Source organism: Pelophylax lessonae, assembly GCF_965119305.1.
Source record: "Pelophylax lessonae genome assembly, chromosome: 1".
In the NCBI taxonomy this organism is placed as follows: Eukaryota; Metazoa; Chordata; class Amphibia; order Anura; family Ranidae; genus Pelophylax; species Pelophylax lessonae.
The window spans coordinates 505850335-505994513 of NC_138768.1; the positions used below are offsets into that span (position 1 = coordinate 505850335).

The window sequence follows — 144179 nt, forward strand, 5'->3', positions numbered from 1 at the left end:
ATCATTGGGGGCATTGCTGTCTCACTCTGCAATAATCATTGGGGGCATTTCTGTGGCACTCTGCAATAATCATTGGGGGCATTGCTGTGGCACTCTGCAATAATCATTGGGGGCATTGCTGTGGCACTCTGCAATAATCATTGGGTGCATTGCTGTGGCACTCTGCAATAATCATTGGGGGCAAGGCTGTGGCACTCTGCAATAATCATTGGGGGCATTGCTGTCTCACTCTGCAATAATCATTGGGGGCATTTCTGTGGCACTCTGCAATAATCATTGGGGGCATTGCTGTCTCACTCTGCAATAATCATTGGGGGCATTGCTGTCTCACTCTGCAATAATCATTGGGGGCAAGGCTGTGGCACTCTGCAATAATCATTGGGGGCATTTCTGTGGCACTCTGCAATAATCATTGGGGGCATTGCTGTGGCACTCTGCAATAATCATTGGGGGCATTGCTGTGGCACTCTGCAATAATCATTGGGTGCATTGCTGTGGCACTCTGCAATAATCATTGGGGGCAAGGCTGTGGCACTCTGCAATAATCATTGGGGGCATTGCTGTCTCACTCTGCAATAATCATTGGGGGCATTTCTGTGGCACTCTGCAATAATCATTGGGGGCATTTCTGTGGCACTCTGCAATAATCATTGGGGGCATTGCTGTCTCACTCTGCAATAATCATTGGGGGCATTGCTGTCTCACTCTGCAATAATCATTGGGGGCAAGGCTGTGGCACTCTGCAATAATCATTGGGGGCATTTCTGTGGCACTCTGCAATAATCATTGGGGGCATTGCTGTGGCACTCTGCAATAATCATTGGGGGCATTGCTGTGGCACTCTGCAATAATCATTGGGGGCAAGGCTGTGGCACTCTGCAATAATCATTGGGGGCAAGGCTGTGGCACTCTGCAATAATCATTGGGGGCATTGCTGTCTCACTCTGCAATAATCATTGGGGGCATTTCTGTGGCACTCTGCAATAATCATTGGGGGCATTGCTGTGGCACTCTGCAATAATCATTGGGGGCATTGCTGTCTCACTCTGCAATAATCATTGGGGGCATTGCTGTCTCACTCTGCAATAATCATTGGGGGCATTGCTGGCACTCTGCAATAATCATTGGGGGCATTGCTGTGGCACTCTGCAATAATCATTGGGGGCAAGGCTGTCTCACTCTGCAATAATCATTGGGGGCATTGCTGTCTCACTCTGCAATAATCATTGGGGGCATTGCTGTCTCACTCTGCAATAATCATTGGGGGCATTGCTGGCACTCTGCAATAATCATTGGGGGCATTGCTGGCACTCTGCAATAATCATTGGGGGCATTGCTGTCTCACTCTGCAATAATCATTGGGGGCATTGCTGTCTCACTCTGCAATAATCATTGGGGGCATTTCTGTGGCACTCTGCAATAATCATTGGGGGCATTGCTGTGGCACTCTGCAATAATCATTGGGGGCATTGCTGTGGCACTCTGCAATAATCATTGGGTGCATTGCTGTGGCACTCTGCAATAATCATTGGGGGCAAGGCTGTGGCACTCTGCAATAATCATTGGGGGCATTGCTGTCTCACTCTGCAATAATCATTGGGGGCATTTCTGTGGCACTCTGCAATAATCATTGGGGGCATTGCTGTCTCACTCTGCAATAATCATTGGGGGCATTGCTGTCTCACTCTGCAATAATCATTGGGGGCAAGGCTGTGGCACTCTGCAATAATCATTGGGGGCATTTCTGTGGCACTCTGCAATAATCATTGGGGGCATTGCTGTGGCACTCTGCAATAATCATTGGGGGCATTGCTGTGGCACTCTGCAATAATCATTGGGTGCATTGCTGTGGCACTCTGCAATAATCATTGGGGGCAAGGCTGTGGCACTCTGCAATAATCATTGGGGGCATTGCTGTCTCACTCTGCAATAATCATTGGGGGCATTTCTGTGGCACTCTGCAATAATCATTGGGGGCATTTCTGTGGCACTCTGCAATAATCATTGGGGGCATTGCTGTCTCACTCTGCAATAATCATTGGGGGCATTGCTGTCTCACTCTGCAATAATCATTGGGGGCAAGGCTGTGGCACTCTGCAATAATCATTGGGGGCATTTCTGTGGCACTCTGCAATAATCATTGGGGGCATTGCTGTGGCACTCTGCAATAATCATTGGGGGCATTGCTGTGGCACTCTGCAATAATCATTGGGGGCAAGGCTGTGGCACTCTGCAATAATCATTGGGGGCAAGGCTGTGGCACTCTGCAATAATCATTGGGGGCATTGCTGTCTCACTCTGCAATAATCATTGGGGGCATTTCTGTGGCACTCTGCAATAATCATTGGGGGCATTTCTGTGGCACTCTGCAATAATCATTGGGGGCATTGCTGTCTCACTCTGCAATAATCATTGGGGGCATTGCTGTCTCACTCTGCAATAATCATTGGGGGCAAGGCTGTGGCACTCTGCAATAATCATTGGGGGCATTTCTGTGGCACTCTGCAATAATCATTGGGGGCATTGCTGTGGCACTCTGCAATAATCATTGGGGGCATTGCTGTGGCACTCTGCAATAATCATTGGGTGCATTGCTGTGGCACTCTGCAATAATCATTGGGGGCAAGGCTGTGGCACTCTGCAATAATCATTGGGGGCATTGCTGTCTCACTCTGCAATAATCATTGGGGGCATTTCTGTGGCACTCTGCAATAATCATTGGGGGCATTTCTGTGGCACTCTGCAATAATCATTGGGGGCATTGCTGTCTCACTCTGCAATAATCATTGGGGGCATTGCTGTCTCACTCTGCAATAATCATTGGGGGCAAGGCTGTGGCACTCTGCAATAATCATTGGGGGCATTGCTGTGGCACTCTGCAATAATCATTGGGGGCATTGCTGTCTCACTCTGCAATAATCATTGGGGGCATTGCTGTCTCACTCTGCAATAATCATTGGGGGCATTGCTGGCACTCTGCAATAATCATTGGGGGCATTGCTGTGGCACTCTGCAATAATCATTGGGGGCAAGGCTGTCTCACTCTGCAATAATCATTGGGGGCATTGCTGTCTCACTCTGCAATAATCATTGGGGGCATTGCTGTCTCACTCTGCAATAATCATTGGGGGCATTGCTGGCACTCTGCAATAATCATTGGGGGCATTGCTGGCACTCTGCAATAATCATTGGGGGCATTGCTGTCTCACTCTGCAATAATCATTGGGGGCATTGCTGTCTCACTCTGCAATAATCATTGGGGGCATTTCTGTGGCACTCTGCAATAATCATTGGGGGCATTGCTGTGGCACTCTGCAATAATCATTGGGGGCATTGCTGTGGCACTCTGCAATAATCATTGGGTGCATTGCTGTGGCACTCTGCAATAATCATTGGGGGCAAGGCTGTGGCACTCTGCAATAATCATTGGGGGCATTGCTGTCTCACTCTGCAATAATCATTGGGGGCATTTCTGTGGCACTCTGCAATAATCATTGGGGGCATTGCTGTCTCACTCTGCAATAATCATTGGGGGCATTGCTGTCTCACTCTGCAATAATCATTGGGGGCAAGGCTGTGGCACTCTGCAATAATCATTGGGGGCATTTCTGTGGCACTCTGCAATAATCATTGGGGGCATTGCTGTGGCACTCTGCAATAATCATTGGGGGCATTGCTGTGGCACTCTGCAATAATCATTGGGTGCATTGCTGTGGCACTCTGCAATAATCATTGGGGGCAAGGCTGTGGCACTCTGCAATAATCATTGGGGGCATTGCTGTCTCACTCTGCAATAATCATTGGGGGCATTTCTGTGGCACTCTGCAATAATCATTGGGGGCATTTCTGTGGCACTCTGCAATAATCATTGGGGGCATTGCTGTCTCACTCTGCAATAATCATTGGGGGCATTGCTGTCTCACTCTGCAATAATCATTGGGGGCAAGGCTGTGGCACTCTGCAATAATCATTGGGGGCATTTCTGTGGCACTCTGCAATAATCATTGGGGGCATTGCTGTGGCACTCTGCAATAATCATTGGGGGCATTGCTGTGGCACTCTGCAATAATCATTGGGGGCATTGCTGTGGCACTCTGCAATAATCATTGGGTGCATTGCTGTCTCACTCTGCAATAATCATTGGGGGCATTGCTGTCTCACTCTGCAATAATCATTGGGGGCAAGGCTGTGGCACTCTGCAATAATCATTGGGGGCATTTCTGTGGCACTCTGCAATAATCATTGGGGGCATTGCTGTGGCACTCTGCAATAATCATTGGGGGCATTTCTGTGGCACTCTGCAATAATCATTGGGGGCATTGCTGTGGCACTCTGCAATAATCATTGGGTGCATTGCTGTGGCACTCTGCAATAATCATTGGGGGCAAACCTGTATCCTGTCTGTATCCTCTGATCACCACCACCTGTATCCTGTCTTTACTAGTAATGGCAGCGATCATTAGAGGGACTGCGACATTGCGGTGGACGAATCTGACACTAAATTACACTTTGTATATTGACCCCCCAAAATAATACCTAGCCACCCCTTTGCCACCCCTGTTTTAAAAGTCTAGCTCCGCCACTGATGTAGAGGAAATCACCAGTGTGGGGCAACCTATGTCATGGAGGTAGATTTGGACATCGATGTATATGTATCACCAGAAATGGAATTCTTTGTTCTACAATATCTCAAAGACGACCTAGCATGTTATTTGAAGACTGTACTATTTTGGACATACTTGGACTCAAACATACACTGCTCTTTCCACAGCTCCTCCTCCTCTGGGGGTATGATAAAGTTTATACGCATCTTCACCAAAAGCACAAGATGATGTGTCGTCTCCGGATGAGGCTGCAGCGGAGATTTCAGTTTCTGCCTGAGATAGTGGATCTGCAGCGGGCCTGGAGTGATGCCAAAAGGCGCTCACCCAAGCTCCTGCTAAAGGCTGTGGAGCAAATCTCCGGTAAGTAAAAATATACATTACATGTGACCAGATAGGTTACAATTTTTTGGGTAGGTGGACATGTGTTTAGCTATGCAACAACACTAATACCAACACCCCCCCCCCCCCTCCCTCTCGCTCCTACCTTTCCTACCTCCATCAAGTGTCTCTTCACAACCTTTAATACTACTATGTACATTCGTATTTTTTATGTTTTTTTTTTTTCTTCTGCTTCTAGCCAAAGCGGACGGACGGCACCCTCTTGTGCTTTTGGTGAAGAAGGGGAGGAGGAGGACGGCCACACTCCAATATGCAGTCAGAGGCAGCGAGCCATTTGAGCAGCTGAAAATTGTGGATCGTAAGTAGAAAATAAAAATGTTAGAAATTTCTAATCTCTAATCACATTTTACAGAGCCCCCTTTACATCGGAGTCTCCAGACTTACTACACTGTAAGAGGGAAGTGTGAAGACTCTGATATAAGGAGAGTTTGGGAACCATTATTTGAGGGGGGAAGCTGGGGACTCTGGTGTAAAAGGGAACTCTGTGTTCCCCAAAGCTCCCCCATACATCTGAGCTTACAGAGACCCTCTTACACTTCCCTTCCTCAGTCCACCACAGTCAAGGGCACAACAAGTCCCACTGCAGAAGGCTACCTGCTTGGACTTGTAATCCTCTCTGTAGGGGAATGAGGAAATACTGCCTGCTATGCTAAGACTTGTAGTGCCCTCTGTTAGGGACTAAGGATTCCTCAGTCCTCAACATTCTAGGGCACTATAAGTCTCAGCATAGTGGGCTGTCATACCTCAGTCCCTCACAGCTCGGGTCAAAAACAACACAGTTAAACATCTAAAGGACAACTCCAAACAAAACTACCAATAATGGACAGAGTCCATATGCTCTATAATGTCAAAGACCCGCTACCACTCACCTTCCACCTCTGGTGCTGTCATTGTGTAGGGCAAAGGGCTCCATCTACACCATGTTTGCCTTTCATGTCAGATAGGCAGGACTTGCTCAGCTCCACTCTCTTCCTTGGCAATTGACTCTGGCGTCATTGTGGATCTTTCCTCCTCTAGAAAACCCCCAGGGGCCCTCTCCTTGTCCCCCAGCCACCCAGGGCCTTCTTCTCCTCCTCCTCCACCAACCATTTTCAGACTCTTCCAACTTCCCTGGGGCTACTCAACCACTTTGCATAGTGGACACAACAAATCTATGACCAGCCTGCAAAATATCAAGTCTGGGCCTGGTTACCTGTATGTTCCGGGTCCAGGGCGGAGCTCTCCTCCCAGAGCAACAACTGATGATAGCAGAGTGAGTTGACCGGCCAGTCACTTCCTACTGGTGCAGGTACACACCTACCGATTCCTCCACATCTTAGGATAACATGATCAGACGGCCAATCCCCAGGCAGAGAAGGAGGAGTAAGTGTCAGCGGACAACAGACACCTGGCAGACGCAGTGAAGGGACTGCAGCACACTGCTGCAACTTTTTGATCCGAGGATTGAAAGCAATCTTTTACTTGGGAGATTTCCCTGACTGCGCCCTTCGAAATGTTGGTGCTCCGCCACTGGCCGCAAGGCCCCTGTAGGTGCGAGGCCTTAGGCGCCCGCTTAATTTGCATGGTGCCCTCCTGTTTTAAAACATGGTCAATGCATCTCATTGGTGTAAGTGCACTTCTATGTTCTGAATTGTAGGGGCATTGAGTATGGTGCTAGCATGATGAGAGGTTACTGCCTATTTGTGTCCATAAATAATATATAATGTTTTTCTTTTATTTTAGAAACCAGTGATCAGGATGTGGAGGCTCAGCCTTCTCAGGCCCCCTGTAAGTAATGTGGATGTGCTGGTGTGTTGTGTATTAGGTCGAACTTGGAGGAATGATTGTTTGTTTTGTTTTCTTTTGTGGTTGATGTAACTTCAGCAAGAGAGGAGCCTCAGGCAGGGCCAAGTCGCCTGGATCCGGGCCAGGAACAAACTGTTGGCCAAGAAGAGGCCAATTGGTCCGACTCGGATGAGGACCTGGGCTCTCCTCAAAGGGGAAGTAAGTATTCTACATGTGTTTGTGTGTTCAATGTGTCCTGGTAAATATAAGGGCTGTAATATATATATTTTGACATTGGGGTTTTGTAGCATCTGACATTGAGGATGTTTGTTGTGGAGGACTGGGGAAGAGGGGCCACTGCTTACCCAGTCCACTGTAACTACTACCTTCAATGTTTCCAGACTACTTTCTGTGTGCCTTTATCAAATAGCTTTTGTTCAAGGATTGTATTTGTGTCTTTGTGTTTCTAGGAGATACAACGCCATCCCCCCATGAAGGGACACCATCCCCCCATGTAGGGTCTCCCCCATCCTCCCCCACTCCAGGCTCCCCTGAACTAGTCTGTAAGTACCTAAAATTAGATTCTCACATGAATTGTGTGTGCTAGGATGATGTGTATCTAGGATAATCTAAGTTGGAGTCAAAGCAAGTGTAGTTTTGCTATATGTGACAGGAAGGTTGGTCATGAAACACTCTTGCTTAACCTTCATGTTTGAAAGGTGGTTTTGGGGAGCTTTACAGGACATGTTATCTTTTGTAAGTTATCTCAAGCCACCCTATTCTAAATTGGTGTTAGTTTCTCTACATTGGAAATGGTGTGCTTTGTACTTGTAAATTTTTAGGGGACATTGTAATTTAATCATGTCCTGATTTAGTCAACACTGAAAATGTGTGTTTGTCAATCTTTCATAAATACTCTTCCTCGGTAATGTACCACATTCCAGTTCACAATTTGTGTTCTTTTTGTGCAGTTTCTCCAGAGCCAGCCACGCCATCCACTTCAGGGGCCCCAAAAAAACCTGATGATGGTAAGTTGTGTGCTTTTCCAGTAATGTGTCTACTTAGTAAGTGGAGAAATGCTAACTGTGTATGTCCCCGCTCAGGCTTCAAGTTGTTCTAAAGGCAGCGGGTTCTTTATGTGAATGCATTCTATGCATTAGTATTCCAAGTGATAGGTGTGCATATTCCCCCTAAGACTTACTGGGACCATTTTTTACGGTCCAAATTTTTGCACTAATACTTGTCTGGAACAGACTCCCCCTCCTCCTTAACTGAGGTGACAGCATGCCAATATTGCCTCCTGATGCTGTCACTCCTAATCATTGAGACCATTGGAAGGGAGGGGGGCAAGGCTGGCTCACAGCCTAGTGCCTGAACAGGCACAGGGTGCTTGGCTTCATCTCATGTGCCTCCATAGCAAGCTGCCTGCTGTGGGGTCAAACAACAGGAGGGAGGTGCCTAGAGGTGTGTACAGGGGCCATGTAAAAAGGAGGATTGTTATTTCTCTTGTCCCCAAAAACCTAGAGAGTGTAAGTCTAACCTGATTAGTTTTCCGCAGCCCTCCCAAAATGATATGTTTCCAACACTTAGAACAGGCAGGGCTGAGGCACCAAAAACATCAGAAAAACACAATCAGCACAAAAGCAGGGAGTACGTATCCTTAACGCTACAAGCTTCACCCAGAAGAATGACGCTTGCACTGTACAAATCTGCATCACCACCATATCAATGTCTAAATAAAACTTTCAGGGAAATGTGGAGGGGTAATGAGTGGGTGTTAGAGCGTTTTCATGACTGCGTAACCTACAGTTAGCGTGAGTCCATTTGTTGATAAACTTTTTCTTCTCTCTTAACACAGCTGGGATGGCGGAAAGGAGATCAGGGGAGCAGACACATCTGCTCCGTCCAGAACTGGCCCTCAAAATTCCTAAGGGTGAGTCTCTACTATGTGTCAGGTTCAATCTATAGACAGTAAGAGGGAGAGAGAACGCTCCACAGATTCCAATGGTGATAGAGATAAATGTGTGCACATGTATCGTGTTGACCAATTGAACCCAAAACACCTTACATTCTTCAAAATGATTGCTTGTGTTTACATGCAGAAAAGCATTTTACTTAGCTTTGGTGGAACTGCTACTAACATTCCAAGCCATCTTATGTAACCTTTTGAACAATTTGCTGTGAAAGTTTGAGTTTAAGGTTTACAACAGCAATTTAGCATATTTGCTTCAGAGTGTTGATAAAAGCCAACCAATAGACTCCTAAGCATATTTGTTGAGGCACATTAATTACAATCCTTGTTTGGATCATTTTGCCTAAAACTAATTGTCATGTTTTTTTCTACCCAGGGCACACCCACCTCACCTACGAGGTCCTCCTGGATTATATGAGGTGGTGCGGAGACCGAATTCTCTATTTGGAACACCTTTGTGGCGTGGATCCAGACCCTAAGGAGCCATTCGTTAGGAATGTCACACCTTTAAAAAGATCCTAGTATTTTTTTTTTGTTGTTTGTTTACTTATGTTGCACGTTGCAACACAAAGAAATGTCACATTTGTAATTGTTGCCCATTATAAACAAAAATCTAACAAAAAAATCAAAAACAGTTTAAAAAAAAACCCTTTTTTTGGGACCCAAAAAAACAAAAAAAACAAAAAAAGCCTTGTTTTTGGCAACCAAAAAAAATATAAAAATTTAAAAAAAACCCTTTTTTTGGGAACCAAAAAAACCAAAAAAAACAAAAAAAGCCTTGTTTTTGGCAACCAAAAAAAATATAAAAATTTATAAAAAACCCTTTTTTTGGGAACCAAAAAAAACAAAAAAAGCCTTGTTTTTGGCAACCAAAAAAAAAATGTTTACAAAAAAGCCTTGTTGTTTTTATGGCAACGGACAAAACCACAAATGTTTACAAAAAAGCCTTGTTGTTTTTATGGCAACGGACAAAACCACAAATGTTTACAAATAAGCCTTGTTGTTTTTATGGCAACCGACAAAACCAAAAATGTTTACAAATAAGCCTTGTTGTTTTTATGGCAACCGACAAAACCAAAAATGTTTACAAAAAAGCCTTGTTGTTTTTGGTAACAAACTAAACCAAAAATGTTTACAAAAAAGCCTTGTTGTTTTTGGTAACAAACTAAACCAAAAATGTTTACAAAAAAGCCTTGTTGTTTTTGGTAACAAACTAAACCAAAAATGTTTACAAAAAAGCCTTGTTGTTTTTGGTAACAAACTAAACCAAAAATGTTTACAAAAAAGCCTTGTTGTTTTTGGTAACAAACTAAACCAAAAATGTTTACAAAAAAGCCTTGTTGTTTTTGGTAACAAACTAAACCAAAAATGTTTACAAAAAAGCCTTGTTGTTTTTGGTAACAAACTAAACCAAAAATGTTTACAAAAAAGCCTTGTTGTTTTTGGTAACAAACTAAACCAAAAATGTTTACAAAAAAGCCTTGTTGTTTTTATGGCAACGGACAAAACCACAAATGTTTACAAATAAGCCTTGTTGTTTTTATGGCAACGGAAAAAACCAAAAATGTTTACAAAAAAGCCTTGTTGTTTTTGGTAACAAACTAAACCAAAAATGTTTACAAAAAAGCCTTGTTGTTTTTGGTAACAAACTAAACCAAAAATGTTTACAAAAAAGCCTTGTTGTTTTTGGTAACAAACTAAACCAAAAATGTTTACAAAAAAGCCTTGTTGTTTTTGGTAACAAACTAAACCAAAAATGTTTACAAAAAAGCCTTGTTGTTTTTGGTAACAAACTAAACCAAAAATGTTTACAAAAAAGCCTTGTTGTTTTTGGTAACAAACTAAACCAAAAATGTTTACAAAAAAGCCTTGTTGTTTTTGGTAACAAACTAAACCAAAAATGTTTACAAAAAAGCCTTGTTGTTTTTGGTAACAAACTAAACCAAAAATGTTTACAAAAAAGCCTTGTTGTTTTTGGTAACAAACTAAACCAAAAATGTTTACAAAAAAGCCTTGTTGTTTTTATGGCAACGGACAAAACCACAAATGTTTACAAATAAGCCTTGTTGTTTTTATGGCAACGGAAAAAACCAAAAATGTTTACAAAAAAGAATTGTTTTTGTGAAAACCTTCCAAAAAATGATGTCAAAACATAAAAAATGTTTAAAATGTTTATCTAAATTAAATTTAAGTATGTTGCTCTTTGCAACACAAATGTTACATTGGCAATTTAGTTCATTCTATTATATATTGTAATATATTTTTTGTACGCTACAGTTGGTAGACACCCACATGTGTTATTAAAACATTTATTTTATTACCCAAGTTTTCTTTTTGGTGTACACATCGAATGTCTTTTGTGTTGTATTTGTTTACTTGAGTGGTGTGGTCTGTAATTGTTAGTATGTTGGCTTTGGTTTATGTTAGCCTTGAGACTTGTTTTGAAGCTACATTTGAAGGGAGACCTTTTCTTGGGTCGTTATGTGAACATTGAGTTATCTAAATTTACATGAAATCATATGTTTGGAGATAGAGAAGCACGTGTGTATAAATGCCTACATTAACCAGGGCCATTACTTGGCCACCAACACTCCTAAAAAACCAAAGAGCAAACACAAACTAATCATTTTGCATAAAATTTTATTTCATCCCCAAAAGAAGCACTATAATAAATCATATTGTGCCACCCTCAAATTAAAAAAAAAAATGGCCCAAAAAATTGGCCAATGTAAATCATTAACAAAACTAAACCAAATTAAACAAAAAAACAAAAAATCAAGTTGGTGGTCGTGCCTGAAGCAGTGTGGTGAGCATTGTTAAGTTTCCTGCCATCAAATGGTGTGCCAAGAGTTCCATCTGGTCTGGGGTTAACTGTAGAGTTGTGCTCAAGTGGCCCATTAGGATCATATCTTCTGTCTGAGGCTGCTGATGATGCAGGGTGTTGAACGTTGGAAATGTCCCAGACAGAAGATGTTCGGCCAATAGTGTCATCTGCTCTGGGGTCAGCCTAAGCATTTGGGCAACGTGTGCCATTACCATGAGATGGGATCGTTGCTGCTCCAAGGCTATTTGATGCTGCTGGTGGTGCAAGGGTTGTGAAGATGTGTGGGGAGTGGTGGTTGATTGTTTGTTGTGGTCCACGGTGCGGGGGCAAACGACATGTCGCATTGGTGACAAAAAAGAAGAACGGCCTGGGGAGGAGTGAAGTGATAAAGGTGTGGAGGGAATGTAGTCAGGTGGAAGGGGTACTGTGGAACCAGTGCGCATTGAGGTTGTGCAGGAGGATTGCTCATTGAGGGGTGTGGGAGTCCGAACGGAGTGTGAAGTGCTAGGAGTGGCTACAGGAGGAATTGTCCCATCCCCAGCTGCCTGACAAGTGGCCAACACTGGCATTACCCTCCCACTACCACAACCTGCAGTGGCAGGTGAGTGAGATGTTTGGGAGGGCTCTGCCAATGGGGCATCTTCAGATCCAAACAGGCATTGGCGTGTGGCCAGCACCTGAGTGTCAACACTTTGCCGATCCCGTTGATGCTGGTCTGCTAAACTTACCAAGCTGTTACGCATATCCTGTTGAACCTGTAACATATCCTGGTGAACCTGTACCATTGTTGCTACAGATTCCTGTATGAGCCCGAGCAGACGTACTGCCTCAGTAGATTGCTGAGTACGCCTCCTTAACTCATTTTGGACCTGATACTCATCAAGCAGCCTCTCGGCTACATCCAGCATAGATGGACGAAGTTGGGTAGGTGACAATCCCTCTGCATCTAAGGCTACCTGAAAGCAGAAGAAATAGACCAAATCATTATCAAACATCATGACTAAATATTTCAGATTAGTTTGACAACTTAACACCCCAAGCAGAACGTTGAAAAGTTTGATGTGCTTCTAATGAGTACTTGTTCATTGTAAGATTATCCAAGCTAGCAACACTTCTGATAATGGGTACATATTATATTGGTGTGACTAATATGACAAAGGCAAAAAAGATTCAACATGAAGGTGTTCCCAATTAACCCTGGTGTGGTAGGTTGTTTATGCTTTTGGTAAATCTGTTACTACACCAATGACTTTATACATCTACGTATGTTGTCTAAAATCTTGCCATCAATCGGCTACAGGACAACCCAACCAAACGATACCCATGAATTTGGACCTGGAAAATCAAAGACGGGCCGGACTTTAAAGATCCTGGATGTTTTTGGAACATTAGTGGCACACCAAATTATAACATAATTCCCTGATGTTCAAGATAGAACTCTTGTTGTGCTGGTGCATCGTCAGAATGTCATAGCACTAATTTAACACACACAATGTAAGCCACATCTAGTCCAAAATCAATGCTACCATTGAAATGTTACATGTGCACCTTGTTCCCTTATATCACATACCACAGCACTGGATGCAGAATCGTCGCCAGCTCCTGATCCAACTCCAGCTGCAACGTCAAGAGGGGCCTGATGTTCTTTTAAAAACAAAAAAAAAAAAACATGTTTAGTACATAACCTTAGTCAGTAATGATTATGGCCAGATTGCCCTCCTAGCTTCATGAATGAAGCATTGAGGCCAAACATTCAAAAGTGCTTTCCTGGGCTCATAGGACACTTGCTAAACCCTCCCAAAGGTTAAGAAGGCTTGGTCTGCCTACTAATGACGGCACCCATTAATGCTGTCAACTGTGTTTTGCAGGGTAAACATCTAAAAGGCAACACTCTTTCCTAAGAAAAAACATGTGTGTTAATGGGGTTAATAAGATTCAAAAAAACATTATTTGACTAGACATACCAACACCTTCCTCCAGGCCTAGCTGCACTGGGTGTGTTCCCTGCTGCGGATCTTCTGTAAAGGACATAGCAATATGAGCTATCTTGGCAAAAAAAAAACATCTACATTGTTTGGCACAGTATGATATTGGACCTACCAGGAGGAGGGTCAGCACTGATGTCAACACCTGTGAGTCCGTCTGGTTCGCCAAGCTGCATGGGCTGTGGAGGGGCTGAGATCCGTGCTACAGATGAACAAATTGCAGGTTGGGGAAAACAAAAAAAGGACAATTGGAAGGGCAAGTATCACATTCTCTTAATGTCACACATAGGATAGTAGTTAATCTTTTCCAAACAACTCACACAATTGACATCCAAGATAATATCCTACCTCGGTGCAAAGCATCCGAATCTAAGTCCTCTCTGGGAAAGATGGTATCGGGTCCTATGATGTTCAAGAAAGGTAATTGATAATCCCAGAGAGAACTTCGTGCACGTTCATCCAGCCGACCTTGACGGTCATAAAGACCCTCCGCAGCCCATGCAATTAGCTTCTTCCGAACGGACCCACAGATGTCGTTGACCTTCTTCCGCACACTGTCACGGTGGCGAGGTGCTTCACCCAGTGCATTTACAGCATCCCGGATTTCATCCCACAATCTGTTCTTCTCTGTTACTGAGTAAGACGCGGCCCTGGTCCCATGTATCGCCTGATATCTGGCCATATAGGCGTGGACCAGGGCACAGCACTGATTGTGGGTGAAACGGGGAAGCCGGGGTAATGTGGACAAGCTGACTCTGGTGGACGGACCCGCTCCAGGACTACTGTCAGAAGAGCCAGCTTGTCCACTTGGTGTGTTAACACCTCCCCCGGCTTCCTCCTCCGGGATGGGGATGGTGGACTCCCTCATGGATACAGCTGGAGCCTCCCTCACACCAGAGCCAGACGATCTGCCCACCCTGCCCCCCCTGCCCCCCCTGCCCCCCCTGGCCCCCCTGGCCCCCCTGGCCACCCTGCCCCTTCTCATCCTTCCAGTGGGTGGGGCCATGGGAGCACGAGGTGGGCAGAGAATCTGGCTGTCCAGCAGCAGCAAAGAGCCCCAAACTCCTAAATCTGAAATGACAAAAGAGAAAACAGAAAAAACAGGATTTGCAGATTGCTCTTCATATACAGTATAATTAGTGAACAGTTACAGAACACACTTACCTAATGGCACAAACAGACTTGGTCGTGGTGGTGGTGGTAGTAGTGGGCAAAGAGCAGAAGAGGCTGCAAAGAAAAGGAAAAAAAAAAACACATAAGAAAACGCATATGGGTACAAATCACACGAGGCCCTCCAAACACTTACCTAATGGCACAAACACGGTGGTGGTGGTGGTGGTGGCAAAAAAAGCAGAAGAGGTTGCAAAGAAATGTAAAAAAAAAACACATAAGAAAACGCATAGGGGTACAAATCACACGAGGCCCTCCAAACACTTACCTAATGGCACAAACACAGTGGTGGTGGTGGTGGTGGCAAAAAAAGCAGAAGAGGTTGCAAAGAAATGTAAAAAAAAAACACATAAGAAAACGCATAGGGGTACAAATCACACGAGGCCCTCCAAACACTTACCTAATGGCACAAACACAGTGGTGGTGGTGGTGGTGGTGGTGGTGGTGGTGGTGGTGGCAAAGAGCAGAAGAGGCTGCAAAGAAATGGAAAAAAAAACACATAAGAAAACGCATAGGGGTACAAATCACACGAGGCCCTCCAAACACTTACCTAATGGCACAAACACAGTGGTGGTGGTGGTGGTGGTGGTGGTGGCAAAGAGCAGAAGAGGCTGCAAAGAAATGGAAAAAAAAAACACATAAGAAAACTCATAGGGGTACAAATCACACGAGGCCCTCCAAACACTTACCTAATGGCACAAACACAGTGGTGGTGGTGGTGGTGGTGGTGGTGGTGGCAAAGAGCAGAAGAGGCTGCAAAGAAATGGAAAAAAAAAACACATAAGAAAACTCATAGGGGTACAAATCACACGAGGCCCTCCAAACACTTACCTAATGGCACAAACACAGTGGTGGTGGTGGTGGTGGTGGTGGTGGTGGCAAAGAGCAGAAGAGGCTGCAAAGAAATGGAAAAAAAAAACACATAAGAAAACGCATAGGGGTACAAATCACACGAGGCCCTCCAAACACTTACCTAATGGCACAAACACAGTGGTGGTGGTGGTGGTGGTGGTGGTGGTGGCAAAGAGCAGAAGAGGCTGCAAAGAAATGTAAAAAAAAAACACATAAGAAAACGCATAGGGGTACAAATCACACGAGGCCCTCCAAACACTTACCTAATGGCACAAACACAGTGGTGGTGGTGGTGGTGGTGGTGGTGGTGGTGGTGGTGGCAAAGAGCAGAAGAGGCTGCAAAGAAATGGAAAAAAAAAACACATAAGAAAACTCATAGGGGTACAAATCACACGAGGCCCTCCAAACACTTACCTAATGGCACAAACACAGTGGTGGTGGTGGTGGTGGTGGTGGTGGTGGTGGTGGTGGTGGCAAAGAGCAGAAGAGGCTGCAAAGAAATGGAAAAAAAAAACACATAAGAAAACTCATAGGGGTACAAATCACACGAGGCCCTCCAAACACTTACCTAATGGCACAAACACAGTGGTGGTGGTGGTGGTGGTGGTGGTGGTGGTGGTGGTGGCAAAGAGCAGAAGAGGCTGCAAAGAAATGGAAAAAAAAAACACATAAGAAAACTCATAGGGGTACAAATCACACGAGGCCCTCCAAACACTTACCTAATGGCACAAACACAGTGGTGGTGGTGGTGGTGGTGGTGGTGGTGGTGGTGGTGGTGGTGGCAAAGAGCAGAAGAGGCTGCAAAGAAATGGAAAAAAAAAAACACATAAGAAAACTCATAGGGGTACAAATCACACGAGGCCCTCCAAACACTTACCTAATGGCACAAACACAGTGGTGGTGGTGGTGGTGGTGGTGGTGGTGGCAAAGAGCAGAAGAGGCTGCAAAGAAATGTAAAAAAAAAACACATAAGAAAACGCATAGGGGTACAAATCACACGAGGCCCTCCAAACACTTACCTAATGGCACAAACACAGTGGTGGTGGTGGTGGCAAAGAGCAGAAGAGGCTGCAAAGAAATGGAAAAAAAAAACACATAAGAAAACGCATAGGGGTACAAATCACACGAGGCCCTCCAAACACTTACCTAATGGCACAAACACAGTGGTGGTGGTGGTGGTGGTGGTGGTGGCAAAGAGCAGAAGAGGCTGCAAAGAAATGGAAAAAAAAAACACATAAGAAAACTCATAGGGGTACAAATCACACGAGGCCCTCCAAACACTTACCTAATGGCACAAACACAGTGGTGGTGGTGGTGGTGGTGGTGGTGGTGGTGGTGGTGGTGGTGGCAAAGAGCAGAAGAGGCTGCAAAGAAATGGAAAAAAAAAACACATAAGAAAACTCATAGGGGTACAAATCACACGAGGCCCTCCAAACACTTACCTAATGGCACAAACACAGTGGTGGTGGTGGTGGTGGTGTAATCCTTTATAGGCAAAAGGAGGCTGCAAACATTAAACATACATGAGAAATCGCATGACCTACATACGTGCACATAATAAATTACAGTTATCAGGAAAGCAAAAATGGTGTCTTTGGAAGCTGGGAAGGTAAGGGGGCAGGTTTAGATGCCAAATCTAGACTGCACACCTTTAACAAACATGAGAAAACACATGTCCAAACCACATGCACATGGGGCCAACTGCCAATGATTAAAAGACACTTGAGGGGTTCCCAAGCTATTGTGGGTTGGAGGGGATTCACCATAGACAACTTAAGCACACCCAAGATAAGTACAAATTGTCTCCTTCCTTTTTTTTGGGAGAGAGAGATACAATTGTCTTACCTCCAGATAATGTAGGTTGTGGGTCACAGGGTCTTGCTAGCACATAAGAAACATCGATCTATAACATCCAGCAGCCATATTGGCCATGTGCTCCTTTTATAGCTGGCTCACAGGTGTGATAATTAGCGGCCGTTTCTATATATATCTGCGCATTCGCGAATTTACGCGTTCAAAATGGAGGACGATATCCCAGACGCATTAGATGGTGCAATGCTGGCATTTATTGGTGCCTTGTTTGAGGAGGCCCTGGCACAGGAGGCAGCAGAAGGTGGGGAAGCTGCAGCAGCAGCAGCAGCAGCAGCACCTCCAGCAGCAGCACCTCCAGTCCGTGTGCCCTTACCTCGCCAGCCACGCATTTTTGCTCCAAGGATCTATTTGGACAAGCTGCGGGATTCTGATGTCAGGAGGAAGTTCCGGCTCGAGCGAGGAACTATTCTACACCTCTACCAGCTCATAGCAGAGAAAATTGACCCGGACACACAGCGCGGCCATGCGGTGCCCGGCATGGCCAGATTGCTGGCCACTTTGTATATTTTAGGGCGTGGCAGCTTCCAAGCCACTTCGGGAAGTATCATGGGCATTAGCCAGCCCACAGTTTCAAGGGTGTTCATGTTGGTCATTAATGCCATAGTGGATATAGTGCCCAATTTTATCCACTGGCCACAGAATGAAAATGAGTGGAATGAAGTCAAGTTGGGTTTCTACCGGCGGGCACACATGCCGCAAATCCTAGGGGCAATCGATGGCACCCACATAGCCATTAGGCCCCCAAGGAGCCACGAAAGTGAATACCGGAACCGCAAGCAGTACCACTCTGTGAACGTCCAATTAGTGTGTGACGCCAAACAGCGCATCATGAGTGTCAACACTGGTCACCCAGGGTCGTGCCATGATTCCAGTATGTTAAGAACAAGTACTCTGTACGAGGTGTTTGAAAGTGGACAAATGCCCGAAGGGTGGCTTATTGGTAAAGTATTTTGTCTTAACAACATAAACTGTAAGATTACATAGACATAGGAATAAGCTACATCGGTGTACACCCTGATTTAAGCAAAGCCTACCTAAAATGGATGTGTTAGGAGTTGTCAGGCTGTTCACACACAACCAGATCAGCAGCTTAGCAGCTCACAAAAGAAAGATTTGCAAAGTTGTCTTTGAGTCCAATGAAGGTGGTTAACCAATGTGTAAATGGTGTCCTCTAGCCACCCAAAGAAAACCTACAAATGATTCCAATGGTATTGCCATATCCCCAAAGTACTTTGCATAAGTGAGTCAATATTGGTTTCCTCACTCTAGTTGCAGATATATTCCAGAAGTAAGACCTAGGCTAATGTAATAGGAACAAAATAGGGGCCAAGTTGGAACTTGCAAGAGAAACCCACCACTTTGTGTGTCCTTTTTCCCATTTGTATTAGTGATTTAGGCAGTTAGACAGAGTTGAGATGTTTCATATGATTTTTTGCAAACAGACGAGCAGGTTGTTTAGTAAAATGCCTAATTGTCTCCCATTTTGAGGAGTCATCTAAAGTCACATGATAGGAAGAACTAATGTATATTTTTCTTATTTTTCAGGGGATGCTGGTTACCCGCAGCTGACGTGGCTGATGGCTCCAATCAGGTACCCCCAGGGCCCAGCAGAGAGGAATTACAACAGGGCCTTGCGGAGAAGCCGGAGTATCATTGAGTTGACCATAGGTCTTCTCAAGTCCCGGTTTCTCTGCTTGGCCCGGCCTGGGGGTGAACTCCTGTACTCTCCTACAAAGGCTTCCAAGATCATCCTGGCGTGCTGCGTGTTGCACAACATGTGCGTTGCCCGGGATGATTCTTGGGAGCTGACGGAGGAGAGGGAGCCAGAGGTCCGTCAGCCGGCGGCCCCCAGGCGGCGGAGCACCGCTGCCGGTATGGCCACCCGGAATACCCTGGTTGCTAGCCACTTTACATGTAAGTACTGTAACCGGTCAAGATAGGGCATGTGTATTAATTAGCTAGTTAGCAGAGGTGCCACTCACAGGGAGACAGAGGGTGATTATCATCTGCCAATGACACTTGCCATTGTAGATAAAGTGTAGTCAACATTGGTAAAATTGTGTTACTTGAGCAAAAACATGCACCTCTAACCATAAACATGTTGGTATTGTGAATAGTGTAAAGGGCTGAGAAGAGCTGGCAGGTGTTTATTTGTGTCTATGCCACCTGTGTAGTTATTGATAACATGAACGGCTGCTTGGTATCTTATGGTGTTGTAATTTTCCAGAACATCAACATCTTGGAATCATGGCACGTACCATGGGAAGCCTGTGGTGATGGGCTGTCTGGCGTCACAGGTGTGTATTCAAATGTTTACATTAATGATTTCTGGTTTGTGTAAGTTGGCATAAAATGTGTTATTTCACTCGTGATGTCGAAATTAAATGAAGTTCAGAATGAAGCAAACAGGCATTAAGATGTGATTTTCATAATGAAATGTCTTATCCTTTGTTTTATTTTTCCAGGAGTGGTACTGCTTGCGGGTGTAGGTGGTAGAAACCCACCTTGATGGACTCCACTCATTTTCTTTTGTGGTCAGTGGATATTTGGTAAGGCACATGGCCAATGACCAACATGAACACCCTGGAACTTCGAAAGTGGCTTGGAAGCTGCCCAGCAACCTTGCCATGCCTGTCCCCTATGAGCTGGTAGAGGTGCAGAATGGATTCTGAACTCTGCCGGAAGTTGTGGAAGACATCAGAATCCCGTAGCCATGGAGCAAAGATCGTGGTCTGGCGCTGTAAAGGCACACGGACTGGAGAGTGACAATATTCTTTTGCTGCATCCCTCCTTCTGCTGTCATTCTCAAATAAATAAATACATTAGAATTGAACATGTGTTTTTTTGTTTTGTGTGGGTGCCTACAGACAAAAGGGCCATCCACACTGTAAGATTTAGAGAAGACTTTATCCTTCCGATTGACATTTTCTATGTAGTGCAAGGGCCTGCCTGATTGCATCCAAATTGAAAGTGTTGAGGTTTGAGCTTCTATTATATGGTTTGGTTAAGTCTACAGGAAAAAGTCTAGACAAATTGTTAGTGTATGGCCCATTAAGCTGCCAAGGCCGGAGTTTTGCACTTTGCATGCTGCTTGTACTGGTGATGTGAGGGGTTGTAATGTAGAGTAGGGATGTGACAGTGTTGTGTTGAGGTGTGAGGCAAATGTAGTGTTGGACTATGAGGGCCTGTGTTGTTGAAATATGGAGAGAGTCCAATATCAGACACCTATGTTTATTGGTCAAGAAATTGTAAGAACCATGGTAAATATGTAAAGAATTGCATCTCGATAAAACTAGGACCACACTCATAAAATCAAAATTGTGTTGTTTCCATTGATGTGCTTGAAATTTGGGTAGGACACCCCCCTCCCCCCCCAAATTCAAGATAGTTTAAAAAAACTGTTTAAAAAAATGAGAGTGAAAAGAGATCCCAAGTGTAGTGATGTGATTTGAACCCATGACGTTGTGAACTGCAGTGAAGTTGCAAAGCACTTAGCTATTGTGCAGAATAAAGCTGTATGGTGGAAAAAATGGAGTGTGTTAAGGCTAAAAAGCACATATAGCTAAAGAACTAAACATTGTATGGAATGTGGGAAGAAGACCATGGTAAAATTGTGAGGTTTCATCTTGCCCTGAAGTAGGGTAGGGGTTTGGTCACTTGCCTTTGGTACTTTCCTTCATAAGATCGATTCGACACACAGACAAGATCAAAAAAACACTTAAAATGGTGTAAGCTTGCAAGCGCTTCTGAGTGTAACATTATTTAGCAATATATATGATGTAATCCGTTACATTTTAGCAATATAAACAAAATAAGAAAATAAAAAAAGTAGGTGGAGATGGTAAGCCTCGAACCTACAGCAGAGGGAGATGAATTACAGACATGTGATGTGTGCACTAATCCACTAGCCCACATCGCTATGTGAAACTGCTATAAGCACGAAGACATAAGTTTGCGAATTGGCGAAGCCGCGATCGTAAGTGAATCCCGCTGACGGCGGAATTCATTACTGCTGTTTTACTCGCCAATTCGCCGCAGCGCCAGTTAATTGATTTGAACGCGGCGAAACTGAAACACGTCATAGAGGTTTGAAGCTGCAGTTTCTTTAAATCCGGCCCTATATGTATTAGACAATGTATTTACCAGCTGCTGTCAGTTCTGGCTGATTTATGAAAAAAATATATATATTTTTTGCTGTAAAAAAAAAAATAAATACATTTAGGGCAACTTTTTCAATTGCAATACTTCTGTTATGACATTGTCCATGTGCTGGGACTATTTGTACGTCTTTTGTGGCTGCAAATATGACCTAAAGGTTTTTAAAGTTCGCCTCCCATTAGAGTCAATGGGGCCCGCTGCAAACTCGCGGTTTGCGGACTTTTGAGAAAATTTGCGGCTGGCGTTTGCGAACCGCCCCGGCCAATGTTCGTCCATCACTACCCCTGGACTACTGGGTGGGCAGGCTTGACCTCTGGCCAGAGATTGCACAATTTGAAATGGAACTGTTGGCTTGCCCCCCGTCCAGTGTCCTGTCCGAAAGGACATTCAGCGCAGCAGGGGGGATCGTGACTGATAAGCACACTCGCCTAGCTCATGACAGTTTAGACTACCTCACATTTATAAAAATGAATGAGGCATGGATCCACGAGGAATTCAACACATGTGACCAGTAGACCATGTTTCATTGAAATTCTCCATCACAGGCCACAAATATCTGTCAGACCGCCATCCACCCACAACAATTCCTGGTCCTTGTCTTCGCTAAATACAGCGGCATACAAGCATTTCATGTCCATTGAATGGCTAATTTTTGGGGCCTATACAGGCCGACACTTGCTGTTCTGTGTACTTTGAATGCCTAATGTACCTCCAGCCATCAAATACTAAGTTCTTTGCTGTCAGTTAAACCCATGTGAGCTAATTTTTGGGGCCTATACAGGCTGACACTTCTGTATCCTGTAAATGCCTACTGTACCTCTAGCCATCAAATACAACGTTCTTTGTTGTCAGTTAAACCCATGTGAGCTAATTTTTGGGGCCTATACAGGCCAACACTTACTTCTGTATACTGTGAATGCCTACTGTACCTCCAGCCATCAAATACACTACGTTCTTTGCTGTCAGTTAAACCCATGTGGGCTAATTTTTATTAGCCTATACAGGCTGACACTTACTTCTGTATACTGTGTGAATGCCTACTGTACCTCTAGCCATCAAATACTAAGTTCTTTGCTGTCAGTTAAACCCATGTGAGCTCATTTTTGGGGCCTATACAGGCCGACACTTACTTCTGTATACTGTGTGAATGCCTAATGTACCTTCAGCCACAGAATACTATGTACTTAGCTGTCAGGTAAACCCATGTAGGCTAATTTTTGGGGCCTATACAGGCCGACACTTACTTCTGTATACTGTGAATGCCTACTGTACCTCCAGCCATCGAATACACTACGTTCTTTGCTGTCATTTATACCCATGTGGGCTAATTTTTGGAGCCTATACAGGCCGACACTTACTTCTGTATACTGTGAATGCCTACTGTACCTCCAGCCATCAAATACTACGTTCTTTGCTGTCAGTTCAACCCATGTGAGCTAATTTTTGCAGCCTATACAGGCCGACACTTACTTCTGTATACTGTGTGAATGCCTAATGTACCTCTAGCCATCACATACTAAGTTCTTTGCTGTCAGTTCAACCCATGTGAGCTAATTTTTGGGGCCTATACAGGCCGACACTTACTTCTGTATACTGTGTGAATGCCTAATGTACCTTCAGCCACAGAATACTACGTACTTAGCTGTCAGGTAAACCCATGTGGGCTAATTTTTGGGGCCTATACAGGCCGACACTTTCTTCTGTATCCTGTGAATGCCTAATGTACCTTCAGCCACAGAATTCTACATTCTTAGCTGTCAGGTAAACCCATGTGGCTAATTTTTGGGGCCATTACTGGCCGACACTTACTTCTGTATTCTGTGAATGCCTAATGTACCTCCAGCCATCAAATACTAAGTTCTTTGCTGTCAGTTAAACCCATGTGAGCTCATTTTTGGGGCCTATACAGGCCGACACTTACTTCTGTATACTGTGTGAATGCCTAATATACCTTCAGCCACAGAATACTTCGTACTTAGCTGTCAGGTAAACCCATATGGGCTAATTTTTGGGGCCTATACAGGCCGACACTTACTTCTGTATACTGTGAATGCCTACTGTACCTCCAGCCATCAAATACACTACGTTCTTTGCTGTCAGTTAAACCCATGTGAGCAAATTTTTGGGGCCTATACAGGCCGACACTTACTTCTTTATACTGTGTGAATGCCTAATGTACCTTCAGCCACAGAATACTACGTACTTAGCTGTGAGGTAAACCCATGTGGGCTAATTTTTGGGGCCTATACTGGCCGACACTTACTTCTATATCCTGTGAATGCCTAATGTACCTTCAGCCACAGACTATTACGTTTGTAGCTGTCAGGTAAACTCATGTGGGCTAATTTTTGGGACCTGGAATGGCCGACACTTACTTCTTTATCCTGTGAATGCCTAATTTTTCAGACTGGAAATAAAAAAACAATGGGTCTGTAAAGGTTCCACCAAATTGTGGAATGGATGCAGACCCATTTTACAGATGTGTGAATGGACCCTATATGTATTAGACAATGTATTTAACGGCTGCTGTCAGTTCTTGCTTATTATGAAAAAAATATATATTTTTAGCTGTAAATAAAAAATAAATACATTTAGGGCAACTTTTTCAATTGCAATACTTCTGTTATGACATTGTCCATGTGCTGGGACTATTTGTGCAGAGCTAGTACGTCTTTTGTGGCTGCAAATATGACCTAAAGGTTTTTAAAGTTCGCCTCCCATTAAAGTCAATGGGGCTCGTCGCAAAATCGCGGTTCCCGGACTGTTGAGAAAATTTGCGGCTGGCGTTCACGAACCGCCCCGGCCGATGTTCGTCCATCACTACCCCTGGACTACTGGGTGGGCAGGCTTGACCTCTGGCCAGAGCTTGCACAGTTTGCAATGGAACTGTTGGCTTGCCCCCTGTCCAGTGTCCTGTCCGAAAGGACGTTCAGCGCAGCAGGGGGGATCGTGACCGATAAGCACACTCGCCTAGCTCATGACAGTTTAGACTACCTCATATTTATAAAAATGAATGAGGCATCGATCCACGAGGAATTCAACACATGTGACCAGTAGACCATGTTTCATTGAAATTCTTCATCACAGGCCACAAATATCTGCCAGACCGCCATCCACCCACAACAATTCCTGGTCCTTGTCTTCGCTAAATACAGCGGCATACAAGGCATTTCATGTCCATTGAATGGCTAATTTTTGGGGCCTATAGAGGCCGACACTTACTGTTTTGTGTACTTTGAATGCCTAATGTACCTCCAGCCATCAAATACTAAGTTCTTTGCTGTCAGTTCAACCCATGTGAGCTAATTTTTGGGGCCTATACAGGCCGACACTTCTGTGTCCTGTAAATGCCTACTGTACCTCTAGCCATCAAATACAACGTTCTTTGCTGTCAGTTAAACCCATGTGAGCTAATTTTTGGGGCCTATACAGGCCGACACTTACTTCTGTATACTGTGAATGCCTACTGTACCTCCAGCCATCAAATACACTACGTTCTTTGCTGTCAGTTAAACCCATGTGGGCTAATTTTTATTAGCCTATACAGGTTGACACTTACTTCTGTATACTGTGAATGCCTATTGTATCTCCAGCCATCAAATACTACGTTCTTTGCTGTCAGTTCAACCCATGTGAGATAATTTTTGGGGCCTATACAGGCCGACACTTACTTCTGTATACTGTCAATGCCTACTGTACCTCCAGCCATCAAATACACTACGTTTTTTGCTGTCAGTTAAACCCATGTGGGCTAATTTTTGGAGCCTATACAGGCTGACACTTACTTCTGTATACTGTGAATGCCTAATTTTTCAGACTGGAAATAAAAAACAATGGGTCTGTAAAGGTTCCGCCAAATTGTGGAATGGATGCGGACCCATTTTACAGATGTGTGAATGCACCCTATATGTATTAGACAATCTATTTACCGGCTGCTGTCAGTTCTGGCTGATTTAGGAAAAAATATAAATAAATAAAATTTAGTGCAACTTTTTTAATTGCAATACTTCTGTTATGACATTGTCCATGTGCTGTGACTATTTGTGCACAGCTTGTACGTCTTTTGTGGCTGCAAATATGACCTAAAGGTTTTTAACCACTTAAGCCCCGGAAGATTTTACCCCCATTCCGACCAGGGGGTTTTTTGCGATTCGGCACTGCGTGACTTTAACGGACAATTGCACGGTCGTGCGACGCTGTACCTAAACAAATTTTTTTCCCCACAAACAGAGCTTTCTTTTAGTGGTATTTTATCACCTTTGCGATTTTTACTTTTTGCGCTATAAACAAAAAAAGAGCGTCAATTTTGCAAAAATAACAATATTTTTCAAATTTTTTTAATGAAATTCCCAAAATAAAAAATGTAAAAATCTAAATTTTTTAACATTTTAGGCCAAAATTTGTTTTATGCTACATATGTTTGGTAAAAAAAATCGCAAAAAGCGTATTTTGATTGGTTTGCGCAAAGGTTATTGCGTTTACTAACTAAGGGAAAGATTTTTATAATTTTTTTTTTAATCGCGTAATGGCGGCGATCTGCGATTTTTTTTGCGGTACTGCGACATTGCGGCGGACAGATCGGACCCTTGACTGACATTTTTGACACTTTTGGGGTTACCAGTGATATTACTGCAGTAATCAGTGCTATATATATGCACTGTTACTGCAAAATGACACTGGCAGGGAAGGGGTTAACTTTATTGGGGAAGGAGGGGTTAAGTGTGTCCCTAGGGGCGTGCTTCTAACTGTGATTGGACGTGGCTACTGGTGTAGGAACAGTTATCAACGGTCCTACAGAGTAGAACCGTATGATCACCAATCCTACACAGGGGAGAATGACAGGCGGCTTGTTTACATTAGCCGCCTGCCTTTCTCCCTCTCCACCGCCGTTCGCCGAGTGACATCGGGTCCGCCGGTCACACACACGGACTTCCTAGGGAACGAGCCGGGGTGGGCGCGCGCTTCCGCGGGCACGTGCTCGCCCGCTATTGGCTCACAAGCAAGTGACATGCAAGTGACGTATATATACGTCTCTTTGCCTGGCCGGGCTGACCGCCGCAGTATATGTACTTGCGGCGGTCGGCAACCGGTTAAAGTTCGTCTTCCATTAAGGTCAATGGGGCCCACCGCAAACTCGCGGTTCGCGGACTTTTGAGAAAATTTGCGGCTGACGTTCGCGCACCGCCCGAGCCGATGTTCGTCCATCTCTAGTAGTGACACAGAGGTCAGTAGTAAGTGATGCAGAGCCCAGAGGTCAGTAGTAAATGATGCAAGATTCAGAGGTCAGTAGTAAGTGTTGCAGAGCTCAGAGGTCAGTAGTAAGTGATGCAGAGTTTGGAGGTTCGTTGTAATTAATGCAGAAGTCAGTAGTAAGTGACACAGAGCTACAGAAGTCGCTACGTGATGCAGAAGTCAGTAGTAAGTGACACAGTGTTCATAGGTCAGTAGTAAGTGGCGCAGAATGCAGAGGTCTGTAGTAAGTGCTACAGAGGTCAGTTGTAAGTGACGAAGAGGTCAGTAGTAAGTGATGCAGAAGTCAGTAGTGAGGGCTGCAGAGTTTATTAGTAAGTGATGCAGTGTGCAGAGGTAAGTATTAAGTGATTCAGAGATCAGTAGTAAGTGATGCAGAGTTTAGAGATCAGAAGTAAGTGAGTCAGAGTTCAGGGGTCAGTAGTAAATGACACAGAGGTTAATAGTACATTACTTACCACTGACCCCTGAAGTCTGTGTCACTTACTACTGACCCCTGAACTCTGCATCACTTACTACTGACCTCTGAACTCTGTGTCACTAACTGTGCCCCAATGTCGAATCCTGGGCCCTGCCCCCTCCAAAGTACTGTACCTGTGCTGTACATTCCCTGCTAGAGTCAGACTTAAAGGGACATACACTAGGTAAGTAAGACTGGTGACTGAGATTGTACACTGACTGAGGGTGTAGTGTAGTACCTGAGTATCTGTGAGTACCTGAGTATCTGTGAGTACCTGAGTATCTGTGAGTACCTGAGTACCTGTGAGTATCTGTGAGTATCTGTGAGTACCTGAGTACCTGTGAGTACCTGTGAGTACCTGTGAGTACCTGTGAGTACCTGAGTATCTGTGAGTACCTGAGTATCTGTGAGTATCTGTGAGTACCTGTGAGTACCTGAGTATCTGTGAGTACCTGAGTACCTGAGTATCTGTGAGGACCTGAGTACCTGAGTATCTGTGAGTACCTGAGTATCTGTGAGTACCTGAGTACCTGTGAGTATCTGTGAGTACCTGAGTATCTGTGAGTACCTGAGTATCTGTGAGTACCTGAGTATCTGTGAGTACCTGTTGCTACCTGAGTGTCTGGGAGTACCTATCACTACCTGAGTGTTTTGCGTCTGACCGGGCTGTGCGACTGAGCGTTGTGCGTCTGACCGGGCGGTGCGACTGAGCGTTGTGCATCTGACCGGGCGGTGCGACTGAGCGTTTTGCGTCTGACCGGGCTGTGCGACTGAGCGTTGTGCGTCTGACCGGGCGGTGCGACTGAGCGTTGTGCGTCTGACCGGGCTGTGCGACTGAGTGTTGTGCGTCTGACCGGGCTGTGCGACTGAGTGTTGTGCGTCTGACCGGGCTGTGCGACTGAGTGTTGTGCGTCTGACCGGGCTGTGCGACTGAGTGTTGTGCGTCTGACCGGGCTGTGCGACTGAGTGTTGTGCGTCTGACCGGGCTGTGCGACTCAGTGTTGTGCGTCTGACCGGGCTGTGCGACTCAGTGTTGTGCGTCTGACCGGGCTGTGCGACTCAGTGTTGTGCGTCTGACCGGGCTGTGCGACTCAGTGTTGTGCGTCTGACCGGGCGGTGCGACTCAGTGTTGTGCGTCTGACCGGGCGGTGCGACTCAGTGTTGTGCGTCTGACCGGGCGGTGCGACTGAGTGTTGTGCGTCTGACCGGGCTGTGCGACTGAGTGTTGTGCGTCTGACCGGGCTGTGCGACTCAGTGTTGTGCGTCTGACCGGGCTGTGCGACTCAGTGTTGTGCGTCTGACCGGGCTGTGCGACTTAGTGTTGTGCGTCTGACCGCGCTGTGCGACTTAGTGTTGTGCGTCTGACTGGGCTGTGCGACTTAGTGTTGTGCGTCTGACCGGGCTGTGCGACTCAGCGTTGTGCGTCTGACCGGGCTGTGAGATTGTGAGTGTTGTGTGACTGACCGGTGTCAAGTGAGTGGAGCGGAATACCAGAGGGTGAGAAGGTAGCGTTAGGAAGCCAGGAAATAGCCACATAGGATAGACTTAAATCGCTGAATCCCCATTAGATTAGATAGTAGGTACAATGCCCGGCGGGTGTGGAGATGCGACTCGGTGTACATCTTGTGATATGTATGCGTTCCTCGGTCATGCGATCGAGGGCGAATACAAATGCGCAAAATGTGAGCACGTTGCTTCCCTGGAAGCTCAGGTCCTGAATCTAGGGAAGCAGCTGGCAACACTGAGACGAATGTCCATACCGGAGGAGAGCCAGGATTGTACCAATCAGGTGCAGACAGGGGCCTGCACAGAGGTGGGCGGAGTATCGGAGGAGCAGGCATCAGAGCAGAGCAGAGCAGAGGGGTGACAGTTAGGAGGGGTAGAAGGGGACAAGTCAAGGAGGCTGATCCTGGGCTGGAGCACCCCAATAGATACGCCCCGTTGTGTGATGTTGGGGAAACCAGTCAGGGACCAGCATTGCTGGAGCAGAGCGACACCCCTAGCTGCCAGGGGAAGAACTCCTCCAGTGAGGCCGGGAGAAAGGGAAAGGAAAGACAGGTGCTGGTGGTAGGGGACTCAATTATTAGAAGGACAGATAGTGTAATCTGTGACAAAGACCGTGTGCGCCGAACAGTCTGTTGTTTGCCGGGCGCTCGGGTTCGGCACATCGCGGATCGGGTGAACAGATTATTGGGTGGGGCTGGGGAAGACCCAGCTGTCATGGTACACGTGGGTACCAATGACATAGGCAGAGGAAGACGGAGAGTCCTAAACGATTTCAGGGACTTAGGCGCTAAGTTGAGGACTAGGACCTCCAAGGTAGTATTTTCCGAAATACTACCGGTACCTCGAGCCACACCAGAGAGATTAGGGAAGTTAACGAGTGGCTGAGGAGCTGGTGTAGTAAGGAGGGTTTCGGGTTCCTGGAGAACTGGGCCGACTTCTCAGTCGGTCACCGGCTCTTTGGTAGGGACGGATTGCACCTAAATGGGGTGGGTGCAGCCGTACTGGGTGAGAGGATGGCCAAAAAGTTAGAGGGGCTTTTAAACTAGGGAATGGGGGGGAGGGTACAGATGTAGAATTAGCCAGTGGAAAGCAAGTTTCAGAGGGCAGAAATGGGGGCATTAGCGGTAGGGTGTTCGGAGCCCCTATACCCAGGGTGGGTACGGGGAAAAATCAAGAGAGCAGCCTAAAAACATCAAAATTACGAGGCTTATATACCAATGCCAGAAGCCTGGCCAACAAGATGGGAGAGCTGGAGCTGCTGATGTTTGAGGAGGACTTAGATTTTGTGGGGATAACTGAGACTTGGTTTGACAGCTCTCATGACTGGATGGCGACCATTCAGGGGTATTCCCTTTATCGCAGAGATAGAGAGGGTAAAAAAGGGGGAGGGGTATGTTTGTATATTAAGAACAGTATACAGGTAAATATGAGGGATGATATTAATAATGGAGCTATGGACGAGGCAGAATCCCTATGGGTAGAGCTTCAAAGGAAAGGCACGGTGGGGAAGGTAATATTGGGCATATGCTATAGGCCCCCAAACCAGAGGGAGGAGGGTGAGGTGGACCTCATGTTACAGATGGGATTGGCAGCAAGGATGGGAAATGTCATTATAATGGGGGACTTTAATTATCCTGATATAGACTGGGCAGAAGGAACCGCGCATTCAGCCAAGGCTCGGCAGTTCCTAAATGTTTTGCAGGACAATTTCATGGGTCAGATGGTGAATGCACCGACAAGAAACAATGCGGTACTTGACCTACTGATTACCAACAATACAGACCTGCTCACGAATATAGAAATACGGGACAACTTAGGGAACAGTGACCATAGGTCAATTGGTTTCAGTATTAATTACAGTAATAGGAAACACAAGGGTAATATAAGGACACTGAATTTCAAAAGAGCCAATTTCCCTAAACTGCGCTCGCTGCTAGAAAATATCAAATGGGATAGAACCCTGGGAACAAAGAACACGGAGGAAAAATGGGAGTGCTTCAAGAGCATACTTAACAAGGGGGTGGGCCAGTGCATTCCACAGGGAAATAAATTTAAAAGAGCAAAACTAAACCCTGGGTGGCTAAACTCCAACATAAAAATGTATATTAGAGCTAAAGAAAAGGCCTTCAAAAAATACAAGACTGAGGGGTCATTGGCAGCATTTAAGCATTACAAAGAGTGTAATAAGAAATGTAAAGATGAAATCAGGGCGGCTAAAATAGAACACGAGAGACATATAGCGGAGGAGAGTAAAAAGAACCCCAAGAAATTCTTTAAGTATATAAACAGTAAGAAAGCGAGGCCAGAACACATTGGCCCCATAAAAGATGATAAAGGAAAAATGGCCACTGAGGACAGAGAAAAGGCGGAAGTGTTAAATAATTTCTTCTCTTCAGTCTTCACAAAGGAATCGGGGGGCTACACGAACCCCGCTTGTAAGGCCGAACTAAATAATACACCTCAGGAAGTGCCGCCATGGCTAACAGAGGATAGACTTAGAGCTAAACTAGAGAAACTTAACATAAATAAATCCCCGGGACCGGATGGCTTGCACCCAAGGGTTCTAAATGAGCTCAGTCAGGTGATTGCCAGACCATTATTCTTGATCTTTAAGGATAGTTTACAGACAGGTATGGTGCCAGCTGATTGGAAAAAAGCCAACGTGGTACCAATATTTAAAAAGGGGCCAAGATATATCCCGGGTAACTATAGGCCGGTCAGCCTAACATCAGTAGTCTGCAAAATTTTGGAGGGGATGATAAGGGACCACATACAAGACTTTAGTAATGAAAACGGTATTATAAGTAGTAATCAGCATGGATTCATGAAAAATCGTTCGTGCCAAACCAATCTATTAACCTTCTACGATGAAGTGAGCTGCCACTTAGATAAAGGTAAGCCTGTGGATGTGGTGTATCTGGACTTTGCAAAGGCCTTTGACACCGTTCCCCACAAACGCTTACTGTACAAACTAAGGAAGGTAGGTATGGATCATAAGGTGAGTACCTGGATAGAGAACTGGCTCCAGGGGAGAGTACAGAGGGTGGTGATTAATGGGGAGTACTCGGATTGGGCGGGTGTGGAAAGTGGGGTCCCCCAGGGTTCTGTCCTGGGACCAATCCTGTTTAATTTATTCATAAATGATCTAGAGGAGGGGATATCTAGTACAATCTCAGTATTTGCAGATGATACTAAATTAGGCATGCCAATATCTTCTATGCAGGATGTGGAAATCTTGCAAGCAGACCTGAACAAAATAACGGGGTGGGCAACTACATGGCAGATGAGATTTAATGTAGAAAAATGTAAAGTAATGCACTTGGGGGCCATAAACCAGAAAGCAAGCTACTCACTAGGGGGGGAACCTCTGGGTGAGTCTAGGATGGAAAGGGACCTGGGGGTACTGGTAGACAACAGGCTTGGAAGTGGCATGCAATGCCAAGCCGCTGCAAGCAAAGCCAACAGAATACTGGGTTGTATAAAAAAGGGGATTCACTCCAGAAATAAAGAGATTATTCTTCCACTCTACAAGACTCTGGTCCGGCCACATCTGGAGTATGCTGTCCAGTTCTGGGCACCGGTCCTCAGGAAGGATGTGCTGGAACTGGAGAAAGTCCAGAGAAGGGCAACAAAAATAATTAGGGGAATGGAGGACATCGGCTATGAGGAAAGACTACAAGCACTGAACCTATTCTCTCTGGAGAAGAGACGCTTGAGGGGGGATATGATATCAATGTACAAATACTGTACTGGCGACCCTAGCATAAGGAACAAACTATTTAGAGTAAGGGAATACAATAAGACACGTGGCCACTCACTAAAACTAGAGGAAAGGCGGTTTAACCTTAAAGTGCGTAAGGGGTTCTTCACTGTAAGAGCGGTAAGGATGTGGAATTCTCTTCTGCAAGCAGTCGTATCAGCGGGGAGCATTGATAGTTTCAAAAAACTATTGGATGGACACCTTAAAGACCACAACATACAGGGGTATACAATGTACGGTTAAAAGCAAACACACACACATAGGTTGAACTGGATGGACGTGTGTCTTTTTTCAGCCTCACTAACTATGTAACTATGTAACTATGTAATAAACACTGTTTCATTCTGTACTATGTATCTCAACTTGGTCTCTATTTAACAATATCTCTTTAAGTTACAGCGCAGTTAGAAACATGCCCACATAGCGAATCAGGGGGCCCAATTCACAACCTTGCACACAGGATCACCTCTTTCAGAAACTCCCCTTACAACTGCTCCTAGACTTGTTTTGAAAAACACTGCTACTCCACGGGCTCTCAGGCTTGGTTCACACTGCTGTGACCTGGGGCGACTTTGGCAGATGACTTCCTGGCAATTTGCTAGCGACTTGAGTATATCTTTGAATCGACTTTCAGCAAATGCCTGGGTAATCTTCCTGTAATGTTGGATCTAAATCACATCAATAAAGATAAGGCTTCACAGGACACAGACACGTCATGTATACAGCATGCCGGTCTCTGCTGCGCTCTCTCACTGCGAGCATTACTCCCTCTGTAAAGCGACAGACCAGCGCCACCTATATGCACAGCTTCATACTGCAGCATACAGAGGTGGTCACTGATCACCTCACTCCGAAGCTCAAACTTCTGCTTTCCACCCCACGCTGTAAGTACTGGCACCTCCGCCCCGAGCACTGGCCCTACAGCGACCCCAATTGGCCTGGAGGACAAGCGCTGGCCCGGACCAGAGCTTAAAGATCCATCCATCCCAGGGAACAGGACAAGCTGCTAATGCAGACATCACTCACCTTTCCATGCCTGCAATCATTTACCATCTGGTAAGAGGCTGACCTACTCTTTTTTGGAGAGAGATTTTGGTGGGTGTTCCTATCTTTCCTGGTACTATATTGGATCTGATAACACATATGCCCTTGTGTTATTTTCATCTGGTAAGGGGCTTATCCAATCACGGTGGAGGTTTCACTGCTCACATCTATTTTGGATTTTGCACTCTTGGATTTTCTTCACATGCATGTCGTTTGAACATGATTTTGGACATTTACCTTTCATTTATGGACTCACTTCTTTGATATTTATAAGATTGTTTGTCACTTTGATTTCAAACCTGTATTTATTATTTACCATTTTGTGGATATGTTTGTCCTCTCATTTACATCACCATTTTTGTTGATTTGTCATTATATGTATATATTTGACACATTATTGAACAGTTTAGCGCACCTGATACACATTTTTCACAAAGATAAGGCTTCGACTTGGAGGCGACTTCCATTAAATTCTGTGGGGAAAAGTCAAAAAGAAGTTGCCTTGAAGTAGTACAAGAACCTTTTCTAAAGTCGGAGTGACTTCAGTAGTGCTAATTAAGACAGCTCTCATTGACTAACCTAGGATTTCACATGTCACACGACTTGGAGTCTTACATTCAGATCCACCTTAAAATGGCAAATATAAAATCTTAAAGACCTTCAAATTCGCATAAGTCTAATGCCTCCTTCAAACGGCCATTTTGCTGCATACACCATTGGCCTTGTGGTCTCTCAGTGCTCTAGGGCTCCCATCCACATCCATAGGCTCCAGTGACAGCTGAACCCGCTTGGCTCTCCTACATCTGGACAATTAATTGACGATCGGACCCACATGTTATAAGGCTCTTAACCTTTTACTTCTTTGAGTTGCTATTTACATAGTTTTCTTTTTATTCGCCTATTGCTACACTTTGTCTGCTGGCCCCGGTGGTGTCTCCCTTTTATTACAGTCACAGGTGCTGCAATCGCCCCCCAAGGAAGCTCATTCTGTCCTGCAAAGTCCCATCCCCAGAAGTTGACCCAGAATGATGTTTCTACATATACTATATATGCCCCATATCACTACATTGTCTTGTAAGGTTCCAATTGTCATGTGAATAAATGTGTTTTTATACTGCTACACTCAGGTACGTCCTTATCTATTACCGTAGAAAATCTTCAGTCTTCAGCAGAGGTGCTGCACTACAGTGTTTTGGAATCACTCCACCACCTCACCCGGACCCCCCAAACCATCTCCCTCCAGTGTGTTGGTCACATCTCTCCACATATACTGTATATACACATTGTAGAGGGGGGGAATCTATTTCAATCGACAGCATTTAAAGATTGCCAAATTAGAAATCTTTAGGAATTTCCAATTCCCCTAAGTCTGAGGCCTCCTTCACATGGCCATTTAGCCACATACACCGGATCCCAGCAGCAAGAATCGGTGGATTCTTGCAGCTGGAATGATAGATGCATATGATTAGTGGCAGCTGCTCAGCCTGTACAAAGTAACGACAGGCTGATGGCGGCAGTCACTCTTTGAATATAGCTGCACACCAGGTGATTACCTGTGGTTAGGGATGGGTGTCCCGAGCCCAGACAGTAAATGCATCCTCCTGTAGGTGGCAGTTTAACCTGAAGGTTTAAGATGTACAGTATTGTGTCCCTCAATGTACTCTAAGAAAAGTTTTTTTATGAGTACATAAATCCTATTTTTATATTCATAATGTGTAACAAAATAATTTTGATTTGCACACACAATCCCATGGTTCATTATCAATTTTTTTATTCAAAAGCTAGCATTAATAAATGAGGTATTGCATTAGTTAGCAAGCACATTACCATGAGCAGTGCCGACACTATAATTTTGTCAGCTTCTCAGTGGTTGCCTGGAGATTAACTATTTTCAGTAACATTTGCACTCGTTCTGAAAACTGTCGAGTCATTGCTGTAATTCTTGTCAGAAGAATGAGGGTAGTAAACTGCTGATAATAGCTGTGAACCCAAATCACCTCATACTGGACTCAAAGCCTCATTTTATGCAGAATAAAAAAACATTTTTGCTTGCACATGATTGGATGATGGAAATCAGGAAAGCTTTAATACATTTTCTTTTAGCTCTTGGCAAAATGAGTGTAAATGCACTTGCAAAGGACACAGTCTCTTTCCCTGTAGTAAATCAACCCCTTTATAAATAAGTATGCGGAAGTCTTTAACTAAATATATATATATATATATATATATATATATATATATATATATATATATATATATATCTCTATATATATATATATATATATACACACACACTGCGTATTGTTCTATTTTACACAGGTTTTAGAGTATGTAGAAATTCCAGATACTGTACTTTTTGCCTTTTCAAACCTATTTATTAGATCACTCCGTTTTAGGGTCCTTTCACACGGGGCGGAGTCCGTTCTGCTCAGCCACCGATCCTCGCTGAGCAGGGGGATGACAGCTCCGTCTCTGCTCTGTGTGTTGAGATGGAGCTGTCAGATCCCCGCTGTCCTCTATGGGGAGATCGGATGAGAATGGACCGCCTGTCCGCTCTCATCATACGATCCCATCCGATCCGATCCTCCAGAAGGAAGGAAAATAGGGTTTCCATCCGTCCGGATTTCACAGACAGGATCAGGATCGGAGAGTAGTGGGTGTCAGGGGACATGTCACCACTGACATCCGCTGCCCCATAGGGATGCATGGAGCATCCGATCAGGTCCGCCTGAAAAACTGAAAGGTCAGATCGGATTGCCCGTGTGAAAGGGGCCTCAGGCTTCATTCACACAGTGGTAAAAAAAAACAAAAAAACACATTTACAAGTGATTTTCGGATGTGAACACGGTTGTATTGTTTTCAAAGGAAACGTTCACATAGGTGTGATAAACATTTAGGCCCCTTACACGCACTCCGTCCGGCGGACGGAGTCCATTTTTCTCAGCGGGAGATTGATCCTCTGATCCCCCGCTGAGCAGGAGGATGACAGCTGTGTCTCCGCACTATGTGCGGAGACACAGCTGTCAGTTCCCCATGCATCTCTATGGGGGAAATCGGATGGAAACGGATCCGCTGGACGGATGGAAAATAGGGTTTCCATCCATCCAGATTTGACGGATCGGATCGGATGTCAGCGGACATGTCTCCGCTGACATCCGATGCCCCATAGGGATGCATTGGAGGACCGTTCAGATCCGCCAAAAAAACGGACAGGCGGATCTGAACTGTCCGCCTGTGTGAAAGAGCCCTTACACACAGGAGCACCGTTCAGATCCGCCTGTCCGTTTTTTTGGCAGATCTGAACGGTCCCCCAATGCATCCCTATGGGGCATCGGATGTCAGCGGAGACATGTCCGCTGACATCCGATCCGATCCGTCAAATCTGGATGGATGGAAACCCTATTTTCCATCTGTCCAGCGGATGGGATCGGATGGGATCGGATGAGAACAGACAGACGGTCCCTTCCCATCCTATTCCCCTATAGAGAACAGCAGGGATCTGACAGCTCTGTCTTCGCTGAGACATTGTGTATGGCCTGCTTTAGGCCCCTTTCACACATACGACCGTTCATTTCATCAGTTTAGTCACGTCAAAATGAATGAAGTATTCATCAGTTCTTTTATCAGTGGTCATCAGTTTTTCATCCGTTTTTCATCCGTTTTTCATCAGTGGCCATCAGTTTTTCATCAGTTTTTTTTACATCCACTACCAATGCAAAAATAGATGAAAAACTGACCGTTTGGCAGTTTACATCCATTTTTCGTCTGATCCGTTTTTTTACCGGAAGAAAAATAGAGCTATGATCAGTTTAAAAAAGCTGATGATTACGGATGCGGATGTAAATTGATGTAAATAGATGATCATCCATTTACATCTGTTTTTTCCATAGAGATGCATTAATGTCCACTATGATCAGTTTAAAAAAGCTGATGATTACGGATGCGGATGTAAACTGATGTAAATAGATGATCATCCATTTACATCTGTTTTTCCATAGAGATGCATTAATGTCCGTTTTTCATCCATCAACGGATGGATGAAAAACGGACAAACAGGCAGCATGTGTAAAAGGGGCATAACTGCGTTCAGATCCCTCACACAAAATCCATAAACCTGCATCGTAGGACATACCAATACATGTATGCAAGATGCAGGTGAATGCAATGTCCAATTTTACGCAAGTGTTTACTGATCGTTACGTAGGATTTTTTGTGCTAGAAAACAATGCATGGGAAGATCAGTAAAATTTGTACACCTATGTAAATGTAGCCTTAAAGCGGAGTTCCAACCACAAAATCGACATAATTGATTTTTTGGCCATCCGCTTGCTTTTCTTTACCTGAAAAGGAAATGGATAGTTACGATTTTTTTTTTTTTACTTACCTTGTTATTGTAGAAAAATATACTCACCTTTCTTCCACTTCCTCCCTCGGCGGCCGTGGCCCGCGCCGTCTCTTCCGGTTTGCTATGATTCCTGGGAGCTGAACGTCATCACTCCCAGGAATCAATGCGACGGCACCGGCCCCGCTTGTCACTTCCGGTGCGATGCCGCATTCCCTGCTAAACAGCTTCTGGGCATGCCCAGAAGCTGTGGAGGAATGCGGCACCGCACCGGAAGTGACGAGAGGGGCCGGTGCAGGCGCATTCTGGGAGAAGAGGACACGGAAGTGGACGCAGAAGAGAATCGCGCTGGCTTCAGCTGCCCACATCAGAGATGGCAACGCTGGAGAAGAAATTTTGAAAGTGAGTATTTCTTCTTGCAGGTAAGTGTGAACCGGGACAGATCAGAGGCTATCCATTGTGGAATGTACTACCCCTGACTGTCCCGGGGGTATTTTCATTGAAAATATTTTTTTGTGGCCGCCACTTTAAGTTCTAGCACTCTATAGTAATACACAGCTTTTGTATGTGTTTTTTTCTCAGCAGAACCCAGCATTTAATCCATGTGTTTAAGGAATTAGTGCATGATTATTAGCAGAGGCAATAGAGTTCAATTCAAAGTAACCTTTGTCTTTTAGTTTTTGCACAGCAAGTTAGAATATCTGAAGCTTTTTTTAAACTGAATTCAGTTTACATGTTGGATTAAACAAAAAATAATAAAACAGAAGAAATGGTACAATATATATATGCTCCTAAAACACGCACAGGACAGCGTTATGATTGCTTGTGCAAATATGTGCATATGTCCTTCAACAAAGGTTCCTTTTAGACTGCCAAATGCAAGACATGGGTTAAACAGACAGTAACTCCTATTTTGCATATGAACATAGCATTGCAATGATTCACTAGTCGCTTAGCTTGGTATGAATGACAATGCAGTAACTGGGGGACTATGTAGATTTGCTAAGCAACATCAGTATGAAAACTGAACTAGAACTGCTGGACATTGCTGGAACAAGCAAAAGCTTTTGGCCTTTGGCCTCTTTTACGGCACTGGCGGCTTCAGGCAAAAGCTGTTTCATTAGAAGATCAGACAAATTAGGCTTCTGATAATTAGATAGAAAACCCGAGTGACAAGTATGTGGGCTGATTTTGAATTATCTGCAGCTTCAAGTTTCCTTTTTATAACATGAATGCATTCTTTTTTTTCTTGGAGGTTTGGATTTCTGAATTCTACCTACATAGGTGGTTTTACGTCACCAAAAGGGAGTAACTGGATAGTGACAAGTGAAGATCAATTGCTTACCAGCCATGGCTTAAATTCAAACAGAACAATCTAAAGAAATGGAGTTGAAAACATTGTTACAGACATGCAAAGGAGAGTTGAATATTCCTGCACCCCGGGAACTGCAAGATCAGGTATGTGTAATACTTGTGTTTTGTCTCTGCTTAACCGCTTATTGTGTAAAAAATAATCCTGTACTAATAATTCAGTACAAAATTGATAAAATGTTTACCTATATTTTCAATATATTAAACCCTATTTTAGCTGAAAACAATAAATATATTTATATTATGAAAAACTAACCTCTATGAATATAGTAGTACTACAGTTTTTAAATGCTCAGCCAATATTTGTTATATGCTAGTTTCCAACTCTGTGGGTTCTATCACCACCAGTGGCAATTTCTGGCCCCTCTTGTAAAGCAATCCGCAACAGAGGCAGCAGCGCAATAACTTCCAGGCATTCATTAAGCAATTCTGACGTCTCCTGAATGTGTTTTATTTTGGCTTTTTTTTTTTTATCCAGAGGACAGTGGGCTTTTGTATTAAAACATTGTACCACAACTGCAAGTCAATCTTGTGGATGTGGTACCAGCAAATCATTATGGCCAGGGCATGTGTATAATCCCTGTATAATAGTGGTCCTGTAAGCTCCTAAGAAACAAGGGTTGATATTGCTGCTTGCACTAGTCACTCCCCATACGGTTAGTGTGAATAAATATTAAAGTAAATCAGTGCTAAGCAAAATTTAACAAACCAGTGAAGATGATTAATTAAATTCCACATATATCCAAATATAACAGTGAAAGTTATCATATATACCTTTAGTGTAATTATCTAATATGTAATCAACAAATATAATTGATCAACGATCAATTGAAATCATACTGGGGTTTACATGCTGATTTTGACCAAGATTAATCGCGAGGTCATACTAAATGAGGTGGAGGGGATACGTCCGACAAACCGATTTTATTGAAGTTCGCTAACGGATTGTCTATTTTACTTTGAGCACTGTTCATTGTGATAGTGTTATTGATTGACACAGCAAATTGATTCATTGTCATTTAATTCTATTTTATTAATATTGGTTTTGTTGATCAAATATATTTGTTGATTACACATTAGATAATTACATTAAAGTTCACTTTTATTTTTTGGCTATATGTGGAATTCAATTAATCATCTTCATTGGTTTGTTAATACATTTTTGTGCAGCACTTATTTACTTTATTAATGTGTATAATCCCCTTTGGCTGCCATACCTGCTTGTAAGTGGACAGTCAGAGGTGGTAAAAACACAGATCAACCCCCTCTCTACCATTGTGAAAGATTTCTGCAGCTAGATCTGCCTGGTGTTTTTCATGGCTATTTTTTTTTAACTATGGAATTTCTCATGTTATATACCCCGTAAAAAAAATAAAAAACAAACTTAAAGCTGAACTCTAGACAGACATAAAAAACACAAGTGAATGCAGCTTTCTATTCATTAATATTCATTAATAAAGCATGGCATTTATTTTTAAAATACAAGGAATGTAACTACTTGCATTTGACCTTGTAGAAGCTTCTTACAATTTCTGCACAGCAGAACTCAGAATGAGGGAGAAGAAGCCAATGAGCTGCATTGCAGTGCTCATAAACTAAGGCTGGCCATACACTATACAATTTTCTTATTCAATTTCCTTTAGATTTACCTTAAACTACGTAGTGCAAGGGCCTGCCTGACTGCATACAAATTGAAAGTGTTTAGGTTTGACCCTATATTACATGGTTTTGGTAAATCTAAAGGACAGTTGAACAAGAAAATTGTATAAGGTATGGCCAGCCTAATAAGCAGCATACTGATTGAAAGAGAGAGAAGAGTGAACAGGAAAGATGAGCTCATTAGTCTGCTCTGCTGCTTCTTTTTCACTGTCCAGTCTCAGGTGGGAAAGTGACAAAATCTATAAGTTTTACTTAGTGGTTGTAAAGGCAAAAGGTTTGCTTTACCTTAATGCAAAAACGGCAAAAGCTTTACAATCACATTAACTGCAGGCCATGTTCACAGAAATTGAAAGGATCTTAAACATCTCCCGTCTGGCCTATTGTAATAATACAGCCAGGCAGGAGCACTGCTATCCTGGGTGGACATCATATGACATCCTCTCAGTTGCACCCCTAGGGGCCACGCAGTGACGCGATTTGTGGCCCACTGTGTTTAGTGATCCAGTGGTCTGAACACAGATCAAGCCGCTGTGTTCAGTGCTGGTACCATGTGATTACTGTGGCCAATCACAGTGATCACATGTCAGTTGTAAACAATGGCTTTCATTCAAATCCATTGTGTACTACTATTGTGATGATCTCTGAGATTGATCACAATGATAGTTTGTAGACTTTATAATTTTCACACAGAGTAAATATTATGCGCTGATTTGACTTATTTTTACCAAAGAAAGGTAGCAGAGTACATTTTGGCCTAAATTTATAATGAAACATTATTTGCAAAAATTTTAAAATAGAAATTAAGAAAAACGTGTTTTTTCCCAAAACGTTCAGTATTTTTTAGTTTATATAGCAAAAAAAGAAAAACCCAGTGGTGGTTAAATACCACCAAAAGAAAGCTCTATCTGTTTAAAAAAAATATACAAATTTAATTTGGGTACAGTGCTGCATGACTGCATTCAAAGTGCTTAAATCTGAAAATTGTCCTGGGCAGGAACGGGGTGAGAGTGTCCGGTATTGAAGTGGTTAAACACTGGTTTAAAGAGCCGAAGGGAGTACCTTTATTGGCAATATTTATAGCTGGACCATGGGACAATCAAAACATTCCCTATGCAAAGGGGTAGATGAAGACCATATTACTTGTAATAAAAGTAGGAGCTAGGAAACTTTGATACAGAAATAAAGTGTTACAGGACCAATGATGCATATAATGAATTGAAAGATATATCTAGAAATACTGATGCTCTGATGGTGCTTCTTCTTTTTAGTATGTATATATCATTAAAATAAGTATGTTTTCTTACCAAAAGTGTAATGCTTGTGGTGCATAATAGTATCTGAATATTGCTAATATTATATAAAATTCTTATTTATCAATTCTTATGAATGCTTATTTATTAATCGTTGCTTTTCAATAAGAAACCGAAGTGGTTGTCTATGGAGAGCACAGTAAAATCATGCCTCTGGTAATATCCCCCTTATTGCTCAAGGTTAGTGATGGAGTGGGATGGGCGTCCTTCTCTGGCACATAGACCGACCAAGGGACACTGGAACCTTGAAAGTTATTATTAGTAAAATTATAAATGATAAAGTATTTTCAAAACTGTATGGTGTTTTTATTTATGACATGTCACAAGCTGGTGAACGTGTCAGGAACCCCTAAAACCAGTTCACCAGGTAGGTGACATATATGTGCCTCCCTTCCCTCTGCTAACACCCTCCTTGAAAAAAAGTGAAAGTTGATACTCCTGGTGCCCAAACTGTGTATAAACACAGTTTTAGCATTTTGGAACGCTCCTGCTGGCAAATTCCCCTGAAGGCTTAAACGTTATTATGAGAATTGTTAGTTGAGACTTGCCCGCTGTTTATCACATGATACTCAGTTACATTTACAAGGCCCTAAACTTGGTTGGTACTTTGTGCCAGTTTTATTTGCTTTTTGTAATTTCTATATTATTGTAGCACCCTACAGGGTAGGTGCTAGGTAAAAGTGTAGTGGGCCTTGGCTGCTTAACAGCAGGGCCATTATTTCAGCTGGGCTGTCATGTCTCCCAGGTGTATCTGCTGAGAGGGGAGTCTCCCCACTGGCTCCATGAGAGGATTCTCATTGGGCAGTGGAGGAAATCCAATCAGAGACACATTCAGGCCTGTATCTAACCCAGAAGGAAGACTCTGCCGCAAAGGATTCTGGGAGTGAATATAAGGGGAACGCATGATGCAGCGTCTTTGTTGGGAAGTAGAGTCCAAGGAGGGAGGGTACGGCTGTCTCTACTCCTGTCAGAAGGATTGGGTGTCTCGGGTGGCTGCCTGGGAATCCAGAGAGTGTTGAGTTGAGCTGCAGAGGGGATCCGGTGTGCCGAGGACCAGTGGAGGAAGAGGGGTTCAGTTCCAAGGAAGCCTGTCAAGTTCGTGAGTACTGTGAACTGCCCCTAGGGGTCTGCCAAGTGTAGAGGGGACCATTCCAGAGAAGGTTCCAGGGATCCAGGAGTCAGCTAGCTGTAAAGAGGGTGCCTAGTCAGAGGACCCTGAAGTGTTAGAGGGGGTACCTAGTTAGAGGACCCTGAAGTGTAGAGGGGGCACCAGCGGTTGGGCCCTAAAGAGCTAATGTGTACAGTGTGTAGTGTACAGAGTTAAGAGTTGCAGCAGCACATGCAGTGATAAGGAGCTACCTCGGTCAGTGAAGGACTGAAGAGAGCTATTCATGGACTTTTGAGCTAAAAGAGTGTCAGGAGTCAAGTGTTCTACAGTCCTGGATCTTCTGAGTTAACAAACAAGTTAAAGTCGAAGTTCCAGCACAAGTTCAGGTTAACAGTATCTTCAAACGCCAGGAAGCGCCGGTCAGCATTCAGCTGGCATCAAGACAGCACCAACGGGCATTTTTGTATAAAGTCCCAGTTAACCTAGTTGAGCCAGAGGAGTATCCCACTCATTCCCTTCTAACATCCCCAAAATACATTAAACAAAATCAACCAAAGATGCCGGAGTGGTCATTGTCTCAATTCTCACACTTGGGTTCACAACTTAAATGTGTTGGAAGTGTCACCGATAATAATGGCAGACCCACATCAGGCTTAAGGCCTGGAAATATTGCTACATTATTATTCGATTTTTTGTGGAAATGCATTTTGTTTAATGCTACTTTTACATTTTGTTTTTGCTAACACATATTTTTTAACCATTTTAAAGGGCTTGTCAATTAATACTTGAACTTGGACCATTTTCCTTTGAAAGCTATGTGAAAAATACAATGCCAAATTTCAAATTCTTCGGAGAAGAACTGTAATCCTGAGAATGTTATGTTCAAGAAAGAAGAAGGCCAACCTAAAGCAATCAGCAACCATTGCTGTTCCTTCTATGAAAGGGCATGGCTACCTCGATTACACGATTGAAAATCATGCTTCCAAAGCTTTTGAGAAGATGGATGAACTCAGAAGGAATAACCAGTTGTGTGATGTCCTAATAAAAGTTACCTGCAATGGTCAAGAAGAGGATTTCCCTGCACATAAGATTGTACTTGCTTCCTGTAGCCCCTTTTTCAGGGCAATGTTTACCAATAATTTTCGTGAGTGCCAGGCCAAGGAAATCACCATCAAAGACATGTGTCCTTTAGTAATGCAGAGGTTGATAGAATTTGCATACTCATCAAGAATAACAGTTGGGGAGAAGTGTGTCTTGCATGTACTCCTAGCTGCTACGAGATACCAGATGGAAGATGTTTCTAAAGCATGCAGTGACTTTCTTGTCAAACACCTGGAAGCCAGTAACGTTATTGGGATATCAAACTTTGCAGAGCAGATTGGGTGCACGGAGCTGTATAAAAATGGACGAGAATACATCAATAAGCACTTTAGTGAGGTAAGAGTTTGTTGTCTTTGATATAAAAAGTTGGTTTTATGACGTAAAATTATAAACAATATTAAAATTAATAAAATATTATTTGCAAATACATGAACATTTAGCATAAATTGTCAAATCAAAATTTCTATCTGGTTACATAGTCGCAGTCATAATTTCAGACAAATGTTGGCATCTACATACTACAGAGACTGCTTTACTGTGTGTGCATGTTCTGTGAACCTTCCCGTATATCTCTTGTCTACACTTATTGTATCACGTATTAACATTGTCAATAAAAATTACCTGATTTAAAAAAAAAAAAATGAACCTTCCCACTAAAACGAAAGGGCATCTAACTCCACCTTCCCCGCCCCACGCAAAATCGCTGGATGTTAATAAAAGAAAAAAACCCGCTAGCAAGAAAAAAAAAATAAACATTACTAAAGCTGCTCATAGATGGATCAAAATTTGGTTGGTTCAGCAGGTTTGATCTGTGTGGCTTTCCCCATACAAAAGAATTCAATCATTAGACTGACTTCGGACAAACGGTAAGGCTGGAAAACTTTTGTTAATCAGCAGCTGTAGCCATTGATCACTGTATTCTGACAGCGCAAAGTGCCACTTGCAGAATAAAATGTCCCGATGGGGCGGAAACACTCCATTTATGTACATGCAGGAATCTGTTTTTGTTTTTTTTTTTTTATATGGCCGGCTTTACCTGGGATTTTGGACTCTGGCGAATTTACCTTGGCACCACTATTGTCACACAGCCTTCATGCAGCCTCCTGTGAAACCTAAGATTTCAAATTTTGTGACAGAGGTTCCTTTGCGAGATTTGGGGTTCTTTAGGTTTATGGTAGGTTACTGATCTAAATTCTGCTGGTTCAGCAGGGACTGGACTATTTCAGATCAGTGTGTGGAAGTCTCAAACGATTGACTTCTGTCGAAGAGACATGCTCAAGAATGAGTGTCTCCCAGTATAAAGGTTCCACATGCTTGTGGTTGCATTCAAGAAGTTCTTTGTTCACAAGTGGTAAATAAAGCCTTAGCATTTTGGGAGAACTGCCTCCACATTCATCAGGGCTATTGTACAGGAAAAACAGAAAAAAAAGCTAATCAATATTCATGATTACAGTGTGCGGTATACGTAATCAAAAGAACTTGGATATGAATTGCTTGTATAAAAAAGATAAAAAGATCAGAGTAAGAAAAATATAGATGATCAACATAATAGGGTGTAAATATCAACTACTATATATTATTACCATATATACGTCATCTTAAAAATGTGTGTATAGTGTATATATATGCATATATATATATATATATATATATATATATATATATATATATATATATATATATATATAAAACATAATCCAGTTTAGGTAAACATGTAATAAACCCAGATGAAACAGTATGTGCATACCTCACCTAAACCTTTGTATGGACAGTCAGCCGACACTTGATACGTTTTTCACACCTAAAAACTATTAGAACAAAGGCGCTATCCAAAAATATATCGCTCAGGTGAGAAAAAACACCTCTAGCAAAAATATGTGTCAACAGACTTTAATCTTATATAAATATATATATATATATATATATATATAAATAAATAAAAAAAGCTGAATAAACATGTGTCTGACTATTTCATAAAAGCATATGTGCTTTTATGAAATGAACAGTGTAGTCCACAGCCAATATTGCCAATCAATAGCAGCAAAGTGCAATAAAAAATATAAAGTTCACAGGTGATCTTCCTAATGAGGAACATATTCAAATATTAAAGAGTAGGTGATCAGAATGTAAATACATTTCGGATTATGATAAATTTACAGTATACAGTATTTGTCATTATATATATGTATTTATAATTGAGAGGTTTGTCCTGTTATCGGACAGTTATTGTAGCCAAAGTCCTATAGCAAGGTTGAGTTTTTAATATCTCCACTACCTTCAATAAACTTATAATGATTAAACTATTAGAAGACAGGGAACTTAATTGTATTCACTTGTTAAACGTTTTAAATATAATCAAAGGCAAAACTTTTTTTTTGTTTTTAGTTTTGGAATAAATGGAGGGAGATTAAAACATCTGTCCATTTTTATTGCGGTCTTTGTACCCATTTGGGAGATTTTTTACTCTCTATTTGTCTGTTACTGTTCTTGTTGTAATGAAAGTAAAGAAAATTCCAAATGTTGTCCACAGGTCAGTAAAAGAGGGAAAATCTTTGAATGGCGACACTAGGTGTTGTGGCCTGAGTGACAAACCGGGATTACCTCAGTTTGGAGTGATTTCCTGTCACTTACTGTTTTGACTGTTTTGACAGAAAGTGAAAGGAAATCTCCCCAATTGGACACAGATGCCATAAAAACCTGACAGGAGTTATAACCCTCCCTTAGCTCTTCTTTAAACTTTCAAACTTGGTGGTAAAAATTCCACCATTCAGAGCTTAGTCCCATGTGGATGACCAGGTGTTACAACATGCCACAGGTCGCACTGTTACCATCAGGCTCTGCCTAGAAACCTTATACGGTACACAGGCACTTCCTCCCACCCTTTTTCCATGAGGACTTTGCTACAGGATAATCAAAACCTGAGTTGCTGTGTTTCCTCACCCCAGACATGTTTACACCCAACGCCATAAGTACCCTGCAGGGAAATATTCTCACTGATAGCAATGGAGGAAACCAGGCACAAGGGAATTATGGCAAAACTTCAGGCAAACATTTGCCCTGCCAATGGCATGCAAGGTAACTAAACTCTTGCACCAGAGCAGGACCTTACTTTAGCACTAGTCTCTGCATTATATTCTCTGCCTACAGCCTTATCTCTGTGTGTTGATGCCCTTGAACATGTCATGACACACATTTTCAGAATGGCTTTCATTTTTGTCCATATGTGCAGAAGCTGCCTGTAAAAGATGCCTCAGTTGTATGTCCTTTGAAGGAGGATATCTCTTTGCTGAGGCATTTGACAAATTCATAAAATATGTCGCAGGAGTAAAAGTCCTTCTCTAAATAGAAGACTCCAAAATCACCCTTCAGGGTCTTCTATTCCTACAAAATGCAAAGGGCCACACCGCTTTTTTTAAGCAGGTCATAGATGAAGCAAATTTCTTTCCTGCAACCACATGTTGGTTTCCCCATCAACACAGACAGTGCTAACAGGGGAATCCCTGCCGTGAAGCTATTGTGTTCTCCAGTGAAGACCCTGATTATTGCTAGCAGCCACTAGAGATAATCTCAAGTAAAATCCAGTAGGCTGGTTGTACCCAAGTTGATCGATCAATCAACTTGGTACATTTAACCTGCCCATAAACGGTTCTAATTTGAACCATCAATGGCCAGCTTTATACTTCATCTTCAAAAAATTCAGCCCTATTTTTTGGTGCAAGACTTGGAACACAAAGCCCACCAAGTCTGCCTTAAAGCCCAAATGAAGGGGCACCTGTTGCAGTTTTAATTCCTCTTGGTCTCAGACATTCCAGGGCTATGGATTCAAAGGGTTACAAAATAGAGCTTCAGAATTCACTCTATCATTTCCTTCTCTCAAACCAGCCAAAATATGCCCAAGGACAGTCAGATTTACAAGCTACCCTGAACCATCTCTTAGGAGTGGTTCCCAGGGAGGGGATGTTCTGTTTGCTCTGGAGGACAGGTTCAAAGGACTTTATTCAAATCTGTTGACAGTTAAAAAATCAAAAAGGGGGTATATGTTCTATCCCTAACCTAAAGTCTCTAAATTAATACCTTTTGAATTCACAAGTTTCATCCTAAAAACAACTATTCTAATTAATGCAGAAACCAGCCTCTTGGCTGGTCACCTGTAGACTTGTCATTAAGTCTACTGCAGCAGCACAACTTCTACCTGGTCTTTTATAGACTATTTCTCTCATATCCTCAACTGTTAACTGCAATGTGATGGGTTTTAAGCTGGCTACACACTATACAACTTTTATACAATTTTCTTGTACAACTTTCCTTTAGATTTACCAAAACTGTATAATATTAGGTCAAACCTAAATACTTTTAATTTTTATGCAGTCAGGCAGGGCCTTCTACTACATAATTGAAGGTAAATTTAAAGGAAATTGAACAACAAAAGTTGTATAATGTGTATCCTGCTTTACTCCCCAACTATCTACACTTCAGTGTAGTTTTTATATTGTCAGACTCACCACAGCTGGTGTTGCTAAATAAGTAGACTCTTAATCAAATCCTGAGCTTTTACGTTCCAGGGTGTCTCCAGGGTGTCTTGGAGACATTTTGTTTTAAAAAAGCTCCCAAGTCAAACCTCTGAACCATAGGCCCAAACACTGATGCTTTACCTTCCCCCATGCAGATACCACACTTTTTTTGGGCTCTACCACCAACCCTGTACTGCTAAGGATATCTGGGTCTAATCATTATATTTACATTCACTTCAGCACAACATTGTGTCTATCATTGTTCCTTATAGTATCTAGCATTGGTCTTTCTCAGGAGGCCACAGGGCCACTGCCTATTTTTCTGTGCTCATTTTTTAAACTGTTTTTGACAGTTGGCTTTTCAAGTCTATACTGATTTCTGCTTTGGCTACCAGGCGCGTGCTCTTGCCTGACAGTTTGGGTCTTAATTCCTGTTCTCCCTGTGGACCAGTTGCTGCAATTTTGCTTCAGTGTTTTCCACTCCTTGATTTAGTGCTTGAGGATGTCCCATGCAGGGCCGGCCTTAGGTGTTCAAGCGTCCTGTGCAAACCCCACCCCCCCATCTTCACCCCTCACCCCCTGGTCACCAAAACATACACAAAGAGGAAAAAGAATTTGTAACAAATAAGAGAGAGATGCAGGGGCTGCGGGCATGGTGCAGGCGATGCAGGGGCTGCGGGCATGGTAGAGGAGATGCAGAGGCTGCGGGCACGATGCAGGAGATGCGGGGGCTGCAGACATGGTACAGGAGATGCAGGAGCTGCGGTCATGGTGCAGGAGATGCAGAGGCTGCGGGCATGATGCAGAGGTGGCGGGCATGATGCTTTAGATGCAGGGGCCGCAGGCATGGTGCAGGAAATGCAGCGGCTGCAGGCATGGTGTAGGAGATGCAGGGCTGTGAGCATGATACAGGGCAGTGGGCATGGTACATGCAGAGCTGTGGGCATGGTACAGGAGAGGGAGTGCTGCGGGCATAGTACAGAAGATACAGAGACTGCAGGCATGGTGCAGGAGATGCAGGGGCTGCGGGCATGGTACAGGAGATGCAGGGGCTGTGGGCATTGTGCAGGAGATGCAGACGCTGCGGGCATGGTGCCGGAGAAGCAGGGGCTGCAGGCATGGTGCAGGAGATACAGGGACCATGCGCATGGTGCAGGAGATGCAGGGGCTTCGGGCATGGTGCAGGAGATGCAGGGGCTGCGGGCATGGTACAGCATGGTTCAGGGGCTGCGGCATGGTGCAGGAGATGCAGGGGCTGCGGGAATTGTGCAGGAGATGCAGGAGCTGCGGCCATGGTGCAGGATATACAGGGACCATGAGCATGGTGCAGGAGATGCAGGGGCTGCAGGCATGGTGTGCGAGATGCAGGCCTGCAGGCATGATGCAGGACTGTGGGCATGGTACATGCAGGGCTGTGGGCATGGTACAGAAGAGGCAGTGCTGTGGGCATGGTACAAGAGATTCTCCTGGAGAATCTCCTGTACCATGCCCGCAGCACTGCATCTCCTGAGGAGATGCAGGGGCTCCGAAGGGGTCTCACTTACCGTTTGGTGAGGCACCTTGCATTTAAAAATGGCACTGCCTGGCGCCAACACGTCACCATGCACCTTCTGCCCGAGAATAGCCAAGCGTGTCGGGCCGGCCGATACCATTTTTTTTTTTTCAGGTGCGTTGATCATCAGCCAGCCTCATCTTCAGACAGTCCTGCTGTGACTCGTCCTGGCTGTGAGTAACTGACTGCTGCGAGCTGTGATGGTCGCACGGTGCCCCTGTTGCCCATGGCGCCCCAAAGGCTTGCCATGGCCCCATGGTCTAAGAATCAACTCCTATAACCTGTACTGTACAATTAAGATAATAGGAATTTTGATGTACCTGTAAATTCTATATTTTGGAGTGCAGTATCTCTTAAAGCTTCTCTATACTGCTTGCTAAAAACTTGGATCCCCACAGAGTTGATGGGGCTATACCCGTATGAGGACATGTGGGGTGGTTCTCTGCAAAACCTTTGCCAGTGTCCATTCACCTAAAGGTAGCATTAAAACAGAGGTCTAAGACTCAACTCCTGTGTCCTGTACTGTACTCCTAGATATGGACTTTACAGGATTGTAAAAAATTCCTATTTTTCCTAACAAATTAATTTCTAACTGTGCATATGGTTTTCGTTTGGGAAATTTGATTCATACTAAAATCTAATTTTAAGAGCATATAAAGTTTGAATTGCTTTCAAACAACATTCTTCAAGTCTCCATCTCTATTACTGAATGCACTGACAAAAACATTTTTTGTACGAACACTCATTTGCAAATCTACCAGTGTATGGCCAGCTTTACTTTTACTGGGGCTCCTCCTTGATCATAAAGGTTGATCATGCTGACTCATTGTCAAGTGAACAGGCTAAAAGCAAGATGTAAAACAGGGAGCTGCCAAGCTAAACAAAAAATAGAGTTATAACTGCCTGAACATAAATGTGACAGAGCTCTGTAAATCACAAGAGTTTGCAGGTACAAACAAAATATACAGTATACACTGCTCAAAAAAATTAAAGGAACACTTTTTAATAAGTGTATAGCATCAAGTCAAATAATTTCCTGGCATATTGATCTGGTCAGTTAAGTAGCAGAGGGGGTTGTTAATCAGTTCCAGCTGCTTTGGTGTTAATGAAATTAACAATGGGTGCACTAGATGGGCAACAATGAGACAACCTTCAAAACAGGAATGGTTTTACAGGTCGAGGTCACTGATGGTTTTTTTTCCCTACTCATCTTTTCTGACTATTTTTCACTAGTTTTGCATTTGGCTAGGATCAGTATCACTACTGGTAGCATGAGGCGATACCTGGATCCTATAGAGTTTGCACAGGCAGACCAACTCCTCCAGGATGGCACATCACTACGTGTCATTGCCAGAAGGTTTGTTGTGTCACCCAGCACAATCTCAAGAGCATGGAGGAGATTCCGGGAGACAGGCAGTTACCCTTGGAGAGCTGGACAGTGCCAAAAAAGTTCCTTAACCCATCAGTAGGACTGGTATCTGCTCCTTTGTGCAAGGAGGAACAGGATGAGCACTGCCAGAGCCCTATAAATGACCTTCAGCAGGCCACTGGTGTGAATGTCTCTGAAAAACAATAAGAAACAGACTTCATGAGGGTGGCCTGTGGTCCCAATGTCATTTAGTGGGCCTGTGTTCACTGTCTGGCACCATAGATCTCGACTGGCATTTTCTATTGAACACCAGAATTGGCAGGTCCACCACTGGTGCCCTGTGCTTTTTACAGATGAGAGCAGGTTCCCCCTGAGCACATGTAACAGACATAAAAGGGTCTGGAGAAGCCACGGAGAACGGTATGCTGCCTGTAACATCATACAGCATGACTGGTTTGGTGGTGGGTCAGTGATAGTCTGGGGGGCATACCCATGGAGGGATGCACAGACATCTACAGGTTAACAATGCCAACCTGACTGCCCTTAGGTATCGGGATGAAATCCTTAAACCCATTGTCAGATCCTACACTGGTGCAGTGGGTCCTGGGTTCCTCCTGGTGCACGACAATGTGGTGAGAGTATTCAGCCAGTTCCGGGAGAATTAAGGAATTTATACTATTGAATGGCCCCCACACTCGTCTGACCTAAATCCAATAGAACACCTCTGGGGCATTATATTTCAGTCCATCCGCCACTGCAAGGTTGCACCTCAGTCCATTAAGAAGCTCAGTGATGCCCTGGTCCAGATCTGGGAGGAAATACCCCAAGACACAATCCATCATCTCATTAGGAGCATGCCCCGATGTTGTCAGGGATGCATACAAGCACGTGGGGGCCATACAAACTACTGAGTACCATTTTGAATTGCTGCAATGAAATTTAAGCAAAATGGACTAGCCTATTGCATAATTTTTTCACTTTGATTTTTTAGGGTGTCTTTGAATTTAGCCCTCTGTAGGTTGCTAACTTTCATTTCCCTAAAAACGATGTGGCATCCTTTCATTCCTAACACATTACCCAGTCCAAATCAGTATAGATATCCAGGATGATATTTTTCCCTATTGAGATCTTATGTGTTTTCAAAGTGTTCCTTTAATTTTTTTGAGCAGTGTATATTTCAGTTGTGGATTGTTGGTTGCCCAGAGTTCCACTTTAAGACTACTGATATACTGTAGAAAATGTGTAGTTTATACAAAGATTAAAGCAGAACTAAAGTCAATATACTTACCTTCTCTCTAATGCTTGAAGTCCACAAGATGTCCCTCACTAGCCCTGTCATCTTTTCCCCAGGACATACCTACTGCACATGCGCAGATGTGATTCATCCCTGCACATGGGGACTGTGCTAGCAATGTACAGTATCTCACAAAAGTGAGTACACCCCTCACATTTTTGTAAATATTTTATTATATCTTTTCATGTGACAGCACTGAAGAAATTACACTTTATTACAATGTAAAGTAGTGAGTGTGCAGCTTGTATAACTGTGTAAATGTTATGTCCCCTCAAAATAATTCAACACACAGCCATTAATGTCTAAACCTCTGGCAACAAAAGTGAGTACACCCCTAAGTAAAAATGTCCAAATTGAGCCCAAAGTGTCAATATTTTGCGTGGCCACCATTATTTTCCTGCACTGTATTAACCCTCTTGGGCATGGAGTTCAACAGAGCATCACAGGTTGCCACTGGAGTCCTCTTCCACTCCTCCATGACGATATCAGGGAGCTGATGGATGTTAGAGATCTTGCGCTTCTCCACCTTTCGTTTGAGGATGCATCACAGATGCTCAATAGGGTTTAGGTCTGGAGACAAGCTTGGCCAGTCCATCACCTTTACCCTCAGCTTCTTTAGCAAGGCAGTGGTCGTCTTGGAGGTGTTGTTATCATGTTGAAATATTGCCCTGCGACCAAGTCTCCGAGGGGAGGGGATCATGCTCTGCATCAGTATGTCACAGTGCATGTTGATATTCATGGTTCCCTCAATGAACTGTAGCTCCCCAGTTCTGGCAGCACTCATGCAGCCCCAGACCATGATATTTCCTCCACCATGCTTTACTGTAGGCAAGACACATATGTGTTTGTACTCCTTAACTGGTTTGCCGCCACACACGCTTGACACCATTTGAACCAAGTAAGTTTATCTTGGTCTCATCAGACCACAGGACATGGTTCCAGTAATACATGTCCTTAGTCTGCTTGTCTTCAAAAAACTGTGGGCTTTCTTGTGCATCATCTTTAGAAGAGGCTTCCTTCTGGGATGACAGCCATGCATATGGTCCAAGCACTGAGAGGCTGACCCCCACCCCTTCAACCTCTGCAGCAATGCTGGCAGCACTCATACATCTATTCCCCGAAGACAACCTCTGGATATAGATAGGAAAAAAGCCCCTGCGCTATCACTGGTAAGTGTAGAGAAAAAAAGAAAAAGCAATAAAGAAGGTGGGGATAGCTGCAATTCCTATTTCAGCCTTTCACAGATAACTAAATAGATAGTAATTGGTACAATATTGAAGCTGCGCTTATCCGTAATACATAAATCTCAATCACATGATGCACTACAATCAATAATAGATAGCACAGTCTTAACTAGTATGCTGCATAAGACAATAAATTATAAAGTGCTGTTGGTACAAAAGAGTGCAATGATAGGTTATCACATACACAGTAAGATAAAAAGATCCGTAAATAAATGTGACTCTTCTGTTGTGAACAAAGTATCAGTGTAAAGTGCTATAAGTGCAAATAAGGTGCGAGAATAGATTTGTATATAGCCTGGACTGTATTCCCAGTCCTGGGGCTAATATTGATATCCAAATACAGGTTATAAACAGATAAATGACATATAGTAAATCATCATAAAGTGACAATAGTGACTCAATGTGAGGTGGCTGCGTTACAATACTATATTTTCGAATGCATCGATAAATGGAATAAAAAGCCATCCAGTGGGATCTGGCCATAGAAAGTTAATTCAATGGTAAATAGCAGCATCAAAAACTTCATAAGGTGACGGTGGCGTGAAATCAGGTGATGGTATCACGTATAGGCTGAATGCGGAAGTGCAGCATCACAGACCGCTCGTCTCCCTAATACCTGGCATTGCATACTGTAACTGTAAGTTGCTACTGTTTTTTCAATAAAAGTTTATCAAAATACTACATCAGAGGAGGCTCTCTCTTTGTCTACCCTCACCTGGGAGTGTTTAGGATATTGTGACCCGCCCCCCAACTGGAAGGTGCAAGGATTGCAAGGGACCCCAGCTATCAGTCACATTTTCTGCAGCTGTAAGGGATACCTATGTGAGCCCTCCTGCATACCAGCTCCCCCCCCCCCCCCCCGGATGAACATAGAAGCATTGGAAAATACATCTCTCAATGCTGTAACCTTACAGCAGTAAGGTAAGGGTGCAGCACACCCAGAAGTCTTACATATCAGATATTTCACCGTTCACTATTTGGTGTTATCAATCACCCACCTGATCCTATCACCTGATTTCACGCCACTGTCACCTTATGAAGATTTTTGATGCTGATATTTACCATTGAATGAACTTTCTATGGCCAGATCCCACTGCATGGCTTTTTATTCAGTTTATTGATGCATTTGAAATTATAATATTGTAACGCAGCCACCTCACATTGAGTCACTATTGTCACTTTATGATGATTTACTATATGTCATTTATCTGTTTATAACCTGTATTTGGATATCAATATTAGCCCCAGGACTGGGAATACAGTCCAGGCTATATACAAATCTATTCTCGCAGCTTATTTGCACTTATAGCACTTTACACTGATACTTTGTTCACAACAGAAGAGTCACATTTATTTACGGATCTTTTTATCTTACTATGTATGTGATAACCTATCAATTCACTCTTTTGCACCAACAGCACTATTAGCATACTAGTTAAGACTGTGCTATCTATTTTTGATTGTAGTGCATCATGTGATTGAGATTTATGTATTATGAATAAGCGCAGCTTCAATATTGTACCAACCTCTGGGTATGACACTGGGCATGTGCACTCAACTTCTGAGTGGGACCTCTCCTGTTAAACCACTGTATGGTCTTGGCCACAGTGCTGCAGCTTAGTTTCAGGGTCTTGGCAATCTTCTTATAGCCTAGGCCATCTTTATGTAGAGCAACAATTCTTTTTTTTTTTTTTTTTAAGATCCTCAGAGAGTTCTTTGCCATGAGGTGCCATGTTGAACTTCCAGTGATCAGTATGAGAGAGTGAGAGCGATAACACCAAATTTAACACACCTGCTCCCCATTCACACCTGAGACCTTGTAACACTAACGAGTCACATGACACCGGGGAGGGAAAATGGCTAATTGGGCTCAATTTGGACATTTTTATCTAGGGGTGTGCTCACTTTATGTGTTCAGTTATTTTGAGGGGACAGCAAATTTACACTGTTATACAAGCTTTACACTCACTACTTTACAATGTAGCAAAGTGTCATTTCTTTCGATGTTGTTACATGAAAAGATATAATAAAATATTTACAAAAATGTGAGGGGTGTACTCACTTTTGTGTGATACTGTATGAGGAGCTACACATGCGCAGCTCTGTTTACATGCCAGAAAATGCTGTAAACAGGCAGGTAGGTGTATTTTATTGTACAAGAGACCATGCATGCTACAATAAATAGCCTACCTGCTCACAAGGGCTATCAAAATGCCTTCAGTTCTGCTTTATGTAAAAGTAGAATTTTTTTTTAACTACATCATTTCTAAATCATGGGCTAAATCCTAGCATGAAAATTATTTCAGCTAAAAAAAAAAAAACTTTGCCAAGTAAAGCAACTTTTTCCTTCATCCCAGCTCTTACCCTTGTGTTTTTTTCTGTTTGATCACTACACAATCAGCCAGTGAAACATGTTCAATAACATACAAGACTTGTCCTGGATGTCTTGCGTTTTTTAAAAGCTTAATTAACCTAATTACCTATACAACTTTTAGTGCTGGTTCACACTATAGTGATGTCAGACATTGCATGTGATTAGTACCGCACTGCTCTGCAAATCACAAGTGATGTCAGATTGTATGGCTGTATTTCCATCACATTCGGGACCAAAGATGTGCAGGACCCTTTCGGTCTGCACCAGAATCGGATCGCATGGGTGTTCACACCTATGCCACCCGCTTCCTGTCCGAATTGACAGTTTGCACTGCGCTATGCAAAATAGTCTGGGGGTGTCATTAACTTTGTATTGACACTCCAAGCAGTTCGCATATGGCAGTGTGAACTGCCTTCCAGGGGGGTGCAATGCGGGAACCCACAGTGGATTTGCAGGGTTCCTGCATTGCACCAATGTGAACCGGCGCTTAATGCATCACAGTTGTCAATATAAAAATACAGTACAATGCTACATAGTTACATAGTAAGGTTGAAAAAAGAAACCAGTCCATCTAGTTTAACCACTTGCCGACCGCCGCACGACTATCTACGTCGGCGGTCAGCCCCTCACAGGCAAAGTGACGTAGGGCTACGTCACTAGCTTGTGAGGGTCTAGGGAGCGAGCACGCGCCCCCGGAGGCGCGCTCCCGCTCCCGAGTGGTCACGGACCCCCCCGCGCGTGTGACCGGCGGACCCGATGTCCGCCGGCCACTCTGCGATCGGCGGGGGAGAGGGAGAATGTCAGGCAGCTTGTGTAAACAAGCTGCCTGTCATTCTCCTCGCTGTATGAGAGCTGATCATCTGGATCTACTATGTAGATCCGTTGATCAGTCTGCATACAGCTGAAGCCCCAGCCAATCACAGTTAGAATCACGCCCCTAGGGACACACACAGCCCCTCCCTCTCAAATAAAGTTAACCCCTTCACTACCAGTGTATTTTTACAGTAACAGTGCATATATATAGCACTGATTACTGTAGAAATGTCACTGGTAACCCCAAAAGTGTCAAAAATGTCAGTCAAGGGTCCGATCTGTCCGCCGCAATGTCGCAGTACCGCAAAAAAAATCGCAGATCGCCGCCATTACGCGTTAAAAAAAAAACAACAAAAATGACAAAAATCTTTCCCTTAGTTAGTAAACACAATAACTTTTGCGCAAACCAATCAAAATACGCTTTTTGCGATTTTTTTTACCAAACATAGGTAGCATAAAACAAATTGGCCGAAAATTTTAAAAAATTTTGATTTTTACATTTTTTTTTGGGGGAATTTCATATAAAAAAAAGGGAAAAATATTGCTATTTTTGCAAAATGGACGCTCTTTTTTTGTTTATAGCGCGTGATCAAAAAATCGCACAGGTGATCAAATACCGCCAAAAGAAAGCTCTGTTTGTGGGAAAAAAAGGACGCCAAATTCGTTTAGGTACAGCGTCGCACGACCGCGCAATTCTCCGTTAAAGTCACGCAGTGCCGAATCGCAAAATACCCCCTGGTCGGAATGGGGGTAAAATCTTCCGGGGCTTAAGTGGTTAACCATGCAACACAAAAAAAACAAAATTAGAAAACCTCCATATACACAATCCTATCATAATTGATTCAGAGGAAGAAAAAGAACTTGAAAAGTAATGTCAAGTGCATATTTTTTTTTATTTCAGGTAACCAAAGAAGAAGAATTTCTAAACCTTAATCACTGCGAACTGTTGGACTTGGTTAGTCAGGAAAGCCTAAATGTGCTTTGTGAGACTGAGGTATACAATGCCTGTGTAAGATGGATGCAGTGGGATGTGAACAACAGAGCTCAGTATTTTAATGTCTTGTTAAATGCCATTCATCTCTATGCTTTGCCACCAAAATTTCTGGAAGTACAGCTAAAGCATTGCCCCATTCTCAATAAGGAAAACTCATGTCGGAAGTTTCTGTATAAGATTTTCCAAGAAATGTCATTACACAAGCCTCTTCCACCAATGAAAGTACGGGGAAATCAGCTTATTTATGTAGCAGGTGGCTACCAACAATATTCTCTGACCTCTCTGGAGGCCTTGAATCCACATACTATGGAATGGATCATGCTTGCTGACATGTTGGAGCCCAGGAGTGGTCTTGGAGCCTGTACTGTGAGCGGACTGCTTTACACTATAGGAGGGAGAAATCATTCTGCTACAGAAAATGCAGATTCAAACTCTTTAAGCTGCTTTAATCCGATGAACAATCAATGGACAAAAAGAGCACCAATGAATGTACCAAGAAATCGTGTTGGAGTAGGTGTAATAGATGGGGCTATTTATGCTGTTGGGGGCTCCTCTGCCTCTGAACACCACAAAAGCGTTGAAAGGTAAGAAACTGATAGGTCACACTGGTACAGTAGAAATTTCAACAAAACAGAGCATTGTTTGCTTAAGGCATAAGAAAGAGTAATTAGAAAAAGGCAATATTCTTTCTTAACTCTTCATGCTGATTATTTGAAATATTGAGCACAACAGATGTTTAGGGCTCTTTCACACGGCCGCTCCGTGTGCCCGCAAATCATCCTATTTTTTTGCGGATGATTTGCGGACATAATGTAAGTCAATGGCATTGCGGATGTCAGCGGAATACCATCCGCTGACATCCGATTTTCTTCCTTTCAGTTCTGTTCCGTTTTTTGGAACGGAACAGAACCCTATTTTTTCATCCGTTCAAAAAACGGAAAGGAAGAAAATCGGATGTCAGCGGTGTCATGACACCGCTGACATCCGCAACGCCCATAGACATACATTATGTCCGCATATCATCCGCAAACGGATGGGATGATATGCGGACATACGGAGCGGATGACACAAATGTCATCCGATCCGTTAAAAAAAAAAAAAAGTCCCGCAGCGGAGCTTTCACACGGAGCGGCCGTGTGAAAGAGCCCTTAGAGCACAAAATCTAATTGCTCTGAACAGAGCTTTTCAAAGAAGGAAGAAGTGTAACGGACATAACTAATACTTATTGTGCACTTATTAATGCAGTATATTTTCAAATAACATATTGCAATTTCTATTTTTGTTTAGATTGATGGGTTAAATCACTTTCCAACTTTTCATGCCTATTGGTAGTGATATTTATTTACAAAGAGTTTATTTGGAGTAAGGTTTCAAAAAGACATATAAAAAAGTGCAATAATGAACACTGTAAATGCAGGGAGGCAAACATAAGGTAAGAGTGCAACAAGAAAACCAATCTATAATGAGAAAAAAAAGATGGAGGTTGGGGGGTGGAGCAAATGCCACAGAAAGTGTCAGTGTATTCTAAAGAAAGTATAGGCTAGAGGTTTAGAAAGCCAACTGTGGTTTAAACCAAGGTTGTGCGTGATGGCGAATCTTGATACCCCAGATGTTTTGCAACTACATCTCCCATGATGCTCAACCATACTGCCTCATTGGAAATATAGTTCCAAAACATCTATGGTGCCCAAGGTTTGCCATCACTGTGCTAGGGTTATACAATATGTGCTGGAGGTCAGTGGGGGATTATAATGTTGCAGGAATTCATTGCTTATGACACTTGTCCCTGTTTCTGGTAGATGAGAGAGGGGGAAGAAGAAGAGTATTTGAGAAGAAAAATGCAAAGAAAAGAGGAGGGAAAAAAGAAAAAATGCAGGGGTTGGGGGAAGGAGGAGCAAGGAGACCAGGTACACAGTAACGTTGGTTCAGTGGAAGGCTCTTTAAGAGCAAGAAACGAGAATGGCAGTTCTATTCCCATAAGTTTCTCATGTACCATAATGCCAATCGGCAATCACCCTCTGTTTCACCTCCATAAAGCCCAATGCTACCAAGCTTTGGCCAGCTTTTGTCTGGCAGCAAGAAAGATGAAGTCCACTAATTTCCTTTTGCATAAGAAAAAGGTTAGAAACTGGCCAATGTAGCAAGGCTTCTCCATAGGTTCTGGATCAAGTAATGGTTCAGGACTGATCAGATTGTATACTGGAATCCAGAACCAACAAGCTTTTTAGGGCAGTGCCATTATATGTGTATAAAGGTATTATGCTCCCCTCAGCTCTGAAAGCAAGCAGCAGAGACACCAATGACAAATTCAGCGATATGGTCAGGAGTCATGTAACAGAGAGAAAGCACCTTGTAAGAATTTTCTTGAGCTAAAATGTTTGGTGATCGTTTCGCTGTGGCAGTCCTAATTTGTTGCAGTCAACTAAAGCCCGGGATTCTCCTAGGTCCTTTTCTAATTTCTCTATAGGAGTTTTGAAGTGCTCGGTAAGGAAAGTGTATAAGGCGGAAACAAGGTCCTTAGAATAGGGATTCAGCAGACAGCGATTTTTGAACAGGGACAGATGAATCTGCAATCTGCTCCGTGTTGATGTGCATGAGGGTGCTTATATAGTCTCTAACTTGCATATATCAGAACTTTCCATACTGGGCAGTTTCCAATTTTCTCTAAGGGGTTGGAGAGGTTGGATACCATTTATTAACCACTTCTGGACCGGAAGGATTTGCCCCCTAATGACCAGGCCATATTTTGCAATTCTTCACTGTGTTACTTTAACGGACAATTACGCGGCCATGCAATGCTGTACCTAAATAAAATTTATGTTTCAATGTTTTTATTAAAGTTTTTTTTGGAAAGAAAGCGTTAACAGTGCACTAGGAGCCAACATGGCTCAAATACTTCGTATGTATACAGTAAATATCTCAGAAAACAAGACATACATTAGTGCCAATGCAGAAAAACACAAAAGCAAAATGGGTAGTCAATAAGACTATAACCTAAAATGTAAACTTAATTTAGGCATCCAACCAACAGTGCGAAAGCATAGCGGCACCCAGACAGACAGCGCCCCCGCTATTACATCCTACAGGACCGACGGTCCGGGCCCGACCCCTCAATGGCGCCCCTACGGGAACTCACTGCGCCCTTCCAGAGGGGGCGAACCCCAACCCCTATAGCAAACCCTCCACTAGTGGGGGGCACAGCCTGTCGTCCGTGCACCGTCAGAAAAATATCAGAAATTAAGAAAAAAGAGAAAAAATAGATAGAGGGAAAGGGACCAGACTGGGGGAAAAGGAGGAAACTGCAGAGGAGGGCAGCAGGAATGGAAGAGGGAGAGAGAAGAAAGACATCAGCGGCTATGGAGAAAATAGAAGGCCGAGGGTCGACACCCAGGCCCCGCCCGCCCCGCCGGGGGAAATCCCCCCCACAACAACCCAACCAATGCTACCAAGGCACCCGAGCACCCCTATGAGGGGCCCGCCAGGTACCTTATCCAGGGGTCCCAAGTTTTATCAAACATGCGCATCCTATCATTCAATATTGCCACCATTCGTTCATTTAACATGATCCAGGTCAGTTTGGCTTTCAAGAGCTCAAATGGCACCACGGGGGTGCGCCACGAGCGGGCTATGGCTATTTTAGCGGCCGTGAACACAAAGGCAATGAGGCGCTTAGCGGGCTTAGTTGCTCCCTCCACTGGTTTACCCAGAAGGGCATTTTGGGGGTCTTTCGCCAAATTGACTTGAGTCAAGGAGTAAACAAAATTGTAGACTCGGATCCAGAATCGGCGAACTTTCGGGCAAGTCCACCACGTGTGGAGCACCGTGCCCACCTGGCCACATCCCCGAAAACAATTGGGGGATGCAGTGCTCACCGCCGCTGCCAACCTGACCGGAACCATGTACCAACGCAAAAACACCTTAAAGTTTGCTTCTATCAAAGAAGTATTAAGTATGGATCTAGAGTTAAACTGTGCTAAAGCACTCCATTCCGCCCTGTCCAGAGACTCTCCCAGATCCTCCTCCCAGCGTAACATGTATGGCAGTTTACTGTCATCTCCGTGGAGTATATTATAAATCGTAGATATGTAGCTTTTTTGCTTGTCTAGTGTGCGGCAAAGATACTCCATTGGTGTGGAGGTAGTGATATCGCTTTTTCGCCTAAGGGAGGCTGCGAAATGGGAGATCTGGGCGTAGCGAAAGTACTCCCCCTCAGGGAGGGAATACTTCTCCTGCATTTCGGATCTGGTAAATAGTCCTCGGTGGTCGCATAAATCCGCCAACCTGAGAAGCCCCCTGTTTGTCCACCAGTCAAACATTGCCGGGGTCAGACCCGGTGGAAACAAAGGGTTGCCCAGTAGGGGCGCCAGCGGAGCATGGAGGGACTTAAAGGAGTGCCTGCCCGACAGCCTATCCCAAACCCCCAGGGAGTGGGAGAGGGCAGGACAGAGCACCCCCGGTCTGTCCCTAGCTCTTAACCACAGCGCGTGGTGGATCGGAATCCCCAAGTGGGCCGCCTCCATGCGCATCCAGATCGGGAGAGGGTCCCGGGAGTGGAAGCGTACCAGTTGGGCCAACTGAGCGGCATGGTAATATTTGCTCAGTTCCGGGACCCCCAGTCCCCCTCTGAGTTTAGGGGTATAAAGAGTCCGTCTATTGACTCTGGGCCTCTTGTCCCCCCATATAAACCGGATGACCGACCCCTGAAAATCCTTAATATCAGTCATATTAAGCATTATGGGTAGAGTGCGAAATAGATACAACAATCTAGGCAATATGTTCATTTTCACCGAATTCAACCTACCGAACCATGACGGGGGGCTAGCAGACCAAGTAGCAAGATCTTCCCGTAGTTTTTTATATAAAGGTGGGTAGTTACAGGCATAAAGGGTGGTTATTGAGGCCGTGAGATGAATTCCAAGGTATGGCAGTGACCTTTCTTGCCATGCAAAGGGAAAGTTGTCCCTGAGGGCAGATAGGGTAGTATTATCCAGTGTTAGGTTCAGAGCCCGAGATTTGGAGGGGTTTATTTGGAGACCTGAGATGGACGCAAACTCCGCCATGTCCTTAAGTAAATTGGGGATAGAAATCAGTGGGGCCGAAAGGTACATCAAGATGTCGTCCGCAAATAGGGCGCACTTATGCTCCACCCCCCCACATTGTAAGCCCTTAATGTCCGGGTTGGATCGCAATTTAATGGCCAATGGTTCCAGGGCTAAGATAAATAAGAGCGGGGATAAAGGACACCCCTGTCTAGTGCCCCTCCTAATGTGCAAGAAAGGGGATCCGTAACCCTTAATAGACAGTTTCGCAACTGGGTCACTATATAACGTGCTTACTAGAGATAAAAAGTGTTGTCCAAAGCCAAAGCGCTCCAGTGTCTGGAAAAGATATTCCCAGGACAGGGAATCAAAGGCCTTGTGAAGATCGAGGGACAATAGCATGCCCTTTCTGGGGCCTACGTTATCCCAGTTAGATTGGAGGGCTGAAATCACGTCTATTGCACGCCGGGTCTGGTCAGGCGCCTGTCGGCCCTGCACAAAGCCGGCCTGATCAGGATGGATATATTCCGCCAAAAAAGTGTTGAGCCTAGTCGCCAGCACCTTCGCCATAATTTTAAGGTCAACATTGATGAGCGATATCGGCCTGTAGTTGAGACAGTCCCCATGGTCCTTGCCCGGTTTTGGCAGCACATGGATATACGCATTATTTTCATATGTCGGGATGGGGGTCCCTGCTCTAATAGAATTAAAGTAGGAGCAGAGATGGGGGGTCAGGGTCTCTTGAAACTTCTTATAATAATGGCCAGAGAAACCGTCCGGTCCCGGCGCTTTATTAGGGTTGATGGATTTGATTGCTACCAATATTTCTGTGGTAGAGAACTCCCTGTCCATAATCTCCACATGGGGGGCGGAAAGGCTAGGGAGGAAGATATCCCGAAAAAAGGCCTCTACCGCGGACTGTCTAAGCGGCTGCGGTTGGGAATAGAGCTTTGTGTAAAAGTGATAAAATTCGTTGACCACTAATTTGGGGTCCTGTGACCGGAGACCAGACCTAAGCCTCAATTTTGGTAGTGCTGGGGAATAGAGTCTCGGGGCCAGTTTGCGAGCCAAAAGTGTGTGCGGTTTATTGCCCAGTGTGTAATAGCGATTCCTCGACCAGCGAATGGACTTTTCCGCTTTAGTGGTCAAGCTAAAATTAAGGGCCACCCGTGCCGCGTCAATTTTGTGTCTGATGTCCACCCCCGGATGTCTCTTCTGCTCCCTTAGGAGGTCCCTCAGCTCCGCATCCTGACGCAGTATCTCTCCGTCGCGTTCCCTTTTTTTCCGGGAGGCAATCTGGATAAGCTTGCCTCTAATCGTCGCTTTATGCGCCGCCCATACCATGGCCGGGGATGTATCAGTCGATGGGTTGTCCAGAAAATATTGATGTAAGCAATCGGTCACTTCCTTAAGTATAAGGGGGTCATTCAGTAGGGAGGCGTTGAGCCTCCAGGCTGAAAATTTAGGTTTAGTCCACAAGTCAGAGACGGTCATCACTACGGGGGAGTGGTCAGACCACGGGGTGGGAATGATTTGTGCCTTTAGTACAAACGGAAGGAGAGCCGACAATGCAAAGAGGTGGTCTATACGGGCATACGTCTTATGCGCATGAGAGTAGTGGGTGAAATCGCGCGTCGTGGGATGATCATTCCTCCACACATCCACCAATCCTGTGGAGTGCAATAATCTAGCCAATTTAACCCCCAGACGCGGGGCATGTTTCAGAGAGGCACGCAAGGCGTCCGACCTATCCATGACCTGGTCCAAGGGGACATTACTGTCACCCCCAAACACTACATGTCCCATCGCACGCGGCATCACCACGCTCAGCATTTCCTGGAAGAATTGAATTTGCCCCACGTTCGGAGCATAGTAGGAGACAAAGGTTACGTCGTGCTCATTTATCCTGCCCTGGACCATTAGGTACCTTCCCTCCCTGTCTCTGATCACCTCTTTAGGTGTGAACGGGACCCTCTTGGCTATACAGACCGCCACCCCCCGTTTCTTATCTTCGCTATTGGACATGTAACAGTTGGGAAATTTGGCGCTAAGTTTTTTGGGTGCTGAAGTGCGAGGGAAGTGGGTCTCCTGTAATAGGAGGACATCGATTCCCTGTTTATGGTAGAACTGAAAAGCCTTTGTTCGCTTCACCGGTGCGTTAAGGCCCTGGACATTATGTGTCAGAATTTTAAAGTTACTTGGCAAGGGGTTCGTCATTGTGGTTCGGTAGGTTGTACTCGCCTGAATGTCATGATGGATGAGCCGCCTCTCCTCCCCACCTCCGGGAACGAGCCATCGGGGCCCGGATGTCGAGTAGTCGCCATGTCAGAAGGGAAAAAGAAAAAGGGGTTAGAAGAAAGACAGTAAAGTAAAAAAAAGAACACAAAAGAACAAAAGGTCCCCCGCCTTCCCCCCCACCGCCCATACGGCGGGAGGGGGGGGGGCGTAGGGTATGCTAGTAGTACCAACAATTTACACAGTGTAAGCTGGTTGTGGGGTCCAGCACCCCATGTATATTCGCGAGGTTGTTCACTGCACATAGCAGCGAGCAAGGTCGCGGAAAGTGGCATGCGGAAGCAACCCGACTCGCTTCAATCCATGCCATAGAACCATGTCACTGCAAGAGGAAAAACATAGTGAAACCATAACTTCACAAATCTCCAGTTAAACTAATGGGAGTCCCGTAGATCCCCTGATAACCCCCCGCCACCGACCAACCACAGCATGGCCGACCGGCAGCCAGAGGGAAATAAAAAAAAAAAAAAAAAAAAAAAAAAAAAAAAAAAGGAAAAACCCCAACATTCCCATCCCAACAGGTACTGCAACCCTATATTCCCCGTGGTGGGGAGGCAACAGCGTCCGTGTCTCAACAGCAGAGTCCAGAGACCCCTGAAATGCGATCAACAGGAGACAGCATAATAAACCTGGAACGGCTGTCATAAACAAAAGGAACCCTCGAGTTCTGGAATCCAAGTTCTCAGCGAAGGCTTGCATCAAAAAGAGAAAAAAAAAAAAAAAAAAAATTTTTCCCTTCTTTTTGCCTTTTCTTGGTGTAGTGGTAGCCGGCAGACCAGCACAGTCTACAGGTAGAGTCCAGTCAAAAAACAAAATGTAAAATAAAGATGAAGGCATGAACGAACAGAGCAGTTTGGCCCCTCGTCAAAAAAGAAGTAGAATGAAGTGGAGTAAATGAGCCGCAGCATCTCACGGCGGAGTGCGTTGTTTAGTGTTACCCCTCTTGGCCGGCTGTGACCACAAAGGTGATAGTGGTCGGGATGGCTCTTCCGGGGAGCCCCGCGGGGATCTGGCCGGGGGGGGCTCTCGTGAAATAATTCCCAGCTCCAGAAGGACATCTTCGCCATCATGAAAATTGGAGAATGAGTAGGATCTACCCTTAAATGAGAAAGACAGTCTGAACGGGTAGGACCAGCGGTACTTGATCTGGCGATTTATCAGATGAGTCAGTAGTGGTTTCAGAGTACGCCTTTTTTGTATAGTCGCCTGGGATATGTCGGCGAATATCTGCACTGGGTGATCCAATAGGGTGACATCGTTGCGGTAGCGGGCAGCTGCCATGACCTTTTCCTTGATCCTGTAGAAATGGGGTTTCACAATGATATCTCGTGGTAACCCATCCGAGCGTGGTGCTGTCAGGGCCCGATGGAATCGATCAAGCTCTAAGTGGTGCGGGGAAATTTCGGGGATGAGGTCAGTCATTAGTGTATGGATAGCTGGTTCCAGATCAGTGACCGACTCAGGAAGTCCTCTAATTCGAAAGTTATATCTGCGAGATCTGTTTTCAAGATCCTCAATTTTAGCCTGGGCATCGACTAATTGGTCCTGGAGTGTGACTATTAGCCTGTGGTTTTGGTTGACTCTCTGAACTGTCCCATCCATTTTGGATTCGATTGAATCAAGTCTGCCCCCAATTTCTTGGAAGTCCCCCTTCATCCCTGCAGCAATGGTGGCACAGGCCTTAGAGAGTTCCTGCTGTAGCAAGGCCGAGAACCTGGCTATGAGCACAGAGTCCCCTGAGTATGAGGGCTGGGGAGGAGGGAAAGCTGCAGAGCTGCCTTGGCTGAGAGCTAATTCTGCTATGTCTGCCATTTGTCTGTCCATAGAGGATGATGGTGACACTGCCCCCTCCACTTCCCCATCAAGTGAGGCCTGATAGGGGGAGAAGCCATGGGACGCAGCCTGCGGGGACCGGGTGCTGGCCCCCTGGGACTGGGATGAGAAGGGATCTCCTACCTCCTCCGTCCTGGAGACTGCTGGCGAAGGGTGTCCTGTGCGGTGGGGGGATGAGGTGACCGTCCCCAATGTTGGCGAGGTTGGTGGTTTAGCAATGTGAGACTTGGCTGGATCGCGGCCATCTTGGATTGCTGTGGCAGGCAAGGAGAGGACAGGCGCTGCTTGTTGGAGGGCTGTGCCGGCGTGGAAGACTTTTTCTTGCCCGCTCCGGTGTTCCTCCTGTGCATCCTCCGCTCCCCCGTAAGCTGCTGCCGCTCTGCAGCTATTCTCTCCGGTCTGATCGCCTAATTATAGCTATGAAGGCGGCGGGTTGTGCGGAGCGCGGTCAGTGCATGTCCTGATCCGGCGCCGCGCGCATGCGCACTCCCTAAATAAAATTTATGTCCTTTTTTTCCCACAAATAGAGCTTTCTTTTGGTGGTATTTGTTCACCTGTGCGATTTTTATTTTTTGCGCTATATACAAAAAAAGAGAGACAATTCTGAATAAAATATTAATATTTTTCACATTCTGCTATATAATATATTCCCCCCCCCAAAAAATGTAAAAATCTGAATTTTTTTATCAACTTAGGCCACTTTATTTTTTGCTACATATTTTTGGTAAAAAAGAAAATCGCAATAAGCGTATTTTGATTAGTTTGCGCAAAAGTTATCGCATCCACTAACTACGGAAAAGATTTGTCATTTTTATTGTTTTTTTTTGTTTGTTTTTTACTAGTAATGGCGGTGATCTGCGGGTTTTTGCGGGACTGCGACATTGCAGTTGACAGATCGGACCCCTGACTGACATTTTTGACACTTTTAGGGGGGACCAGTGACATTATTACAGTAATCAGTGCTAAAAATATACACTGTTACTGTAATAATGACACTGGCAGGGAAGGGGTTAACACAGTAAGTGATCAAGATGTTAAATGTGTACCTAGGGGCATGTTTCTAACTGTGGGGGGGGCGTGGTTTGTGAAATGATCCCATAGACCTTTGATCCGATATAGCAGGATCACAGGGGCTCTGTGATCATTCCAGAGAGAAGAACGGTCAGCTGTGTTTACAACAGCTGCCCGTCCTTCTCTCACAGCGGGGAGCGATCGCAGGTGTCAGGCGGCAGTCAGAGCCGCCTGCTCCGTGACTAGAACCTTTGCTAGGATCTTTGTATCTGTGTTTGGGAGCGAAATTGGTCTATATTTACACCAAGAATGAGAGTCAGGTGTCCCTTTGGGGATCATGATAGTGTTGGAATGTGTAGTCAATTTGCAGTCTCCTCATATAAAGACTGTACTTTGATCATGTGAAACTAGCAGTCCCAGTTGACCTGAGGGAAAAAGGAAGGTTGGCGGAGCATAATAACTGAGGATAAGTTCTGAACCTTGAAGATCATCTCCCAGAAGAAGGCATTGACTTCGGGGGTTCCGAAATGTGTTTGTTGTGACTTTACAATAAGCTACATAGTTAAATAGTAGGTGAGGTTGAATAAAGACAATAGTCCATCCAGTTCAACCTGTGTAGGTGTGTGTGGCTGTAATCATCTCACATACCCCTGAATGTTCTGATCCTTGAGATGTAAGTCTAAGAGTCTTTTGAAAGCCACCATACTACCCGCAGAAACCACCTCTTGTGGTAGAGAATTCCACAATCTTGTAGCCCTAACAGTAAAGAACCCCCCACGTTGCCTGAGGTTAAAACACTTCTCTAATCGCATTGTATGCCCTCGAGTCCTCATGCAATCCCTTCGAATGAACAGCTTTTTTTCTAAGCTGGGATCCCCATTAAGATATTTATAAATTGCTATCATGTCCCCCCTCAGACGTCTCTTCTCCAGGGAGAATAAATCGAGCGATTGTAGACGCTCTTCATAGTCAAGGTCCTCCAATCCCCTAATTAGTTTAGTTGCCCTTCTCTGGACTCTCTCCAGCTCCAACACATCCCTCCTGAGGACTGGCGACCAGAACTGGACAGAATACTCCAGATGCGGTCGGACCAGAGTTTTATAAAGTGGAAGGATTATAGTCTTATCTCTGGAATACATCCCTTTCTTTATGCATGCTAATATTCTGCTGGCTTTGGCAGCTGCCGCTTGACATTGCATGCTGTTGCCTAATCTATCATCAACCAAGACTCCCAGATCCTTCTCCATTTTTGATTCCCCCAAGGGTTTCCCTCCTAACGTGTATTGTGTTTTTATGTTTTTAGTCCCCAAGTGCAAAACCTTACACTTCTCCACGTTAAACCTCATTTGCCATGTCGTTGCCCACTCTGTAATTTTGTCCAGGTCATTCTGTAGGATATCTGCTTCATGCTGTGCAGTTATTGCTCTGGCCAATTTTGTGTCATCTGCAAAAACTGATATCGAACTACTGATCCCGACCTCAATGTTGTTTATGAATAAATTGAACAAGGTTGGTCCCAGGACTGAGCCCTGGGGCACCCCGCTTACTACCTCAGACCAGTCTGAGTATGCGCTGTTTATTACCACTCTTTGGACACGCCCTTTAAGCCAATTCCGTATCCAAGAGCAAACCCTGCTGTCGATACCTGCAGACCTTACTTATAAATTAAGCGCTTGTGGGGAACTGTATCAAACGCCTTAGCGAAATCCAAGTACACTACATCCACTGGTCTCCCCCTATCTAGCTCACAGCTCACCTCCTCGTAGAATGTTAATAGATTGGTTTGACAAGAACACCCATTTGTAAACCCGTGCTGATTACTGCTGATGATGTTGTTGTCTTTAGCAAACTCTACGATATAGTCCCTTATCATCCCCTCCAGAAGTTTACATACTATTGATGTCAAACTGACAGGCCTATAATTTCCCGGGATATGCCTCTGGCCCTTTTTGAATATCGGAATCACGTTAGCTTTCTTCCAATCCCCTGGTACATCTCCTGTCCTAATACTGTCAGCAAAGATCAGGAACAGTGGTCTGGATATAACCTTACTGAGTTCCTTGAGTACTCTGGGATGTACGCCATCCGGGCCTGGTGATTTGTTTGTGTTGAGTTTATCCAGCCTTTCCCTGATTTCACCCTCTGTTAGCCATAGTGGCAAGTCCTGTGTATTACTACTAACCATACAGTCATGGTCAGTGTACCCCTCCGTTTCCTGTGTAAAGACTGACGAGAAAAAAGCATTCAGCACGGTTGCTTTTTCAGTGTCCTCTGTAACCATCCTCCCATCATTGTTAATTATGTGTGCAATATGCTCTGCCCTAGTTTTTTTGCTGTTGATATATTTAAAGAATTTCTTTGGGTTTTTTTACTATCCTCCGCTATTTGTCTCTCAAAGTTGATTTTAGCCATCTTGATTTCTTGTTTACTTTTCTTATTTGCCTCCTTGTATTGCTCGAAAGTCGATACTGTGCCCTCTGATTTATACTTCTTGAAGGCCAATTTTTTTCCCCTAATAAGTTTTTTGACGCTACGGTTTAACCAGCCAGGTTTGGCTTTGTCTCTTCTAAATTTATTTCCCATAGGAATGCACTGCAAGATGCCTTTGCCCAATATGTTCCTAAAGCATTCCCATTTTTCCTCTGTGGTCAGGGATCCCAGGGTTTGGTCCCAGTTTACCCTTTCCATCAATGAGTACAATTTTGGAAAGTTTGCCCTTCTGAAGTTTAGGGTTCTTATGTTCCCCACTTGCCTTGTTATATTGTTATTTATACTAAATGTGATCATCCTGTGATCGCTAGAGCCCAGGTTGTCCTGGACTCCTACCTGCGAGATTAGGTCTGGGTCATTAGTGATCAATAGATCCAGGACTGCATTTTCTCTAGTCGGAGAATCCACCAACTGTGACATGTAATTATCCAGTAAGGTTTCCGTGAATAGGCGGGCCTTCTGTGAGTGTGTAGTCCCCTCGTCCCAGTCAATGTCGGGATAATTGAAGTCCCCCAATATGATGACTGATCCCAATTTTGCCACTTTACTCATTAGTGCTAAGAATTCCAGCTCTACCTCCTATGTATAGAGTGCTAAGGCTAGGAGGGCCAGGTAGACCTGAGTTCTAGGGTGGGTGAAAAGTATAATCGATTTGGCGATCAACCGACTGCTAATGATGATGTTGCGCAAGAAGGGCAGGAGCCATGGAAGGCATTATGAGCTAGTGCGCCCTGGCTTTACAGGGATAGGGTCATAAGAATTAGTGATAAGGGGGCTCATGTCACAGTGGCCATTTGGTAGGCACACAGGTGCCCACACAGTGTACGTAAAGGACAGTACCTAAAGGACAGTTGCCAGGTGTACTGTATTCTGCAAGCATGTGAAGGTCGGAAAAACTGTTAGATAAATTAAATGAAATTCTGTAAAGGAATAAGGGTTAAGGGTGCATTGTCAAGGATGCAGATAGGGAAAGCTTGTGTGAGAGTTTGCGTGAAAGAACAGAGATGCTTTAACAAGCAGCAAGCGAATGGAAATGGGGATGGGGAATAAATGTGGAATCTAAAACGGAGCATCCCAACAGTCCTCATGCCACTGTGCACATAGTGTATGGCAGCCTAGGGTGTGTATCTAAGTCCTTCATAGATTGAAGTGAATACTAAAATTAATATCCACAGTCAGGGAAGAAAAGGCATGAGTGCTGCATTTAGCAGAAGGGTGGCCCCAAAAACCACAAAGCACACCACTGTATGGGGGGTATATGAGCACTAAAAAACATTTCTTACACTTTAATAGGGGTAAACTAACCACCAAATGTGCCTTCAGTTTCTACAGCAGTTAACAAGGTGTGAATAACAGTGATATTGTTTACAGGACAGGTCGATCATACATTTTAGTCAGAGAATAACACCCCTGAAATGAGACCATAATTAACTCTGTGAGAGGGGGCCGGGAAACTATCCCAGACAACAGAATAACTTGCCCCATAGTACATGGAGTTCAGCACAGCAAGTCCAGTTGGAAGCACTCAAGGGGGTGTTCTCCAGGCACAGGTGGACATGGTTGCTGCACAGCTATACAGGGTGGAATAAGGGGTGGGGAGTGGAAGAAATCCCTGAAATGAATGTAGCCAAAAGTCTCCTGTAAGATAACAACTTAATCAGATAAACCTTGCCAAATTTCCTTGAATGGGGCCTGCTCAAAACTGATTAACTTGTGTAGATCTAAGTATGCATAACCACTAGCATAAAAATGAGTTAATAATAAATCTCTGGAATTAAATGAGTAAAGGCTATGTCTGCTTGTGATAGCAATAGTCAGGCCAAGGAAGAGCTGTGTGGAGTCAACCATTTGGTTCACCATGCGGGGAATACTCAAGATCTGATTCATGTAAAAGCATGTAAGATAGTGTGAAGATGTCGGGGAGGATGATGATTTTCACAGTGCCCCAAAGCATGGGGGTGTAGAGGCATCCAGAGGGAATTGTAGGCAAACCTTCTGAAAACTAGCATGTCGTTGTTCAGTGTTTTGAAGCCAGTCCTTGGTGCAGAAAATGTAGTTTAGTTATAATATCTGATGGTGGACCACCTTTTCTCTTGGGGTTGAGGGCTGTATGGATGCTGTACATCCTGAGTCTAAAGGCTATACAGGTGCTAGCAACTGGAATAGGGCCATCTCAGTATCTTGCAGATCCTCAGTGGTTTCCAGGAGGCCCCTGATGTGACTATTACTGCAATGGACTCTGTTTTCAAAGTCCTCAAGCTGGAAGACCAGGAAGACTAGTTCATCCTGAACTGTTTGTATCCTGTTCATGACCATCAAGGATTGTGGTGGCCTCATCTATCCTACTTTCCAGCGAGGCTGGAGCTCTATGATGGCTGCAGAGGCTTTTGTAAGCTCCTCCTGCACAATGTCCTCCCCCTTGTGCCATAATCTTGGCTGGATGCCTACAAAGAAGTTGTTTTTAGAGTCTACAGAAAGCTTATAAACTAATTCTTCCCTCATGGTGCTCAGTGCCATCTTGGTTGAGGAATACTCGCCATCCAGGATAAGCAAGTTCTGTGTTCCCTTTCTGTTTTCAGGTTGCCAGCCCATTGTCGCCAGGTGCTGGAGTGACTAGCGAGGGGATTAGTTGGGTTAGGTTGGGTTGATGTGTTGCATTGGTCCCTGGGTTGCTGATGGACAATGGTATTTTCCTGATTAATTCAGAGTGGTTTCAGAAGACGACCATTTTTTCTGCTGCTTGCATGTGCCCCAGTAAAAGGAGTAAAACCCCTGAGCCTCCTGTTTTTATCTACCTACTACAATGCAAAGGAATTTGACTCATTCCACTGCATCTCTGCATTTATATAAAGTGTGTGTAAAATATTATGTGCTCTATTTGTGTTGGGTTCTTTCTGTGTTTGCTGTGGGTGTTTTCTTTCTGTGTTCTGTGCCTCTTTGTGGTCTGTTTGTGTGATGTGTGCATTGACCATGAGGATGTAAAGTTGACTTCAGAAACCTGTAAAGTATTGCTGTTATATAACAGGGGCCCTCTTCTGCAAACGAAAACTGTGAGGGTTAAGAGCAACGTTGATAAGAGCAAAGAGGTAGATGAAAGCCACCTCCTTACTGAAATGAGTACTGAGAAATAAGGTGTGTGTAAATTCAGCACTATTTATGTAATTACCCCAATGAGAAATATGTGATATAGGATAGAATTACAAAGCAGGAGTAATAGGACTACAAGCACTTTTACAAGCACTGATGTTTACCACATACACTATATTGCCTAAAGTATTGGGACACCTGCCTTAACACGCACTTAAACTTTAATGGCATCCCAGTCTTAGTATGTAGGGTTCAATATTGCGTTAGCCCACCTTTTGCAGCTATAAAAGCTTTAACTCTTCTGGGATGGCTGTCCACAATGTTTAGGAGTGTGTCTATGGGAAAGTGTGACCATTCTTCCAAAACCGCATTTGTGAGATCAGGCACTGATGTTTGACAAGAAGGTCTGGCTTGCAGTCTCTGCTCTAATTCATCCTAAAGGTGTTCTATCGGGTTGAGGTCAGGAGTCTGCATAGGCCAGTCAAGTTCCTCCACCCCAAGCTCGCTCATCCATGTCATTATGGACCTTGCTTTGGGCACTGGTGCCCAGTCATGTTGGAACAGGTAGGGGCCATCCCCAAACTTTTCCCACAAAGTTGGGAGCATGAAATTGTCCAAAATGTATTGGTATGTTGACGCTTTAAGAGTTCTCTTCACTGGAACTAAGGGGCCAAGCCCAACCCCAACCCCTGAAAAACAACCCCACACCATCATACCCCCTTCACCAAATGATTTGGGCCAGTGCACAAAGCAAGGTCCATAAAGACATGAATGAGCATGTTTGTGGTGGAGAATCTTGACTGGCATGCACAGAGACCTGACTAGGGTTGAGCGGACACCTAGATGTCCGTGTTCGACGGGTTCGGCCGAACTTTAAAAAAAAGTCCGGGTCCGTGTCCCGGACTTTTACCGAACTTTTCCCGGACACCGAACCCCATTGAAGTCAATGGGGACCCGAACTTTAAGGCACTAAAATGGCTCTAAAACACCAAAGGAAAGGGCTAGAGTGCTGCAAATGGCAGCAAAACGTAATTAAGAGCATGGCAAGTGCTCTGCAAACAAATGTGGATAGGGAAATAACTTAAAACAACAAAAAAAACAGAAAAATAAAACAATGTTCTTCTTCATCTCTGAAGGACGAGGCCCATATGGAGTAGGAGGGAGGTTGAGGTGGTGGTGGATGTGGCGGTGACATAGGCGTGCGCACAGGGTGTGCTGGGTGTGCCTGGGCACACCCTAATCACCTAGGGCACATAGCATTGCCAGTGAGGAGATGGGAAAGATCTCCCTGGGACCTGCTCTGCTCTATTTCTCCTTGCCTACAGGTACATGGCCCCGATACATTACTCTCCCTGCTGGCAAACACATGCATGTGTATTTCAACTTTGGGGTGCACACCTTAATGCAATAGGCTGCGCACACCTATGGGCGGTGTAGGTGGAAGCGGCGGTGGAGGAGGACCAGGGCCGGATTAACAGCATCATGGGCTTGGTGCTGAGGATTTTGAAGGGCCTTAAGGGCCGTGCCTTGCCATGCACCCAGAGGAGGAAGGGTGCAGCCATGCATGCCTAATTCAACATGGGATGCTGTCTCTGAAGCCCATAAACACATCCATGCATCGCCAACTGTCCCTCCTTGTCCGGCCTTCACGCTGTGTGGGGAGGTTCTGAGGGTGCTGCCTGGGGAAGCGAGCATAGAAGCCAGACTTCTGTGTTTACAAGTGACAGAAGAGCGGTAACAGTGAATATGGCCAACCCGGGGCCTATATAAAAAGGTAGGGGCCTGGAGCTGCAGCTCCAATAGCCCCTACATTAATCTGGCCCTGAGGAGGAGGACGAGGTAGCCAACACTGCTTCTTTTCAAAAATTTTAAATGAGGGTACACCCCAAAAGAGTGAGAAAGAGCAAAAATGGAACAATGGGTGGGTAAGGTCGGTATCCATTGCTATTCTGCATAAGGTACGGAAAAGTCCCGTGGGATCCATGCCTGGTTCATTTTAATGAACGTGAGCTTGTCCACATTGTCTCTGGACAGGCGGCTGCGCTTGTCTGTTATAACGCCCCCAGCCGTGCTAAATACCCGTTCAGATAATACACTGGCTGCAGGGCACGCCAGCACCTCCAAGGCGTAAAGGGCAAGCTCAGGCCATGTGCCCAATTTGGAGACCCAGAAGTTGAAGGGGGCAGACCCGTCATTCACTACATGTAGGCGTGTGCACACATACTGCTCCACCATGTTGGTAAAATGCTGCCTCCTGCTAAGACGTTCCATCTGAGCTGCTGGTGCTGCTGTTTGTTGTGGCGTGCTGACAAAGCTTTTCCACATTTCGGCCATGCTAACCCTGCCTTCTGAGGTGCTGGCGGTGCCCTGGTTGCGTTGGCGACCTCCTCCTCCTCCTCCTCTGCCTTGTGCTTCCACTGTGGCCCCGCTGTCAGATGGGAATGCCAGCAGCATGGCGTCTACCAGCGTGCGCTTGTACTCGCGCATCTTGCGATCGCGCTCCAGTGAGTGAATTAAGGACGGTACGTTGTCCTTGTAACGGGGATCCAGCAGCGTGGCCACCCAGTAATCAGCACAAGTTAGAATGTGGGCAACTCGGCGGTCGTTGTGGAGACACTGCAGCATGTAATCGCTCATGTGTGCCAGGCTGCCCAGAGGCGACGAAAGGCTGTCCTCTGTGGGAGGTGTATCGTCCGTGTCCTCTGTATCCCCCCAGCCACGCACCAGTGATGGCCATGAGCTGGCCTGGGTGCCACCCTGCTGTGAACATGGTTCCATCTCCTCCTCCAGCTCCTCCTCCTCCTCATCCTCCTCATCCTCCAGAACTGTGCCCCTGCTGGACAATTGTGTCCCTGGCGTTTGTGTGTGCAGGAACCCACCCTCGGAGCCCCTTGCGAATGACTGCCCTGAAAGCCTTTGAAATGTTACCTCTTCATCCTCCTCCTCCTCCTCCTCATCCTGTGCCACATCCTCTTCCATCATCGCCCAAATTGTTTTTTCAAGGAGGCATAGAAGTGGGATAGTTAAGCTGAGAATGGCGTCATTGCCACTGGCCATGTTGGTGGAGTACCCAAAACAGCGCAACAAGGCACAATATATGCAAATGTCAAATATGCAAACTATGCCGCAATTTAATGTTTTTTACACCAAAAGGGTGTGTATTGAATAGCGGAATAGGATAAAAAACTGTGTATCTCACACGTACAAACACAGACTAGGCCCGATTAAATTTTTTCCTACCCTAAAGGGAGGATGAGGAAGAGGAGTATGGAACATGCAGCACCCTCAAATCTTCAGAAGTATGAGATGAACCCCAAAAACTTGGAAAGGTGGATCTCTCTCACACGTACCAACACAGACTATCCCCCAATTTAACTGATCCCCAAAGGTTTTTGATTAAATAGCGGAATAGAAAATATGATCCAAAAAAAGTGTATGTATATCACACGTACACAACCACACTAGGCCCCAATTACTATTGTTTGTACCCCTAAAAGGCTAGATGAGGAGTAGGGGGGGTATGGAACAGGCAGCACCCTCAAACCTTCAGAAGTATGAGATGAACCCCAACAACTTGGAAAGGTGGATCTCTCTCACACGTACCAACACAGACTATCCCCCAATTTAACTGATCCCCAAAGGTTTTTGATTAAATAGCGGAATAGAAAATATGATCCAAAAAAAGTGTATGTATATCACACGTACACAACCACACTAGGCCCCAATTACTATTGTTTGTACCCCTAAAAGGCTAGATGAGGAGTAGGGGGGGTATGGAACAGGCAGCACCCTCAAACCTTCAGAAGTATGAGATGAACCCCAACAACTTGGAAAGGTGGATCTCTCTCACACGTACCAACACAGACTATCCCCCAATTTAACTGATCCCCAAAGGTTTTTGATTAAATAGCGGAATAGAAAATATGATCCAAAAAAAGTGTATGTATATCACACGTACACAACCACACTGGGCCCCAATTACTATTGTTTGTACCCCTAAAAGGCTAGATGAGGAGTAGGGGGAGTATGGAACAGGCAGCACCCTCAAACCTTCAGAAGTATGAGATGAACCCCAACAACTTGGAAAGGTGGATCTCTCTCACACGTACCAACACAGACTATCCCCCAATTTAACTGATCCCCAAAGGTTTTTGATTAAATAGCGGAATAGAAAATATGATCCAAAAAAAGTGTATGTATATCACACGTACACAACCACACTAGGCCCCAATTACTATTGTTTGTACCCCTAAAAGGCTAGATGAGGAGTAGGGGGGGTATGGAACAGGCAGCACCCTCAAACCTTCAGAAGTATGAGATGAACCCCAACAACTTGGAAAGGTGGATCTCTCTCACACGTACCAACACAGACTATCCCCCAATTTAACTGATCCCCAAAGGTTTTTGATTAAATAGCGGAATAGAAAATATGATCCAAAAAAAGTGTATGTATATCACACGTACACAACCACACTAGGCCCCAATTACTATTGTTTGTACCCCTAAAAGGCTAGGAGTAGGGGGAGTATGGAACAGGCAGCACCCTCAAACCTTCAGAAGTATGAGATGAACCCCAACAACTTGGAAAGGTGGATCTCTCTCACACGTACCAACACAGACTATCCCCCAATTTAACTGATCCCCAAAGGTTTTTGATTAAATAGCGGAATAGAAAATATGATCCAAAAAAAGTGTATGTATATCACACGTACACAACCACACTAGGCCCCAATTACTATTGTTTGTACCCCTAAAAGGCTAGGAGTAGGGGGAGTATGGAACAGGCAGCACCCTCAAACCTTCAGAAGTATGAGATGAACCCCAACAACTTGGAAAGGTGGATCTCTCTCACACGTACCAACACAGACTATCCCCCAATTTAACTGATCCCCAAAGGTTTTTGATTAAATAGCGGAATAGAAAATATGATCCAAAAAAAGTGTATGTATATCACACGTACACAACCACACTAGGCCCCAATTACTATTGTTTGTACCCCTAAAAGGCTAGATGAGGAGTAGGGGGAGTATGGAACAGGCAGCACCCTCAAACCTTCAGAAGTATGAGATGAACCCCAACAACTTGGAAAGGTGGATCTCTCTCACACGTACCAACACAGACTATCCCCCAATTTAACTGATCCCCAAAGGTTTTTGATTAAATAGCGGAATAGAAAATATGATCCAAAAAAAGTGTATGTATATCACACGTACACAACCACACTAGGCCCCAATTACTATTGTTTGTACCCCTAAAAGGCTAGGAGTAGGGGGAGTATGGAACAGGCAGCACCCTCAAACCTTCAGAAGTATGAGATGAACCCCAACAACTTGGAAAGGTGGATCTCTCTCACACGTACCAACACAGACTATCCCCCAATTTAACTGATCCCCAAAGGTTTTTGATTAAATAGCGGAATAGAAAATATGATCCAAAAAAAGTGTATGTATATCACACGTACACAACCACACTAGGCCCCAATTACTATTGTTTGTACCCCTAAAAGGCTAGATGAGGAGTAGGGGGAGTATGGAACAGGCAGCACCCTCAAATCTTCAGAAGTATGAGATTGTGTTCACTGTACCCCACAAAGATTGAGTTCACTGCACCCCACAATGATTGTGTTCACTGCACCCCACAAAGATTGTGTTCACTGCACCTCACAAAGATTGTGTTCACTGTACCCCCCAAAGATTGTGTTCACTGCACCCCACAAAGATTCTGTTCACTGTACCCCACAAAGATTGTGTTCACTGCACCCTAAAAGGATGTTGTTCACTGCACCCCACAAAGATTGTGTTCACTGCACCCTAAAAGGATGTTGTTCACTGCACCCCAAAAAGATTGTGTTCACTGTACCCCCCCAAAGATTGTGTTCACTGCACCCCACAAAGATTGTGTTCACTGCACCCCAAAAAGATTGTGTTCACTGTACCCCCCAAAGATTGTGTTCACTGCACCCCAAAAAGATTGTGTTCACTGTACCCCCCAAAGATTGTGTTCACTGCACCCCACAAAGATTCTGTTCACTGTACCCCACAAAGATTGTGTTCACTGCACCCCAAAAAGATTGTGTTCACTGTACCCCCCCAAAGATTGTGTTCACTGCACCCCACAAAGATTCTGTTCACTGCACCCCACAAAGGATTTTGTTCACTGCACCCCAAAAAGGATTTTGATCACTGCACCCCAAAAAGGATTTTGATCACTGCACCCCAAAAAGGATGTTGTTCACTGCACCCCAAAAATGATTTTGTTCACTCCACCCCAAAAAGATTGTGTTCACTGCACCCCACAAAGATTGTGTTCACTGCACCCCAAAAAGATTGTGTTCACTGTACCCCCCAAAGATTGTGTTCACTGCACCCCACAAAGATTCTGTTCACTGTACCCCACAAAGATTGTGTTCACTGCACCCCAAAAAGATTGTGTTCACTGCACCCCAAAAAGGATGTTGTTCACTGCACCCCAAAAAGGATGTTGTTCACTCCACCCCAAAAAGATTGTGTTCACTGCACCCCACAAAGATTGTGTTCACTGCACCCCAAAAAGATTGTGTTCACTGCACCCCAAAAATGATTTTGTTCACTGCACCCCAAAAAGGATTTTGTTCACTGCACCCCAAAAAGGATGTTGTTCACTCCACCCCAAAAAGATTGTGTTCACTGCACCCCAAAAAGATTGTGTTCACTGCACCCCACAAAGGATTTTGTTCACTGCACCCCAAAAAGATTGTGTTCACTGCACCCCAAAAAGGATGTTGTTCACTGCACCCCAAAAAGGATTTTGTTCACTGCACCCCAAAAAGATTGTGTTCACTGCACCCCACAAAGGATTTTGTTCACTGCACCCCACAAAGATTGTGTTCACTGCACACCAAAAAGGATTGTGTTCACTGCACCCCAAAAAGATTTTGTTCACTGCACCCCAAAAAGATTGTGTTCACTGCAGCCCAAAAAGATTGTGTTCACTGCAGCCCAAAAAGATTGTGTTCACTGCAGCCCAAAAAGATTGTGTTCACTGCAGCTCACACACAGAAAAATGGATGTGGATCACTGACACCTGCCTATCTCCAATCCCACACCACACAGCAATATCGATTGTAGTTTGTAGAACACAGTTTCCCTAAAATTCAGCAGACTCTGTCCCTAACAGGATTGAGAAGAGATCGTAGATCAGGATTGAGTGCAGATTCACCCCACCCCCCACACAGCAATATCGATTGTAGTTTGTAGAAGACACTGACCCTATAATTCAGCAGACTCTATCCCTAAAATGCCTACAACTCGCCCTGCCTAAACACTCCGACCTGTCCCTCAATTCTATCCGGACACAAATGGTTTTTTCCTGCCTATCTTTCCCTAATCAGCAGCCAGCACATTGATGTGTGCTCTGTCCCTTAGCTAAGCAGCAGAATGACGCTGCTGCGGCGGCTGCCTCGAACTTATAAAGACTTGGTCACATGCTTCAGACGGCCAATCACAGCTACTAAGACATTTGCAGGCATGGCTGGGATGGCTTAAGGCACACCAGTTAAACGATTGTTGATTGGCTGTTGAAAGCCCGCCATGAAAAGAGCGCCAAAGCATGCAAAACACGGAAATAAAACGACCGAACACGGATTTTTACCCGAACATACAGTAAAGTGTCCGTGTCCGTGTTCGGGTAAAAAAAATCCAATTATTCGGTACGAACACGAATAATACAGTCCGTGTTCGCTCAACACTAGACCTGACCTCAACCCGATAGAACACCTTTGGGATAAAATAGAGCGGAGACTGCGAGCCAGGCCTTCTCGTCCAACAACAGTGCCTGACCTTATAAATGCGCTTCTGGAAGAATGGTTAAAGATTCCCATAGACACAATCCTAAACCTTGTGGACAGCCTTACAAAAAAGAGTTAAAGCTGTTAAGGCTGCAAAGGAAGGGCCAACTCAATACTGAACCCTAAGGACAAAGACTGGGATGCCATTAAAGTTCATGTGCATGTAAAGGCAGGTATCTCAATACTTTTGACAATATAGTGTACAAATTTATAGGCTCTGTCTTTGTATAGTTTAACTGTTACTTAAATATTTATTTTAGGTAATATTTAAAAAAAAAGCTGAAGTGTGGACAAAAAACAATGTTGGAACGTTAAAAATAAAAAGTCGAAAGAATGATACACTCTATGTGATTAACAGTGCTGGCTTTATAAAATAAACAAAAAACCCTTCAAAAAATCACAAATAAACAGTGTTAAGATAATATCCAACGTAAAGAAATGAGAATACTAGAACAACGTGAATGCTTGTGCAACAACAAATAAAAGGAGGAAAAAATATTATGTGACCCCTTTAACCCAGTGCACACAAAGCTTAACTTAATGTCCAGTGACAACAGTCCCAACATAAATCCTCCATAGATTCCAAAGGAAAACGACACAATCTTCTTGCCACAATGGCCAGATGCATCCTGAAAGGGAATCCTATTGGCAGGGATAGTGACACTCTCCGTGAATATTGAGTGTAAAAATCCCCACTCACCAGACGTTGTTGATCCTTCTTACCGTATGGCAAGGGGATCAAATAAAGCTTGGTGGTCTCGTGACCAGGATGTAATCTCCAGCTGATCCTCCAATTCACCTTCCTCCAGATGATGAAGAGCTCCCAGTTGAATCCAGGAAAAAGGAAACAAAAACGGAGAGCAAACTCCTCATTGCATAAAATGGTAAAATAGCCGTTAATATATGCCCCTGAATAGGGCTGACTGTGAAGATATTAAAAAAAAGAGGCTCCCGTGCGGACTCCTACACTATACAATGGGAGGGATACGAGCTGACCCACCAGGTATCGGCGTGCATTCCACCTACAGCCAAAGGCGTCGCAGCGTGCGTCCCAGCTTGACGCATTTCATCATCAATGTGACGTCTTCAGTGACGCACACTGCGACGCCTTTGGCTGTAGGTGGAACGCACGCCAATACCTGGCGAGTGTATCACTCTTGCTACTTTTTATTTTTTTCATTTAACCATTAGGTTTGTAACAGCAGCAGCCTAATTATTCACAACAAATTGAATTCAACTTAATTGTTTCATTGGCGCGAGTGGGTTCACAGATAGCACAATGTTGGGACATTAGCTATGTACCAATAAGTTACCTCTAATGATGTGCACCCCACTGGTGACTGCTGCTGCTTTCTAGAAAAATGTCACTTACATGTAGCCTCAGATTATGATGCCACCACTGAAGTCCTGGTGGGGAAACTGACAGTCATGGCTGGACCACAGTGATCACAATGAGTTACTCACTGTGCAGTTCACAAGATGTTTTCTGTATGGAGGAGCTGTACAGCGAGTGACCTACTGTGATCGCTGTGCTCCAGCCCGACTGTCAGTTTCACCACCTTATTGGTACCTAGCTACTGGCTTGTAAAGTTTTTGCCCACATTTAAGCTTTAATGCTATAAATATTGTGTTTCTCTACTGATAAACAACTGGGTAATCAGGGCATGTTACTAAAACAACTACATGTTTTTCCAAAAACAGAATACAGTATCTGGGCATGTGCCTAGTTGTGGTTTTACTATTATTGCTATTACATCTGCTATGATGTTTTATGTATTCCATTACTTTAGGTATGATCCTGAAGTCAACTTGTGGACATTTGTTTCACCCATGAATGGTGCTCGCATTGGTGCTGGAGTCACATCAAGTCGTGGGCTTTTGTACGCAATTGGTGGATTTGATGGGACAAGCCGAATAAACACAGTTGAGTGTTATGACCCTGATGAGGACAGGTGGCACCCAGTAGCTTCAATGAAGACCATCCGCAGTGGGGCAGGTGCATATCATAATCACTGTCTAGACCTCTTCCATATACAGTATACAGATCACTAACCTATTGTAACGGATCAACCAGCACCCCGACCGGGTACCTCCGTTGACTGATGCTCCTAGTGCTTTCTGAGGGCTCCAAGCACTCCACCAGACACCGTAACCACTTCAGACCCCCACGAACCGCCGCAGCTTGGTTAGAGTCTCACCGTCTCCTAACCACCCTGGACCTACGACAAGGCTCCAGGTTCCCGTGGGTGAACCTCTCTTTCCCCAGAGAGTGCAGCAGAACAAGCTCTTACACAAGCTCTTACAAGAGCTTAGTGATTATCCAAGGGAGTATGGAAGACCATAGCAATCCCTTGTAGCGTATTCCCCCAATAAGAGACAGGACTCTAAATTGAGGGTGAATTAACTCAACTTTATTGAACAAGAAACAGAGTTATACAGTTTTCCCCCACAAGGTTACCGCCTAGGTGGACCTTGTTGAGGACTTGATGTGACATTCACAATCCAATAGAAACAGAGTTTTACACTCCCATACAGTGTACACAAAAATATACAATGTGGGACAATCCCCCCTCCCCCTTAGCATCCAATCCACACACATATATACATCCCATAATACGTTTCTCTTAAGACAGACAGACAGAACAATGTGAGGTCATTAACATTTAACAATGAGACAGGGGCAATCCACATTCCCTCCCAATACACAAACAATAGGGAAAACCTCTCTGAAATGGAAAGATATGTAATACACACATTATTTAGGAATTACAGATTTCATGGCAATGGGAATAAATCTTCATATTTTTATATGGAGATATTGCTGACAAATATGACTGTCCCATCTGAAGCAATTCAAACCATTAATTATCTGTTTTTAACTTCCAGTGATGGTGAATACTGTGACACCTATTTTTATTTACTTTTCTATATCTGAAAGATACTCTCAAAAATTTCCAGGTGAGACATAACTCTCACTAGCTTACTACTCCATAAAAGCATAGACACATAGAATTTCTACTTCCTTGCATTCTATTTGAATTAAAAAATAAACTTTACACAGCCTTGCAAACTGGAAAAAAGGTAGAAAGCAGAAGTGGCCAGCTTCTATATCACTAAAAAGGATATAGGGGAGCTGGAGAAAGTGCAGAGCAGGGCAACCAAACTGATAAGAGGCATGGAGGAGCTCAGCTATGAGGAAAGATTAGAGGAACTGAATTTATTCTCTCTTGAGAAGAGGAGATTAAGGGGGATATGATCAACTTGTATAAATACATAAGGGGTCCATATAGTGAACTTGGTGTTGAGTTGCTCACTTTAAGGTCAACACAGAGGACAAGGGGGGACTCTTTACTTCTAGAGGAAAACAGATTTTGTCTCCAAATACGGAAAGGTTTCTTCACCGTAAGAGCTGTGAAAATGTGGAATAGACTCCCTCCAGAGATGGTTCAGGTTAGCTCACTAGATTGCTTTAAAAAAGGCCTGAATTCTTTCCTGGGTGTACATAATATAAATGGGTATAAGAGATTGCTCTCAATGGCGACCCTGATGATGGTGCCACATCCCAAAGGTATGCAAATGCAGAAAAAGGGGGTTCCCCTAAGGTGGGACTTTTCAGGCACTCTAGTGAAAATACAATAGTATAGTATAATACAAAATTAATTTTATTGAAAAGATAAGTTTATACATATAAAAGCATGGCAAACAGTTATGAAAATACAAAAGTTGCAGACAACGTGAGTACTGTAGAAGCAGGGACCCAACGCGTTTCGAAGTGTAATACTTCTTCCTCAGGAGTACTCTTTAGCTTACAGTGTCTCTATTAACTGCGTTTGTATGACAAATATCTTGCATGCACAATAATAAAAGCAACCGAACTGTGGAGGTCCATGTGATAGGTTCAGATGATGGTATAAATATGGTAGTTGTAATGGCCCAATGATTCAGTCAAAGTGTGGGAAGACTACCAGCAAAGCCCATTGGGTAGCTGAAGTCCAAAGAAGGGAGCCCTTGAACTGAGATAAGCAGCTTCAAAAATTCATGACCACAGCTCACAAAGATCTTTGTGAGCTGTGGTCATGAATAGGGTTGAGCGGACACCTAGATGTCCGTGTTCGACGGGTTCGGCCGAACTTTAAAAAAAAGTCCGGGTCCGTGTCCCGGACTTTTACCGAACTTTTCCCGGACACCGAACCCCATTGAAGTCAATGGGGACCCGAACTTTAAGGCACTAAAATGGCTCTAAAACACCAAAGGAAAGGGCTAGAGTGCTGCAAATGGCAGCAAAACGTAATTAAGAGCATGGCAAGTGCTCTGCAAACAAATGTGGATAGGGAAATAACTTAAAACAACAAAAAAAAACAGAAAAATAAAACAATGTTCTTCTTCATCTCTGAAGGACGAGGCCCATATGGAGTAGGAGGGAGGTTGAGGTGGTGGTGGATGTGGCGGTGACATAGGCGTGCGCACAGGGTGTGCTGGGTGTGCCTGGGCACACCCTAATCACCTAGGGCACATAGCATTGCCAGTGAGGAGATGGGAAAGATCTCCCTGGGACCTGCTCTGCTCTATTTCTCCTTGCCTACAGGTACATGGCCCCGATACATTACTCTCCCTGCTGGCAAACACATGCATGTGTATTTCAACTTTGGGGTGCACACCTTAATGCAATAGGCTGCGCACACCTATGGGCGGTGTAGGTGGAAGCGGCGGTGGAGGAGGACCAGGGCCGGATTAACAGCATCATGGGCTTGGTGCTGAGGATTTTGAAGGGCCTTAAGGGCCGTGCCTTGCCATGCACCCAGAGGAGGAAGGGTGCAGCCATGCATGCCTAATTCAACATGGGATGCTGTCTCTGAAGCCCATAAACACATCCATGCATCGCCAACTGTCCCTCCTTGTCCGGCCTTCACGCTGTGTGGGGAGGTTCTGAGGGTGCTGCCTGGGGAAGCGAGCATAGAAGCCAGACTTCTGTGTTTACAAGTGACAGAAGAGCGGTAACAGTGAATATGGCCAACCCGGGGCCTATATAAAAGGTAGGGGCCTGGAGCTGCAGCTCCAATAGCCCCTACATTAATCTGGCCCTGAGGAGGAGGACGAGGTAGCCAACACTGCTTCTTTTCAAAAATTTTAAATGAGGGTACACCCCAAAAGAGTGAGAAAGAGCAAAAATGGAACAATGGGTGGGTAAGGTCGGTATCCATTGCTATTCTGCATAAGGTACGGAAAAGTCCCGTGGGATCCATGCCTGGTTCATTTTAATGAACGTGAGCTTGTCCACATTGTCTCTGGACAGGCGGCTGCGCTTGTCTGTTATAACGCCCCCAGCCGTGCTAAATACCCGTTCAGATAATACACTGGCTGCAGGGCACGCCAGCACCTCCAAGGCGTAAAGGGCAAGCTCAGGCCATGTGCCCAATTTGGAGACCCAGAAGTTGAAGGGGGCAGACCCGTCATTCACTACATGTAGGCGTGTGCACACATACTGCTCCACCATGTTGGTAAAATGCTGCCTCCTGCTAAGACGTTCCATCTGAGCTGCTGGTGCTGCTGTTTGTTGTGGCGTGCTGACAAAGCTTTTCCACATTTCGGCCATGCTAACCCTGCCTTCTGAGGTGCTGGCGGTGCCCTGGTTGCGTTGGCGACCTCCTCCTCCTCCTCCTCTGCCTTGTGCTTCCACTGTGGCCCCGCTGTCAGATGGGAATGCCAGCAGCATGGCGTCTACCAGCGTGCGCTTGTACTCGCGCATCTTGCGATCGCGCTCCAGTGAGTGAATTAAGGACGGTACGTTGTCCTTATAACGGGGATCCAGCGTGGCCACCCAGTAATCAGCACAAGTTAGAATGTGGGCAACTCGGCGGTCGTTGTGGAGACACTGCAGCATGTAATCGCTCATGTGTGCCAGGCTGCCCAGAGGCAACGAAAGGCTGTCCTCTGTGGGAGGTGTATCGTCCGTGTCCTCTGTATCCCCCCAGCCACGCACCAGTGATGGCCATGAGCTGGCCTGGGTGCCACCCTGCTGTGAACATGGTTCCATCTCCTCCTCCAGCTCCTCCTCCTCCTCATCCTCCTCATCCTCCAGAACTGTGCCCCTGCTGGACAATTGCGTCCCTGGCGTTTGCGTGTGCAGGAACCCACCCTCGGAGCCCCTTGCGAATGACTGCCCTGAAAGCCTTGGAAATGTTACCTCTTCATCCTCCTCCTCCTCCTCATCCTGTGCCACATCCTCTTCCATCATCGCCCGAATTGTTTTTTCAAGGAGGCATAGAAGTGGGATAGTTAAGCTGAGAACGGCGTCATTGCCACTGGCCATGTTGGTGGAGTACTCAAAACAGCGCAACAAGGCACACAGGTCTCGCATGGAGGCCCAGTTAAATTAAATAGCGGAATAGAAAATATGATCCAAAAAAAGTGTATGTATATCACACGTACACAACCACACTGGGCCCCAATTACTATTGTTTGTACCCCTAAAAGGCTAGATGAGGAGTAGGGGGAGTATGGAACAGGCAGCACCCTCAAACCTTCAGAAGTATGAGATGAACCCCAACAACTTGGAAAGGTGGATCTCTCTCACACGTACCAACACAGACTATCCCCCAATTTAACTGATCCCCAAAGGTTTTTGATTAAATAGCGGAATAGAAAATATGATCCAAAAAAAGTGTATGTATATCACACGTACACAACCACACTAGGCCCCAATTACTATTGTTTGTACCCCTAAAAGGCTAGGAGTAGGGGGAGTATGGAACAGGCAGCACCCTCAAACCTTCAGAAGTATGAGATGAACCCCAACAACTTGGAAAGGTGGATCTCTCTCACACGTACCAACACAGACTATCCCCCAATTTAACTGATCCCCAAAGGTTTTTGATTAAATAGCGGAATAGAAAATATGATCCAAAAAAAGTGTATGTATATCACACGTACACAACCACACTAGGCCCCAATTACTATTGTTTGTACCCCTAAAAGGCTAGATGAGGAGTAGGGGGGGTATGGAACAGGCAGCACCCTCAAATCTTCAGAAGTATGAGATGAACCCCAAAAACTTGGAAAGGTGGATCTCTCTCACACGTACCAACACAGACTATCCCCCAATTTAACTGATCCCCAAAGGTTTTTGATTAAATAGCGGAATAGAAAATATGATCCAAAAAAAGTGTATGTATATCACACGTACACAACCACACTAGGCCCCAATTACTATTGTTTGTACCCCTAAAAGGCTAGGAGTAGGGGGAGTATGGAACAGGCAGCACCCTCAAACCTTCAGAAGTATGAGATGAACCCCAACAACTTGGAAAGGTGGATCTCTCTCACACGTACCAACACAGACTATCCCCCAATTTAACTGATCCCCAAAGGTTTTTGATTAAATAGCGGAATAGAAAATATGATCCAAAAAAAGTGTATGTATATCACACGTACACAACCACACTAGGCCCCAATTACTATTGTTTGTACCCCTAAAAGGCTAGATGAGGAGTAGGGGGGGTATGGAACAGGCAGCACCCTCAAATCTTCAGAAGTATGAGATGAACCCCAAAAACTTGGAAAGGTGGATCTCTCTCACACGTACCAACACAGACTATCCCCCAATTTAACTGATCCCCAAAGGTTTTTGATTAAATAGCGGAATAGAAAATATGATCCAAAAAAAGTGTATGTATATCACACGTACACAACCACACTAGGCCCCAATTACTATTGTTTGTACCCCTAAAAGGCTAGGAGTAGGGGGAGTATGGAACAGGCAGCACCCTCAAACCTTCAGAAGTATGAGATGAACCCCAACAACTTGGAAAGGTGGATCTCTCTCACACGTACCAACACAGACTATCCCCCAATTTAACTGATCCCCAAAGGTTTTTGATTAAATAGCGGAATAGAAAATATGATCCAAAAAAAGTGTATGTATATCACACGTACACAACCACACTAGGCCCCAATTACTATTGTTTGTACCCCTAAAAGGCTAGATGAGGAGTAGGGGGGGTATGGAACAGGCAGCACCCTCAAATCTTCAGAAGTATGAGATGAACCCCAAAAACTTGGAAAGGTGGATCTCTCTCACACGTACCAACACAGACTATCCCCCAATTTAACTGATCCCCAAAGGTTTTTGATTAAATAGCGGAATAGAAAATATGATCCAAAAAAAGTGTATGTATATCACACGTACACAACCACACTAGGCCCCAATTACTATTGTTTGTACCCCTAAAAGGCTAGATGAGGAGTAGGGGGGGTATGGAACAGGCAGCACCCTCAAACCTTCAGAAGTATGAGATGAACCCCAACAACTTGGAAAGGTGGATCTCTCTCACACGTACCAACACAGACTATCCCCCAATTTAACTGATCCCCAAAGGTTTTTGATTAAATAGCGGAATAGAAAATATGATCCAAAAAAAGTGTATGTATATCACACGTACACAACCACACTAGGCCCCAATTACTATTGTTTGTACCCCTAAAAGGCTAGATGAGGAGTAGGGGGGGTATGGAACAGGCAGCACCCTCAAACCTTCAGAAGTATGAGATGAACCCCAACAACTTGGAAAGGTGGATCTCTCTCACACGTACCAACACAGACTATCCCCCAATTTAACTGATCCCCAAAGGTTTTTGATTAAATAGCGGAATAGAAAATATGATCCAAAAAAAGTGTATGTATATCACACGTACACAACCACACTAGGCCCCAATTACTATTGTTTGTACCCCTAAAAGGCTAGATGAGGAGTAGGGGGGGTATGGAACAGGCAGCACCCTCAAATCTTCAGAAGTATGAGATGAACCCCAAAAACTTGGAAAGGTGGATCTCTCTCACACGTACCAACACAGACTATCCCCCAATTTAACTGATCCCCAAAGGTTTTTGATTAAATAGCGGAATAGAAAATATGATCCAAAAAAAGTGTATGTATATCACACGTACACAACCACACTAGGCCCCAATTACTATTGTTTGTACCCCTAAAAGGCTAGATGAGGAGTAGGGGGGGGTATGGAACAGGCAGCACCCTCAAACCTTCAGAAGTATGAGATGAACCCCAACAACTTGGAAAGGTGGATCTCTCTCACACGTACCAACACAGACTATCCCCCAATTTAACTGATCCCCAAAGGTTTTTGATTAAATAGCGGAATAGAAAATATGATCCAAAAAAAGTGTATGTATATCACACGTACACAACCACACTAGGCCCCAATTACTATTGTTTGTACCCCTAAAAGGCTAGATGAGGAGTAGGGGGAGTATGGAACAGGCAGCACCCTCAAATCTTCAGAAGTATGAGATTGTGTTCACTGTACCCCACAAAGATTGAGTTCACTGCACCCCACAATGATTGTGTTCACTGCACCCCACAAAGATTGTGTTCACTGCACCTCACAAAGATTGTGTTCACTGTACCCCCCAAAGATTGTGTTCACTGCACCCCACAAAGATTCTGTTCACTGTACCCCACAAAGATTGTGTTCACTGCACCCTAAAAGGATGTTGTTCACTGCACCCCACAAAGATTGTGTTCACTGCACCCTAAAAGGATGTTGTTCACTGCACCCCAAAAAGATTGTGTTCACTGTACCCCCCCAAAGATTGTGTTCACTGCACCCCACAAAGATTGTGTTCACTGCACCCCAAAAAGATTGTGTTCACTGTACCCCCCAAAGATTGTGTTCACTGCACCCCAAAAAGATTGTGTTCACTGTACCCCCCAAAGATTGTGTTCACTGCACCCCACAAAGATTCTGTTCACTGTACCCCACAAAGATTGTGTTCACTGCACCCCAAAAAGATTGTGTTCACTGTACCCCCCCAAAGATTGTGTTCACTGCACCCCACAAAGATTCTGTTCACTGCACCCCACAAAGGATTTTGTTCACTGCACCCCAAAAAGATTGTGTTCACTGCACCCCAAAAAGGATTTTGATTACTGCACCCCAAAAAGGATGTTGTTCACTGCACCCCAAAAATGATTTTGTTCACTCCACCCCAAAAAGATTGTGTTCACTGCACCCCACAAAGATTGTGTTCACTGCACCCCAAAAAGATTGTGTTCACTGTACCCCCCAAAGATTGTGTTCACTGCACCCCACAAAGATTCTGTTCACTGTACCCCACAAAGATTGTGTTCACTGCACCCCAAAAAGATTGTGTTCACTGCACCCCAAAAAGGATGTTGTTCACTGCACCCCAAAAAGGATGTTGTTCACTCCACCCCAAAAAGATTGTGTTCACTGCACCCCACAAAGATTGTGTTCACTGCACCCCAAAAAGATTGTGTTCACTGCACCCCAAAAATGATTTTGTTCACTGCACCCCAAAAAGGATTTTGTTCACTGCACCCCAAAAAGGATGTTGTTCACTCCACCCCAAAAAGATTGTGTTCACTGCACCCCAAAAAGATTGTGTTCACTGCACCCCACAAAGGATTTTGTTCACTGCACCCCAAAAAGATTGTGTTCACTGCACCCCAAAAAGGATGTTGTTCACTGCACCCCAAAAAGGATTTTGTTCACTGCACCCCAAAAAGATTGTGTTCACTGCACCCCACAAAGGATTTTGTTCACTGCACCCCACAAAGATTGTGTTCACTGCACACCAAAAAGGATTGTGTTCACTGCACCCCAAAAAGATTTTGTTCACTGCACCCCAAAAAGATTGTGTTCACTGCAGCCCAAAAAGATTGTGTTCACTGCAGCCCAAAAAGATTGTGTTCACTGCAGCCCAAAAAGATTGTGTTCACTGCAGCTCACACACAGAAAAATGGATGTGGATCACTGACACCTGCCTATCTCCAATCCCACACCACACAGCAATATCGATTGTAGTTTGTAGAACACAGTTTCCCTAAAATTCAGCAGACTCTGTCCCTAACAGGATTGAGAAGAGATCGTAGATCAGGATTGAGTGCAGATTCACCCCACCCCCCACACAGCAATATCGATTGTAGTTTGTAGAAGACACTGACCCTATAATTCAGCAGACTCTATCCCTAAAATGCCTACAACTCGCCCTGCCTAAACACTCCGACCTGTCCCTCAATTCTATCCGGACACAAATGGTTTTTTCCTGCCTATCTTTCCCTAATCAGCAGCCAGCACATTGATGTGTGCTCTGTCCCTTAGCTAAGCAGCAGAATGACGCTGCTGCGGCGGCTGCCTCGAACTTATAAAGACTTGGTCACATGCTTCAGACGGCCAATCACAGCTACTAAGACATTTGCAGGCATGGCTGGGATGGCTTAAGGCACACCAGTTAAACGATTGTTGATTGGCTGTTGAAAGCCCGCCATGAAAAGAGCGCCAAAGCATGCAAAACCCGGAAATAAAACGACCGAACACGGATTTTTACCCGAACATACAGTAAAGTGTCCGTGTCCGTGTTCGGGTACAAAAAATCCAATTATTCGGTACGAACACGAATAATACAGTCCGTGTTCGCTCAACACTAGTCATGAATTTTGGAAGCTGCTTATCTTTCCAATGCATACATACGTATGCATATACACACTTTAAACTCATATTCATCCTCTCTTAGCTGCTGTGTTGCAATTTACGCATGTAGGCTTGTACATATGTGTACACACGTGTATGAGCATAAATTAATGCACTCAAATGTGGAATTTTCTGGTTTATTTTTTTATTTTTTTTATGACTGTGAATGTAGTACTGCATTACAGATCTTTACAACAATGCACCTGTGTTCAGCTCTGTAAAATAAATCTGTATATGGCTGCAAACATTATGTTTTTTTTTTTTGCCCTTATGCAATAGGCCTTGCAGAAATATTGAAATCAACAGTTTGTTTATAGTTTTTGAAAGTGTTACCATGAGACTTTATCACTGAAGCCTAACATATTATAATAAAATTCATTCCCACAGGCGTAGTTTCATTGGACAACTATATATATGCTGTTGGGGGATATGATGGCACAAATCAACTTAACTCGGTAGAACGCTACAATATAGATGAAGATTACTGGGAGTTTTTGGCACCCATGAAACACAAGCGGAGTGCACATGGCCTGACTCTGCTCCACGGGAAGATTTATGCTCTTGGTAAGATTTTAGGGTTATGCATTTTGTACTTCAAGTGACCCTTTTTTTTCTAAACAATAAACATGTCACGCTTACCTGCTCTGTGCAATGGTTTTGGACACAGTAGCCTTTATCCTCCTCTTCTGAGGTCTCTCGCCAACACTCTTGGCTACTCCTCTTCGATGAGTGAACTGATGTGGGCTCGATCCTGAGCCGTGCAACCTGCATCTATAGACACAGTCAGTGGGACTTGGCTCTACCCCCCTCTTCCTAGTCACAGAATTTGATTGACAGCAGTGGGAGCCAATGGCTATGCTGTGAGGATGTGAGGAGGGAGAGATACACTGCTCTCATGCACATCGTTGGATCAAGATCAGGCTCAGGTAAGTATAAGGAGGGAGGGGGGGGGGGATTCTGCAGCACAAAAGGTTTTTTACAGAGAATGCATTGAGGTCAAAATCCTTAAGCCCTTAGAATGGCTTAAGGATGCATGAATTGTGTAAAAAAGCAATTCATTTGTATTTGTCATGTTATATAGTGCAGCACAACAATTCAAACCCTATATTATATACCACATATACGTATATTTTTTATATATATATATTCAGTATCTCACAAAAGTGAGTACACCCCCCACATTTTTGTAAATATTTTATTATATCTTTCCATGTGACAACACTGAAAAAATTACAATTTTCTACAATGTAAAGTAGTGAGTGTACAGCTTGTATAACAGTGTAAATTTGCTGTCCCCTCAAAATAACTCAACACACAGCCATCAATGTCTAAACCACTGGCAACAAAAGTGATTACACCCCTAAGTGAAAATGTTCAAATTGAGCCCAATTGGCCATTTTCTCTCCCCGGTGTCATGTGACTCGTTAGTGTTACAAGGTCTCAGTTGTGAATGGGGAGCAGGTGTGTTAAAGTGGTGTTATCGCTCTCACTCTCTCATACTGGTCACTGGAAGTTCAACATGGCACCTTATGGCAAAGAACTCTCTGAGGATCTGAAAAAAAGAATTGCTGCTCTACATAAAGATAGCCTAAACCAGGGCTTCCCAAACTTTTTTGGGCTGAGACCCACTTCTGAATACAGTTATTTTTTTTGGGACCCACTTGCTTGTAATTGAATATTGTAAAACGCTACAGATTTGTTGGCTATATAAATGCAAATGATAATAATAATAATGCATATTATTATAGGGAGGAGGATGTTCAATTAAAAATATCAATTTACTACTTTTCAATTTATTATTAAATACACTTACTAATTATATAAATAAATATAAGGCTATATGTCACTCACCCTCCTTCCTCTCCCAGCGGTCCACTTTGCCCTCTCCAAGGCCCAGCACACCTCACCCAGACTCTCCGTGACGAGGAGTTCTATGCTGGTCTTGGTGTCCTGGCTCTTCTCCTTCAGATCCTTTGGGGTCACAGAAGCTGCCATGAACTCCTGATCTTGCTGGGCTACCTGGTCCTCCTATGACACAGAGGCTGCCGTCTCTGCCCGCTATAGCTGAGAGAATCCCGCCGCCAGTCTAGCCACCACCACTGCCGCCAGCAGGACCTGAGGAGCTGGCTCTGCATCCCATGAACATATCCTACATAACAGCCCACATATGTACTCACTGATGCAAGTATCCTCCTCGTGGGAAATGCAGACCAGCCTCTGTAAACTGGGTGGAGCGGGGTCCTGAATACATCGCGATTTGACTGCTCTGGCTCCCTGTAATTTGCACAGGCTCGCACAGCACAATTAAGGCAGGCCCGCCCTCAGTGATTTCCGGCTCATCGCGACCCACTCAAACGCAGCTCACGACCCACCAGTGGGGCCCGACCCACAGTTTGGGAACTCCTGGCCTAGACTATAAGAAGATTGCCAAGACCCTGAAACTGAGCTGCAGCACGGTGGCCAAGACCATACAGCGGTTTAACAGGATGGGTTCCATATAGAACAGGCCTCACCATGGTGGACCAAAGAAGTTGAGTGCATGTGCTCAGCGTCATATCCAGAGGTTGTCTTTGGGAAATAGACATCTAAATGCTGCCAGCATTGCTGCAGAGGTTAAAGGGGTGGGGGGTCAGCCTGTCAGTGCTCAGACCATACCTTGCACACTGCATCACATTGGTCTGCATGGTTGTCGTCCCAGAAGGAAGCCACTTCTAAAGATGATGCACAGGAAAGCCCGCAAACAGTTTGCTGAAGACAAGCAGACTAAAGACATGGCCCCTTTCAAGGCAGATAATCTATGGGCTCTATAGGTACTTACACACTCTTATAACAAGCATGAGGCACACTGATTTTACCACTTTGGAACACTTGAGTTTATGGTTTAGCACTTTTATGGGCTCTCCCTTAAAGTGATATCATAGAATAAAAACGCCTACTATTCTGAAAAACATTGTTCTTTTGCTCTCATCCACTCAGATATGAGACATGGAGTGACTACCCTCACTACTATGTCACTATACATTGCCTATGTTTTTGAGCTTCCTAAAACGCACAGTCCTCCTCGTTAAAGAATTCTCTATGGAAATTGAGATATGTACCTGATTACTACTATGTACAGGTATGTATACATTTTCTTGTCCATATACTAGGTATATAAACAGGATATATATGCTGATACTATAACTACAGCATGGATCCCCACATATACTCACTATTGGCAGCCTCCATTGTTTCCCCTAAACCCCTCTAGTGTCTGAATGCAACCTAAGACCCAATGTTATATTGTGTTGATATTGCAAAAATAGAAGGACTTATTTGAGATGTGTAAGACGATTGTATGTAATTAAAAAGGAGAGATAAATGATATGCAATTGTAATTATAACACACTGAAAATGAGGTAACATATATATGTAATTTATCTAAACACTGTTATTTTTCACACAGACAAAAGAAATGATATGCTCCAGATGAAGCTTTTTTGTCTAAGAAAGCGAAACATGTCGAGCAAAGGTCATATGTTACATGGTGAATGTTAACTTATACTTTCAGTCGACCCCGCTGACCGGCACCATACTGCTTGGGTGTCCGTCGGCGGTTCTCTTCTGATATCAAGTAACACGTTTCCAAGAATTATATGACTATTAATGATCTTGTACTCTGAACTGTATGTAAATTACTTTTATAAGTTCTATGTACTGAGATATTGTACAACATAGACCATTGTTTTGTGGTCTCACTGTGTCCTTAATACACAATTATCTGCCTGTATTTTTCTATGATTTTAAAATATTTAGTTTTCTGTTGAATAAAAGAAATCCTTTTTAAAAAAACTCTTGTGCCCGAAATCCCTGTTTCCCAATCCTTCCAAATGAATTAGTCAATTGAGGATAGGGGCACACCCTAAATTGGATACGTCATGGCCAAGATGGCTGCTATCTGTGGACACATGACTTGTAAAATAATTCTGATATAAAGGTGGAAGCACCAGCCATCCTGGGAAGTGGCAAGCAGCAAAGTATATAGGTTTAAGTACCACTTATTACCCTTTATACATATTATAATTGAACAAATATCATATGGAAGGATCGTGAAACATCTTTTATGCAAAAAACCCCGTAAAAAGTTGCTCATAATTTTCTAGTGCCAATCTTTGGCCTGTACCTGGCCCTTGAAGATAATTTTGTAGTTGTTTATTTAGTCAAGTCATACTTTATACACATTTTTTCAAAGAATAGAAACCTATATAGAAGAGACCACAAACCATTTCAATAACAACTGATAGAATTCACAGGACAACCATGGATTTAGTTGGAAATGCATGGACGGGTCTTATGACCGAAATCGAATCTACCTGTAACATCCCGGCCAAGGATGATATAAGCCTAAACCAATATATAAACACAGTAAAGAGACTTATTAAAAAAAAGTCAAACCTATATTGGCATATAGAATATTTCTTGAAGTATATACAGGCAAATGTATGCCCTATGGGTCTGAGGATTCATCTATTCCCCTCCTTCGATAATGCTTCGAGTGAGTTTAGAACTTTGTGGGAACGTATCCTAACCAAATGCAGTACCGACTTGTGCCAGCTGTTGGTGTCCCAATACAAATTGGACCTAGCTACTTTAGATACTGAGTTATCATCTTTATATACTAAGAACGAGAATCTAAAAAAACATGTACATTATGAGGCAAGATGGAAGGAGGTGAAGGAGTATGGAATCAAGCTCAATAGGGATATTATTGGTAAAAAACAAACTAAATTCCTAAAAGATAGGATGGCCTTCACGGAAGGCTATGCTTACCGATGGCCGGGACCCAATAGTTCAAGGCGACCCCGCTATTCGCGAGGCCCCCGTGAACAGATATCGAACACAGGTCCAAGGGAAACTGATTGGGAATCAGACTCGTCTTCGATCTCCGCACAATCTAATAGATCTAAAACATCGATTAGATCTAATCAAGATACTAGACCAAAAACAGACATGGCGACACGTAAACGAGGACAACAAGAAGGAGCCAACTACACACCACGCTCCAAAAAGCGACCCGATGAAACTTCCAAATTTCAATCATTGGGAACTGGGGGGACCCAAATTGGACAGACTGTTCGATCTGTCGAGGCACTCACACAAGATGGTTTGGAAGCACAGGACCCTTATTTGGGACCCCTGGCTCTCCAAGCGATACAAATGTTGCAACCCTTATCCACTAACACTAATCCAAGTAACCCATCCACACAGGATCTCACATCTAATTCTCAAACACACTCACTAGGTGCTGCGGCACCTGTTTTTTCTAACACACTACCTTTAAATATACCCAGCACTACTTCTCTTAGACAAACCACTATTGATGGCCACTTTGCAGCTTCACAGGCCCAGGCCTCAAATTTTCCCCTGAGCACATCACTAAGCCTTCCCACCTAAAATTATCGATCATTAACTTAACCCCTTATCACTTCTCCCCCCAAGAACAAGAGGTCCTTGAACTTGGCCTCACGTTCTGCCCATCTACTCCTATGGATAGATATGAGACCATAAAGGACGTCTATATGTTCATAAGGAATTTGACGTATAAACATATTTACGATCCAGAAAGACAACGTAATATACAAGATAAAGAAATCTCAGAAAAAATAAAACATTATACAATGCAAGAATTCCGTGTTCTACGGGATTTAATCTTACTATTGGAGGAAGGCAGTCTTCCGGATTCCCAGTCCCCCGATCAACCTATACATAGCTATAGCTGAGAGAATCCCGCCGCCAGTCTAGCCACCACCACTGCCGCCAGCAGGACCTGAGGAGCTGGCTCTGCATCCCATGAACATATCCTACATAACAGCCCACATATGTACTCACTGATGCAAGTATCCTCCTCGTGGGAAATGCAGACCAGCCTCTGTAAACTGGGTGGAGCGGGGTCCTGAATACATCGCGATTTGACTGCTCTGGCTCCCTGTAATTTGCACAGGCTCGCACAGCACAATTAAGGCAGGCCCGCCCTCAGTGATTTCCGGCTCATCGCGACCCACTCAAACGCAGCTCGCGACCCACCAGTGGGGCCCGACCCACAGTTTGGGAACTCCTGGCCTAGACTATAAGAAGATTGCCAAGACCCTGAAACTGAGCTGCAGCACGGTGGCCAAGACCATACAGCGGTTTAACAGGATGGGTTCCATATAGAACAGGCCTCACCATGGTGGACCAAAGAAGTTGAGTGCATGTGCTCAGCGTCATATCCAGAGGTTGTCTTTGGGCATGTGACATGGATTACTGGAGCCATGTCCTGTGGTATGATGAGACCAAAATAAACTTATTTGGTTCAGATGTGTCAATCATGTGTGGCGACAACCAGGTGAGGAGTACAAATACAAGTGTGTCTTGCCTACAGTCAAGCATGGTGGTGAGGAGTGTCATGGTCTGGGGCTGCATGAGTGCTGCACTGGGGAGCGACAGCTCATTGAGGGAACCATGAATGCCAACATGTACTGTGACATACTGAAGCAGAGCATGATCCCCTCCCTTCAAAGAATGGGTCACAGGGCAATATTCCAACATGATAACGACCACAAACACACCTCCAAGACGACCACTGCCTTGCTAAAGAAGCTGATGGTAAAGGTGATGGACTGGCCAAGCATGTCTCTAGACCTTAACCCTATTGAGCATCTGTGGGGCATCCTCAAATGGAAGGTAGAGGAGCGCAAGGTCTCTAACATCCACTAGCTCCGTGATGTCATCATGGAGGAGTGGAAGAGGACTCCAGTGGCAACCTGTGATGCTCTGGTGCCCAAGAGGGTTCAGGCAGTGCTGAAAAATAATGGTGGCCACACAAAATATTGACACTTTGGGCTCAATTTGGACATTTTAACTTAGGGGTGTAGCGGTTTAGATATTGAGTTGAGTTATTTTGAGGGGACAGCAAATTTACACTGTTATACAAGCTGTACACTCACTACTTTACATTGTAGCAAAGTGTAATTTTTTCAGTGTTGTCACATTAAAAGATATAATAAAATATTTACAAAAATGTGAAGGGTGTACTCACTTTTGTGAGATACTGTATATGCATATACAAAAGTTTGTGTAAATACATCCGCCACACAATTTGACCTTGCAAATGATCAAAAACCTTGGGTTATTAATCCTTGTATAATTGTGTCTGTCAGTAAGAAAAACTTTTAATAAATGTCCATAATAAACCATCAAAATGTATAATAAATCTATTGTCCTTTTATCTTATCCATGTGCAAAAATTAAACTCCACATCTTGTATTTATGAGTACTTTTCATATAATTGTGCTGAGTGAACTTCACCGCCTTTCTCTCTATGCGCTCACCTGGGGTTGTTGACCTACTGTACATAAACATATAGGTCTTAATGTGCCATCCCCTGTAAAAGAGATGTATGGGGCTTCTGTTTTTTCCAGAATCATACTTACCTAGGTGGATGCAGCATCGGTCTGATGCTGCATCTGTCCCCCAGCGCCTCTACACTGAGAACTGTGTAAAACACCACCGATCGCTCGGTTCTCGCAGCTCCGTGAGCAGAGAGCTGCTGACTGTCAGTCACCACTCTCTGCTCTGCTCCCTCCTCACTCATTGGAGCCCTGGGCCCAATCGGGTCCACCGGTCACACGCCCGCACTCCTCTGTGAACGAGCCTCAGCGGGCGCGCGCTCGCCCGCCTCAGCGGGCGCGCGCTCGCCCGCTCTTGGCTCAAAACCCGGTGACAGGCCAGCGACGTAGACCTACGTCACTCTGCCTGGCCGGGGCTGACTGCCGCAGTAAATATTCTGTGCGCAGTCGGCAAGTAGTTAAGGGAGCAAAAAGAAGGTGGGCAAGGAAAGTAAGTAAAGCACTAAAGTTTAAAAAAAGGCAACCATCCCAAATTCTAGCTTTAAAGTCGCATGTAAAAGGAAATCACAGGTCTACTTTCCTGCAAGAATTTATTGGATCTTTTTTCCTTTTGCAGCATTGATGTTGGCTGCTTTTCCTTGAACCGTATAAAGACTTATGGATAATGGAAAGCAGTTTTGTTCTTTTGGTTCTAATGAGCTAAATATCATAAAATAGGCAGATATAAAATATAAAAGAGAAGAGCAGGAATGTAAGAAAACAAACATACATACTCACCTAGATGGCTGCAAAGACTGCTGATCGCTCAGTTCTTGGGTCTGATCTGAGCACAGTCAATCACCGACTCTGTGCTCTGTCCCTCCAGGGCTCACTGGAGCACTGGGCTGTGGAGGGGGCGGGAGCAGCTGGCTCAGGCTCTCAGAGGCATGCTTGGTTGATACCAACATTATTTTAGGGATATCTGCAGAGCCTGGACCAGCTTTGTGATGTCAGCCAAAAGCGGAATTTAGCCATCTGTCGGCTGAATACGAGTAACAGGAATGCAGTGCAGTGAAAGTAGGTGCATCCCTGTGATCCACAGGAGAAGAATGGCCAAAAGAGCTTTGGTCATAGTTCTCCTTTAAGAACGTACATGGATAAACATATAAAGTTCCGACATAAGTAAAGAAATTAAAGGAATGAAGCAGTGTATTCTATCACCTTACTAACTTTCTGCCTGGTTCTTCCCAGGATACTGCCAACTATCACTTATAGCCCACCTTTAGCCTCAACTGGTCTCTAACATTACAGGTTGTGTTTTATGAAAATTGGACAACTGATTTTCTATATATTTTTGTACATTTATTGGCATATACATAAAGAGGTAATGTCTTTTTTCAGTAGCATGAGATTAAAATGTCCTTCAGAATAGCAACTAAAAAAGTTTTCTCTCCATAGGTGGTTTTAATGCAGAGGGGTTTCTCTCGTCTGTGGAATGTTATTGCCCTGAAAATAATGAATGGAGAGAAGTGACTGAAATGCCAACAAGTTGTAGTGGCATGGGTGTAGCTGTAACCATGGAGCCTTGTCCTAATGGTATTGATGATGCTGAAGAAACCTGATCAATAAGATTTGAAAATAATTTTGTTTGTAGATACATTTACACTCATAACAAGGGTATCATTCTAAATAGCCAACAGATTAAAGTGATAGTTGAGCTATATGATGATGAAAACTTGAAATCCATCTTTTTAATAAGAGATGTTATATTTAAAATACACAAATGCATTACACACAAACACTGGCCAAGATATGTACAGTATATATATATATATATATATATATATATATATATATATATATATATATATATATATATATATACCTTCCTAGTTTACCTAAATTTTTGTAAAATAAAATGTGAGGTTCATGCAGATGTCTGCATGTGGGAAGTTATATACACAGCATTACCACTGTGTCCAATCACTGCGACACCATGGAGCAGTCCCTCCGACCTTGCAATGACCATGTACAGTGTATAATGTTTATTCACTGCCACCAGAAAAAGTGTTGGGTATGTTGACAACCTGGGACATCTTGATCTTTACAGCAGAGCTTTTCTAGTTGTCCAGGCCAAGCAGCCCTAAAAAGTAATGCCAAACAGTCTGCCTAAGTTTCATGCATTCTTTTGGTGCTGTCTGCTGCAGTTGCGAACATGGTTGCCACTGTCATGTCTGGATTTTCCCTTGGATACATTTTTGGTATGTGGTCCAGACTTAATTTTCTAGTAGAGTTTTACTTTAGATATCCGAACAGGGCCAGGTGTAGACAAGGCCAGAAAATTGGAAAAGCAACATACTGTGAATAGCACATGGTTTGAGACTGACAAATCGCAGCACTTAAACCAAAATTGGAAAATTAAGGAAAGTAATTAGGATGTACATAAAGTTTAGTAATAGGCATCTTCCAAAGACACATTATTACTGCACTAACTGCACTTTGAAAACCTTGGGACTTTTTTTTAACTATTGGGGATGGCACAAAGGTGTTCATCATCGTTAATATCTAATTCTAAAAAAGTAAAGGTACAGAATGGCAATGTAGGTGTTTCTACTCAAAAACGGAATTATCAGTATTGGTGGACTTCTGCTGTAAACGACCTGCAAACTTTAAAGTGAACTTTAGGCAAAACATTTTTTTTTTTTTCATTTTGGATAGAGCAAGGGGAGGGTTATAACCCCTGTTGTTTTTTTTTTTTTTTTTTGCCATTTGTGTCCTATTGAGGGAACTTGTCTTTACTTCCTGTCACATAACCAGAACAGGAAATGAGAGGAAATCGCTGCAAATTAAGGGAATACTTGGGGACCCCCAGGGTACCAGAACTTGTAGCCCAATTGGAAGATGTCCCATCTATTACCTTTCTCAGGACAACCTGAACTTTGGGATTTTCTTTTACTTTTACTTTCAATAATAACAGTAAACAAGACAAATAGAGAGGGTATTAACAGGGGCACAGACCGCAATAAAAAACTGACAGGGGTTCTAATCCCTCTCCACTCTATTAAAAACCAAAGCAAAAGTTTTGCCTTTAGTTATAACATTCTCTACACACACTTGTAGGTAGGTAGTTGCTATTTGAGTGTTATTTTCTATACCTATTGTAGAAGCAGTGGAAAAGCTAGCCATTCTTTCACCTGGGGCAAAGACTCCGTTTTCCACCCCCCCCACCCGAGAGTGAAGTTCTCCATCCCCAGACCCCTGCTCAATAGGGTAGCCAACCCTCTCAGATTTTTTTAAATTAAAAAATAGGGAAAATATCCTAACAGAAATAATTTTTTACTGACCTTCTAAAATATGATGGAAACTTCATTAAACCACCAATCAATATTTAAACAATATAAATACAGTGAAATATTAACAATACCCAGAACAAGTTATCTTCCCAGCTTAACATTTAAAAAGTCAACCCGGGTAAAAAAATGTGAGCATGACTAGAAGTATGAAGACCTCAGGCAACCAGAAATGGAACATGAGGGACAAGGAACAGTCGGTATGGCAAGAGGGGAAAAAATAGAGAGCCTGGGAAGAGGGAGAGGGGGAAGGGAGGGGGGAATAAGGAAAGAGGGAGAGAGAGAGGGGGGGAGATGAGCGAAAATGAGAGGGGGGAGAGAGAGCAGATAAGAGGGAGAGAGAGAAGCGAAGACAGGTTGAAGCTAGAGAGGGGAGAGTACATAAGTGGGAGACGGGGGGGTATTGAGGGGGGGCAGGGGAGAGAGAGAAAGAAGGCCAGAGAAAGAGAGATGGGATAAGAAAGAGACGGAGAGAGAGAGAGAGAGGCAGAGAAAGAGATGGAGAGAGAGATAGAGAAAGAAACTGGGAGAGGGAGGAGCAGAAAAGAGACAGAGAGAGAGAGGGGCAGAGAAAGAGACAGAGAGAGAGGGGGGCAAAGAAAGAGAGAGGGGCAGAGAAAGAGATGAAGGCAGAGAAAGAGACAAAGAGAGGGGGACAGAGAAAGAGACAGGGGAAAGAGAAGGGAAGAGAAAGAGACAGAAAGAGAGAGAGGGGCAGAGTAAGAACCAGGGAGAGAGAGAGGGGCAGAGAAAGAGTCAGGGGGAGAGAGAGGGGTAGAGAAAAAGATGGAAGGAGAGGGGCAGAGAAAAAAAGTGGAGAGAGAGAGGCAGAGAAAGAGACACAGAGAGAGACAGACAGAGAGAGAGGCAGAGAAAGCAATAGAGAGAGAGGGGCAGAGAAAGAGACAGAGAGAGGGGGCCGAGAAAAAGACAGGGGGGAAGAGAGGGGAAGAGATGGGGAAAGAGAGGGGAAGAGACAGGGAGAGAGAGAGAGGGGCAGAGTAAGAGACAGGGAGAGAGAGAGAGGGGCAGAGAAAGAAACAGGGGGAGAAAGAGGGGTAGAGAAAAAAATGGAGAGAGAGGGGCAGAGAAAGGGGTGGAGAGAGAGAGGCAAGAGAGAGACAGAGAGAGAGAAAGGCAGAGAAAGAAGTGGAGAGAGAGAGAGAGGCAGAGAAAGAGATGGAGAGAGAGAGGCAGAAAATGAAACTGGGAGAGTGAAGAGCAGAGAAAGAGACAGGGAGAGATAAAGGGGCAGAGAAAGAAACAGAGAGAGAGGCAGAGAAAGAAACGGAGAGAGAGAGAGGCAGAGAAAGAGATGGAGAGAGAGAGGCAGAAAATGAAACTGGGAGAGTGAAGAGCAGAGAAAGAGACAGGGAGAGATAAAGGGCAGAGAAAGAAACAGAGAGAGAGGCAGAGAAAGAAACGGAGAGAGAGAGGCAGAGAAAGAGATGGAGAGAGAGAAAGGCAGAGAAAGATGTGGAGAAAGAGAGAAGCAGAGAAAGAGATGGAGAGAGATAGTCGGAGAAAGAAACTGGGAGAGGGAGGAGCATAGAAAGAGACAGAGAGAGGGGCAGAGAAAGAGACGGAGAGAGAGAGGCAGAGAAAGAGATGGAGAGAGAGAAAGGCAGAGAAAGATGTGGAGAAAGAGAGAAGCAGAGAACGAGAGATAGAGAGAGATAGTCGGAGAAAGAAACTGGGAGAGGGAGGAGCAAAGAAAGAGACAGAGAGAGAGGCAGAGAAAGAAACAGGGAGAGAGGGGCAGAGAAAGAGATGAAGAGAGATAGGCAGAGAAAGAGGCAGCGAGAGAAGCAGAGAAAGAGATGGAGGGAGATAGTCAGAGAAAACGATGGAGAGAGATAGTCAGAGAAAGAAACTGGGAGAGGGGGGAGCAGAGAAAGAGACATGGAGAGAAAGAAGGGCAGAGAATGAGAGAGGGAATAAGAAAGAGACAGAGAGAGAGAAAGGCAGAGAAAGAGATGGAGAGAGAGAAAGGCAGAGAAAGAGGTGGAGAGAGAGAGAGAGAGCGCGAGGCAGAGAGAGAGAGAGACAGAGGGAGAGAAGGGAGGAGAAAGAGACAGGGAGAGACAGAGGCAGAGTAAGAGACAGGGAGAGAGAGAGAGGAGTAGAGAAAAAGATGGAGAGCGAGAGGGGCAGAGAAAGAGGTGGAGAGAGAGGCAGAGAAAGAGACAGGGAGAGAAAGAGGGGCAGAGAGAGAGGGGCAGAGAGAGAGGGGCAGAGAAAGAGGGGCAGAGAGAGAGAGAGGGGCAGAGCTAGAGAGGGGCAGTAAAAGAGAGCAAGAAGGGCAGAGAAAGAGACTTCTTGAGACTACCTTCTAACTTAATGACTCTGAGTCTCCTCCCAGCTCCCCCCGCCCCCTCCTTCTCCAGGCAGCTCAGCATCTTCTCCAGCACATCTCTGATATTCTCTTCTTGATCAAATCTTGTGGGCTTGGGAAGGGAGTGGTTTACACCAGTGCACATTGGCTCAGGAGGCAGCAGGAGGGGGATCAGCCGTAGTAGCTGTCGTTAACCCCTCGGTTTTCGCCTCCTAATGCTCCCTCACTGATTGGCTGCCATTCTTATACAATTTGGGGCTGATTCCAAGCTATCAGTGAATTTATGGACAGCAGAAGAAAAGGGGACACAAGAGACAGGAGGGGAGGAGAGGGAGGGGGGTTACAAGAACCCATCGGCAGTGTTTTCCTCCTCCAGCAGCTGAATGCTGGTGGGAGGGAGAGTAGGAGAAGTTGGTTACAACAGGTTCAGTCAGAAAACACTGCTGATGGGTTCTAATAAATTATGCCCCCCATCCGCCCCTCCTGTCGAGACTGGGAGGCCGTTCGGGGTCCCTTGAGCATGGGAAGGGTGGCACCCTTCTCAGATCAGCACCCAGGGCACATGTCCCCACTGCCCCCCCCCCCCCTATTTTTGACCCTGTGTAGAACGCCATCACCTTCATTAAATTTATAGAGATGTCAGATAAATTGAAAATAACTTATTTTTTGTGCTAGGATCACACAAGAGTCCGGGAGACTGATTTTCAGTCTAACACTTTGTAGGACCAATGAAAAGAAGCTACCATTGTAACCCAATCTATGGTAATAAGGTGTTTTGTATTATATACAGATAACATAATCTAACGGACTCCTCCATCAAAGCTATGCAGTGTGGATGGACGAATCACCCACTGTGCCTCTTGTATTCTGATACCCACCTGCGGTGGCTGTTAGAAAACCCAAACTGCAGATGCAAGGGGTAGGATTTTCAGGATCCTACTTGGGCACAATTATCATTTCTAAAATGTCCCTATATAATAGCAAATATCTACTTTGAGTTTGGATCCACTTTAATGCCTTATTGAAATTGCAATTTAAATGATCTAATTGCATTCCAAGTACATCAAAACAATAGAAGTTTAATATCTTACATTTTATTTTCCTTAAAATGCAGCCATAATAGAGGAATGAGCCGTGATGGAGTAACCCATCCCACCTTCCCTATATAATAAATTTCCCCCTATAAAATAAACACCTTCTCTAATATACTAATATTGAACTAAAATGCAACCACAGCTTGAGTAGAAAAGCCTGTCCCCTGCCAGCATGCTGCTCAGGGGGGTATTTGCTTTCTGAGAGTAAACAGTAATCTCTTTGCTGAGATCTGGCACAACCCCTGCTGGATCAGAGCCAGAACCCTCCAATGAGCAGGGAGCATGTGTTTTGCCGATTGCAGAGCTGTAGATCTAACTCAACAGGCCATTTTAAACCTCTACAGTGAGACCACTGCTTCCTCCATAGAGACCAAGCATCCCACTCTGCAGCTGCTGACAGGGGCAAACTTTTTAATCAAGCTGTGCCTGCATTCTAAGGCAAATTAACTTTAAATTAAAGCAGAACTACACTGCATTTGAACACCACAGACCTATTTTTAATATTCAAAGCAAACTCCCTCATCCATTCATGTCTCTGTCTCTTTATTTTTGCTGAGAAATCACTTTGAAAAACACCCCTATAACATTTCTGGCTGTAGCCATCTTGAGTAAGGGCAGATGATTCATGTAGCATTTACTTCCTGGAATCTATCTGCCCTTAGCTCAGGCAAGCAGGCAAGAAGGGTGTGCTCTCCTGAAGACTCCGGGGATTTATGACATCATTTGCCTAAGTCTGGAAACCATGAAGCAACTGAAGAAAAGTAAAAAGATGATTAAAACAAGTAAATATAATATATCTTCCGATCTATTGATTAAGAGAGTGAAGTTCCACTTCATCTTTTGTTTAATGTACCAGGAATGAATTTACTATAAACTGACGGTACAATTTATCTTTCTGCAAAGGTTTTAGAAGGATATTGTTTCAATTTAATAGTAGCAGTGTTAAACAGGCCCCGGAGTATAGCTTACTTCCCACTGTCTGCTACACTGTATTGTGTAAAATGTTTGCTACATAATTCTAAGTATATGAACTTTATAAGTAGTTTTCAACATATTGTTTGCCTATGACATCTACCTCTGCTTTGTTTTTTGGGCTGTATTGTGAGAACATTTTTAATATTGCCAAAATTGACAATGACAGCTTACTAAGAAACTTTAAACTGCACCTTGTATACCCCAACAGTTTTTTTTTTCAAATTGTAATTTTATTATGAAAATACATATTTATAGAAATCTAATTTTATGTACAGCAGAATATTAAATGATAGTTTACAATGCAGAAGCAAATGTTTCTTTAAAGTTTTCTATAAGAATGTAAAGACTCTGTCAACCCAACATTCCTAATATGTGCCTGCTGTACCATGTACTTGTAAGAATAATCATCCGGTTCTCTTTGTATTGCTTCCTTTGTGTGAAAAACCTGGTGTCTCTGCAAGTCGCACTACTTTCCTATCAAAAACTGACCTCACACGACATGAGAGCACAACATGGTCAGTTTTTGGCTGTGCTGGGGGCTAATCTAATCATCAGGCTTGTGCATGCCACCTCTGTACAGCAATTCACTAGGAAGATTAGTGTGCTGCTGTTTCTCCAAGCTTAGTTCTCTGAGCTCCTTATGCAGCTGAGAACGGATTATGTGATCACTTATAAAAAGGGGAAAAGAAGGTATTTATACATTTTTGTATATGTTTACATAAATATTTGCCTTTTATTTCTATTTTAAACTGAATGGGTTGTTTTACAAGGGGAAGGTTTACATATTCTTTAAGCCCTTGGTATCATTTACTAAAGTAGAAATAAACCTTAAACAACCTAACAGTTTGTAGGTGTGGCCATTGGCCCTGATTGTGGGGTACCTTTCACTGTGCACATGCTCAATAATGCCTGGGACTGCAGTCATGTGAGAATCAAGCATTAAGGCAGGCAGTTTCCCAGCTTAGAGATGAGCTGTGTCACTCTGTGCAGTAATAAAAATTCAGAGTTCCTCTGAAAAGTGATGTCCCGTGTCACTACACTCTATAACTTGAGGCCTATTGCCATTAGGAGGGATGTGGCTGAGCCCATGCCCTCCCCACCTGTTCAGCGTACCTCCGCCACCTCACTCCCAGTGACACAATGGGGTCCAACTGTGCACCTAGCACGGACCTCATGCGTTCACTTCTTAACGCCTTTACTCTCGTACCATGTGACCAGGTCATGGATCTCCGTAATGCAGGTTTGGTTCTGGTTCCTACTTGAAACTGACCGCTGGGGAGGGAGCCAGCACAATGACCCCACGCTACCTGAGGACCCGTCACCTATACCAGGTACCACGCTTCACGGCTGGCTGAACTGTACCTTGCACTTGTTCTTGGTTACCCATAGCAACTACATTACTCCTCCTGCTTGACTTGCCAAGTAGTTTTTTGTGGCTTCTGCTTCATACCCCATATGTGCTTTTCTGACCCATGGTCTTTTGAAATGCCAGAGCCCACATACACCCCATTAAAGAAACTTCAGACCAGGCTTAGAACTGTTGATGCAACTTTACTTAAATGTCTTTGGCAATCCAGTTCAACATGATCATTGTACATAACCTATCCCTAGCTACAATTGGTTGGCTGCCCAAGCATACCTTTACAGGTGGAAGTCCATAGCTGGCATATTCTATGACCTGGCTGTCCTCCAGATCCCCAATGTTTCCAACGGTCTGCAAGGTTCAGCAGTCCTACAGCATGTCTGCTCCTTGCCCAAAATCTCGCTATGCAAGATGCTCTTGGCCCCAGATTTCCCCCTATTTATATCACAGGTGGGCTGGCTGTAACAAAATGCCCGGGACAGCAGCACACAAGTTGACTCTTTCCCCCAGCCTGGGCCAGCCACTAAATAATTTAACATACCTGTAGGCAACCTGACTACAAGTTTGTGGAGGAAGTGGGCTCTATTGCCAACCCATTATTCAAGTCTCAAAAGCATCAGGGCCCAACTGAAGTAGTTATTTACTGAAACAAAAGCTATAATTTCAAAGTAGATTGATGCAATATTAGTTCAGTTTAGAGTGGCACAAAGTCAATTTTTTTTTTACAATGCTGGATTATGACGGGCCATTTGGCTTAAAGCATACCTCCCGGACTTCCAGAATTCTGCAGAACTGTCCTGGGATTTCCACAAAATCCCGGTGCCCCATGGTTCCAGGCTTTGTCATATGTATGATCATATACAGTAGTTACATAGTAACTATAGAAATACATCATATATAGAAATACATTGTTTAGAGATCATATACTGTATTTGCAAAGAAGAGTAGTACATTGTGGTGCACTGCAACAGGGTTGGATTGGGAAGGTGCATTGGGATCATATTAACAATGAACGGCACCACATTGTACCAATGCATAACATGCGTTACTACAATATCATCAACCAATGCACCAGTGTTAAACAAGTGAAAACTTTAACTTTCCTTTCCTTTTTTTATATATAAGTAAACAGTGCTGTACAGAATCATCCTAATTCTAATCAAACCCAGCAGTGTGCAAATCCAAGTGTTGCTGTGATAAAAGGTCTGTCATGTGACTTCCTCAGGATTTGTATGAAATGCTTTACTGACCTACACATATTGCTAAGGGGGCACTCGTGCGGGCTTCATTCCAAGCAGTGCTGCCTGCGTCCATAGACACAGACAACGGTCTCAGCTCCGCCCTCCACTAACTCATCAAAGGATTTGACTGTTAACAGCGGCTCTCAGCAAAGTCTGGGAGAGTGGAGAGAGTTGCTACAGACGACACAGCACTGGGCAAAGTGGACTCAGGTAAGTATGAAGGGGGGGAGGGGAGAGGGGAGAGGGGAGAAATGTTTAGGCTTTAGAACCACTTTAAGCACCTTGTCCTCAACATATGCATGGCTCATGCTCCTTCTATTTAAATGGACAAGTCGTATGCCATGCATCCTTACAGCAAAGATCTCTGGAAATCTGCATTTTGGATACATGGGGTTACAAACTAAGGAGTAAGATTTCAGTCCCAAAAATTTAAACTTCTGTGTCCCTGTGTATTGCATTACGACAGACCAAAAAACAGTCATGAAGTCCTTTTTCCAAGTCAGTGCACCACAGCGTATGTTAGTACATTACTATGCATTGTGCAACACATGTACAACGGAGCTGGTTTGTCTCAATAGGGTGCCAATAGGGTGCCATTCAAAATGCTTACACATATAACCTCAATGCACCCATCTCAAAACTGTGTTTTAAAAGCCCTTAAGCTTTAAGGCTTACACTTTCTTTCAGTGAGGCTCAGAGTCTTTACTAGGGACAGTTCCTCTCACAGTGTGCATTGGGGGTTGCTTGCTCTAATCATCATTCGTCACAGTGACACACATGACAATACAGAGTTTATGACAACTGTAATTTATTGTCACTTTTAAATCAGTGCCATATAAATGCACATTGTATTTGCCAGTTGCAGTGTCAGCTTAATTTGTTTCATTAAGTATGTACTGTTACCAAAGTGCAAAATTAGTGATCACATCTTCACTCTCTATCTCGAGAGAGATCTGAAAACATGTTTTAAGAAGCTGTGATAATACATGGTTAAATTGAACCTGTACTTTGCTCGGCAAAGGGTGGAGAGTGGAACGCACAAACATGGTGTGGATGATAGATATATGGATTGACCAGAATCTGGACTACCTGTGCTTCTAGTACAGCGTGGAAATTGGAAACTTAAGTCCCAACCCCAACCAGAACTTTTAATATATTAAAATCACTGCTTCCTGTGAAAGGGAATTAAAACATTTTCTTTTGGGTACATGGTCCACAGGGCAGTGCCTGCCACCTGCCTGTCTCACCACCAAAGCCACACCATTTGTTTGACAATACCTTGCCAATTAACCTAGAAAATGGTGATTACTTTTCTTTTTAACATTTAGATCCCTTTGACTTTAATAGGGTTTGGATTCAGCTTCTGCACTTTAGTCATGTCCTGTAAAACTGTCCCAAACAGAACCCAGATGAGATCAGCTCATGGAGTGTGTAATGCATATAGCCATGGTTACCTAGCACACAGAGTCAAAGAAAGAGATGTATGGAATACAAAGAGTGTAGGGATCAGGAATATGTAATGTAAAGAGTGCAGGGGTCAGGAGAAAAAAAAACACAGTGCAGGGGTCAAGAGTGCATTATGTACAGGGTGAAGGTATAAAGAAGTATGTAATCACAAAGTGCAGGAGTGTGTAATGCATGGAGTGCAGGGGTCAGGAGTATGTTACTTAGAGTACAGGTATCAGAGGTGTGTAGCACACAGTGCAGGGGTCTCCAGTGTGTAACACATAGAGTGCAAGAGTCAGAGTGCCTAATGCACAGAGTGCAAGAAACAGGAGTAAGTAGTTAGAAGTGTGCAGGGGTACATAATGCACAGAGTGCAGGGTCAGAAGTACATAATGCACAGAGTGCAGTGGTCAGAATTTTGCAATGCACAGGGTGCATAAGTCAATAGCAAGTGTCACGAGTGTGCAATGGTAGAGGTAAGGAATATGGAACTCCTGGAGTGCAAGAGGTCATAATTGTGTAATGCACAGAATGTAAGTGGTCAGAATTGTGCAACATGCAGGGGTCAGGAGAATGTAATGCAAAGAATACAGGAGTCAGGAGCATGTACAGTGGTCAGGACTATATAACACATAGTGCGAGAGTTAGGCATGTGTAGCATGGAGTGCAGTGTTCAGGCGTATATAATGGACAAAGTGCAGGCATGTGTACCTCTCTATAGTGCAGGCCACACTCTAGTCTATGACAGCCTTTATGTTGCAGGTGCAGCATATATAGCTATGAATACTTTAAGCACAGATATACCTGGAGGCAGCCCATTTCTCCTTAAAGGAGAAATTTGGGGCACAGAAAAAAAAAAACCTTCATACTCACCCTAATGCTGCAGCATCAATATGATGCTGCCGCTGTCTCTTGTTGGCTAAAAAAACAATAACTGAGCAATCGTGTGACTGCTGTTCACTCATCTCGTGGTTTGCTTGGAGTGATTGACAGACTGTCAATCTCTGTGAAGTGACTGTCAGTGTCAGTATCAACACTAATGATATTCTTTTGTCCAGGCAACAAATCAATGAATCACCCAGGTATATTTTATTTTGGTTCGTACATACCTAGTTATGTATCTTGCATCTTATAATATTGATATACAGTAAAACCTTGGTTTGAGAGTAACTTGGTTTCAGAGCGCTTTGCAAGACAAGCAAATTTTTAAAATAAATTTTGACTTGATATACAAGCGATGTCTTGATATACAAGTAGCGTCATGTCACAACTGGGTATAAAAAAGAAGAGAGGCGCCTCTAAGTGTAGCAATATTGTTACATTTAATGAAGGTTCAATATTTAGCAGCTCTCATGGTTGATGGTAAAGAGGCACATCTAAGTATGCAGGCATCCGGGGTAAAGCTGTCCACATAGACCATCCTCCGCACTGCCATCTTCATCACACCCTTCCACGCTGCGATCCACGAGGTATTCAAAGTCTCGCTTTCAGATCACTCTACTGCAGGGTAGTCTTCCCAATCACAATTGCAGACTGACATTGGTGAGAGCCAGTGGTTCAGAAGATGGTCTATGTGGACAACTTTACCCCGCATGCCTGCATACTTAGATGTGCCTCTTTAATCATCAAACCATGTGAGTTGCTAAATGTTGTACCTTCATTAAATGTCCCATACTGCTACACTTAGAGGCGCCTCTCATCTCTTTTATACTCTGTAGCTCCTGCTGGATTTTACTTCTAATCCCCTTGGGAAGGCTGCCATTTGTGGATGGAAATTTTATGATGATACAACCTATCACATTGATATAATCTTTGTATATAGACTATAAACTGAAAGACTTATGAATAAATGGTTGTGGAACAAATCATCTGAGTTTCCATTATTTCTTATGGGAAAATTCGCTTTGATATAGGAGTGCTTTGGATTACAAGCATGTTTCCGGAACAAATTATGCTCGCAATCCAAGGTTTTACTGTATATGCGTAAACATTTTTTTTTATTAAGGCTTCAGAAACCTGGGGTGACCAACATGTTTGTTCATGCGCATATAATAATTTAATAAATGTAGACAAAATTCTGTTACCCCTACAAACTAAAAATATACAAATCTGTGCAATACATAAATTATGAACACACCCCCCCCCCCCCCCCCATACACCTACAGGCTGCTGTATTGGTATTGATAACAATATAAAAATACAAAAAAATCATATTATTGCAACATTAATCAACCCCACTTACACAATGTAATATAAATTTAAGAGTGAATAAATCCTACTCATACTCAATAATATAAAAAACATAAATACTATAAAATAAATAAACATTAACCTTAATAAATACATTTCAATCCATCCATACACTATAACAAAACTTATTGCCGTGTTCAAAAGCATAACAAAGTCCATTGTCCTAACAAATGTATTGATAACACTATAAAATAACACTTACAGTAACATGATGAAGAAAGTGGAACAGATGAAGAAAACCAAACTTCAAAGGCCTCTTCTCTCCAAAAATGATGCCCTTATGGTAATCACCTCACCTCAAGACCATGTGAGCCATCACACTATACTTAACCTAATAAAATGGTCTAACACAGCCTGAAAATCCCAAGTACTACTCCTCCAAGGCCCAGTCTCTTCCCCTTAGGCTAGATTCACACCTGAGCGTATCGTTTTCGCACGTTTTTTACAGCGATTTTACCGCAATTTTTACTGCAATTTACAGGCGTTTTTACAGGCGTTTTTTGTGCAGGCATTTTTGGATTGAATAGAGACCAATGGAAAACGCCTGCAATCTGCCCAAAAAGAAGCTCATGTACTTTTTTGAGCGTTGGGCGTTTTGCTCACAGCATCAAAACGCTCAGATGTGAACAGGGGCCATTGAAATGAATAGGATTTGTCTTGTTGGGAGTTTTGAGAGCTGATCCTAGAGCAGAAAAACTCCCCAAAAACGCCCCAAAACGCCTACATGTGAACGGAGCCTTAAGCAGCTCTCATATGTGAAATTACAGCATCATGTAAGTGAACAAGATAGGAAAACACTCATTATGTAAACATCTTTATAAAAAAAATAAATAAATAAAACAAACACTCACATGTTAAGGTGCTTTTAGACAAGCACCGACCACTCCTGAAAACCATCCTGCTGTTGTTTGCAAATTGCCTCACCAATGTGATGATGTTGTAAGAGTCTAGCCATGTCCAAATCATTTCATCAGAATAACTTTGTCAAGAGTATTAGGGTTTGAATAATGTTGAAATCGTAGGATATTTTGAATAATTTACCATGGCTATAAACATATTGGACTAGGTGGGACTTTAGATGAGACCCAAGCTGGTGTTGCCCGGCGTCTCCATCCCTATAACAAAACACAAAATGAGGTTGAAGGATTGTAAGAGGTGCATGAAAGTCAGCCAGCCCCCAGTTTGATGTACTCACCTTCCAGTCTGTCACCAACCAAATAAGACCTGTCTCTTGGTACAAAGAACAGGGGTTTAGTTGACACACATTTGCAAACGCATGTGAAAGCTGCAGAGCCACGTCACGGCACCCTGTTTAAATCTGCAGTCCTACACTCTTAATTTAGTGTCCTCACACTGGAGGCACATGGCCGCTAATGGGTGGATGGGGAACAGGTGAGAGGGAGACAGCCCAACCTCCCCCAACCCATCCCCATGCACGACTGGCTATTGTCTCAAAAAGTTCAAATAATTAGGTTAAAATATAACCATGGTGCAAACTGGAGAAGACCAGCTGAAAAGCATTACACCTCCATCCCCTTGGTGGATGCAGTATATGGATAGGAAGGGATTTTATATATGGGGCATGGCCTGTAAAGCACACTGCCTTTGAAATCCCTTATTTCCTTTGGGACTTTATATGAGACAAGCAGGTCATGCTATTGGGTGTGTACATCAGAGTACATTTGAGTACATCAAACTGGGGGCTGGCTGACTTTCATGCACCTCTTACAATCCTTCAACCTCATTTTGAATTTACCATGGCTATATGGCCTTCAATACTCTCCAGTAACCTGATCATTTTAGCACGGAATAGATGACTGTATTAATACAACAACCCACCATTTTTTGTTGTTGCTGTTCATATTTCCAAAGCTTCCCATCCATGACTCATTTACAAATATATACTTGTTCACAACATGAAGCCTTCTTCCTATAGCTCACTGCATGTTAATACTTGTGTTAAAAAGTTCATATTTAGGAGAAATAAATGTTACCATGGGTCCTTTGGGTCATGTATGCAAGTGACTAATGCTGCAGTGCTTTCAGAGTATTGCCATTATAGTCATTTGCTCAGTTCAAACAATTTGAGATACCAAAATAGTAAATATCTAACAGAAAAAGCACGCTTCCTTACAGCAATTGTTGCATACAACAGTCATGTAACTGCTAAAATAGGGTTCCATTGCTAAAACAGAAATTATGCTTTCCATAGATCTATGCTAAATAATGATATGTGGTTGTGCAGACATCTGCCACTTTTGTGAAGGCATCTTGTCACATCTCCTGTATGTTGATGAGCACAGCTTGCGTGCCAACCAGGCCACTGTACTTCTCTAAATTTTTGTGACCATAATGCTGACCTATAAAAAGAAAATTTCCCACATGTGCATGTAAATGCATTATATCCAAGATGGACATCAGTGGTACGTTATAAGAAGAAAAAGTAATTCTGCTATGCTGTCATCACACTCTTCAGACAATGTTAACCACCACATTAATAAGCTCCACTCACATCTGCGGTTTCCAGGAGCGTGCAAAAAATGCACATTGCTGCACCATTAATTGATAATTGCAACCCAAATGTGGCCAGCAGATTCGCATTTTCGCAGGCAGCAAAACTTAGGAAAGCGTGCAGAAAAAATAAGTGAAACTCAAAGACCGGAAAGGTTCAGGAGCTTGTTTGGCACCTTTTTTTTTTTTGAATTTGCAAATGAATAGGCTGCCCTATGTTTGTTTCCCAAAAATGCACGATCGTCAATGTGAATGGGGCCTGACTGTGTGTTCTGTGTACTGTGTGCCAGTGTTTTGTGCTGTGCGTGGCCTCTGTATCATGGATACTTGTGCAGTAATAAGCAGAAGACAATAACAGCACAAAAAATAAATCAAACATAAAAACTCTTTTGTTAAATAGCAAATCTAGCTAAAGTGAGGTACACACTATAAGAAAACTGGGTGAACAAGCATTCGATTTTCCTTGTTTTACAGCAAATTGAAACCGATGAAAGAAAATTTGTACGAAAATGCTTGTACGACAAAGGCTTTTTTTTCTTTTGTTCTTTATTGTTTCTGATCATGCGTAGTCTTTCTTGTAAAAAAACAGTACACATTAAATGAAAATCATTCCTTCTGTTTCTGTACAAGAAAAATTTTGGAGTTTGTGCATTCAAGAATTTTCGTACGAAAAGTCGGAATTGGCTGTAGAAAGTTGTGTACACACTTTATGAAAATCGTACAAAAGTTCTTTTGATGAAAATTCTCGCCTGATTTTTTATAGTGTGTACTAGCCTTCTGGCACCTTCAAAGCAAGACTAATGCCCCGTACACATGTACCGATTGTTGGCCGTAAATGTTCGGCCAACGTCCGATCGGCCGATTGTCGGCTTCTTAGTATGATGCTTCCGACAACCGACTGCGACTTTTCCGCCAAACAAAATCTGGTCTGCATGCTATAAAATTTTTGTTGGCCGTCACCAGAACGGCCGATTGTTCGTCAGTCAGTACAGATTTCGGCCGACAAAAGCCAGATGAGCAAGACTGGGCATGCTCAGAGAAGAAAAAACACACGGAAAGTTAACCATCACATGACATCACTTCTGAAGTTAGCTGTTGTTGGCCGACAAAATTCGTGTGCAGTCTTGAGCACTTTTCAACCAACACGACAGCACTGGACAAAAGACGGCCGATCGTTCGGCTGACAATCGGTACGTGTGTACGGGGCTTTACGCTCAAAAAATACTCCAACAAAATGTACTCTCCCATACAGTAGGCCAAGATATGAGTGCTGACAAATAATATTTACATCAATGTGAAACAATAGTGATGATATATATCCAAGCAGGGGAATGCCAAATGTATAACATTCACCTGTAAACCCCGGATATTTGTACATACAGTATGTGCTTTTGAATACACGGCACAGCATTGACATATGTGTGGAATGCTACCTCCTCCTGTGCATTTTTTATGCTTGTTGCGTGCTGCCTTCTTTCCTTTATTTAGACCTTGTTGGGTTAGCACCTTAGCATGCTTAGGCATAACCATAATTATTGCTATGATCAAACATGCTATGGTACAAAACATGTCAAGGTCTGTTAGTGACTACCCAATGTAAAACAATGTTTTACATTTGAATAAAGATTTCAGTAACCTGGTAAGAATCTAGTGCAGACATTTTTTTAAAATAGGAGAAGAGACCTGCTAAACAGGCAGCACAGACCAACTCTAAACCAGTTCTGCTTCTACAGGTATTGCTTGAATACACTTGTTTGGTTTTCCTAGTTAAGTCATGAACATTTTTTAAGGTTACATTCATTTTTTACGTCACTGCTTTTATCTTAATTTTTTTTATTTTTTTTAACAACTACAGTAAATGTATTCTTTATTACTTTAAACAGGAATCACATAATCAGTAATTCTATTTTTCAGTATATTACTAAAATGACATTACATAAGCAAAAAATAGATGGTTGTATCATAGTGCACATTAGATAGGTTCCATTCTGTCGACAGAATGTTTAAAAGAAAATTGACCAAAGAACATAAATCAGAAAAGATAATGTTGTTTTTACCATTCATTTACAATCTGCTAGCGTGACAGTTGTAACAGGGAAGTTCAAGCTACTTCTATACTCATAGTGACTCAGCATCAGAGCAAGTACATAATGAGGTTGTTCTAGGACTTACTTAAGAGGAAATGATCAGAAATAAAACACTTTTAACTCCTGTCTTTTAAACTAAAAATGTAGCTAGATAGATAGGTAAATACAATACTTCACAAAAGTAAGTACACCCCTCACATTTTTGTAAATATTTTATTATATCTTTTCATGTGATAACACTGAAGATATGACAATTTGCTACAATATAAATTAGTGAGTGCACAGCTTGTATAACAGTGTAAATTTGCTGTCCCCTCAAAATAACTCAACACACAGCAATTAATGTCTAAACCACTGGCAATAAAAGTGAGTACACCCCTAAGTTGAAATGTCCAAATTGGGCCCAAAGTGTTAATATTTTGTGTGGCCACCATTATTTTCCAGCACTGCCTAAACCCTCTTGGGCATGGAGTTCACCAGAGCTTCACAGGTTGCCACTGGAGTCCTCTTCCACTCCTCCATGATGACATCATGAAGCTGGTGGATGTTAGACACCTTGCGCTCCTCCACCTTCCATTTGAGGATGCCCCACAGATGCTCAATAGGGTTTAGGTCTGGAGACATGCTTGGCCAGTCCATCACCTTTACCCTCAGCTTCTTTAGCAAGACAGTGGTCGTCTTGGAGGTGTGTTTGGGGCCGTTATATCATGTTGGAATACTGCCCTGCGGCCCAGTCTCCGAAGGGAGGGGATCATGCTCTGCTTCAGTATGTCATGTTGGCATTCATGGTTCCCTCAATGAACTGTAGCTCCACAGTGACAGCAGCACTCATGTAGCCCCACACCATGACACTCCCACCACCCTGCTTGACTGTGGGCAAGACACAGTTGTCTTTGTACTCCTCACCTGGTTTCGACCACACACGCTTGACACCATCTGAACCAAATAAGTTTATCTTGGTCTCATCAGACTACAGGACATGGTTCTAGTAATCCATGTCCTTAGTCTGCTTGTCTTCAGCAAACTGTTTGCGGGCTTTCTTGTGCATCATCTTTAGCAGAGGCTTCCTTCTGGGACAATAGAAATAAAGTGTGAGAACAGGTGCGCTGCTGGGATGGCTACTATCCACACCTATAAATGAACTGAAGCACTCACCAACACAAGTACTCAAGAGCTTGCAATAAGAATCTAGGGAAAATACGTCGAGAGGAGAAGTGTCCCCACAGGGAGGAATTTTATCACAGTTTGTCACAAGCATTGACTCTAATTGTTAGATGTGAGAGCACCAGATTATCCAATCGATGAGTGAATGAACTTTTCACAGACATTTTTTCTTAAACTTTCCTTTTTGGACTTTCAATATTATATATATTTTTTATCTTTGGGCTTTCATTTTTCAATTTGTTTTTTTTTTGCACTTTTTTGGCATTGTTTGCACGTTTTGAAACTCACTGCAATTGGGAAGATTTTTTTTATATATTTGTGCTTTATATTTATTCAGCATTTTGATTTATTACTTGCTTTTTATTTATATATATATATTTTGAACCTTTATCATATTGTTTTTTATCTATTACACTTCTTGTTTATCATATTATTATTTTAGCTTCATCACACATCTGAATAGCGCACTACCCTTTGCTTTTTTATTTCCTTCTGGGACGACAGCCATACAGACCAATTTGATGCAGTGTGCAGCATATGGTCTGAGCACTGACAGGCTGACCCCCACCACTTCAACCTGTGCAGCAATGCTGGCAGCACTAATACATCAATTTCCCCAAAGACAGCCTCTGGCTATGACGCTGAGCAAGTCAACTCAACTTCTTTGGGCGACCATGGCGAGGCCTGTTCTGAGTGGAACCTGTCCTGTTAAACCTCTGTATGGTCTAGGCCACCGTGCTGCAACTTAGTTTCAGGGTCTGGCAATCTTCTTATAGCCTAGGCCATCTTTATGTAGAGCAACAATTCTTTTTTCAGATCCTCAGAGAGTTCTTTGCCATGAGGTGCCATGTTTGACTTCCAGTGACCAGTATGAGAGAGTGAGAGCGATAACACCAGATTTACCACACCTAGGACCTTGTAACACTAACGAGTCACATGACATCGGGGAGAGAAAATGGCTTATTGGACCCAATTTGGACATTTTCACTTAGGGATGTACTCACTTTTGTTGCAAGCGGTTTAGACATGCCTGTGTGCTGAGTTATTTTGAGGGGACAGCAAATTTACACTGTTATACAAGCTGTACACTAACTACTTTATGTTGTAGCAAAGTGTCAATTCTTTAGTGTTGTCACATGAAAAGATGTAATAAAATATTTACAATAATGAGAGGGATCTATCTATCTATCTATCTATCTATCTATCTATCTATCTATCTATCTATCTATCTATCTATCTATCTATCTATCTATCTATCTATCTATCTATCTATCTATCTATCTATCTATCTATCTATCTATCTATCTATCTATCTATCTATCTATCTATCTATATTTTTTACTTTAAAAGACAGGAGTTAAAAGTGTTTTATTTATGATCGTTTCCTCTTAAGTAAGTCCCGTGAGGGATGTACTCACTTTTGTGAGATGCTGTAGATAGATAGATGGATAGATAAATAGATAGCAGGGGGTTGATTTACTAAAGGCAAACAGAAAAAGTGCAGTTGCAGTTGCTCCAGAGCTTAATAAATTAGGTAAAGCTTTACTTTTAGGGGGCATCTACGCGGCATGGAGCGGAGTGGCCGCTTCTAAACAGAGCATCCGGCTTCAACGGGGCTTTTAGCCACATTATCAAGGCCAAAGAACAGGAGAATCGGCAAATTTCATTAACCCCCCCCCCCCCTGCAGAAGAACATCTGTGCATGCCGACAACTAAGAAAAAGATGCAAGGAGGAGCCCAGAAATCCCTCACACATTACCTCCTCAGATCGAGAGAAAGGTACAGCATGGCAGAAAATGGCGCTGGCTTGCTGCCAGCTTCTCTTGCAGTCTCTCCAGTCACTCCTCCTCTCACTACAGAACAACCACAGCAACTTACTGGATCTACACAAAACTGTAAGTACGTTCCTCTCACAAAAATGGATTTAGAAACCAGCTTAGACTCACTCTGCTCCAAACTATTAACAAAATTCCAAACTGAACTGCAAAAATCAACCACTACATTATCACAAGAAATCGCTGCATTAGGCACTCGTACAGATCTTTTAGAGAATACACATGATGAACTTGCCATTGCTTTTAATGATCTCTCAGGGGAGCATGAAGCATTATCCTCTACATTTACCCAACTACAATGCCATGTTGAGGATCTCGAGAACAGAAATAGAAGAAATAACCTAAGAATTAGAGGAGCCCCAGAATCTATCACAGATTTTGCTATGTTTACCCTAAAGCTTTTGCAAAGTCTGTTACCAGATCATGAATCCCAAACCTTTATCTGAGACAGAATTCACCATGCATTAAGAGCTAACCTCCCCCCAGCAAACCTCCCAGAGATATAGTTTTATTCATGAAAGATTTTTTAACTAAAGAAGATATTCTACATGCGGCACGCAACACAAGGAACATAATGTTAGACAAAGTCTCTCTACAAATTTATCCTGACGTCTCACAGGCCACATTGGATAGACGTAGGAAGATGAAGGAAATCACTTCTGCCCTTGCCTCTGCCAAGATTAGATATCAATGGGGTTTCCCCTTTGTATTAATCATTCCACACAATGGCACAACGTATATTGCTACTACCATCACAGGAGGTCAAGAGATATTGATTAAGTTGGGACTTTTGGTATCTACCACATACCCCATCCACACCTCGCCCTATCCCTTTTTGGAACACACCTACCCCACGCAGAGATAGTTCCAGCCTAATCAAGAAACTTTACAAGATATCTTCACAGTTTTTACTAATTCTTCATTTTGAATATAACCATATTACACTAATAGGATATTATCTAATTGATCTCTAGTGACATCTAGTGTCCATTTTTTATATATCCTCTCTCTTTTCAGAAGATATAGTTCTAACACTTTATTTCTCAGGTTAACATCTATAAAGGTTTTAAAAAATAATTGGATCAATCTTTAATGGCTTCTAATGTCCATTTATGGGTTCCTTGCATCAGTGACAAGGTCCCATCAGTGACAAGGTCCTATTTTTTACCTATAAGCATACAAAGTCATTATTATTATTCTAACTTGTGGCTGCCCATACCTATGTTGGCATGATTTTCCCCCACTCAGTTTTTACCACCCAGATTTTTTTTCAGAGTCGTCACAATGTTTGTAATGTCTTTCACACTCTAATTGCGGAATATATTTTCATCATAGTTTTACTGACGGCTTTGAACCCTGGATTGGTGCGATTGTGTTTGAGACCTCCTAGTCTTATTATTTTTTGTTGTCTGGAAAGTTTTTTATCCCCAGACCCAAAGCTCAATATTCGAATACTATATATCCCCATACTTACATTCTTTATTACTAAAATTACTATGCTAATTTGCAAGAATGTATGTGGTACTATACATTGGTATATTCATAGGTATATAATATATAATATAATATATAAAAAAAGCAAGTTTATTTCAATTAGTTTTTATAAAAGAAAGTACATATGTATACATAATAAAACAAACCTTAGTGCTGTGCTAAATAATATCATCTAAAACAATCAAAAATGAATGAATTACATAAACTTCTAAAACCTCAGTTGTGACAAATGTGTGCCATACTATAAATAACATGTGAATTATTAATACGTGTGATATAATTAGATGCTTCTTTAAAAACATACAGTCAACAACTATGCAATTTTTTTGTAAATATATTGTGATGATCCCTCCCGCCACTGACATTGGTGTTGTATAGGGTGCTCACTCTTCCTTCTTCTTTCGTGCAGTTAAATGAACACATCCATATGCCACCACGATGAGTGTTCCCCCCTAATAGTTGGGTTCTCACCTCAAATGATGTGACCTCGCACCTAAGCTCGGTCTAATAATGCCTTTTTGCCTTTCCCCGGGCCTTTCCCCTTTCCCCGGCACATTCAAGAAAGAATTAAATAGTGCTTACACCCTTAAAAGCATATCTTTATTAAAAACAAAAGTATGGATACTCACATTTTGCTGGTGCTTCCAGCGCACCAGTCTAAACATACATTATTCTCCAACAGCAGATTCATTTGTGCCTGCAAACCGTCAGTCTACTCTCCCAGGAGCTGGTTCTGCCTAGTCGCCTGGTGCGCTGGAAGCACCAGCAAAATGTGAGTACCCATAATTTTGTTTTTAATAAAGATATGCTTTTAAGGAAAAAAGGACTATTGAATTCTTTCCTCGTATGTTGCATTGCAACGGTGCTGTGGAGGAGTGGAGTGAGAAGACAAGCAGTACGTATTGGGGCTAACTGGATGCTCATTCCCAGGCCGGGGAGAGGCAAAAAGGCATTATTTAAAACCGAAAAAACACTGTGCTTTAGGAGAAGCAGCTAACACCTGAAACACTAGTACAAGTTCCAAATAAAATAATAAAAACAGAATGGTGTAGCGCTAAATTATGAATGACAAACACCAATACTGAATCAAAGTATGATGTTATCATATACAGTCCAAAAAATGAACACTAAAAAAGTCCACAAAGGAAGGTATTGGCTGAAACAGATTCCCAGGAAAGGAAAAGCTCCAAACAAATGAAGAAAGGTGAAGATCAGGTGTGCCTAGGAGTAGAATTGAATCCACCAGACAATATAGTGAGAGATGGCTCCTTACCAAATAGCTCTTGCCACTAGATTATAGGTGGCTGAACGCTCATATGAAAGAAAGATCCTCCAATGTAGTGGAATGGCCAGGCAGGAGCATAGGTCACTCTCTCCGGGGACAACCAATCATAGGTCACAGGGATATCCAGTGTATAACCATGGAAATAAAAAGGGGAAACACTCCCATAGTGCGTTACCAATGTATAACTTTAATAAATAAAAAGGGATGCACTCACATGTAAAAACTTTGTATGTCAGCGGAACAAACAATGACATGCAGCCCCAGCGTTCCTGCAGAACATTCCTCCTCCATACCCGGCAGTATGGTGGAGAGCTAACGCTGATGATCCATCTAAACACTAGGGACCAATGCGAACTCTCGCGCCGTCAGGATAAACCACTACATGTTTCGTGATAACTCATGTCCTCTGGGGGTTGGTCCTAGGCATTATTAGACCGAGCTTAGCTGCGAGGTCACATCATTTGAGGTGATAACCCAACTATAAGGCATATGGATGTGTTCATTTAACTGCACAAAAGTAGGAGAAAAAGTGAGCACCCTATACAACACGGATGTCGGTGGCGGGATGGGTTATCACAATATATTTACATAAAATATGCATAGGTGTGGACTTTATGTTTTTAAAGAAGCATTTAATTATATCACAAGTATTAATAATTCACATGTTATTTATAGTATTGCACACATTTGTCACAACTGAGGTGTTAGCAGTTGTTGTTATTCATTAATTTTTGATTGTTTTATATGATATTATTTAGCGCAGCACTAAAGTTTGTTTTATTATGGCACTATAGACTTTAGTATGAGATGGTGATCAGTGCTTGCAGCTGGCTTGATTGAAATAGTGTTGGTCGTAGTAGCTTGCAGGATCCTTTTATATTTACATACGTATACAAATACACAGAAAATTTATGGTTACAAACCATCTGGACAATTCCTGGATGGATATAATGTTACGTAGGTACCATAGAAGAACAATTAAACACATTTTAAAGAAAAAGAGGCATAGAAAGAAAATGAACGAAAGTAAAGCATTTGAGTCATATACAGCATAAACTCAACATGGTCGTCCATGGATAAACTCTGAGAGGTGAGACATTGATTATTACAAAAAGATTTAACAGGTGTCATAACATGTAGTACTTGTAACAAGGGGTAGTCGATTCGCACCATTTTGCCCAGTTTTGCCAGGCATCTTTTATTTTATCATGAGTTACATTTGACAGCGCAAATAGAGATTCATAAGTAAAGTGAGATTGTAATACTGACATTACTTCAGAAACTGAGGGAGGTAATTGAGATTTCCAGTGTTTCAATAATACCAGCCTTGCGGCTAAGAAGATATTAGTTACCAATATTTTATGGTGATACGTGTGCCAACCTGTCCACACTCCCTCCAACACAGATTGGGAGTGTGAGGTTGAAATTTAGACAATATGTAAGGTGTTAAATACCAGCATAAGGTGATCTTGTGCATAAGCTCCCAAAGGTTGGCGCGCCTAGTAGATTTAGAAAATGAGGAGATAGCTTGTTCCCATTGATAAATGCTGAATTCTTGGTCTAGACAAGAATTGGTTCGAATTTAACCACTTGCCGCCCGCCCACCGTCAAATGACGGCGGAGCGGTGCGGCCATTGTTCTGGAAGATGAAAGAAAGCCCGCATTGACCAGCCGATGTCGTCTATCCCTACCTGTTGGGGAGTAGCGACGTGGGGTTGGCGGGACCGAGTCCGATAAGGAAGGGGATCACCCGCTCTGGTCGGTTAATGCCGCTCTCTCCCTCCGGTCCATGAGCAGCAGCATGAAGCCGGCTGGACCAAGGACTGGAACTCGAAGTGCGGATATCTCGCAATACTTTGTCCGGTGTTCCGCCGTGCAGGAGAGCGCAGTGGTATAACCCAAGATGGCGCCGACACGCTCAGGGACAGCACGCTCAACTATTGCTAAGAAACCTGGGAAAAATGGCAACAGTCAGCAGGAACCCCAGGAGATACCCCATGAGAGCCCTCCACATCAAGTATCAAGTCGGGGCACTGTGCTACCGGAGGTGGACTCGCCTTTACCCCATATGGCTCAAACACAGCAACCACAAAACTCTGAATGGCAGGAAATACTTGCTATTATGCCTACAAAGCAAGACATCTCGGCAATGGCAACTACAATAGTAAGTGCTCTCACACAAGAAATAAATTTGTTAAAAGGACAAATGGATGATATGGCTAAAAAGATAGAAGTGGTGGAGACAGGGTGTAGCGTACTAAACTCCAGAGTCTCTAATATAGAAGACACCCAAAAAGAACTTTTTAAGCAATTAACTATGCTAAAACTCCAGCAAGATGATGGAGAAAACCAAAGTAGACGAAATAACATACGTGTGCGGGGATTATCGGACGCATGTCCAGGGCCCAGATTTGAAAACGAAAGTTCTGGCCATATTAAATGAGCTTTTGGAGCTACCCCCAACTGAAGACATCGAGATAGATCGGGTCCATAGGGCCCGGGCCCCGCAGAGTATGGGTACAGATTTCCCAAGGGATGTGTTGATAAGAATTCATTTTTACTCCATCAAAGAGAAAATAATGAAAAAAGCATGGACCAAAGGCCCGTTTGACTTGGAAGGTTCTACTATACGTTTACTCCCGGACTTGTCTCGCTATACCCTAAAGATGAGGGAGTTATTGAAACCATTACTGAAAGTAATACAGAAGGCTGGAGCTACCTATCACTGGGGTCACCCATTTCATCTAGTAGATGTAAAAGATGATGTTTCATATGCCCTACTTTGGCCAGAACAATTACCTGGGCTTTTTTCCTTTCTGAAAGTTATACCTACGGAGGTCCCTGATTGGCTGGGAGCTCAGGGGCCAAAAAATTCTCTGAGTTCTCCGCCATTAAGAGGGTAACATCTAAGGGACCAATATATCAGAATATTTACATAGGGAGACATTTTTGGATCTTTCTGGGTCCATAGGAAATTAAAGATGGACAAAGCTCATCCCTATCAAAATATGGTCAGGAGAGGAAAGACGGGAAGAACAGGGGATTAAGTTGACATTATAGTGGGGAATCAAAAACAGATGTAATCTATGGAGGGGGGGGGGGGGGAGGCACGAGCTGACACAAGGGAGTCGGAGGTTAATTTACTTAAGGGGGAAGACATTTATGAGAGATACAAGCTAAGCCTTAATTATAATGAGATCTGATATATAACTAATATTAGATAGGATAAATGCAGTGAAAATAATCTATAGGGATTTCCAACCCCCCTGTTGATTTATGTTGGTCTCTGGTGCGTCCTTCCTCTCCGCTCGTAATAATACGGCGGATGTCTCGGGGTCACGGACCCGGTTCCGTGGATTAGTTAGAATTTTTCTCTTTTTTTTTCTTATATAAGTTTTTGAAGTGCTTGCCTCATGGAGTGACCTCCCCCCCATGCCCCTAAATTAGGTAGCACCTAGTTGCGCAAGGTCAAGGTTTTGACCAAATTTAGGGTAAAGAAAAGGGAGAGTATTTACACTGATATATCCCCCCTTTTTTTTTTGTTTCCCTTTCTCACTCCCCTCCCTTCCTCAACCTCCGGTTCCCCCTCCTCTCTCCAGTGGCTGTCGATTTGGAGGTGAGTGGAGCAAAAATGATGAACAGGGACAGCAGAGTGGGCCTCAAGCTGACCTCGCTGAATGTGAGGGGGCTATCTACCCCAGAAAAATGTACACACTTACTTTCTGATATAAGGAGAAGCCATACTCAAGTGGCCTTTTTTCAGGAAACATACTTTAGATCTGATTCAGTACCAAAATTATACAATAGAAATTTTCCATGGGTATACCACGCTCCTTCTCCCATACCAAAATCTAAAGGAGTGAGTATTGTGATAGCAAAAGAAGTAATGTAGACCCCTAAGAGCAACAAAAGCAGACCCACAGGGAAGATTTCTATTGGTGAAGGGAACAATAGGACAAAGCCTAGTGACTCTAGTAAATGTGTATTTTCCTAACACTAACCATCTAGCATTTTTACAACAGCTAATGCCAATAATTTTGGATTTCCGAGAGGGTCTTCTTGTAGTAGGAGGAGATTTTAATTTAGCTCCAGAGCCCCTTGTAGACACATCGCATGGTTCATCTCATCTTTCTTATGCACGTCTGAATGGACTCAGGAGAGAACTCTCCCTCCTCGACCTGATGGATCCTTGGAGAATCATGCATACAGGTGAGAAAGATTACACGTACTACTCCACAACTCAGAACACATACTCAAGAATAGACCGTTTTTTGATCCCCCAGGGAGATCTTGGTAGGGTCTCTTCTGCACAAATAGATTTTTCCTCTATGTCGGATCATTCGCCAGTGCATATTACAGTTGACCTGGACTCTGTGCCACCGAAACCCCCTACATGGAGATTAAATGAATCTCTATTACAATCTCCTGAGACACGTGCAGAAATAGAAACAGCACTGAAAGCATATTTTTTAGAAAATACAGATCATCAGATTTCCCCATCAGTGGTTTGGGAAGCTCATAAATGTGTCATCAGGGGGGTATTGATGCAGTTAGGAGCCCATCGTAAACGAGAAAAGGAGGGTAAGGTATCGGAATTGATAATACGGATTTCAAAATTAAGTGCAACACATAAACAATCATTGGCAATAGAACACCTCTTCACTAAAGCGAGAGAAGAGCTTAACAATTTACTTTTCCAAAGATCTGTAAGGAGTCTGATATCACTGAGGAGACATTATTATGAGTTCTTCGATAAACCCGGGGCTATGTTGGCCAGGGCATTACGGGGACCTCAGAAACGGACAGTGATTTCACACATCCAGTCGGTAAAGGGGCAGAAAATAAATGAGACAGGGGAGATTGCAGAGAAATTTGGTAAGTTTTACCAATCCCTGTATGGAATAGCATCCTCGGATGACACTGTAAAAAAAACAAGTGGCGCCCTTACAGAAGCCCTTGAATATATCAAAGCATCAGGAATGCCATCGCTAGATAAAGAACAGGCCATGGCGCTAGAGGGACAAATCTCAGAAGAGGAATTAAATTTGGCCATAACTCAGAATAAACCTCACAAGGCACCGGGTCCTGATGGATTGACCTTGTCGTATTATAAACAATTCTGGTCGAACCTGAAAATGCCCCTGCTGTCGCATTTTAACAACATTGGCAAGGGAGGTTCAGTGCCCGTGGATTCTCTACGGGCATATATTACCCTTATCCATAAGGAGGGCAAAGATCCATCGGCATGCGGGAATTACCGTCCTATATCCCTACTTAATATAGATCTTAAGCTTTTTGCCAAGATTATCACAAACAGACTCATATCATATGTCCCCCAATTGATACATTTTGATCAGGTAGGGTTTGTACCATCTAGAGAAGCGTGAGACAACACGACTCGCGTAATAGATCTCATACATCATGCACAGACATCGCAGATTCCGATGATGCTCCTTTCCATTGATGCCGAAAAGGCTTTTGACAGGGTGGCCTGGGAGTTTATCGAGGCCACCCTATCACATATTGGACTAGGAGCATGGATGATAACATGCATTATGGCTCTATATTCTAAACCTACAGCGGCAGTTCGGATCAACGGGTGAAGGTCAAATTTTTTTCGGAATAAGGACGGTACGCGACAGGGGTGCCCGTTATCTCCATTGATTTTTATTTTGGCCTTAGAGCCGCCGCTGTGCAAGATACGAAAAGACACTGAGATCTCGGGCCTGCAAGTTGCAGATGTCCAGCATAAAGTAGCTGCATATGCAGATGATTTGATTTTTTTTGTGACAAATCCAATGAATGCGTTGTCACTAATTTTGGGGGCAATACGAGAATATGGAAGGGTTTCTTATTTTAAGATAAACCTGTCAAAATCCGTTGCGCTAAATGTATCCATCCCCCAGGATATATGGAAGATGTTGCGATCGTCTTTTTCGCTTCAATGGGCCGGAAGATCTTTGGTATACCTGGGGGTACATATTACAGCAAACCTGGAAGACTTATATGGAGTAAATTTTCTCCCATTGCTGGGGACCCTTCGATTAGACATACAGAGATGGCAGACTCTCACATTAACATGGTTTGGGCGATGTAGTGCTTTGAAAATGAATGTGCTCCCACGCATGCTATACGTTCTACAGGCTCTACCAATAGTGATACCAGACAATTTCTTCTTGCAAGTAAAAGCATTATTTAGATCTTTTATATGGGCCACTAAGTCCCTACGGATAGGAATGAGCATCTTATCCCTACCTAAGAACAGAGGGGGAGTAGGCCTACCAGATCTAAAGCGGTATTACAGGGTGTTCCATCTTATGCGTGTCTTAGATTGGCACTGCAATGCTGTTACCAAACAATGGGTGACATTGGAAAATAGCATCATGGATCGGCCAGTACCCATGGCTCCATGGGTACCTATGCCAACATCTGACTCTCTTTACTCCCATCCTACGATAGGAACCACAATTAAGGAATGTAGGAAAACACAAAATCTGGCAGTGGTGGCACCGTTAATTTCCCTTTATGATGCCCCTGGTGGGCAACTCAGATTTTTCTCCAGGGTGTACAAATGCCAGAATAAGAAACTTGGTTCAGAGAGGTAAAACACGCTTAGTTGACATATGGTGCCAAAAGGAACCGCCTATCTTAACGGAGATCATGGCCGGGCCGGGGGAGCCCATGGACTTTTTTAGTTCATATCAGATTAGACACTACCTCCTCCAACTACAAAAATTGGGATACATCCCTCGCCCTCTGACGCCATTTGAGACACTGTGTAGAGGAGGAGAATCTATATCACACACATTGTCATATTTTTACTCCTTATTGACAAAAACACAAAAAGAACAATCATTATCTTATATCCAAAAGTGGGAACGAGATTTTGAGACTCCCTTTAGTTAACAACAGATCAAGAAAATATTATCTCTTGCACACAAGGCCTCAGTAGCAAACAGATATCAGGAGATTAGCTATAAGATCCTTACGAGGTGGTACAGAGTCCCGGCGATTTTGCACAGGATGGATGAGAAAAATCCCGACAAGTGTTGGAGATGTGGAGCAGAGGGTGGATCAATGATGCATATTTTTTGGACGTGTCCCTCATTAAGGGATTTTTTGAAAGAAGTAGCGAAGGTGATCAAAAGCCTCACTATGGTTGAGGTGGGAGAGGATCCAGCATTGTGTCTATTACATTCTACAACGATGTCAATCAAAAAATACAGAAACTCTTTATTGATTAATTTACTTAATGCGGCGAAAGCATGCATTCCGGCAGTGTGGAGACAGAAAAGCTCCCTAGCATTACAACTATGGTTCGCTAAAGTTAATGAAATTCAACGAATGGAAATCCTGACAGCTGCTCTTTCGGGTACGGAGGAGCGGGCACGTAATCGGTGGCAACCGTGGTCGCTCTTCACGTGCACGGAGGAGTATCTACGGAAGTAAATTAATGGAGAATAAGAGGCCTTTCTATGGTGTTTGAGGTACGGGACCCGGGGGAGGCGCAAAAGGGGGAGAGCTTAGGTATATATATATATATATATATATAATTTTTTTTCTTTTTGGCACAACAAATTTACGTAGATTTGTAAAGTGTGGTTAAACAAGGAATCACTAGGGGTGAATTTGTGATAGTTCAGGGAGATAATATAAGAATTTTTTGATTTGTTAGGGTGAACATATAAATATGGCTGACATGAAATGTTACATAAAGAGAAAAGGACGTGGTTATAGAGAATTGGGTTTAAGGGGGGTTTAAAATTTAATTTTCTTATAAAAATTTTTTTTTTTTGTTATTTGGTTAAATTTGGTGATATATCAGTGTAAGTTACTTTCTCATACAGATGATCCGGGGAATGGGTGACACTAAAAACCTCCCTCTTCTCACAAACTGGGTTTTTTTTTTTTTTTTTTGCACTGCACTGTAATATTTTGAAATAATAATAGAAGCAATAATAGAGACCACAAGCACTAATAGTGGAATTTGACACTGGATATAGAGTATTCAAATGCTATTGATGTGGAATGGTATATAAAAGGGGAATGGAGGAACTGGGGGATGGGGCGGGGGGGGGGGGTTTCTCTTTTTCTTTTTTAAACGGGGTGATAATTTTGATTATATTATTTGTTAACACAAAATTAATATGTTTGCAGTGGCGGAGGGGATTACACATTAATGAAGTGGAATGGACTGGATTTATTATTTGAAACACGGCACCTGGTATATATAGGGGAGGTTGGGTTTTTTTTTCCTTAGGGGTGGGGAGGGGGATGGAAGGGTGTGGCCTGTTTGCCTGAAAGGATTATTCGAAGAAAAGCTTATGTATATTAGATATGCAAGGATCATCTGGAAGAGATTCATGTTTGTCTATGTATGACTTGTAATGTTGTGGAAAATAATAAAAATATTTTAATAAAAAAAAACTCAGTATTTTCCAATAAATATATATATTGTATTAAAAATAATATATTCTTAACTAAATGGCTTTACCAGATCCAATCCCTGCCAAGATGAGTGATGGAGATATTAGATAGACATTTATGTATGTACTGAGAGTATGGACACGTTTTTATGTTGCTTTTATGATTACTCTTAAATATAAAGAAATTATCATTTAACTTTAATATCCAAAATATTGGGTAATTAGGAGAGGTGTTGCCAATGACATCACCAGTTAATGGGTAGAATATCCCAACCAATGGGGATAAAGTTTCATCCTTCTGGGTTTAACTTATGGTAATTTTAATTGTCTTTTGTTCAATACCATATAAAACGGAGAACCCAGATGTGAGAGACACATTACAATACTGACAACATACATTACACCTACAACTCACACGCTACTCACATCCATCTATATACTCATCTTTACATATTCCATCTTGCTCCATCATTTATCTGAAACTTTGAGGGACGACAAACGAAACTCCTACCTTACTGTCCACCATTTTAAGAAGGCAGCCATCTTAAGGAATCTGGTAACGACCATTTGAAGCTAGCAGCCATCTTAAGTGTGGTAAATATACCTTGCTGTTTATTTGATTTTATTCAATATTGTTTATTTCCTTCCTTATATGTTTTACATTTCATATTTAAGGGTAATAAGGTTACAATCCCAGCCGTAGAAACCATGGTAGATTTTTCTCTAAAAAGATGATTTTTGTTTTTATACGTTTTTATTATTATCAGATTTAGCGCATTATTTATTTATTTTAGTCTTCCGTTTTGCATTGCTTATTCTCGCTCCATCTGCAGTGGAGTGACTCTCGGCTGCGCAATTCGCAGACAGTTGTGGTCTGATTATATAGACACTTACCTATGGTTTATGCCATACCTGAGAAAAGGTAATCTTGCTTTATTTTTACTTTCATTTTTGAGCTAAACATCACCTTGCATTTATAGTTTTAAGCTTGTATTTAATGTAAAGTTATCTTTTTGTGTCATTTCCAGTTTGATCATTTATTGTGAATACATGTCTTGTGAATAAATATTTTTATATATTCCCTACGGTAGACTGTTTTCACTAAGATTGGTATATGCTTTTGAAAATAAATTAATTGATTAAAAATAACTTGTTACATATTTATTTGTGGAAATAAGTTGAGATTCTCCTACCTTACAGATCTTTGCTTATTTACATAAATAGACACTGTCATATTCAGAGCAGTATAAATATTCTGACAGTACATTAGGCATTCACATGATACAAAAGTAAGTGTCGGCCATAAAAGGCCCCAAAAATTAGCCCACATGCGTTTACCTGACAGCTAAGAATGTAGTATTCTGTGGCTGAAGGTACATTAGGCATTCACATGATACAGATGTATAAGTGTTGGCCATAAAAGGCCCCAAAAATTAGCCCACATGCGTTTACCTGACAGCTAAGAACGTAGTATTCTGTGGTTGAAGGTACATTAGGCATTAACACATGATACAGAAGTAAGTGTCGGCCATAAAAGGCCCCAAAAACTAGCCCACATGCGTTTACCTGACAGCTAAGAACGTAGTATTCTGTGGCTGAAGGTACATTAGGCATTCAAATGATACAGAAGTTAGTGTCGGCCATAAAAGGCCCATAAAATTAGCCCACATGGGTTTACCTGACAGCTAAGAACGTAGTGTATTTGATGGCTAGAGGTACATTAGGCATTCACAGTATACAGAAGTAAGTGTCGGCCTGTATAGGCCCCAAAAATTAGCCCACATGAGTTTAACTGACAGCTAGGAACGTAGTGTAATTGATGGCTATAGGTACATTAGGCATTCACAGTATACAGAAGTAAGTGTCGGCCTGTATAGGCTGCAAAAATTGCCCACATGGGTTTACCTGACAGCTAAGAACGTAGTGTATTTGATGGCTAGAGGTACATTAGGCATTCACAGTATACAGAAGTAAGTGTCGCCCTGTATAGGCCCCAAAAATTAGCCCACATGGGTTTAACTGACAGCTAAGAACGTAGTGTATTTGATGGCTAGAGGTACACTAGGGATTCACACAGGATACAGAAGTAAGTGTCGGCCTGTATAGGCCCCAAAAATTAGCCCACATGGGTTTAACTGACAGCTAAGAATGTAGTGTATTTGATGGCTAGAGGTACAATAGGCATTCACACAGGATACAGAAGGAAGTGTCTGCCTGTATAGGCCCCAAACATTAGCCCACATGGGTTTAACTGACAGCTAAGTACATAGTGTATTTGATGGCTAGAGGTACATTAGGCATTCACAGTGTACAGAAGTAAGTGTTGGCCTGTATAGGCCAAAAAAATTAGCCCACATGAGTTTAACTGACAGCTAAGAACGTAGTGCATTTGATGGCTACAGGTACATTAGGCATTCACACAGGATACAGAAGTAAGTGTTGGCCTGTATAGGCCCCAAAAATTAGCCCACATGGGTTTAACTAACAGCTAAGAACGTAGTGTATTTGATGGCTAGAGGTACATTAGGCATTCACACAGGATACAGAAGTAAGTGTCATCCTGTATATGCCCCAAAAATTAGCCTCCATGGGTTTAACTGACAGCTAAGAACTTAGTGTATTTGATGGCTAGAGGTACATTAAGCATTCACACAGGATACAGAAGTAAGCGTCGGCCATTATTGGCCCCAAAAATTAACCCACATGGGTTTACCTGACAGCTAAGAATGCTGTATTCTGTGGCTGAAGGTACATTAGGCATTCACATGATACAGAAGTATAAGTGTTGGCCATAAAAGGCCCCAAAAAATAGCCCACATGTGTTTACCTGACAGCTAAGAATGTAGTATTCTGTGGCTGAAGGTACATTAGGCATTCACATGATACAGAAGTATAAGTGTCGGCCATAAAACACCCCAAAAATTAGCCCATATGCGTTTACCTGACAGCTAAGAACGTAGTATTCTGTGGCTGAAGGTACATTAGGCATTCATATGATACAGAAGTAAGTGTCGGCCATAAAAGGCCCCAAAAATTAGCCCACATGGGTTTACCTGACAGCTAAGAATGCTGTATTCTGTGGCTGAAGGTACATTAGGCATTCACATGATACAGAAGTAAGTGTTGGCCATAAAAGGCCCCAAAAAATAGCCCACATGCGTTTACCTGACAGCTAAGTGTCAGGGTTATTTGGGGAGGTTAAATTTAATAAGAAGAAAATGAAATGTTATATTTTGTTCTGTATAGAATTATGAAGCAATGACATCCATTTTTGTCAGGTTACTAAAAGGTTAAATATCCTTTAACAGAAAAGTGCCTGTTCAGGAAATTCTTAAACAGGTTTAACCCAGACATGCTGTGTTGACCTAAGGTAATAAATAAATAGTCTGTTGACTTTCTTTAGACAAAGACTAGCTGACAAATATACCAAGGTAATCTTGTTTGTGTGGGATCATAAAACAAGTCAGTATTTTCTATGCTTAAACCCATTTAAAACTAAAATTTACAAATAGGTTATAATCTTATATGTAACAGAATATTAACAATGAAATATATATATGAATAATATACATAAATATGTAGAAAACTGTTATATATTATAATTGTTTCATATTTTGCTAAATTCTAACTTTACTGATTTTGATGACTCATCACTGCATGTTTAGTAAGGCTTCAGTAAATAAGCTCTTGTAAGTTGTAGAAAGCATCATAAAATTTTGTTTGACCTTGCTAGAGTCTAGGAGGGCTGAATTGTAAGCTCTTTGTCAATATAAGGAGCGAAGTTTATTTGAAGATAAATAATGCTGCTATATTGCTATATACTAAACCTAAAGAGCAATGCAATACTATTATCACTGGTCATTGAATGCTACTACGGTAATTGAAGTCTTGGGTTAAAAAGTAAAATCCAATATATTTTAAATAAGATATATTAAATATTAAGATGGTGTTACCAGATTTAATCTTTATTCAGATACCTGGTGGATATTAAATGGACATGTAATAGATGAGAGCATGGTTACATTTTATGTTGTTTTATAATATTCTTAAATGGAGAAATCTTTATTTAATTTTAATATACTGGTTGACCAAGAGGTGTCACCCTATGACATCACCAGTTAATGAGTAAGATGTTCCAACCAATGGGGATCATGTTACTCCCTCTGGGTTTAACTTATGGTATGTTAATAGTTCTTTGTTCTATACCATATAAAAGCCCAGATGAGAGAGACACATGACACACATGACATTTTGCCCAATATACATCACACTTACAACATACACGCTACTACAACCATGCATAGACTCATCTACACAGACTCCATTTTGCTCCATCGTGTATCTGAACCTTTGAGGGACGCCAAACGAAACTCCTCCCTAATTGGCCACCATTTTGGAAATGCAGCCATCTTAAAGACTCTGGTAACTACCATTCTAAGCTAGCAGCCATTTTAAATATGATAAATATGCCTTGCTAATTATTTGATTATTATTCAATATTGTTTATGTACTTCCGTAAATGTTTTACATTGCATATTTAAAGGGTAACGAGATTACAATCCCAGCCGTATAAACCATGGTAGATTTTTCTCAAAAAAGTTGATTTTTGTTTTTATAACATTTTTATTAATATCAGATTTAGCGCATATTGGCGTATTAGTCTCACGTTTTGCATAGACTATTCTCGCTTCATCTGCAGTGGAGTGACTATCAGACTGTGCATTGCGCAGACAATTGTGGTCTGATTATATATAGAACATTCATTTACGGTTTATACTATACCTGGAGAAAACTAAATCTTGCTTTATTTTTTTTTTTTCAAATTATATCTTTATTTCTTTAAATTCAGTTACATAAACATTTAATACATTTTGACTTCCAAAATTATAATATACAAAACATCTATGTCCCACATTCGGGACAAATATCTTTCATAATATTCTATAACTGAACCCAAATCTCCCATTTTTCCTTATCTTTTCCCTCTTTCCCCTTCCCCCCTCTCCTCCGAGGTCCTAACAACAGACAAAAAAAAAAAAAAAAAAAAAGGATAGTTAATACTCTGTTATTCTAATTTATCTATTTTCTGTATGCTAATGGGCTGGTTCTTGCTCTATGATTACAGATTGGCCTTCCTCTGAGTTAGTATAATCTATCCACTGTTTCCATTTCTTCTCATATTTATCCGTTTGTTGGCGGGCTGATAGAACCAGTTTCTCCAGGCTGCTTATCTCCTCCACTTTCCTCATCCACATGTTTATATTAGGTGGCTCAGTCTCTCTCCATCTAAGGGGTATGCATATCTTTGCTGCGTTTACTAGATGGGGCATAATAGATTTTCTATAATTTTGCACCGGTTTACTGGGGGCGTGGAGCAGAAAGAGAGATGGTTCTTTAAGAAAGTTGCATTTCATAATCTTCTGTATTGTCCTCCAGATCTGTTCCCAAAACACCTCTAGTTCAGGACATGTCCAGAATACATGAAGCATTGTTCCTCTCCCCGCTCCACATCTCCAGCAACGGTCGGTGTTTGCTACAGAAATTTTATTCAACTTAACTGGGGTATAATACCATCTGGTAAAGATCTTATAATTCAGTTCTTGAATTCTCACACACGTTGAAGTTGAAAATACTGACTTAATTATTTGATTTTCTTGTTCTATTGAAAATATGGTACCCATTTCCCTTTCCCATTCCCTCAGGAACGGAAGTTTTCGCCGTTCTGCTGATGTCATTATCAGGGAATACAATTTTGATATAGTATGTTCCAAAATCCCATTCTGGATACATATTTTTTCAAAAGGTAATACAGTTTTGTCTCCCTGAGATGGCATCTGCAACGTCCCTAGAAAATGGCGTAATTGAAATGCTCTCCATAAATCTAGGCCAAAATGGCCTGAGACACTTGTTAGTTCCTCCATGGTTACCCATCCTGTCTCTGAGATAAAATCTGATATCTGGAATATTCCTCTCTCTGCTAATATCTTAAATTTCTTATCCCGATATCCCGTCTCGAAGTGGGGATTACCCAAGACTGGATACAGGATGGAATTCTCCCGTATAAGTTTTTCCTGTTTGAATGTTTTCGCGCATATTTTAATTGTGTTTCCTATAATAGGATGGTTCTTCATGGATGCTGGTATAGTTTTATAGCACCATGGAGCTCTTTTCAGTAAGATCTCACATTGTGCCTGCTCTAAGTTTGGCCATGTCTTATATTTCCCGTGACGGCACCAGTCAATCACTCTTCCCAGTTGAATAGCTTGGTAGTATTTCCTCATGTTCGGAACTGCCAGACCCCCCTCTGATTTTGATTTAAATAGATATTTTTTCCCTATTCTCGGACGTTTTGATTTCCAGATGAAATTCATTATCATGGTTTCGATCTGTGACAGGAATCGAGATGGGATATGGATGGGAAGTGCCTGGAACATGTATAGAAATTTTGGTAGTACACTCATTTTGACTATATTGCACCTGCCGATCCATGAATACATTCCCCCTTTCCATTTTTGCAATAATAGGTTTATTGATTTTAGTAAAGGGTTGAAATTTAAGCTAAATAGTTGCGTTATTTTTGGTGTAATCCGTGTCCCAAGATATTTTAGGGCCTTCTTTGTCCAATTCAACTTAAAATTTTCATATAATTGTTGTTGAAGTGCCTCTGACAGTTCTATTCCCATTGTTTCGGACTTAGTAAAGTTTATCTTCATATTCGATTGAATACCGTATCTCTCCAATTCATATAACAAATTGGGAAGTGATATAGTTGGATTTGTAATCGAGAATAAGACATCATCCGCGTACGCTGATATTTTATATTGGTCCTTCCCCGCTTTGATACCCGAGATATCAGGATTCATGCGAATTTTGCAGAGAAAGGGCTCCAGTGACAATACGAACAGGAGTGGAGACAGGGGGCACCCCTGTCTTGTACCATTTGTGATTAAGAATTCTGAGGAGAGAACTCCATTTACCTTTACTCTAGCCGATGGAATTGAGTAACTCTGTTTTATCCATTTTAACATTTTCTCTCCTATTCCTATGTAGCGTAGGACAACAAACATATACTCCCATCTAACCCTGTCGAACGCTTTCTCTGCGTCAGTATTTAACAGGACCGTTGGTATCTTATTCTGATGTATTATGTGTATTAGGTTCAGTAACTTGGTCGTGTTGTCCCTTGCCTCTCGGGTTGGGACAAATCCAACCTGATCTAAATGGATCAATTTTGTCAGGTATTTCTGTAATCTTACTGCTATAATCTTTGTAAACATTTTGAAATCAGTATTCAACAATGAAATTGGTCTATAGCTTTTACAGGAGGAAGGGTCTTTCCCTTCTTTGGGGATTACCGTTATATGAGCATGTATGGTTTCTTTGGGGATACTATTCCCTGCACCCCATGAGTTAAACATATCTCTCATGAATTCTTTCAGGTATGGGATTAACTTTTTATAATAGTGTATAGTAAATCCGTCAGGACCAGGTGCCTTCCCTACTTTGATATTTTTAATAGTTTCCATTATCTCCGCTGCTGTAATTGGAGATTCAAGAATCTTACTCTCCTCTTCTGACAGTTGGGACATTTGTGAAGTTTGTACATATTCCTCCAACTGCGTATGTGGAACTATCGGGGTTTTCAAGTTATATAGGGTTTCATAATACTTTTTGAATTCTTGGGTTATCTGTTTAGGATAGGTGCATCTCTGTCCTGCATCGTTTACTATATGTGGTATATAAGATGTCAGGTTTTGGTCTCTAAGCGATCTTGCCAAAAGCCTTCCACATTTGTCCCCTGATTCATAGATATTTTTTTTAGTTTTCTGAATTGCAGCTTTGGCTCTGAAAGATAGGAGTTCATTAATATCCCTTCTTATTTTTAAAAGTTCTGCCTTTCCCTCTGTTGTCGGTGCGTGCTTGTGTTTTGCTTCTGCTTTATGTAAGGATTGGAGTAAATGGTTTAATTGTTTATTTCGTTGTTTTTTGATCCTAGACCCATGTTTAATTAATATCCCACGTATGACTGCTTTGTGAGTTTCCCATATTATACCTGGATCTGAGTCTTCCGTGATATTAGTCAGAAAAAAGAATTCTATTTCTGATTCTACTTCTGCCATAGTCTCACGGTCCTGTAAAAGACTTTCGTTCAATCTCCAAGTTGTTTCTCTCCTTTCTCTTTTGTTTGGTAACTCATAAGTTAATATAATTGGGGCATGGTCGGACCAAGTCACTGAACCTATCTTTATATCTTTTATAGCGTGTAGTTGACTGTGTGGAATTAGAAAATAATCTATACGGGAGTATTGTTGATGTAGGGAGGAATAAAATGAGTAGTCTCTTTCTCCTGGATGTCTAAGACGCCATGCGTCTATTAATTGCCCTTACTGTAATATTTTGGCAAACTTTTTTTGTACCCTAACAGGGATTGAGGATACTCCCCGTGATGTATCCTCTGTTGGAATCAGAGGAATATTCAAATCTCCCCCTATTATTACTTGTCCTTCCCTAAACTCATTGAGCATATCCATCCCTCTACCCAGGAATCCATCCTGTTTTGTGTTTGGGACATACATGTTGACTAATGTAACTACGGTCTCCCGTATAGTCCCTTTTATAAATAAATAACGACCATTTGGGTCATTCAAGATTTGTTTACATTTCCAGGGCAGACTCCTTGATATCAGGATGGATACACCCCTTGACTTTGCCTCCAAGTTAGTTGCGTGGTAGACTATAGGGAAAAAATTATTGCCTAGCCTTGGGCATTTATCCTCTCTGAAGTGTGTCTCCTGTACCATTGCTATATCCACCTTTGATCTTTTCAAGTCATCTAATAAGATTTTCCTTTTTTCAGGCACATTAAGGCCCTTTGCATTAATAGATAAAATTCGTATGTTTTCCATTGTATTAACGGAAGAAAGTAAAAAAAAAAAAAAAGAAATTTATATCAAAACTTAAAACCCCCCGAAGGATGAGGGAGAGAAGGGGAAAATACCCGCTTGATCTCTCAGTTATAAGAGGTCACTAAGTAGCTTTGCGCTGAGTTGCTCCTCCAATTATTATTGGTTCTTTGAGCAGTTTCCTAAATGGGGTTATGGTTGGATTAGGCTAGAGAATGAAAGAAAAAAAAAAAACAGAAAAAACAATAAGATGAACTCTCCCCTCCCGCTCCCGGGTCCCGACACAGATCATTTCCATAGTCTAATGGCATTTATTTATATACATTCACTTTCTCCTTCGAACCCACCCTCCTCTCAATACATCTCTATCTCGCTCTTTAAGCTGAGGCTGGGAGGATGGAGAGAAAAAAAAAAAAAAATTAAACTCCCCCCTTCCCCCCCCCCTCCCCCTCAAAACCAGAAAAGAAGAAGGGGGGGTGGGGGGGGGGGAAGGGCAGGCAGAGGGGAAAACCCTCCCCCCTCACAACCCCCCCCACCCCCCCAGCCCCCCTCCAGGGACCAGTTTCATACCTCCTTCATCATTCACTGGTTCCCTCCCCTCTCTTAGTACTCCAGTCATTGAGCTGCTAGTTAAATCTTCCTCCATCCTCCATACTTCCCTAGAGAGATCTTACATCTTTAATCTCGCCAAAGAGAGAAAAAAAAAAAACAGGTGAGTGAACCCCCCAGTCTCCCTGTCTTATCACCCTCTTAGGGACCCCCTTAGTTCTGTCCTATTAAACTATTAAGTGCTTAAAAAAAAAAAAACCAGGAGGTGCTGTGCAATAAAATAAAATATAGATTGAATATTTATATTGTGTTTGTTTTGTGGAAACCACTTCCCCCTTTCTTATCTCTTGTTCCTTCTAATTCCTCTATTTACTTAGTGTATTCAATTATCTATTCATTTTGTGTAAAAAACCGTACCCACACCAAAAAAAAAAAAAAAAAAAAGAAGATAAGGGGGGGGGGGGAACCCAAAAAAAAAAAAAAAAAAAACCCCCACCAAAAAACTCACACCCTCTTTACTCAAAAGAGAACCATATCTCCCCACCTCTACAATCGTGTACGTGTTTCTAGTGATATTTATGGAAAACACCAAATAGCAAAACCAAACAAAAAAAAAAAAAAAAAGGGAAAGAAGGAGTAAAAAAAAAAAAAAAAAAAGAAATAAAAAGAGAAAACCCTCCTTCAGCTTATATGATCAATTAAGTCCGTGCAAAAGTTTATATTCTGTCCAAAGGGGTTAGGAACTCTACCCTCTGTCCCTCACCAGAGAAAAGAG

At 43.1% G+C, this 144179-nt stretch overlaps 1 protein-coding gene across 1 annotated transcript; it reads left to right on the forward strand.

Annotated features, from left to right (window-relative positions):
- Positions 1–38937: 38937 nt before the first annotated feature.
- On the forward strand, positions 38938–102901 carry LOC309545089 (kelch-like ECH-associated protein 1A). Its single transcript, XM_082244222.1, has 6 exons — positions 38938–39420; positions 44179–44847; positions 58570–59246; positions 84033–84238; positions 94138–94314; positions 102555–102901. Exons 2-6 carry the CDS (start codon positions 44284–44286, stop codon positions 102716–102718), a joined length of 1788 nt encoding a protein of 595 aa, XP_082100348.1. The 5' UTR covers positions 38938–39420; positions 44179–44283; the 3' UTR covers positions 102719–102901.
- The last annotated feature ends 41278 nt before the right edge of the window (positions 102902–144179 follow it).

Excerpts from the sequence above, each read along its gene's own strand:
- LOC309545089 (XM_082244222.1), top strand. The coding sequence starts at position 44,284 with ATGTTATGTTCAAGAAAGAAGAAGGCCAACCTAAAGCAATCAGCAACC. Across the intron at positions 44,848-58,569 it reads TCAATAAGCACTTTAGTGAG|GTAACCAAAGAAGAAGAATT; the intron begins GTAAGAGTTTGT and ends TTTTTATTTCAG. Across the intron at positions 94,315-102,554 it reads CGGGAAGATTTATGCTCTTG|GTGGTTTTAATGCAGAGGGG; the intron begins GTAAGATTTTAG and ends TTCTCTCCATAG.